At 42.7% G+C, this 144,179-nt stretch overlaps 1 protein-coding gene and 1 pseudogene across 1 annotated transcript; one reads left to right on the forward strand and one right to left on the reverse strand.

Moving 5' to 3' along the window:
• Positions 1-13,968: 13,968 nt before the first annotated feature.
• LOC126444069 (uncharacterized) lies at positions 13,969-107,485 on the forward strand. The gene is made up of 6 exons (XM_050090961.1): positions 13,969-14,205; positions 61,908-62,252; positions 73,036-73,249; positions 86,393-86,837; positions 101,960-102,258; positions 107,478-107,485. Exons 1-6 carry the CDS (start codon positions 13,969-13,971, stop codon positions 107,483-107,485), a joined length of 1,548 nt encoding a protein of 515 aa, XP_049946918.1.
• On the reverse strand, positions 73,514-73,631 carry LOC126426895 (5S ribosomal RNA; annotated as a pseudogene).
• Positions 107,486-144,179: the final 36,694 nt, after the last annotated feature.

A 144,179-nucleotide genomic window follows, 5' to 3' on the forward strand; every position in this document is an offset into this window, starting at 1 on the left:
ATCTATTTATCGTCCACGTTTCCCTTCCATACATGGCTACACTCCATACAAATACTTTCAGAAACGACTTCCTGACATTTAAATCTATACTCGATGTTAACAAATTTTTCTTCTTCAGAAACGCTTTCCTTGCCATTGCCAGTCCACATTTTATCACTTCTCTACTTCGACCATCATCAGTTATTTTGCTCCCCAAATAGCAAAACTCCTTTACTACTTTAAGTGTCTCATTTCCCTCAGCATCACCCGACTTAATTCGACTACATTCCATTATCCTCGTTTTGCTTTTGTTGATGTTCATCTTATATCCTCCTTTCAAGACACTGTCCATTCCGTTCAACTGCTCTTCCAAGTCGTTTGCTGTCTCTGACAGAAGTACAATGTCATCGGCGAACCTCAAAGTTTTTATTTCTTCTCTATGGATTTTAATACCTACTCCGAACTTTTCTTTTGTTTCCTTTACTGCTTGCTCAATATACAGATTGAATAACATCAGAGATAGGCTACAACCCTGTCTCACTCCCTTCCCAACCACTGCTTCCCTTTCATACCCCTCGACTCTTATAACTGCCATCTGGTTTCTGTACAAATTGTAAATAGCCTTTCGTTCCCTGTATTTTACCCCTACTTTTACCGAAATGTATTGGCAGCATCTTTATTGCACAGTGAAGGCACCGAGTGTCGTTCATTTTGTGTTATCGTAAACGACGGGATATTTACATATCTTTGTCAATAACCACACGTTGCATGACTGTGAGCAGGGTGTCAATATCGCTGCAACGTCTTCAGTACGCATTAAACAAAGACAAACGATGACCCCTTTCTTGTGTTCAGCTGTGTTGCATACCCATCTTCCGCTTCCTGACATTTTTCAGATAAACTCACACGAACGTATTTCAAATACTCTGTTATCTGCTGACATTTTGCCTCTCAGAGAATAAGCACGCAAGTTGACTCCCGTTTCAATACAACTACAAATCACAATAGAGTAATCTTTAAATGTGTGGGTCTGCAGTTAACAAAAAAATATGCTACTTGGAGTTGTTGTGGGACATTATAACAGTTCGGCCAGAATCTCCTTCAATATAGCCAGAGGGTCATATACTTCGGTTTATCAGCGAGGAAATGGTGAATGTCCGTTAGTTGTGTTTAATACGTCCCAGTATTCAAATCTCCGACTACTAGATTTGTATAAAATGATGCGTGCACACCGAGTGTGTTTCTGGCTGATGCAGACAAGCATCGTTGTACTCTGTTACACCAACACAAACCACAACCTGCGCATAAAATTACCACAGGCTGCTAGCCTGTCTTGCGTAACCGGTCGTATCAATGTCCGCTTTCTGGCCTTGGGCTTTCAGCCTCTGGTCTAGGTTCCTACTGGCATATAACAAGTGCCGTTGCAGATATTCCGTGTTTCAGGTTGTTTCCCGTCGGCCTTCTGTCCAAAAGTAAAGCTGTCTGCAGTTTTAGCCGCCCTCAATAAGTCAGCAGATCAGTGGAAACTAAGTTTAGAAAAATACAAAATAAGGTGTGCCATAAATCCATGGTACCCGGAACCACACAGAGTTAGTTAATAAGTAATAAAGTAAACATACTGTATTACCTCTACCCACCTCCAAACTAAAGCAGGTGCTAACGATTACATTACGCCATCTCTGGCCCCCTGACCGACGCGTAGGAAGAGTCCCATCTCTGCTACAGTGACAATAGGGGCCAGTCTGTAGACTTTTAACACAATGATTCCTCCGATCATCACTTGCAGACCACGGGTACCATTCACTGCATACTGGCCCCTATTGTCATTGTAGCACAGGTGGGATTCTTCCTACACGTAGGTAAAGGGGCCAGGAGAGGGCATAATGTAGCTCTGAAACTGGTTGCTAAAAATAAAATAACAACACGAATTATAAATGGTTGAAAGTATTTGGATTTGACATTTTATAACGAAGAGCCGAAGTCCCGCAACCATCTGTATAAGAATGGAATTACAGAGACCTGATTCATATCCGTCGGCCGCTGGAGCGAGGCACGTGCGCTGGTTGGTTGGTTGGTTGGTTTAAAGATTAAAGGGACCAAACTGCAAAGGTCATCGGTCCCTTGTTTCATAAAAACATATTGAAACCATCCACCAGTCAGGCGAAGCACAAAAATAAAAATTCCGGGGGAAGAAAAGCCCCAAGGTCAAAGGTAAGACAACATGGAAAACGGAGCACAGCAACAAAAGCAACATATAGAAGAAAGGCAGAAGGAATTAAAACTGTACAGCAGAGGACTGTGGCTGGCTGATCACGAAAATAATAGGATGAGCCAGCCACTCTGCAACACGTTAAAACCTCCAGCCTAAAAGATTAGGGTGGAGTCGAATTACAACACAAAACTAAGTAAAATATACAGCACAAAAGAGGGTGATGCAATAAAATTAGAGGGACCTATAAAAGCTGCTTGCCCGAATAAAACTTAAAACACGATCTGCCATAGAGACATTGTCACCTAAAAGAGATGATAAATCACCCAGGAGATTAAAAGTTCGCCTGAGAGCGGTTAAAAGAGGACATTCCAACAATGTATGGGCCACCGTCGTGTTTGCACCACAACGACAATGAGGGGGGTCCTCTCGACGCACCAGATGACCATGCGTCAGCCAAGAGTGACCAATGCGGAGCCTACACAGAACAACAGAATCCCTGCGAGAGGCCCGCATGGAGAAACCCCACACAGTCGTGGTCTCCTTTATTCGCCGCAGCTTGTTGGGTGCAGACGGAATGTGCCATTCGTCTCCCCACATCCCAAAGACCCGACGGTGCAACACCGATCGGAGATCAGTTGCCGGCAGGCCGATCTCCAACGTCTGTTTGCGGGTAGCCTCTTTGGCTAACTTGTCGGCGAGCTCGTTTCCCGCTATCCCAACGTGTCCCGGGGTCCATATGAACGCCACCGAACGACCACGCTGTTCAAGAGCGTGAATGGACCCCTGGATGGCACCAACAATGGGATGGCGTGGGTAGCACTGGTCAAGAGCCTGCAGACTACTGAGCAAGTCACTGCAAATGACGAAGGACTCTCCAGTGCTGGTACGAATACGCTCAAGGGCACGAAAAATGGCTGTCAGTTCTGCGGTGTAAACACTGCAGCCTTCCGGCAAGGAGCGCTGGTCGACATAGTCCCCATGACCATAAGCGTACCCCACACGGCCATCAACCATCGAGCCATCTGCTGGCTTGGCGAAGATTAGCAAAGAATTTATGAACTGTATCATGATTGTTCAGAAAACGTACGATGAATCCAGTAAACTTACGACGAATCTGAGGATACTTTACATGTGAAATAAATATAAAGTAAGAATGAAATACTGTAATTCAGAGTATTACTTGGGGTAAATTTTTAAAGTTACTCACAAGGGCAGCACATAATAATAAAGCTACATCTTGATCTTGTACTGGAATTTCAATGTGATTCTGTAAAAGAAAAGAACCTGAACCCAAACATCTGCTATACAAAAGAAGGAATATTCCAAGTAACATTGCTTGAAGAAACAGTTCAACGAAAAAATGAACTTAACAAAAGTATTTTTTTTTCTTTTTTTTACTTAGGATTTAACGACCACCTTGAGCAATTCAATGGGCTATAATGTTTCCCGTCCCTAATTTAATGCCCCGACCCCAAGGAAGGTAAAAAGCCAGTGTCCTTCGACAAACACAACATCCTTGCGTCACTGGGCTCCGAACCCGGATCCATCTCGGACAAGTGAACAGAGGCCAATCGCTTGGACTACTGTGGCACCGGGGGTGGCTAATAAAAGTTGCAGCACTCGCAACAGAAAATGCAAACAAGACGTCATTTATTTATTTACTTGCAATAAAGTGGATGCTGAAAAAGATTAAATTTATTTCTCGTTCCAAAAATATTTCAAATAAAACAGAAACGAAATAACGCCAAGATTATCCAGTTGATCTACTTTGGTGTTTCGGTATGTCTTCCATCAGCATAGCATAATTTCTAAGTTCAAAGAAAAATTCTTTCGCGTCACGTTTAATAATCCATTTCCTTACAAAAAATAAAGTAAGATATTAAGGCCAAATTTGATTGCACTGGTATATTGAGTTGAGTTCAAGTTTAAAATGTCCGGTACATTCTTCCTATTCCAATTATTATGGGAAATTCCAAAAATTGAGGGAAAAAAATAAGAAATTGAGGACATTTGTAGTCCTCTATCAGTTTTAAAGGAACTGAGGACAATGCATAAAAACTGAGGACTGTTTCCAGAAAATAACGACGTCTGGTCACCTTAGTTTAGTGGTTCTGGAGCGGGGGATATCGGGGACCGATGATACTAAAAAAAGAGGAGCCGTCACTTTTCAGTTCTCACCTAGGGCGGCGAAACACCTAGCAACGGCTCTGTGACGGATATTGTACAAGCGTAATTGTTTCTAGTTGCAGCATCTGTCACTTGGAGACAGTTGCTTGAGTGAAAGTTATTGTCATTATAACAGCTTTCGGTGATCCTATGATGCTGTTCTTTAGCCACAAAAGAGTGTAAATGGTTCAAATGGCTCTGAGCACTATGGGACTCAACTGCTGAGGTCATTAGTCCCCTAGAACTTAGAACTAGTTAAACCTAACTAACCTAAAGACATCACAAACATCCATGCCCGAGGCAGGATTCGAACCTGCGACCGTAGCGGTCTTGCGGTTCCAGACTGCAGCGCCTTTAACCGCACGGCCACTTCGGCCGGCACAAAAGAGTGTAGCAAATCAGTCTGCCTCTTTCTTGGAGAAGGTAAAGGGGGAAAATCTCTGCACGCTATAATACACTAACGGGGAAAAAATCGCAACACGAAAAAATAGTTAATGTAGAGTAACTAAATTTCGGAAATACAATTGTCTAGGTAATATATTTAAGTGATTAACATTGCAAATTCACAGATTAATATAAGCGCGAGGTAAATTTGAAATACTGGTACATTAATAACCGGTGTAGCTGCCAGAATGTAGAATACAAGCATACAAATGTGCCTGCATTGTATTGTGCAGGTGCCGGATGTCAGTTTGTGGGATGGAGTTCCATGCCTGTTGCACAATACAGGGACGGTTAATGCTGTTTGTGGATGACGCTGGAATTGTCGTCCGATGATATCCCATACGTGCTCGATTGGAGACAGATCTGGAGATCGAGCAGCCCAAGTTAACATGTTGACTCTCTGAAGAGCATGTTGAGTTACAACAGCACTAAGGGGATGAGCGTTATCTTGTTGGATAACACCCAATCGAATGCTGTCCACGAATGGCTGCACAACAGATCGAATCACCATTCTGGCGTACAATTTTGCAGTCAGGGTGCGTGGAACAACCACGAGAGGGCTCCCGCTGTCATACGAAATCGCACACCGGATCATAACTCCAGGTGTAGGTCCAGTGTGTGTAACACGTAGACACGTTGGTTGCAGGCCTGCAACTGACCTCGTTCTAACGAATACTCTGCCATTACTGGCAAGGAGGCAGAATCAACCGCCATCAGAAAACACAACAGACTGCCCTCCAGTGAGCTCTCGCTTGACACCACTGAAGTCACTAATGGCGGCGGTTTGTGGTCAGTGGAATACACGCTGCAGGGCATCGGAGCTGACGCTGAAGTAACCAGTTTGTAACAATTCATTGCGTCACTGTAGTGCCAACTGCTGCTCAAACTGCTGCTGCAGATACAGTACGATGCGCTGGAGCCCCACGCCGAACACAATGGTCGTTTCTCTCGGTAGTGCCACTTAGCCGTCCGGAGCCAAGTCTTCTTGCGACTGTACAATTCTCGTCACCACTGCTGCCAGCAATCATGTACAGTGGCTACATTTCTGCCAAGTCTTTCTGCAATATCGCAGAAGGAACATCCAACTTCTCGTAGCTCTATTACATGACCTCAAACTCGGTGGGGTGCTGATAATGGCGTCTTTCTCGCCTAACAGGTATTCTTGAGTTACGCAACTCATCACGTCCAATCTCAAGCACTGTCACTGTGCTTATTTAAAGCAAATCTGATTTGCATTCTCATAGTGGCGCTGCAAGCGTCACTCTTATGCGACTGATGCGAAATCTGAATAGGCATCATCGTTCAGATATAGAAAGATGCCTGCCACCTTTCGTGTACGTCACGCAAGTCCTCCTTGGTGTTGCAATTTTTTTCCTCGTCAGTGTATTAAAAATCCTATTTTCGCTATCACCACAGCCACGGTATGCGGGAGGTAGAAGAATTAGTGTAGATTGCTCACTCAAAACCTGTTTTTGCAATTTTTCCTACAGATATAAAATTTTATAGCGCCATACTTGATTGTTTTCGATGTTGTTGTTGTTGTGGCCTCCAGAGTGGTTCGATAGAGCTCTCAATATTATTATTTTCTGGTCAAACCTCTTCATGTCCGCGCAACTACCGGAACTCAGGCTGTGCATCCTCCTGAACTTGTGCCTCGGGCATGGATGTGTGTGATGTCCTTAGGTTAGTTAGGTTTAAGTAGTTCTAAGTTCTAGGGGACTGATGACCACAGCAGTTAAGTCCCATTGTGCTCAGAGCCTCCTGAACTTGCTTACTTGATATTTCTGTACAATTTTTACCACTCCACGCTTTCCTCCATAACGAAGTCGACTATTCTTTGATGACTCAGGATATATCCTATCAACCCATCCCTTCTTTTGGTCGAGTTGAGTCGTAATGCTGTTCTCTTTCCAATTCTGTCTACTACCTCTTCATGAGTTACTCGCTCTACACTTCTAGTCTTCAGTGGCATTCTGTAACAGCACATTTCAAAAACTTTTATCCTCTTCTTGCCTATACCGTTTATCATCCATTTTTCACTTCCATACAAGCTTTTGCTTCACATAAATTACTTCTGTAAAGATGTAACGTTAAATTTATATTAGATGTTTCAATATTTCTCTTTTTGAGAAACACTTTTCTTGCTATTATCGGTCTCCATTGTATTTACTATTTAATTCGGCCGTAGATAGTTATTTTGCTGCCCAAATAATAAAACTCGTCTACGAAACAGTGTGTCCGTTCCGTACGTAGCTCCCGTAGAAATGCCTGATTTGATTCAACTGCATTACATTACTTTTTGTTGACATTCACCTTATAATTTCGTTTAAGGCCACAATCCATCCCGTTCAGTTTTCTTTGAGGTCCTTTACCATCTGACGGAATTACACTGTTACCGGCAAACCTTAAACTTTTCATTTCTTCTCCTTTAATACTTGCCCAGCGTAGGAATTGAAAAACATGGAAAATAGGGAAAGACCTTGTCAACCTTCGTTATGAACTACTTTCATGTCTTTGGACTCTTGCAACTTCTGTCTTGTTCCTGTAAAACAAATCGATACTTTTCGCTCTGTATGTTTCATCACTGCTACCCTCAGAATTACACTAAAATTGAAATATCTTAACAATCGACAACTTTTGTTGGAGCTGCTCAGTTCACACAGGCGAAACTAATCCGTTAACATGACAATATTAGATTACTTTTTGGAAATACAGCAATCATACACTTTTCATGTGACGTTATTTATCCAAAGAAATGTTTCCAGTTTTCATCGATGTTTAATTGGCATAATACATTCACTTGCTCCTCAGTACAATGTTTCCGTCGAGTGCAGTTTGAATGCCGCAGCTGCCCTGTGTAAAATAACAATTCGTTTATCTAGAAGCTTCCCGAGTTTTATGTTTGGTTGTAATTATTAATTAGACGCAGTTACTTTTATTCTTTAACTTCATCTTGGTTTTAGCACAAAAGAACTTTTTATTTGTGTATTAAATTAGTCGTAATGTATTTTAGTGTGATATTTGAGTCATCTAGTCTTTTCCACTTCAACATAATAAAAATTATTCAGTTTTTGCGAATGATTTGTAATATGTGTCACTTTTAAGAGATTATTGTGCAGATCCCAAAAATGGTCTGATATTTTGTGAGTCTGCAATATTTCCAAAGAATTTAACATAAGGGGCGCTGAGAAAGTTACTGTTTGAGGGCGTTCCTGCAGCTTATATCCAACATAGCGCGACTCCGATACAGATACATAAGCACCGACATGTAGGCAAGCAATCAGTGTGGCAGTAGTGCCTTTCCGACGCACGTGCTGTAAATTCGGAAATGTAAACTTATACGACTTTATTATCAAATGGTTCAAATGGCTCTGAGTACTATGCGACTTAACTTCTGAGGTCATCAGTCGCCTAGAACTTAGAACTAATTAAACCTAACTAACCTAAGGACATCACACACATCCATGCCCGAGGCAGGATTCGAACCTGCGACCGTAGCGGTCACGCGGTTCCAGACTGAAGCGCCTTTAACCGCACGGCCACATTTCGGCCGGCACTTTATTTACAAATGGTCCAAACAGGACCAACGTGCTGTTATTCTTTTCTTGATTACCGAAGGAAAAACACTGCTAGACATCCATTGGAGAACGAAGAATGAGTATGAGGCAGCTTGTCTGTCGAAAACCACCCAAGTGGAATGGTGCGCCAAGTTCGACGCAGGTCGCGTTTCGACGTACGATATGAATCGATCTGTGTCGGCAGCAGAAGTTATGCCAACTCGAATGGGAGACACGCGATCGCCCGCCCTATAGTCTTGATACGTCGCCATGTGATTATCATGCCTTCAGACCTTGAAGGGTCTACGATTCCTGTCGGATGAGGATGTGCAGCAGGCAGTTAAGGACTTCCTCACACAGCAGGACACAATGTTTCACCAAACTAGTATCTTCAACCTGAATGATTGCCTCAATGCTCATGGTAATCTTGCCTAATTGCTATTTTATTAATATTGATGCATCTAATCCGTTTGGGTTACAGTTCTACGTGTGAAACATGATATTTTGGTCGCCCAGCATTAGTTGAATGAGCTTTTATTTTGAAAAGTTTTGTCACCGAATTTCTGTATTGCGTCCCAGCTTTTGAAATTGGCTAATGACTAGGTCCCGCCTGATCAGACCGATGCAGCACCTCACATATCGAGAACATGTGACGTCCCTTCCCTCCCTCTTCACACGTCGGGAGGAGGCGCGACTCGTAATGATGTTCGTCCTCGTCAGTATGACGTGGAACAGCACCTGTAACTCTCGTAAAACACAGCTCCTCGCGTAGTTAAGAAATATTCTATTGTTCGTCCGTAACAGGCTTATCAGTTTGTGTTAACTGATCAAATGTTTATCTTTTATCTTATGCCCGGTTAGTTTCGTTGAGCAGTGAAATCTTAGTTCTTAATCCTATCATTACGGTCGTTTTTCACATCATCCTAACCGAGGATTCATAATTGCTGTTCGTAATTCTTTTGGTGTGCTGTTGCCACGTCAACAACGGTCCAACGTAACTCCAGAGGTCACTTATGTTGAAGTAACGTCCTTGTAACACGCCGTAATGCTGATTTTTATATTATTCACCTTTCGCTGTCTGTTATTCCTGTCTTCACACAGTCACTTAAAATCCTTAAAAGACTCAATCACTAGCATAAACATTCGTAATATTATTCCTTGAATCATGTAGGCGACACATCTGTTTTATCTCTTGACTAATAGTTTATTAATCTTTTTGTAATTAATTGTTTGCCCCTACCACGCACACACACCGATATGTCATTCAAGATTAACTTCTCATCAGTTCAGTAATCGTGACGTTGACAACTTTTGATCGAATGGCGTATTCGTTTTTCTTCATAACTTTGTAATATTGTGTCCTACTCAAGACTACGAATAGCTTTCGTGTCACTGATCCATTACTATGAAGTTCGCAACTGTTCTATAGTCCGAAGGTTAAGTCCAGTAAATCAGTATCACTCAATTAAAATCACCGTCGCGTTGATAACGGTAAAGATTACTTTATTCGGTCGAATGACTGTGTGTGGCTTTAGTCTCTCTCTCCCGAACTATCGAACTTTCACAACTGAAACAATCTAATAGCGTTTGCTTCCAGAAGACTATCGCAATAGTACTCTAGAGCGACTCAGGAGCAACTAACTAAACATTTCCATATCCCAGTTGCATTATAGGCGCATTTAATTTCATTTGCGATGCGGCTACAACTCTCTTCCATGGTAAATGTTATCTTTGACTGAATTACCTCCTTGGATTTAACCTTCGTTCATATGAATTTAAATTTATTCTATAGATGTTTAAAAGATAATGCATGACAACCCTTCCCTTTTATGTACTCTTTTGCATGTTATTACTCTCAGTATTTAAGTGTTATAGTTGTTAATCAAAACATTATCAGTGTAATTAATTGTTTTATCAGTATTGTATAGTATTGTATGTTAACCGGGGACCTAGAAACGACAGAGAGGCTCCGTCCCCGCCGCAGTCGCAGTGGTTCGCAACCCCACGACGACTACCGCAGTCCACTGCACCCGTCCGCCGCCCCACACCGAACCCAGGGTTATTGTGCGGATTGGCCCCCGGTGGATCCCCCAGGGAACGTCTCGCACCAGACGAGTGTAACACCTATGTTTGCGTGGTAGAGTAATAGTGGTGTACGCGAAAGTGGGGAACTTGTTTGCGCAGCAGTCGCCGACATAGTGTAACTGAGGCGCAATAAGGGGAACCAGCCCGCATTCGCCGAGGCAGGTGGAAAACCGCCTAAAAACCATCCACAGACTGGACGGTTCACCGGATCACGACACAAATCCGCCGGGCGGATTCGTGCCGGGGACCAGGCGCTCCTTCCCGCCCAGAAAGCCGTGCGTCAGACCGCACGGCTAACCGGGCGGGCCTTCATCACCATTAGTTGTTGTCACTTTCAAGATAACTCACTTCCCTACTTCAAGTTTTCACAAAATTTGTTAATTGGGGTTTTCTGTCTTTGGAGCGTTAGAAACATCAGGAATAAATGTCATACTACACAAAAATCGCTGAAATGGGAATTATTTATTGACATATGCTGTGCAAAACATAAATAATAAAATTGCGACTGGCAGCAAAACACATTAATTTTTCAGGTTTCACCAACCATTGCTAATGGATAGAAGAAAAAATTGTATACAAGGTGCAATGGGTAAAATGCAGATATTTTTACACGTGGTGCCTTAATACATGCACACATATGTGTTGGTTGTTTTTTTCTCTGTGTCGAAGAGTCTTCCCACAAGCACTTCCCATAATTAACTACCTCATGTTTCCTGCACTACTAGATGGACTACACGTTTTGCGACCATGCATCCACATTTCAACACATGGCTTCCTGCCCATGGAAAAATAAACACTAATGGTGGGGTCTCGTCACAGGTACTTTGAGGTACAACCTAACCTAGAAACAAACGACTTGTAGTAGCTGTAATTATTAGTCTGCAGATGCAAATACTGGTGTAACGTTCAGTACACCGTCCTTAGTCACCAATAGCAGTATCTGCACTTACACCATTTACACGCTGTGTTGGGGCTGAGTATGGATTAGATTAGATTACTTTTTCGTTCCATAGATCCGTGCTGAGGAGATCCTCGTGGATGTGTAACATGTCAATTTTTTGAAGCTGAAATAACAGTACTAATAGTATGAATATATACAATACGTAATTTGTTTCTATTAAAAAATTCGTCAATGGGGTAGAAGGAGTTGGCCATTAGTAAGTCTTTCAGGCTCCTTTTAAACTGGTTTTTATTTGTAACTAAACTTTTTATGTTTGCTGGAAAATTATTGAAAATAAGTGTTCCTGAGTAGTGGATCCCTTCCTGAACTAAAGTAAGTGCTTTTAAGTCCTTGTGCAGACCATTTTTGTTCCTGGTATTGTATGTATGAACTGAGCTGTTTGTTGGAAAAAGAGATATATTATTTAGGACAAATTTCATTAAGGAGTAAATATACTGAGAGGCAGTAGTTAGTATACCCAGTTCTTTGAAGAGATTTCTACAGGACATCCGTGAATTTACTCCACAATTAATACGTATTACACGCTTTTGGACTCTGAAAACTTTTGTTTGACTTGAAGAGTTACCCCAAAATATTATACCATATGACATTAGGGAATGAAAGTAGGAAAATTATGCAAGCTTTTTCATTTTTATGTCGCCTATGTCTGCTAACACTCGAATTGCAAATACAGATTTGTTAAGACGCTTCTGCTGTTCTGTGGTGTGCTCCTCCCAACTGAATTTATTATCAAGTTGTAATCCCAGGAATTTAAGACTGTCAACCTCTTCCATCTGCTCTTCTTCATACTTTATGCATAAGCTGGGTGGAAACCTCTTACAGGTGCTGAATTGCATATAGTGAGTCTTTTCGAAGTTTAATGTCAGCGAGTTGGCTTTAAACCATTTATTAATATCCATGAAAATATCATTAGCAGATCTTTCTAGAACTACACTCTACATACTATTTATTGCAATACTTGTGTCATCTGCAAACAAAACGAATTCTGCTTCTGGCAGTGTAACTGATGAGAGATCATTAATGTACACAAGAAAAAGCAATGGCCCTAAGATGGATCCTTGTGGGACACCACTTGTAATTTCTTCCCATTCTGATGATGACTTAATTCACTAGTCCCTTGCACTGACACCCTTTGTTTCCTATTAGTGAGGTATGACTTGAACATTTTGCAGCACTGCCCGTGACACCATAGAATTCTAATTCATTTAAAAGGATGTTGTGGTTCACACAATCGAATGCCTTTGACAAATCACGGAAAATACCTGCTGCTTGTAACTTGTTATTTAATGAATTAAGTACATTTTCACTGTAGGTGTAAATAGCCTTCTCGGTATCAGAACCCTTCAGAAATCCAAACTGTGTTCTTGATAATATGCTATTTGTGGTCAGATGGTTGAGAAGCTGCCAGTACATTACTTTTTCTAAAAATTTTGAGAATGCTGGCAAAAGTGAAATAGGCCTGTAGTTTGATGGTATCTCTTTATCCCCTTTCTTGAATAGAGGCTTAACATCTGCATATTTTAGCCAGTCAGGAAATGTCCCAGTTATAATTGACTGGTTACACAAGTAACTCAGAATTGTACTAAACGCACAAGAACATGCCTTAATTAACTTTGTTGATATTTCATCATAACCACTAGAATGCTTTGTTTTTAAAGATTTTATTATGGAAGTTATTTCTTTTGGTGAAGTGAGTGACATATTCATGTACCTGAAGCTATTTGTAATGGCTAGTTTCAGATATTCAAGAGCATTATTTACTGATCCTGACAATCTCATTCTATCAGTAACGGATATAAAGTACTTGTTAAATAGATTTGCCACACTGTGCCCATCGGTTACTAATGTGTCATCTACCCTTAATGCTATTTGCTCCTGTTCCTTGCTGGTTCTACCAGTCTCCTCTTTCACTATATCCCATATTGTTGTTATTTTGCTCCCTGACATTGATATCTTCCTCTCGTAGTGCATTTGTTTAGATGTCTGAATTTCTTTTTTTAATATTTTACAGTATTCCTTGTATTTAGCTAAATCGGCAGTATTGGAGTTATTCTTGGTCGACAGATACATTTTCCTTTTTGTCTTACAGGAAATCTTTATTCCTTGTGTAATCCATGGTCTTATTATAAACTTCTGTTTAATTTGTGTAACTTTTAGAGGAAAACAGTTTTCAAACGTGGTACTGACATTGTTCATGAATGTGTTATATTTTTCATTCATGTCATGAGCACTATAAACATGTTTCCAGTTCATATCTTTGAGCAGTTTTCTAAAACACACAATTTTTGTTGATTGACTAATCTCTTGTCCTCAGGTTTAGCAGTCTTGATAATCTGCTTAGAATTTACATCTAACACAAGGAGCTGCATGTCATGATCTGATAGTCCATTTATTACAGGTTTTATGATATGATTTTGTTCCTTTGATTTGTCTATAAAAATGTTATCACTGGCTATCGCCCTATGTGTTTGTATTGTCATTCCGTGTGGCCACGTAGCACCGCGTGTATGTGTACGAGTAGTCTGAGCGGTGGTGACACTTGGCTGCGTGTCGCGTGCTGCAGGATGCGGCGGGCGTCGTACGCGCCGGCGACGGCGGCGCAGGGCCCCGGCGAGCCGCTGATCGTCGTGGAGGAGTCGGGCGGCACCGACGACGAGGGCAGCCCCGGCCCGCCGTCGCCGCCGCCCGGCCTCAACCCCGACTCGCCGCTGCTCAACCCGGGCCTGCTGTCGCCGTTCCGCGACATGCGCAAGCGCTCGCTGCCCACGCCCGCCTGCACCTCCGGCATCACCGCCTCGCAGGTACAACACACCACGCCTTGTCCCTCTCTAAATCACGTCCACTGTCTGCCTCCACGACGTCCACAAGATGCACGACGGGTGTTCAAAAACTAATGCAACACATTTTTTCCTGAAAGCAGGTTGGCTTCATTCAGGATTCCAAAACACCATATTACACTACTGGCCATTAAAATTTCTACACCACGAAGATGATGTGCTACACACGCGAAATTTAACCGACAAGAAGAATATGCTCTGCTATGCAAATGATTAGATTTTCAGAGAATTCACACAAACTTTGCGCCGGTGGCGACACTTACAACGTGCTGACATGAGAAAAGTTTCCAACCGATTTCTCACACAGCAGTTGACCGGTGTTGCCTGGTGAAACGTTGTTGTGATGCCTCGTGTAAGGAGGAGAAATGCGTACCATCACGTTTCCGACTTAGATAAAGGTCGGATTGTAGCCTATCGCGATTGCGGTTTATCGTATCGCGACATTGCTGCTCGCGTTGGTCGAGATCCAATGACTTTTAGCACAACATGGAATCGGTGGGTTCAGGAGGGTAATACGGAACGCCGTGATGGATCCCAACGGCCTCGTATGACTAGTAGTCGAGATGACAGGAATCTTATCCGCATGGTTGTAACGGATCGTGCAGCCGCGTCTCCATTCTTGAGTCAACAGATGGGGACGTTCGCAAGACAACAACCATCTGCACGAACAGTTCGACGACGTTTCCAGCAGCACGGACTATCAGCTCGGAGACCATGGCTGCGGTTACCTCGACGCTGCATCACATACAGGAGCGCCTGCGATGGTGTACTCAACGACGAACCTGGGTGCACGAACGGCAAAACGTCATTTTTTCGGATGAATCCAGGTTCTGTTTACAGCATCATGATGGTCGCATCCGCGTTTGGCGTCACTGCGGTGAACGCACATTGGAAGCGTGTATTCGTCATCGCCATACTGGCGTATCACCCGGCGTGATGGTATGGGGTGCCATTGGTTACACGTCTCGGTCACCTCTTGTTCACATTGACGGCACTTTGAACAGTGGACGTTACATTTCAGATACGACCCGTGGCTCTACCCTTCATCCGATCCCTGCGAAACCCTATATTTCAGCAATATAATACACCACCGCATGTTGCAGGTCCTGTACGGGCCTTTCTGGATACAGAAAATGTTCGACTGCTGCCCAGGCCAGCACATTCTGTAGATCTCTCACCAATTGAAAATGTCTGGTCAATGGTGGCCGAGCAACTGGCTCGTCACAATACGCCAGTCACTACTCTTGATGAACTGTGGTATCGTGTTGAAGTTTCATGGGCAGCTGTACCTGTACACGCCATCCAACCTCTGTTTGACTCAATGCCCAGGCGTATCAAGGCCGTTATTACGGCCAGAGGTGGTTGTTCTTGGTACTGATTTCTCACGATCTATGCACCCAAATTGCGTGAAAATGTCATCACATGTCAGTTCTAGTATAATATATTTGTGCAATGAATACCCGTTTATCATCGGCATTTCTTCCTAGTGTAGCAATTTTAATGGCCAGTAGTGTATTCCCCTCAATTTTGGCTACAAATACAGCTTTTGAAAATAATCTCGGTTTAGTGAGAAGGCTTTACGCAGGTTTACTCTGAAGGCTTGTTTTCCCGCATGGTACTACTGTAATGGTCGACGTCAGTGTCTTGCTGCGCCAGCCGGGGTGGCCAAGCGGTTCTAGGCGCTACAGTCTGGAACCACGCGACTGCTACGGTCACAGGTTCGAATCCTGCCTCGGGCATGGATGTGTGTGATGTCCTTAGGTTAGTTAGGTTTAAGTAGTTCTAAGTTCTAGGGGACTGATGACCTCAGAAGTTAAGTCTCGTAGTGCTCAGAGCCATTTGAACCATTTTTTTGTCTTGCTGCATCAGTAACCTCCCAGTCATCCACATACTGCTTCCTACGGTGTGCATCCTTCATTGGCAGAAAAGATGGAAGTCGGAAGAGGCGAGATTCGGGCTGTAGGGTGTACAAGGCAGAACGGTCCAAGGAAGTTTGCTGAAATCTTCTCGGGTCCGTGGACTTGTTCAAAAATGGCTCTGAGCACTATGGGACTTAACATCTGTGGTCATCAGTCCCCTAGAACTTAGAACTACTTAAACCTAACTAACCTAAGGACATCACAAACACCCATGCCCGAGGCAGGATTCGAACCTGCGACCGTAGCGGTCACGCGGCTCCAGACTGAAGCGCCTAGAACCGCACGGCCACACCGGTCGGCTCCGTGGACTTGTGTGGGGCCTTGCGTTGTAATGGAGAATGAGCATTTCGTTTATATTTTTGTGGCTACGAACACGCAACACGCTAAAGTCGTTTCTTCCGTTTCCTGTGGGCAGCGCAATACATAACAGAGTTGGTCGTAGCGCCATGAGAATCGACAGCAAACGGAATAACTGCTTCAGAGTCCCAGAAGACGGTCGCCATGACTTTACCGGTTGAAGATGCGGCTTTAAACGTTTGCTATGTAGGAGAGGTGATGTCGCGCCATTCCATGGAATGCCGTTTGATTCCGGTTCGAAGTGGTGAACCCATCTTTTCTCGCCTGTGACGATGTTCGACAAAAAGCTGTCACTATCAGCCTCTTAAGTCACAAGCAATTCCACACAGATGGCCCTTCGTTGCTCCTTGTGGCCTACAACAGGGTGGGATAAATAAAAGTGGCCTGAAGAACAGACTTCCATTGTACCAAGAAACACAGCAGAGGAAAGGAAATACAGTACTAATCCGACAATAGCAGATGATGGAAATGACCACTATTCATCTCTCGGTGCATTTGGGCCCTGATCAGCAGGTTACTGAAGGCGGATCGAAGCAGGACTGCTGGAATTGTTGTAGTCTCAACCAAAATGTTCTGTTGCAGTTCTTGAAGACTATGAGATTCTTAGGCTAGAGGGCTCCTCACACAAGGTAATAGCACGCTGACAGATCAGGTGACCTGGCTGGCCAGCTGGGCCGCGGCCAGACAGATCTCTGCTAACAACTTTGCCGTACGTGAAGAATGTGTAAATGCACTCCAAGGTTCGAGGGGCTGTATGGGCAATTGCTCCAGCCTGTTGGAAGTAACTCTAGGTCTTTTCCTCCACGGTTAACGCTGGCAAAAATGATTTGTAAAATGTTGGCAATGTAACGCATAGAAGTCAGCGTCAGATGAAAGAAGATGGACCAATAATGTGGCGTGCAGACACTGTACACCATATCCCAACCCTCTGATCATGCAACGGTGTTTCGTGGAAGTTATATGCACTCTCCGGTGCTCAGAACCTGTGGCTCTGTCAGTTGACATGACCAGTCAGGTTATACCAGACATAACGAACAGATCCAATCCAAGCCATTCATTGTTGTCTCAGTGAACAGCCACTCAGGAAACTGAAGACACTGAGGAGCATCTGCTGGTTTTAATGGATGAACAAGAGACACTCGTTAGGGATGCATGTGCAGGTTCAGATGAAGTGTTCGTCCGCCGGTCTCTTGCGACAGGCGTCAGATTGATCTGGCAAGACTCTGAGGCATTTTCTGGTGAACTGCAGCCACATTCTATTGTGCGCGTGCACGTTTCGCAATTTTTTTGACTTGTTCAAAACAGGTCCTCTCCACACCATTTTCGTACTAAGCGCCGAGTGGCACTCTTTGCTGGAACTTAGATACCATTAAAATTCTCAGCAAACAACTAACCACACTGTTTCCACCACTTTGTTGTCACGTAAGTTTCTTCAACGAAGATCCACTGCTCCGCTGTGAGGACCATCGTCCCCTTTGCACTGCTCCACTCGCATTGACACTCCCGCACTATGCTCTGAACAGGTGTGGATCACTTGGCGGGCTTACACGTGATATGTGCGTCACAAGGTGTTGTTATATGCGTACATTCACTTCCAATCGTACCCAGTCGCACAGGCCACTTTTATTTGCCCAGTCCTGTATTAGACGGCGAGGTACCCAGTGAGTTCAAAAATGGTTCAAATGGCTTTGAGCACTATGGGACTTAACTTCTGAGGTCATCAGTCCCCTAGAACTTAGAACTACTTAAACCTAACTAACCTAAGGACATCACACACATCCATGCCCGAGGCAGGATTCGAAACTGTGACCGTAGCGATCGCGCGGTTCTGGACTGTAGCGCCTAGAGCCGCTCGGCCACTCTGGCCGGCTACCCAGTGAGCACGCACCTTTGAGTGTCCCAACTGCTGGACGAGTGTGTCAGCACTACCATCAGAGGAGGAGGAGATTAGTGTTTAACGTCCCGTCGACAACGAGGTCATTAGAGACGGAGCGCAAGCTCGGATGGGGGAAGGATGGGGAAGGAAATCGGCCGTGCCCTTTCAAAGGAACCATCCCGGCATTTGCTTGAAGCGATTTAGGGAAATCACGGAAAACCTAAACCAGGATGGCCGGAGACGGGATTGAACCGTCGTCCTCCCGAATGCGAGTCCAGTGTGCTAACCACTGCGCCACCTCGCTCGGTGCACTACCATCAGAGATACTCAGCTGAGTAGCGAGGTGTTTCATTGTGATCCATCGATCACCTTGAATGAGAGTGCCCGCACATCCCAACGCTGCAGGAATTACAGTTAAGTGCGGCCAGCCGGTATGCGGGAGATGGGACAGGTTTGGACGACCTTGCGATGACGACATACGGCTCGCCTTGTGATCACCGTGCTCTTGTTCACTGCCAGGTCTCCATAGACGTTCTGCAAGCTCCTATGAATATCTGCAATGCTGTGGGGTTCGGCCAAAAGAAACTCAATGACAGCTCTCTGCTTGGAATGCACGTCCGGTACAGACACCATTTTGAATGTTATGTATAGCACCGGAATGTATAAGGCCTGAAGCGAGAATATTCCACGGTGTCCCACAGCAAATTCCGCCTGTTTTCAACATAAATAGTCCAGGAAAGAAATGTGTTGCATTACGTGTCGAAATCCCTTCACATGCAGTAGTATTAGTAGTAGTAGTAGTAGTAGTAGGAATAGTGGTGAGCTTCTCAGCAAGTATATGACCACATGGGCTTGCTCTAGTGACCCCCAGGACAGCAGTAACGTGTGGACAAAGGAGTGTACTCCTGAGAAAGTAGGTGGCATTCCGCACTGTCTCAACAGAGGCGCTGTGTGTGCTGTTCGGTCCCTTCCCAAGCGATGTAACGATCAGATATCGGGTCGCATGCTACTGGATTAGGAGGGAAAGACACGGTAAGGTCAGGAAAAAAACAGGGGAAGACATAGGACACAAACGTCAGCTAACTTTTGCAGACTGAATGTCTGGCAACGGGAGTGAAACGATAAGGACAAAGGCCATAGTGTGTACAACTTTTTCTCGAGTATCAGGGAACGGTCACGGATGAATAATGCTAATCCCGGCCGTGGCATGGTTCATTTCCTGACTGACCACGGCCTATACCCAGCACACTCACAGCGCTTCTCACTATCTGCGGACGGCAACGGCACAATCCAGACTGAGACCAAATGTTTCTAAAACCGAGATAAGCCTGTTCCACCTTTCTAATCGCCTTTCATCAGTCCACAGTTCGGCCCTCTTGGCACAGTCAGATTCAACGAAAGCCCAAAATGCCTGGGAGTCACTCTGGACAGAACTTTAACACACAAAAAACACCTTTCCAACTTGGCCAAGAAGAGACAAACAAGAGTAAACCTTGCGAGAAAGCTGGTAGGCAGTAACGGGGAGCAACCACATCAGTCCTCCGAAGAGCATCCCTTGCACTGGTATACTCTGCAGCAGAATACTGTGCACCAGTTTGGCTCCGAAGCGCCCACGTAGTGAAAGTAGACGTCCAAGGGAACTCAGTCATGAGAGTAATTAGTGGTACAGTCCGGTCTACACCTACTTGCTGGCTACCAGTGCTTTCAAACATCTGTCCACCAGACCTCCGTCGAAAGGCTGCTCTTTACAACCTCTGTCAGAAAGTTTCTGAAAACAACTCGATCCCTCTTCATGACGATTTGCTATCACTGCCCAGGAAAAGCCTCAAATCTGGAAGACCAGCATATGAAATGGGAGTCCAAATGCTATCCACAGTATTCGACCAGGACGCAGAGTGGAAACGTGAGTGGCAAGCTACAAGAACCCGAAACCACGAACTTGTAGACAATCCAACAGTTCCATTTCCAGGCTTCCACGAACCAAGGGAGGTGTGGGTGCAGTTAAACAGATATCGGACTGAAGAGGGTAGGTGCAAATACAACATGCACAAGTGGCGCTTTTCAAGTGACAGTGTGTGTGACTGTGGTGACACCCAAACAATGAGCCACATTGTGAATGAATGTCCACTCAGACGCTTCCCTGGTGGCATTGAGAAGCTCCATCAAGTATCCCACGAGGCACTGCGCTGGATCGAGTCCATCAGTATCCGAGCGTAGTCTTACCCGTTTTAAAACTTGTGTACTGTATATAATTTCACATGTTCATATATATATATATATATATATATATATATATATATATATATATTATGAATTTGGCCAGCTATGGACCGCATACAACTTAAGACTTATGGTGTTTCTTTTTCTTTCGTTCTTCCCAGTACTTCTTCATTTTCTCGCCAACTGCTCGTCTCTGCTCATCTGTCCACACTCTCTTGGGTCGAGGTTTTGGTGCATCTTCTTCATAGTTTGCGTTTTCTATAAGTAGCCTAAAGTTATTCCTGTCACGTATTATTTCTTCTGTAACACCTATTTTGTTGGCGTCTTTCTTTACTGCTTCTATCCATCCTACAGTGTTTTTCAGCTTACTAACGTAATTAAAAATTTTCTTTGTAATCCGTGTTTCTTCCATTCTTTTTAAATGTCCATAAAATTTTAGCCGTCTCTTCCTCATTGTATCTGTGATCTTTTCTGTATTTTTGTATAGGTCTTCATTTCTCCTTTTAATCCACCTATTTTCCTTGTTTTTCTCAGGACCTAGAATTTTTCTTAATATTTTCCTCTCTCTTTTTTCTAGGTCTCTTAATTCGCCTTTCTTATTCGATGTTAGGCACTCTGATTCATATGTTGCTTGTGTCCTAATAACTGAACTATAATGTTTAATCTTTGCTTGTATGGATATTGATTTCTTATTGTAGTAGTTTTGTGTTAATTTATATGCAAATTCCAACTTTTTTATTCTTTCTTTATTTGTTGTGTCATCCAGTCCATTGGCTTGGATCCACTCCCCCAGGTATTTGAATCTATCAACTCTTTTAATTTTTCCATACTTTGTTTTCATAAACTTTTCTGTATTATGTTTGTGTTCTATATACTCGGTTTTTTCGTAGGATATTTTTAGCCCAGTCTTTTCAGCAATCTCGTGTAACATATCAAGCTTAACTGTTGCATCTGTTCGGTTTTCAGTTATCAATGCCATATCATCCGCAAAGGCTAAACATTTTACTTCAAATTTGTTCTTTCCTTGGCCCATGCTTATACCCTTTGTGCCTCTGTTTTTTAATGTGTTTTCCCATGTTTTTACTACTTTATCTAAAACCAAGTTAAAGAGAATTGGGGACAGTCCGTCACCTTGTCGAACTCCTGTTTTGATTTTGAATGGTTCAGAAATTTCGCCTTGAAACTTAATTCTTGATGTTGTATCTGTGAGCGATTGTTCAACAAGTCTTCTGGTGTTTTCATCTATCCCTGATTCATAAAGTATGTGGAATAGTGTTTGTCTGTCAACAGAGTCGTAGGCCTTCTTGAAGTCTACGAAAGTGACTACTGTATTTTTATTTTGTATAGCTCTCACTCTCAAAATTGTTTTTAAATTAAGAATCTGTTCTGCACATGATCTACCTTTTCTAAATCCTGCTTGATAATCTCCTATATTAGGTCCTGCTTGTTCCTCTATTCTGTTTAAAAGTGCTTTAGAAAGTATTTTGTATGTCACTGGTAACAAGGATATGCCCCTGTAGTTGTTGGTGTCTGTTTTATCTCCTTTTTTATGGAGAGGGTGGTTCAATGCTTGTTTCCAGTCACTGGGTATGATTCCTTTTGTCCAAATGTCTTTAATTACTTTGTGAATTTTCTGACATGCGGATAAGCCCCCTAGTTTCCACATTTCTCCCACCATCCCATCCTCACCTGGTGCTTTGTTATTCTTCAATGCTTTGATAATCTTTTCTATTTCTTCTACTGTAGGTGGTTCCGACGGTGGATTTTCATGTTGTGGTTTTTGAAATTGTAACCTGTCATTAGGCTCCTCACAATTTAATAGATTTTCAAAGTATTCAGCTAAGATTTGGCAGTTCTTTTTATTGCTTAGAACCATTTTTCCATTTTTATCTTTAAAATGTAAACTTGGTGACTGGAATCCTGTTAAAACTTCTCTGAAAGTCTTATAGAAGTCTCTAGTGTTGTTCCTTTTGAAATCAGAATCCATTTCTTCTAATCTGTCTTTGTCATATTTTCTTTTCACTGATCTGATGATTTTTGCTGTCTTTTTCCTTTCTTCTTTAAACTCTTCCCAGTAGTCGTGTTTCTTATTACTGTTCCATTTTTTCCATGCCTTTAGTCGATTGTCAATTGCTTCATCACACAGCTCATTCCACCATCTGTGTTTTGGTATTCTTCGTGGCTGTCCCATTTCTTTAACTGACTCTATGATTGTTTCTTTAATTTCTTCCCAATTATCCATTTTTCTTGTGTTTAGTATATGACAGAATTTGTCTTGCTTTTGCAGGAGAAATTTAGTGTTTACTCTTGGAAATCTTCTTGGTTTTGGTTTAGGTTTGTTTGGTTGGAACATGGTCTTTATTTCTGTCAGATAATGATCTGAGTCTATGTTTAGGCCCTTCCTCACTCTGACATCCAAGATTTCCTTGTAGTTGCGAGTCGTTATTGCCACATGGTCCAACTGATATTCACCTTGATTTGGATTAGGTGATACCCACGTTTTTTTTCTTGCTTGCAAGTTTCGTGAAACATGTCGACATTAATTTTAGATTAAACTGTCTACAAAAATCTATGAGTCTTTCCCCATTTCTGTTGGTTCTTGCATGTGCTGGATAATCTCCAACTACTGATTTGCATTTTATTTCTTTGCCAACTTGTGCATTAAAGTCTCCCACTAAAATTTTTATATGTTCTTTTGGTAATATGGATGTTTCGTGTTCAAGCATTTCACAAAAATCTTCCACTTTGTCAACATTTGTTCTGTTATGTTTGTTAGTAGGTGCATGTGCATTTATAATAGTGTAGCGTTTATTGCCTGACTTGAACGTCAGAAATGAAATTCGTTCTGATGGGGAGCTAAAATTAGTTATTGATTCCGCAAGTTGCTGTTTGACCATAAATGCGGTCCCTAATATAGTCGTATTATTGGAATTTTTAATGGCCGGTTTTCCTTTGTAGATCCTGTATCCACCTGATTCAAACGCATTTTCAACCAGATACCTTGTTTCTTGAAGAGCTAATATCAGTATGTTGCGTTGATTGAGAGTGTCCGTTAGGTGTTTTAGTTTTCCAACTTTCATAAGTGTGTTGATATTCAGAGTCCCCAGTAGATGTTTTTTCTCGGGTCTTATCTTTGAAGAAGTACTAGGAAGCTCCGACTCTTCCTTACATGATGTTCTAGGCTCTCCAGAATCCAAAGGCCTAGTTGCACCGCCATGAATAGCGATGGAAGATTGGTTACTTCCTGGAGTTGTTTCCATTTTGAAATTTACCATCATGTCTTAGGTTAAAGTTTGGTTTGGGGAAAGGTAGTTGAACCTTTCGATGATAAAAATTCCAGCATTTAGCTTAGAATTATAAGTGAGGCCGCCACTAACATGTGGGACAGACGCCTTTTGCAGCCGCCCACTGTGGGAACAGACGCTACAGTCTGGTGCTTTTATATAAAAGCCTGCCTCTTCCGCCAGTTCCGCCGTTCTGATGATCTTCATCGCTGCCTTCACTGCCGTTGAGGTCTTCACCGTTTCCCTGGCTAGGGACCCTCACGAGGTACTATCACCCGGGCCAGGTGAACCAAGGTTTTTTAACGAGGTGTTACTCCTCCCCCTCCTCCTTTTTCAACCGGGCTTGGGACCGGCTTTGGCGGAGTTATATATATATATTTCTTTGTTTTGCTAAATGTGTATTACTGTAATTGATGCATACGATAATAATAACGGCCGATGCACTTCGGGCTGTACTGTGAGTACCGCACAGGGTGAAACATATCAACAATCACAACAGAAACAGTGCAACACACACTCAGGAACTCACACATATGGCGACAACTAAATAAGGTAACAGACCATACCACCAAGACAGAACACACCATCTACACTGAAGCGCCAAAGTAACTAGTAAAGGCATGCGTATTCAAATACAGGCAGAATACGGCGCTGCGGTCGGTAACGCATATATAAGACAAATGTCTGACGCAGCTGTTAGATCGGTTACTGCTACTACAATGGCAAGTTAGCAAGATTTAAATGAGTTTGAACGTGGTGTTATAATCGGCGCACGAGCGATGGGACACGGCATCTCCGAAGTAGCGATGAAGTGGGGATTTTCCCGTACGATCATTTCACGAGTGTATTGTGAATATTAGGATCCGGTAAAACATCAAACTCCGACATCGCTGCGGCCGGAAAAAGATCCTGCAAGAACGGGACCAACAACGACTGAAGAGAATCGTTCAACGTGACAGAAGTGCAACCCTTCCGCAAATTGCTGCAGATTTCAATGCTGGGCCGAAAGCCCATTCGTGTACCCTTGATGACTGCACGACACAAAGCTTTACGCCTCACCTGGGCCCGTCAACACCGACATTGGACTGTTGATGACTAGAAATATGTTGTTGGTCGTACGTGTCTGATTCAAATTGTATCGGCGGATTGACGTGTACGGGTATAGAGACAACCTCATGAATCCATGGGCCCTGCATGTCAACAGGGGACTGTTCAAGCTGGTGGAGGCTCTGTAATGGTATGAATCGTGTGCAGCTGGAGTGACACCGAACTCCTGATACGTCTAGATACGACTCTGACAGGTGACACGCACGTAAGCATCCTGTTTGATCACCAGCACCTATTCGTGTCCATTGTGCATTCCGCCGGACAGCAGGACAATGCGACACCCCACAAGCCTAGAATTGCTACAGAGTGGCACCAGGAACACTCTTCTAAGTTTAAACACTTCTGATGGCCACTAAACTCCCCAAACATAAACATTATTGAGCTATCTGGTATGCCTTGCAAAGCGCTATTCACAAGAGATCTCCACCCCCTCATACTCTTACGTATTTATGGATAGCCGTGCAGGATTCTTGGTGTCATTTCCCTCGAACACTACTTCAGTCATTAATCGAGTCAATGCCACGTCGTGTTGCGGCACTTCTGCGCGCTCGCGGTGGCCCTACACGATATTAGGCAGGCATGCCAGTTTCTTTGGCTCTTCAGTGTATAAACAAATGAGATCACACAGGCATCGTATCAGACGTCAAAGGGACGGCTGTGTTAGTTGAGATGAGGACTTCAGTCCTAAGGACTCCTCCAACACCGACGCAGAGGATTGAAAACACGAAGAACAGCATGTAGACACCCAAATGTAGGAGCATGAAACATATGCCGAACCGGAGAGACCTAGGTTATAATCGTGGTCAATTATTGTATCAGGCGCCACGATAAACTTGTTACGATAGTAATACAGATTTTTAACGTACGACGTAAGGTAGAATAAGAGTAAGGACAGGATAGAACACAGGAAGAGAGACAATACATAGCATACACAACACGTATCATTAGTAATCCTTTATCACTTGATATACAAACACTATATGTACAAAGTGTAACCTAGTTGGCAGGTTATTATACCAGGCGCCAGAGTAAACATGTAAATCATTAACCTATAATTAAGTAGACTAGCATATCAGTATAACTTATAAGTAACCTTGGGAGATACTGCATAGGGACGTCGGGCCCAAGGCCACGTTCCGAGACCTCCTTCCCTTATTGCACAGGTGATGGGATTTCCCACTACTCAGTCTATCCCATCTTTCTTTATCGCTCTCCCTAAATCAAAATTTTTTCTTTTATAATTTCATGTATCTATTTGCCTATAATAGTTTCCTAAGTATAATACAACTGCCAAAGAAAGATACAAAATATCTCCATGAGGCTCCATTTCCACATGGTGCTCCATGGGCAACGGAGTCCGTGCCCTCTGTTGCGTAGCATGTGAGCTGCACAGGGGAAGGAGAGGGGAGCGTTGGTCGTCCAAATGCAGTACGAGAAATGTGGTGGTGGCATTAGTAGTAGTAGAAGTTGTGGTAACAGTAGCAGCAGCAGTAGTAATTTTATTCATTTATTCATCTGTGGATCACTTTCACAATGATACTGGAGAGTCATAGTATTACAGTTCCTGAACAAATAAATAAAAACATTATTCACGTAAATAGGAATTTGCACACTTGTAGGTTTATTGACAATGATCGAACAGGTAGTGGGACGTAGCCTTATGCGAGGAACCATACTGACATTTGCCCTGGCCTCCGTCGTGGCCGCCGACTGATCCTGCACATTTTATCATCAAAGCAAATAATCGAAAAAAAGAAGAGAATACGTACAAGATACTGTCTATCATTATCCTCAGACAATTTCAGCTTTTCATAGAGAACGACATACAAGAATTCTAAGCTGACTTTCGACCAAACCGACCGACAATAGATCACATTTTTCACTATGATACAACTGTTTGACGGTTTTCAACGCGCACGCGACGGCATCCACAGGAAAGGACTATACAACGCGTTGCGTGGCTTCAGAATCCCAGAGAAGCAAGTGAGTGTGGTGCAAACTTGTAGAGATGCATCAAGTGCAGCAGTGCATTTCCGAGGGCTCGCAACAGAAGCGTTAGACAGGTGTCAGACGAGGGGGTGCTCTCTCATGTGTTCTGTTAAGTGCCATCTTGTAGAAAGTAATAATGGCATTTAGGCAACAAGAGTGCACTGGGGAACAGATGGATGGTAATTTCAATTGTCTCGCATTTATAGACATATAATACTACTAAGTGAATGAAACCATGAGGTGAGAGAAATGTGTCAGAAAATCGTCAACTATGCACTACGTTTGGGCTAAATATGAATGAACCAAAACGGAATCATGCAGTTAGGAAGAAGGGAGGAGCAGTAAGTATTTCTTGGGATAGATGGTTTGAGGTTCAAGTGAACTTATAGTTCAAATATTTGGGGTGTTGGTTTACCTGTGGCATCAGTATAGGAATGGATATCGACGAAAGACTAGCAGTGGAAATAAAAACCATGTACTTCGTTAGGGATGCCGTCGACTAAAAATCAGTATCACCGAACACTAAGATAAGAATCTATAACACAGTGTTACGTCCAGAAATCATGCATTTTACAGGAAGCTGGAGCTAAGCTAAACGAGGAAAGGAAAAACTGTCAATAATCGAAAGAAGTGAAGACTTTTCGAGGACCGACCTTAGATAAAGGAGAATGGAGGAGAGGAATAACGAGGAAATCTAGCACACACTGCGAGTTCTGTTCAGTAATAATGTTGTGATAAGGCTAAACAAACTCTTCCTCCTGCGGATCTTGTTGTTATTAACCAATAGTGCCAAGGCGTGTGGAGGAGGCCAAGAAACCTCTCCCACTCCATGGTACAATTCTGAAGCAGACAAATAGGAAGGTTCGCATGTAGACATGCACGACAAAGACCCGGGCGCTTCAGAAACTAAAACTACGAATCAATGAGGAAGCCTGTCCCAAAAGTTTAAACTGAGCCTTCTTCTGTAAGATGGCTGCTGAGGCAAACAGCATTTCTCACGCTGAAGCGTTTCTCAAAGGATGCACCTGGCTTAGATACTTATCTGTCTTAAAGGATTCTTTCTAGACACAAATAACACAGTTTTTTGGCAGATAGCTGGGCCTTTCGGGGTCTCCTGGAGACCGGGAATGGGTGAAGCGAAATCCGTTCGGGGCTGCCTATACTGAAGCTCAGCTTTTGGCTATGACACATTTGTGGCTCTTCTGTTTGCTCCTTTAAGTAAAATATCTTGTCCCAGCCAGCTTGAAAGCTTTCAGCTCTGCATAGTAATAACAAGCACTCACGGTGATAAAAGCAGGGAAGAGAAAAAGCAATTAGCTGGACAGTCACTGGTAGTACTGAATACGCTCTGCAGTTATGGTGCAGTTTAAGAGAGCCACTACTTTGAGCAAAGAGGACGAGCATATAGTATCATGAAATATGTTGAGTGTCAATTTTTGGAGAAGAGCTGCCACATAACACTAAGCGGGGTTTCTTTAGATTATCTAAACATAACTCTCTTACAAGCTTTACGAGTATTATCGCCTTTCACAACCTTTTCCATTACTCTTTTCAAGAGGAGCTACTGTCTGAATCACGAGAGAAACTTACTTGAGATAGATTAGAAAAACGGATCTTATAAATTCATAGTTATTGGACACAACGACACACTTTGTATGAACAAGATGATATTGAGCACGTAATACTATCGTAATGTCATTATGATAATAATGCTGGATAGAAACGATGCAAAGGAAAAACCAGCTTATGAATCTTATGAGAACATGAGGAGGAGGGTGGCCAGATACACCGAAAACTGGAAAATGATTCTCACACGACTCAAAAGAGGCATGAACCATCATATTCCTCCACCATAGGAACTACTTGGGTGGACTGAGGAGTTCACCAATTCCGAAACAAAGCCTCCCATCGACAGCCAAGGCGCACACGCAGTCGTGCTTCAAAATAAAATACCCCTCACCTCCTATTACACAAGCTAAGTCGAGTAACAGTAACGTCTAAACTCGACTGATTTCTGAGGCTACTTTACTCGCACAGGTAACCTCACATTGACTATTATTTTTCACACATGGCTCACAAGGACGAATTAAACGTTATTTAAAGACACTGTTAGTGAATGCGATTGAGATGCAACTTTTATCAGAATTAATCTGATACACGAGTATCAAGAAACACGGCTCGTAATCACTCAAATGAGGGACTATTGCTGAGTGCACAAGGTCACCTCCATTGCCAAAAAGTCAAGTGCTTGTCCACACATTTCTCTCGTAAATTAACTAAATCGATCCACTGAAAGAAAACAATACCACTCACGAACGTTCTAGAAACTTAATGCAATGAAATTCTCCTATTCAAGTAACACTTGACTACACTCACCGAAATACAGTATCTCAATCTGTGCTCAAGAGGATCAAAATGTCTTACGATTTCAGAAGTTAAGATCACGACTCTCCGTGTTAAGATGGCCAGTGTAGGGCTTAGGCGCCGGACAGCTCTCTTTTTTTTTTTTTTTTTTTTTTTTTACAGGAATGTAGGCACGACGGCTCCAAACGCCGGTTGCTTAAAAGCGGGAAGAGCTCTGATTCGTCAAGGAAAGAAATCGCCCGAATGTTCTAGAGAAAGCTACCAGTATCAGAAATCGCGAAATGCTCCTCTCGAAACGGCTAACAGAATAGATGCTACAACACGGACTACTCAGGGCAACCTTTGCTTCCCTCAACAGTCAATTTCAAACATACAAGATCCCAGACGTAAACCAACCAGAGATTGCCTGTGCGCCTGGTGAGGAGGGAAAAAAGGAAACTTTTCGGCACATGAAATACACATGCGATCACACATTTCGCATTCCCTTCACGATACATAAGCACACAGAAAAAAATCATCTGTGGTATTTTTATATACACTCCTGGAAATGGAAAAAAGAACACATTGACACTGGTGTGTCAGACCCACCATACTTGCTCCGGACACTGCGAGAGGGCTGTACAAGCAATGATCACACGCACGGCACAGCGGACACACCAGGAACCGCGGTGTTGGCCGTCGAATGGCGCTAGCTGCGCAGCATTTGTGCACCGCCGCCGTCAGTGTCAGCCAGTTTGCCGTGGCATACGGAGCTCCATCGCAGTCTTTAACACTGGTAGCATCCCGCGGCAGCGTGGACGTGAACCGTATGTGCAGTTGACGGACTTTGAGCGAGGGCGTATAGTGGGCATGCGGGAGGCCGGGTGGACGTACCGCCGAATTGCTCAACACGTGGGGCGTGAGGTCTCCACAGTACATCGATGTTGTCGCCAGTGGTCGGCGGAAGGTGCACGTGCCCGTCGACCTGGGACCGGACCGCAGCGACGCACGGATGCACGCCAAGACCGTAGGATCCTACGCAGTGCCGTAGGGGACCGCACCGCCACTTCCCAGCAAATTAGGGACACTGTTGCTCCTGGGGTATCGGCGAGGACCATTCACAACCGTCTCCATGAAGCTGGGCTACGGTCCCGCACACCGTTAGGCCGTCTTCCGCTCACGCCCCAACATCGTGCAGCCCGCCTCCAGTGGTGTCGCGACAGGCGTGAATGGAGGGACGAATGGAGACGTGTCGTCTTCAGCGATGAGAGTCGCTTCTGCCTTGGTGCCAATGATGGTCGTATGCGTGTTTGGCGCCGTGCAGGTGAGCGCCACAGTCAGGACTGCATACGACCGAGGCACACAGGGCCAACACCCGGCATCATGGTGTGGGGAGCGATCTCCTACACTGGCCGTACACCACTGGTGATCGTCGAGAGCACACTGAATAGTGCACGGTACATCCAAACCGTCATCGAACCCATCGTTCTACCATTCCTAGACCGGCAAGGGAACTTGCTGTTTCAACAGGACAATGCACGTCCGCATGTATCCCGTGCCACCCAACGTGCTCTAGAAGGTGTAAGTCAACTACCCTGGCCAGCAAGATCTCCGGATCTGTCCCCCATTGAGCATGTTTGGGACTGGATGAAGCGTCGTCTCACGCGGTCTGCACGTCCAGCACGAACGCTGGTCCAACTGAGGCGCCAGGTGGAAATGGCATGGCAAGCCGTTCCACAGGACTACATCCAGCATCTCTACGATCGTCTCCACGGGAGAATATCAGCCTGCATTGCTGCGAAAGGTGGATATACACTGTACTAGTGCCGACATTGTGCATGCTCTGTTGCCTGTGTCTATGTGCCTGTGGTTCCGTCAGTGTGATCATGTGATGTATCTGACCCCAGGAATGTGTCAATAAAGTTTCCCCTTCCTGGGACAATGAATTCACGGTGTTCTTATTTCAATTTCCAGGAGTGTATGAATCAGCTGATTACCCGGCTTTGCCCGGGGATGCATTTATTCCAGTCTTCTATTAGTTCTTCGTCCCCCTCTCTGTCCATCTCTTCCTCTCCTCTCTCTGTCCACCTACTTCCCCCTCTTTCTCTATCAATTTGCTCCTGCCCTCCTCTCTCTGATCATCTACTCCTCCCCCCCTCTGCCCATCTCCTTGTTCCCCCTCTGTACATCTCCTCCGACCACCTACGTCCATCTCCTCCTCCTCCTCCAATTTCTCCTCACCCCTTCTTAGACTATTTCGTCCTCCCCCTCTCTCTTTCCATCCTCTATCTCTGTCCATCTCCTCCTCTTTTCACTTCCTCCTCCCTCAGGCTGCTGATCTCCTCGTGTTTCTCTGTCCATGTCCTCCCCTCCGCTCTCTCTATCCATCTCCTCCTCTCTGTATCTGTATTCACTTCCTGCTTGTCCCTCTCTGTACGTCCATCTCCTCCACCCCCTTCTCTTTCCGCGTTATCACCCGCACTCTAACAAGAGAATCCTGGTTCTTACGCCAAAAGAACTTCTTTTCATATAGTAAGTAATACGGGTACCAAGTTTGGTTGGAATCGATCCAGGGATTTAGGAGGAACTTTTTACGGTGGCTTTGCCCGCATACACACATATCACACATTTTTAACACACATCAAAAAAAGTTTTGCATCACCTCGGTACGGAGAGTTCCGGAACCTGTTCAGAACATTTGAATAGAGATCAACATAAACATCATTTCCGCCCTATTTACTGCTCATGAAAATCACACATTGCGTGTTGTACCACGGTACAGCGAGACCTTCAGAGGTGGTGGTACAGATTGCTGTACACACCGTTACCTCTAATACATAGTAGCACGTCCTCTTGCATCGATCCATGCCTGTATTCGTCGTGGCATACTATCCACAAGTTCGTCAAGGTACTGTTGGTCTAGATTGTCCCACTCCTCAACGGCGATTCGGCGTAGATCCCTCAGAGTGGTTGGTGGGTCACGTCGTCCATAAACAGCCCTTTTCAATTTATCCCAAGTTCGTGCGATAGGGTTCATGTCTGGAGAACATATTCGCATATGACTTCAACCAGACGAGTGGCCGAGCGGTTCTAGGCGTTTCCCGTCCGGAACCGCGCTGTTGCTACGGTCGCAGGTTCGAATCCTGCCTCGAGCATGGATGTGTGTGATGTCCTTAGGTTAGTTATATGTCCTTAGGTTAATTATATTTAAGTAGTTCTAAGTAGAGGGGACTGATGACCTCAGATGTTAATTCCCATAGTGCTTAGAGCCATTTGACCCATTTTTTTGATGTCGTTATCCTGAAGGAAGTCATTTACCAGATGTGCACGATGGAGGCACGAATTGTCGTCCATGAAGACGAATGCCTCGCCAATAAGCTGCCGAAATGGTTGCACTATCGGTCGGAGGATGGCATTGACGTATCGTACAGCCGTTAAGGCACCTTCCATGACCACCAGCGGCGTACATCGGCCCCACATAATGCCACGACAAAACATCCGGGAACCTCCACGTTGCTGCACTCGCTGCACAGTGTATCTAAGGCGTTCAATCTGACCGGGTTGCCTCCAAACACGTCCCCGACCGTCTGGTTGAAGGCTTATGCGACACTCATCGGTGAAGAGAACGTGATGCCGATCCTAAGAGGTCCATTAGGCATGTTTTTGGCCCCATCTGACTGCTGACAGACGCATCACAGTGAACGAATTGTCGTGCTACGTTGGGATAAAGGAAGGAAGTGTTTGCAGAATACTGAAAGTGTTGGCTTTAAAAAAGGTTTGTGCCAGGTGGGTTCCCAGGATGTTGACATTGGCTCACAAAGAAACGAGAAAAGCGGTATGCAAAGAACTTTTGGAACAGTACGAGAATGGTGGAAATGAATTTCTTGGAATAATTGTGATAGGTGATGAAACATGGCTCCATCATATTTCACCAGAGACGAAGAGACAATCAATGGAGTGGTATCATGCAAATTAACCCAAAAAAATTCAAAACCACACCTTCTGCTGGAAAAGTTATGGCTACGGTGTTTTTCGATTCCGAAGGACTCTTGCTTGTGGGCATCATGCCAAGTGGAACCACCATAAATTCTAATGCGTATGTGGCGACGCAAAAGAAACTCCAAGCTCGACTGAGTCGTGTTCGACCACATCGGCAAAAGCAGAATGTTTTGCTGTTGCACGACAATGCACGGCTACATGTCAGTCAAAAAACCATGGTAGCGATCACAAAACTCGGATAGACAACACTGAAACACCCGCCTTACAGTCCTGACCTGGCGCCATGTGACTATCATCTCTTTGGGAAACTGAAAGACTCTCTTCGTGGAACAATATTTGAAGATGATGACTCCCTTGTGCACGCTGCAAAACAATGGTTCCAATAGGTTAGTCCAGAATTGTACCGTGTGGGTATACAGGCGCTGGTTCCAAGATGGCTTAAGGCAGTTGGATGTAAATTATGTGGAGAAATGAAAATATTGTTCCTAAAGGATGTATCTACATACTGTAAAACTTTCAAACATGTAGAATAAAAGATGGATTTTAAAAATAATAGTGTGAATTTCTTTTGGAGTGACCCTCGTACATACATTCGTACATCTACTTTTATAATGTGTACGGATATTAATTAATATGAATCAATCAGCAATGACAGTCAGTTCCTACATACGTGTTTCAGGGCGGTATCATGATCCAATGGCATCCGGCCCCTCCCCTATCGCCTGCATGCAACATGTTTCTTTTCTCGTCCAGTTTCGGTTGACTAAATGCGGGTGTTGTTGTGGGACACCATGGAATATTCCCGCTTCAGCCACTATTGTTTCATGAAGTTCCGAGAGAAGGTGGGGCTGTACGTAGGTTTCAAAATGGCGTCTGTAACGGAGGTGCGTTTCAAGCAGAGAGCTGTCATTGAGTTTGTTTTGGCGGAAAACCAGAGCATCGCAGATATTTATATTGTAGGCACTTCGAGAATGTCTACGCAGATCTGGCGGTGAAAAAAAGCACGTGAGCCGTGGGGCGATGCATCTGTTATCGTTGCAACAAGGTCGTGCAAACCTGTCCGATGCCCCCATGCTGGCCGTCGAGATACAGCTGTGGTTTCTGCAATGCTGGAAATTGCGGACGCTCTCATTCGAGGTGATCGACGGATCACATCAAACACCTCGCTGGATGTTTCTGTCGGTTGTCCAGCCGTTGGGGCACTCGTGCTGCGCCGATCAACTCCGAACTTGTGCTAGCCTAAGGAAACTGAAGAAACGATTTCAGTGTGTTCGTCACCGGGAAAACGCAAACAAACTTCTCTTCCTCCATGACAATACAAGGCCTCACGTTAGTTTACGCACCCCAGAGCAGCTCACAAAACTACCTCGGGGTAGTGAAGCAACTTAAATCACTTATTAAACGCAAGTCTTCTGGTCCAGACTGTATACCAATTAGGTTTCTTTCAGAGTATGCTGATGCATTAGCTCCATACTTAACAATCATATACAACTGTTCGCTGGACGAAAGATCCGTACCCAAAGACTGGAAAGTTGCACAGGTCACACCAGTATTCAAGAAAGGTAGCAGCAATAATCCACTAAATTACAGTCCCATATCGTTAACGTCGATATATAGCAGGATTTTGGAACATATATTGTGTTCGAACATTATGAATTACCTCGAAGAAATCGGTCTATTGACACACAGTCGACATGGGTTTAGAAAACATCGTTCTTGTGAAACACAACTAGCTCTTCATTCACATGAAGTGTTGAGTGCTATTGACAAGGGATTTCAGATCGATTCCGTATTTCTGGATTTCCGGAAGGCATTTGACACTGTACCACACAAGCGGGTCGTAGTGAAATTGCGTGCTTATGGAATATCGTCCCACTTATGCGACTGGATTTGTTATTTCCTGTCAGAGAGGCCACAGTTCGTAGTAACTGACGGAAAGTAATTGAGTAAAACAGAAGTGATTTCAGGCTTTCCCCAAGGTAGTGTTCTAGGCCCTTTGCTGTTCCTTATCTATATAAACGATTTGGGAGACAATCTGAGCAGCCATCTTCGGTTGTTTGCAGACGACGCTGTCGTTTGTCGACTAATAAAGTCATCAGAAGACCAAAACAAACTGCAAAACTATTTAGGAAAAATATCTGAATGGTATGAAAAGTGGCAGTTGGCCCTAAGTAAAGAAAAGTGTGAGGTCATCCACATAAGTGTTAAAAGAAACCTCGTTGAACTTAGGTTACACGATAAATCAGTCTAATCTAAAAGACTTAAATTGAACTAAATACCTAGGTATTACAATTACGAACAACTTAAAATTTTCTGGGGAAGGCTAACCAAAGACTGCATTTTATTGGCAAGATACTTAGAAAATGTAACAGATCTACTAAGGAGACTGCCTACATTACGCTTGTCCGTCCTCTTTTAGAATACTGCTGCGCGGTGGGGATCCTTACCAGACAGGACGGACGGAGAACATCGAAAAAGTTCAAAGAAAGGCAGCACGTTTTGTATTATCGCGAAATATGGGAGAGAGAGTCACAGAAATGATACAGGATTTGGGCTGGACCTCATTAAAAGAAAGGCGCATTTCGTTGCGACGGAATCTTCTGACGAAATTCCAATCACCAACTTTCGCCTCCGAATGGGAAAATATTTTGTTGACACCGACCTACATAGGGAGGAACGATCACCGCCATAAAATAAGGGAAATCAGAGCTCGTAAGGAAAGATATGGGTGTTCATTCTTTCCGCGTGCTATACGAGATTGGAATAAGAGAGAATTGTAAAGGTGGTTCGATGAACCCTCTGCCAAACACTTAAATGTGATTTGCAGATTATCGATGTAGATGTAGATGTAGACACCCTACAGCCCAAAAAATGGCTCTGAGCACTATGCGACTTAACTTCTGAGGTCATCAGTCGCCTAGAACTTAGAACTAATTAAACCTAACTAACCTTAGGACATCACACACATCCATGCCCGAGGCAGGATTCGAACCTGCGACCGTAGCGGTCGCTCGGTTCCAGACTGTAGGGCCTAGAACCGCACGGCCACTCAGGCCGGCCCTACAGCCCAGATCTCACACCTTCCCATTTCCATCTTTTTGGCCCAATGGAGGATGGACTCGGAGGAGTGATGGGGAAGTTGCTGATACACCAATACGTTGACTGCGACGTCGACCATTAGAAAGGTACCACATGGGCATCCAGACCCTCCCAGTGAGATGGCGTTAAGGCCGTCGCATTGAACGGAGATTACGTGTAGCCGGCCGAAGTGGCCGTGCGGTTAAAGGCGCTGCAGTCTGGAACTGCAAGACCGCTACGGTCGCAGGTTCGAATCCTGCCTCGGGCATGGATGTTTGTGATGTCCTTAGGTTAGTTAGGTTTAACTAGTTCTAAGTTCTAGGGGACTAATGACCTCAGCAGTTGAGTCCCATAGTGCTCAGAGCCATTACGTGTAACGATACGGTTTGGTAGCCAAAAGAGGTGGGGAATAACATGAAGTATTGGACTCCTGAATAAAACCAGCCTGATATCAGAAAAAAGTGTTGCATTACTTTCTGAGCACCTCTCGTACGCAGAGCACCCATCTACATCTACATCTACGTGATTACTCTGCTATTCACAATAAAGTGCCTGGCAGAGGGTTCAATGAACCACCTTGATGCTGTCTCTCTACCGTTCCACTCTCGAACGGCACGTGGGAAAAACGAACACTTAAATTTTTCCGTGCAAGCCGTGATTTCTCTTATTTTATCGTGATGACCATTTCTCTCTATGTAGGTGGGTGCTAACAGAATGTTTTCGCAATCGGAGGAGAAAACTGCCGACAAAGCAGCCGCGTGACCAGCTACCTGCCGGTACACGCGCTCACCGCGGTTGTAGAGGAGCCGATGGTAGCCAGTGACGGCCGCGCTACAGGGAAACGTGGCGCAGAGACGGGACGGGCGAGCGCCCCGCCTCCAGTGCTCGGCTGGCAGCCGGCCAACGGCGGTTCCCCAGCCGCCGGACTCCCACGTCGGCGCGCGGCCTTGTGTGGGTCGCCTCCGCCTCCGCAGGGCCTCGCGGACACTGACTGCCTGCCGCCTCGTGCAGCGCTGCCACGCACACGGCATCAGCACGGCTCCACTCCACACGTTACCGCTTTCTCACCCCATCTTTAGGCAATGCACTGACATCCCATAAAACACTATGTGTTTCAAAACGATTCATCTGATTTCACAAGATTGTACGAACTAGCAGAAAAACGCTCCTATCGGAACAGACAGAAAGTGGACATCCTCCTGTTTATATACTACTGGCCATTAAAATTAATACACCAAGAAGAAATGCATATGATAAACGGGTATCCATTGCACAAATATATTATACTAGAACCGACATGTGATTGTATTTTCACGCAATTTGGGTGCATAGATCCTGAGAAATCAGTACCCAGAACAACCACCTCTGGCCGTAATAACGGCCGTGATACGCCTGGGCATTGAGTCAAACAGAGCTTGGATGGCGCGTACAGGTACAGCTGCCCATGCAGCTTCAACACGATACGACAGTTCATCTAGAGTAGTGACTGGCGTATTGTGACGAGCCAGTTGTTCGGCCACCATTGACCAGACGTTTTCAATTCGTGAGAGATCTGGAGAATGTGCTGGCCAGGGCAACATTCGAACATTTTCTGTATCCAGAAAGGCCCGTACAGGACCTGTAACATGCGGTCGTGCATTATCCTGCTGAAATATAGGGTGCCGTCAATGAGAACAAAAGGTGACCGAGACGTGTAACCAATGGCACCCCATACCATCACACCGGGTGACAGGCCAGTTTGGCGATGACGAATACACGCTTCCAATGTGCGTTCACCGCGATGTCGCCAAACACGGATGCGATCATCGTGACGCTGTAAACAGAACCTGGATTCATCCGAAAAAATGACGTTTTGCCTTTCGTGCACCCAGGTTCGTCGTTGAGTACACCATCGCTGGCGCTCCTGTTTGTGATGCAGCGTCAAGGGTACCCGTAGCCATGGTCTCCGTGCTGATAGTCAGTGCTGCTGCAAACGTCGTCGAACTGTACGTGCAGATGGTTGTTGTCTTGCAAACGCCCCCATCTGTTGACTCAGGGATTGAGACGTGGCTGCACGATCCCTTACAGCCATGCGGATAAGATGCCTGTCATCTCGACTGCTAGTGATACGAGGCCGTTGGAATCCAGCACGGAGTTCCGGATTACCCTCCTGAACCCACCGATTCCATATTCTGCTAACAGTCATTGGATCTCGACCAACGCGAGCAGCAATGTCGCGATACGATAAACCGCAATCGCGATAGGCCACAATCCGAACTTTATCAAAGTCGGAAACGTGATGGTACGCATTTCTCCTCCTTACACGAGGCATCACAACAACGTTTCACCAGGCAACGCCGATCAACTGCTGTTTGTGTATGAGAAATCGGTTGGAAACTTCCCTCATGTCAGCACATTGTAGGTGTCGCCACCGGCGTCAACCTTGTGTGAATCCTCTGAAAAGCTAATCATTTGCATATCACAGCATCTTCTTCCTGTCGGTTAAATTTCGCGTCTGCAGCACGTCATCTTCGTGGTGTAGCAATTTTAATGGCCAGTAGTTTAAGACTTTGATTCAAAAGTGAGGTACCGGCTGCCTAATCCTGCCCTCATCAGCACCTTTAAAAATTTTTCCAAATTCTTCGGCATGCGAACATATTCGCGCATTTTTCAACATGCAGCGCATTTCTTGAAACTGCCTAGCAGATTAAAACTGTGTGCCGGTCTGAGACTCGAACTCGGGGCCTTTGCCTTTCGGAGCCAAGTGTTCTACCATCTGGGCTACCCAAGCACAACTCACAACCCATCCTGCCAGCTCCAGTTCCGCCAGTTCACAGAAGCTCTCCTGCAAACCTTGCAGTATCCTTTCTTCCAGGAGTCTGCAGGAGAGCTTCTGTGAAGTTTGGAAGGTAGGAGACGAGGTACTGGCGGAATTTCAGCTGTGAGGACGGGCCGTGAGTCGTGCTTCGGTAGCTCATATGGTAGAGCACTTGCCCGCGAAAGACAAAGGTCCCGAGTTGGAGTCTCGGTCCGGTACGCGGTTTTAAACCGCCAGGAAGTTTCACATCAGCGCACATTCCACGACAAAGTGAAAATTTCATTCAGGAAACTCATCTCTTTTTCCCACAAGCTCCCCTAACTGTAACTCGCTCATGCCCACTAGTTAGTCGCTGTAGTCACTCATGCGCATACTCCAACTTGCCCTTTCTAGTTCACTCATTCAGCCTTACTCATAACCATTATTGCTTTGTGTCTCTCTATCTGCCATTGTTTCCTGTCTCACAGCCACAGTCTCCTTCGTTCTGTCCTACAACATCTGTCTCCTCTCATTGAAACTGCCTCTCTCTTGCTGTATCCTACTGGCACTATCCCATGGTTGCCGTCTCTTTTCTCTGTCACTATCTCTGTCTTCTTCGTTGTCATTGTCATAGACTACGTCTCTCATTGTCATTGGCTCTCAGCCACTTTCTCCTTCTCTTTATTCCTCTCCTTCACTCTTTTCCTAGAGCTGTTCTGTTACTGTCAACTAGGTTCCACTGCCCCTATGTGCCTCTCTTACACAATCGCTATCTCCTGCTCTCTTTCTATATCACAACCACTGTCTATTGTCGTCCAATATTCGTCCGCAGCTCGTGGTCTAGTGGCTAGCGTTGCTGTCTCTGGCTCACAGTGTCCCGGGTTCGATTCCCGGCTGGCTTGGGGATTTTCCCCGCCCGCGGACTGGGTGTTTGAGTTGTCCTCATCATTTGATCATCGTCATCATCATTCGTGACAGTGGCTAGATTGGACTGTAAAAACAGGACTGCATAAAATTTGGGACTTTGTACGGGCGCTGATGACCGCCCCACAAACCAAATATCATCATCAGGATCCAATACTTATTACGTTTTCGTATCTTTCACACTGCCACTGCCTCCTTCCCTTTCAGCATAAAAAAGCGATGATAGCGCCACTGTGAGGATGCAAATCAGGTTTACTTTAATTACACGCTGTAACTGTCCTGATCCTTAGTTAACTCTGAGATTGAACATGGTGAGTTGATGTTAGTTAAGAATCCATTTAAGGCGACAAAATGCCGTTATCAGCAGCTCATTGAGATTGAACAAGGTCGTGTAATAGGGCTACGAGAAGCTCGGAGTTCCTTCTGCGATACTGCAGGCAGACGTGGCAAGGATACAGCGACGGCACATGATTGTTGGCAACGGTGCTCACGAGAATGTACGGTCGCAAGAAGATTGGGCTCCGAACGGCCACGTGGCTCTACCAGAGGGAAGACCATCATATTTGGCGTATGGCTCTGGCGGATCGTACTGCATCTGCAGCAGCAATCTGAGGAGCAGTCAGCACGACAGTGGCTCATCGAATTGTTACAAATCGGTTACTTCGAGGACAGCCCCGAGCCAGGCGGCCTGTAGCGTGTATTCCACTGACCCCCAAAACACCGCCATTTGCGATTTCACGTGTGTCAAGCGAGAGCTCGTCGGAGGGCAGGATGGAGGTCTCTTGTGTTTTCTGATGAAAGCCTGCCTCTGCTCTGACAGTGATGGCCGTGTGTTGGTTAGAAAGAGGGCAGCTGACGGCCTACAACCAATCTGCCTACGTGCTAGACACGCTGGTCCTACACCTGGAGTTACGGCCTGGGGTGCTATTTTGTATAACAGCAGGAGCTCTCTCTCGGTTATTCCACGCACCCTGACAGCAAATTTGTACGTCACTCTGTTGATTCAACCTGCTGAGATGCCGCTCACGAACCGCATTCCAGTGGGTGTTTTCCAACAGTTTAACGCTCGCCCACATACCGCTGTTGTAACCCAACATACTCTGCAAAGTGTCGACATATTGGCTTGGCCTACCCGATCTCCAATCGAGCACATATGGGACATCATTGGACGAGAACTCAAGTGTTATCCACAAATAGCATTAACCGCCCCTATATTGACCGACCAAATGCAACAGACATGGAACTCCATCCCACAAACTGACATCCAGCAACTATACAACACAAAGCATGCATGTTTCCATGTTTGCATTCAACATTCTGCCGGTTACACCGGTTACGAATGTATCAGCATTTCTCGTTTGCAATGGTTTTCTCGCGATTACATTAATCACTTAGATATGTTACCTAGATAAATGTGTTCCCGAAATTTCATTACATTAATTACTTTTTGGTATTACATATTTTCCGTCAGTGTATTTGAATGAAAGCGCACTTTTTGTTGTAATGTATACACTAATTGCTGGTCAGTGGCCTCATTTTTTCCACAAAGAGGCTCGCGCAGTTTTCTGTGGCGTGCTAGCAGAGTGCACAGAGAAGCCGTGTGTCTGCGTTAAGAAGTGCAAACGGTTCAAGCTCACAGTCTCGTGACATTTTCCATTCTTATTAACTGCAGCTCCTCGATTTATTACACTTAGGTCCTTAACTGACTGTTCTGCTTGAGACATAGGACACACGCTCAAGGATACTTCAAGTCTATAAAGACAAGGTAATAATTACCAATCAAACACAAACTCTGCCTTGTAATTTCCAACAGATTTTATTTAACAATTAATGACAACAGCAAACTGTTGTTACCCCAGAATAATATACATAATTGCCCTAGAATTTGAAACATTACTAAACAGACAAAATATCTACAGTCGTCAAAGCCCACCCCAAACAATAAATAATTTTAAAACCCTCTTCACATATATCTTAAGAACGATACAAACAATAAATACACTCCTGGAAATGGAAAAAAGAACACATTGACACCGGTGTGTCAGACCCACCATACTTGCTCCGGACACTGCGAGAGGGCTGTACAAGCAATGATCACACGCACGGCACAGCGGACACACCAGGAGCCGCGGTGTTGGCCGTCGAATGGCGCTAGCTGCGCAGCATTTGTGCACCGCCGCCGTCAGTGTCAGCCAGTTTGCCGTGGCATACGGAGCTCCATCGCAGTCTTTAACACTGGTAGCATGCCGCGACAGCGTGGACGTGAACCGTATGTGCAGTTGACGGACTTTGAGCAAGAGCGTATAGTGGGCATGCGGGAGGCCGGGTGGACGTACCGCCGAATTGCTCAACACGTGGGGCGTGAGGTCTCCACAGTACATCGATGTTGTCGCCAGTGGTCGGTGGAAGGTGCACGTGCCCGTCGACCTGGGACCAGACCGCAGCGACGCACGGATGCACGCCAAGACCGTAGGATCCTACGCAGTGCCGTAGGGGACCGCACCGCCACTTCCCAGCAAATTAGGGAAACTGTTGCTCCTGGGGTATCGGCGAGGACCATTCGCAACCGTCTCCATGAAGCTGGGCTACGGTCCCGCACACCGTTAGGCCGTCTTCCGCTCACGCCCCAACATCGTGCAGCCCGCCTCCAGTGGTGTCGCGACAGGCGTGAATGGAGGGACGAATGGAGACGTGTCGTCTTCAGCGATGAGAGTCGCTTCTGCCTTGGTGCCAATGATGGTCGTATGCGTGTTTGGCGCCGTGCAGGTGAGCGCCACGATCAGGACTGCATACGACTGAGGCACACAGGGCCAACACCCGGCATCATGGTGTGGGGAGCGATCTCCTACACTGGCCGTACACCACTGGTGATCGTCGAGGGGACACTGAATAGTGCACGGTACATCCAAACCGTCATCGAACCCATCGTTCTACCATTCCTAGACCGGCAAGGGAACTTGCTGTTCCAACAGGACAATGCACGTCCGCATGTATCCCGTGCCACCCAACGTGCTCTAGAAGGTGTAAGTCAACTACCCTGGCCAGCAAGATCTTCGGATCTGTCCCCCATCGAGCATGTTTGGGACTGGATGAAGCGTCGTCTCACGCGGTCTGCACGTCCAGCACGAACGCTGGTCCAACTGAGGCGCCAGGTGGAAATGGCATGGCAAGTCGTTCCACAGGACTACATCCAGCATCTCTACGATCGTCTCCATGGGAGAATAGCAGCCTGCATTGCTGCGAAAGGTGGATATACACTGTACTAGTGCCGACATTGTGCATGCTCTGTTGCCTGTGTCTATGTGCCTGTGGTTCTGTCATTGTGATCATGTGATGTATCTGACCCCAGGAATGTGTCAATAAAGTTTCCCCTTCCTGGGACAATGAATTCACGGTGTTCTTATTTCAATTTCCAGGAGTGTAGTTTACTGAGAAAAAATTACACAGAAGCAGGACACCTTTTAAGGTATAAGAGCAGAAACAACTCACAATTTCTCTTTCAGAGTAAGACATTAAAAATCCAGTACAATGAAAGGCATCTTTCAGATACTACAAAATTTTAGTGACAAGTAATGGCACATCAGAGGTGAGCAAAAACTACAACGCAGATAGAGCCTGATTGTAAGCTGAAAGGAACGGTGGAGAAGGACAGATGTCACCAGGAACAAATAATAAAATACTCAACTTAAATTCGCGGAAGAACTGGAGTCTACTGATAAAAACAGTGACCGCGCTTTCGGTTACAACTCAAACTGGCCGCCGCCAAGGCGTCGTCCCCCAGTTAAACGACGAGCTACAGAGAACGACGCTCACCGCAGATTATACCACTGAAACAACAACATAAAACCACACAGCAACTGGGAAGAATCCAGAGTAACACAATCCTTAAAACATCAGAAAAATTTCAAAACAGGAATACAATTACTCTTTGCAGCCAAATGAAATCTCTTGCAATCACTGTCTACAACGACAGTTCACACTCCCTTTTGCACAGGAACCACGATACATAAAATTTCACCATGATAAGGCTGCAGAATGTGTAGAAACCAGAACACATACTCTGTCTAGTAAATCTAAATAATAATTACATACAAGAAGAAAAACAGAGTCATAAATCTCTTAATTTTACAAAGAATGCGACACTATAGGTGGATTACTCTTAATAGCAAAAGGCAGAAAGAAGTGCCAGAAACTCGAACGTATGGTTATTTCGGAGTGCACAGACACGCAGTACCTCAAGTGCGTCTAAAACAGGCAACCTTATTCACACAGGTAACGACTGTTCAGTAAGTTGTGCACCAGTGATGAACACGAAACAAATAACATGGGCGTCCAAACACTGGGAGAGCCGTTAACGGCAAACACCACGAATTTAAACATACGAGTACATACAGGGTGGTCGGAAATTCCCGTTACAAACTTCTAGGACATGTAGAGGGTAGTGAGTACATAACATTTTGAATAGGAACCCATGTCCGGAAACGTATCGTTTCCGTTCTACGACAGTTTCAATTCAGGTGATTATCTCATCCACACCCACGTGAGGAAGGTACTTAGGCGTGACCCAGTACAATTGTTGCAATCCATTTGAAAAGAATACTGACTCATTCCGTTACATTTACATTACAACTTACATCTTATGGTTTACATTAGTCGACAACAACAAGAACCCAGCATCTACGCCACCAGCCGCAACGTACCGATGCATTACAACAGCGGCTCTATGTGGCGACCACCAACGTTGCTACACACACTGTACCTTCGAAGCATGTTGTGGTAGACACTCTCTCCATCCCAACTGGTGTCTCTTCAGTGTCTTGTGCAGCGGCCATAACTCGTGCCAGCAGATCCTCCTCTGTCTTTACAGGTGTCTCATAAATTAGGCTCTTCATACGACCCCAAAAGTAGTCCATAGGGGTTAAATCCGGCGATCGTGGCGGCCACGCGGTTGGCCCACCACGGCCTATCCACCTTTCACCATACCGTCTGTTGAGATGTCTCCAGACAGCCAGTGAAAAGTGAGGTGGCGCTCCATCTTGCTGAAACCACATTTCCTGACGGACATTCAATGGCACAGCTTCCAAGAACGTGTCCATTACGTGTCGTAGGAAGACTGAGTATGCGGGACCCGTGAGCATGGATGGAAGGAGGTATGGTCCATTCACATGACCGTCCAGAATACCTGCCCACACGTTAATTCCAAACCTGTCTCGAAATGCCTGAACATGCGTCGCGTGAGGGTTTTCGTCCACCTAGACATGGCTATTTAGAGCATTCAGAACACAATTCCTTGTGAACCTACGTTCATCTGTGAAGAGAACTCGGCGTGGAAACAGGGGCGCGTCGATGTAACGGTGCAGGAACCATGTTCAGAAGGTGGCGCGTTGTGGAAAGTCTGCTGGACCCATAGCGTATACCCTTTGTAAGTGGTCCGGATGTAATTGTTGCTCATGCAGGACGTCCAACACAGTACTGTGACTAACAACCGTTGCACGCGCAATTGTTCGCGAACTCGTTGACGGTCTATCTTCAGTGCGACGCAGTACATCTTCTTCAAATTAGGGAGTGCGGCGTCGCCGTGGAGCACCACAGTCCTGCCTCCTCACGGTGAAGGTACACGTTTCTCGTAGCCATTGTGTAACTTGGGCAAACAGTTTGTGCGATAGAGTGTGACGGTGTGGAAAATGTTCGTGATACAGCAGACTAGCAGCTCTTCCGTTACCTCCAGCTTCGCCATACACAAGGAGCATGTCTGTGTATTCCGGAAGCGTGTGTGTACTGCACCATGTTTCCTCTATCGGTGATGCACAGGTATTGACTCGGTCTCACAGATAAGCGGACAGTAAGTGACATCTGGGGATCGTTTGACGTACTACACGTCATCGTGTCTACCCTGTTGTACACTAGGACAGGGAACTCTAAGACATTTCTCTTGCCCTAACCAGACGTTGACGAAGTACACATCTGAACTGAAACTGTCGTAGAACGGAAACGATACGATTCCAGACATGGGTTCCTATTCAAAATGTTCTCTACTCACTACCCTCTACAAGTCCTAGAAGATTTAACGGGAATTTCCATTGATAGTGAGCGGGCCAAATATCTCACGAAATAAGTATCAAACGAAAAAACTACAAAGAACGAAACTCGTCTAACTTCAAGGGGGAAACCAGATGGTGCTATGGTTGGCCGGCTAGATAGCGCTGCCATAGGTCAAACGGATATCAACTGCGTTTTTTTAAAATAGGAATCCCCATTTTTTATTACATATTCGTGTAGTACATAAAGAAATGTGAATGTTCCAGTTGGACCACTTTTTTCGCTTTGTGGTAGATGGCGCTGTAATAGTCACAAATTTATAAGTACGTGGTATCACGTAACATTCCGCCAGTGCGGACGGTATTTGCTTCGTGATACATTACCCGTCTTAAAATGGGCCGTTTACCAATTGCGGAAAAGGTCGATATCGTATTGATGTATGGCTACTGTGATCAAAATGCCCAACGGGCCTGTGCTATGTATGCTACTCGGTATCCTAGACGACATCATCCATGTGTCCAGACCGTTTGTCGGATAGTTACGTTATTTAACGAAACAGGAAGTGCTCAGCCACATGTGAAACGTCAACCACGACCTGCAACAAATGATTATGCCCAAGTAGGTGTTTTAGCTGCTGTCGCAGCTAATCCGCACATCAGTAGCAGACAAATTGCGCGAGAATCGGGAATCTCAAAAACGTCGGTGTTGAGAATGCTACATCAACATCGATTGCACCCGTACCATATGTCTATGCACCAGGAATTGCATGGCGACGACTTTGAACGTCGTGTACAGTTCTGCCACTGGGCGCAAGAGAAATTACGGAACGATGACAGATTTTTTGCACGCGTTCTATTTAGCGACGAAGCGTCATTCATCAACAGTGGTAACGTAAACCGGCATAATATGCACTATTGGGCAACGGAAAATCCACGATGGCTGCGACAAGTGGAACATCAGCAACCTTGGCGGGTTAATGTATGGTGCGGCATTATGGGAGGAAGGATAATTGGCCCCCATTTTATCGATGGCAATCTAAATGGTGCAATGTTTGCTGATTTCCTACGTAATGTTCTACCGATGGTACTACAAGATGTTTCATTGTATGACAGAATGGCGATGTACTTCCAACATGATGGATGTCCGGCACATAACTCGCGTGCTTTTGAAGCGGTATTGAATAGCATATTTCATGGCAGGTGGATTGGTCGTCGAAGCACCATACCATGGACCGCACGTCCATCGGATATGATGTCCCCGGATTTCTTTCTGTGGGTAAAGTTGAAGGATATTTGCTGACAACATGCGTCAGCGCATTGTCAATGCATGTGCGAACATTACGGAAGGCGAACTACTCGCTGTTGAGAGGAATGTCGTTACACGTATTGCCAAATGCATTGAGGTTGACGGATATCATTTTGAGTATTTATTGCATTAATGTGGTATTTACAGGTAATCACGCTGTAACAGCATGCGTTCTCAGAAATGGTACACGTATCACATTGGAACCGCCGAAATAAAATGTTCAAACGTACCTACGTTCTGTATTTTAATTTAAATAACCTACCTATTACCAACTGTTCGTCTAAAATTGTGAGCCATATGTTTGTGACATATCACAAAGCGGAAAAGTGCTCCAACTAAAACATTCATATTTCTTTACGTACTACATGAATATGTAATAAAAAATGGGGGGGTCCTATTTAAAAAACGCAGTTGATATCCGTTTGACCTATGGCAGCGCCATCTAGCGGGCCAACCATAGCGCCATCTATTTTCCCCCTTCAAGTTAGACAAGTTTCGTTCTTTGTAGTTTTTTCGTTTGACGCTAATTTCGTGAGATATTTGGCCCGGTCACGATTAATGGACCACCCTGTATACTGCAGGACTTTAAGAACCTGAATAATTTCCACCATTCGTTTCTGTAGCGTGTGCCGTTGCAACCATCGCCCTCTCGCTAGACGCAGTACACACTCCCGACCTCACTCACGTCTCCGCCTCCACTGCCCACGTGACACAAAGAAGCAGAGCATGCGCAAAGAGCGACCGCCGAAAACCAGACTACCAACTGGAGAGCCAACCAACGGAACAAAACCAGCCCTCTCCCTACAGCTTAAATAGCCACAAAGCGACCAACGAGGAAAACCGCGGCCACGTGATACAGAGTCGATCGCAGAGATCTTAAATGAATACAGCGAAGGCCACGTATCAGTCCTATTTTGGCGTTCACGTGGTGACACGTGTAATTAACGCACCGTCACGGCGGTGGCCGCATGGCCGCCTCGCTGTGAATGGGACGGCCCTGTGCAGCGGCCACCTGTGGCTGCAGCCAGCCAGCCGTGCCGTGCTGTGCCTGCGGCTTCCCCCAACCGCACACCAGTTTGGCCTGGCCCAGCCCAGACCAGCCCTGCTATCGACCGCTCGGGTCCGTCACGCGATACCCGATGCAGGTTTCATTGTGACATCCTTTATTCAGTGCGGCCGTGGCATGCCGCAGGACCACCTGTAACAATTCCGGCACTCGGAGGGCGGCTTGTTGTCACCCGGGCCCTACCGCCGATGCCGCTTCAGACATCCGAGGGCACTTGCTGCTCGCCATCGGAAGCGATCGACGTCGTCTCTTGGCATATCTTGGAGACGCGGAGGCCAGAGAAATGGTTCGACTGTCAAGGAGTTCGATCGTGTCCAGTGTCAGCCATTACTCAAAATGCGCTTGGAGAAAAGATGAATTGCGGAAACGGAATTTCATTCAAGGAATACAGTATCTCCAACCAGTTTGCTCAATAATGTACTAATACGGTCCCAATTCCTCTTCTTTGCTTTGACTGTTTCCAGTTCACCACTACTCATCGGTTAAAACCGTTTTATGAAAAGTCCAAGGGGCTATCATTTAGCTACGTCCTCTATAATGATTTCCACAGTGTCCTACAAGTGAATATGCAGCTGATACTGTGCCCCGCCTTTTCAACTAGTCTGTAATATCTAAAAGCTCATTACTGTGCATAACCCATAGTGGTTCTGTGGCAAAACATTCACCACAACTTCTAGCGAATTTGAATGTCATGTGACTAGGGCCCCACCCCCGTCGGGTAGACCGTTCGCCCGGTGCAAGTTTTTCGATTTGACGCCACTTCGGCGACTTGCACGTCGATGGGGGTGAAATGATGATGATCAGGTCAACACAACACCCAATCCCTGGGCAGAGAAAAATCTCCGACCCAGCCGGGAATCATACACGGGCCCTTAGGATTGACATTCTGTCGCGCTGACCAATCAGCTACCGGGGGTGGACACAACTCCTTGTAAACCGCTACGATTAAAGCAGCACGTGCCTGTCCATTTAATCAAACCATAAGCAGACTGTTTCTATCCTAGACTAATATACAGGGTGATTCAAAAAGAATACCACAACTTTAGGAATTTAAAACTCTGCAACGACAAAAGGCAGAGCTAAGCACTATCTGTCGGCGAATTAAGGGAGCTATAAAGTTTCATTTAGTTGTACATTTGTTCGCTTGAGGCGCTGTTGACTAGGCGTCAGCGTCAGTTGATGCTAAGATGGCGACCGCTCAACAGAAAGCTTTTTGTGTTATTGAGTACGGCAGAAGTGAATCGACGACAGTTGTTCAGCGTGCATTTCGAACGAAGTATGGTGTTAAACCTCCTGATAGGTGGTGTATTAAACGTTGATATAAACAGTTTACAGAGAATGGGTGTTTGTGCAAAGGGAAAAGTTCTGGACGGCCGAGAACGAGTGATGAAAATGTAGCACGCATCCAGCAAGCATTTGTTCGCAGCCCAGGAAAATCGACTCGCAGAGCTAGCAGAGAGCTGCAAATTCCACAATCAACTGTATGGAGAGTCCTACGAAAAAGGTTAGTTATGAAACCTGAACGTCAACTACCCGAGGCGATGGATCGGCCGCCAGGCAGCCCGTGACAGAGCACTTCATCACTGGCCTCCAAGAAGCCCTGATCTTACCCCCTGCGATTTCTTCTTATGGGGGTATGTTAAGGATATGGTGTTTCGGCCACCTCTCCCAGCCACCATTGATGATTTGAAACGAGAAATAACAGCAGCTATCCAAACTGTTACGCCTGATATGGTACAGAGTGTGTGGAACGAGTTGGAGTATCGGGTTGATATTGCTCGAGTGTCTGGAGGTGGCCATATTGAACATCTCTGAACTTGTTTTTGAGTGAAAAAAAAACCTTTTTAAATACTCTTTGTAATGTTTCTTTCGTTAAATACACATTTTTAAAGTTGTGGTATTCTTTTTGAATCACCCTGTATATCTGACATTTTCGAAAAGAAAGCGTCTGTCTCTAAAAAAGACGAGATAGAAATACGGCTCCGAGGCACACTTCAGCCACACACAAATTAAATACGTACAAGTGAGACACATATTCAGATAAAATAAACACCAGTATTGTTTATGTAGCAATAAATAACTCTGGTTTACTGTTTGCTAATGAATGCGGACATATGGGCAGGCGTACAACTTTGTTAAACGAAAACGTTTTTCACAATGCTACTAAATTTGATGCATATTGGTTTATTACTCTTACCGACTTATAACTGTTAGTACTCAGAATGTCCTTGACGGGAAACTTTAATTATTAAGCAGTGCAATGAACAACAAGTAAATGATCGGTGATTAGACTGATGTCAATGTCAGCACCAAGGAATAAGTGATGACCTGGTTCGAAATAACGCAGTATCAGTGAAGCAAAGTTGCTCAGTCTTTACCCACAATGTCGTCAAAATATCGTTAGTTAGATTATACGAGGGTCGGTCAAAAAGTAATGCCTCCCATTTTTTTTCTACTTAAAGAAATTAAGGTAAGTGAAAAATTTGAATTTGGCGCCATTCCTCAAACCTTCTTCTGCAATCCACTGCAGTAGTAACTTTCTGTGTCAACAGGTGGCAGCACAGCAGAAGTTTGTAAGATGGCCGACATCGATGTTCGTTTGAGACAGCGTTGTGTGATTGAATTCTTGAATGCAGAAGGTGAAACGCCCATACGCATTCATGAAAGACTGAAGAAGGTGTATGGTGTTGTGACAGTGGATGTCAGCACTGTTAGACGATTGGTTCGTCGTTGTAAGGAAGCTGAAGGGCAAACACCGTTGACTGACGAAAAGCGGAGCGGCAGGCCGGTGAGTGCAGTGACTCCACACAACATTCAGCAAGTTGATGACATCATTCGTGGTGACCGTCGGGTGACTGCAGATGAAGTGTGTCGCATTATTTCTCTTAGTGAAGGCAGTGTGATCACGATTATTAAACAATTGGGGTACTCAAAAGTTTGTGCACGGTGGGTTCCAAGAATGTTAACCGATCAGAATAAAGAGGCAAGGAAAACAATAGCCTCCCAACACTTGCAGCGCTTCCGTTTGGAGGGAGATGAGTTTCTGAAAAAAATTGTGACCGGGGACGAAACATGGGTGCATTTTTTTTGAACCCGAATCAAAGAGGCAGTCAATGGAGTGGCGTCACACAAGCTCGCCGAGGAAGAAAAAATTCAAAACTGTGCGATCGGCAGGGAAAGTTATGGCAACAGTTTTCTGGGATACAGAGGGTGTGATTCTGGTTGATTTTTTGGAGCAGGGATGCACAATAAATTCTGTTCAATACGTCACAACCCTCAACAAACTTAAAGCACGTCTTCAGCGAGTTCGCCCAACAAAATCAATGGCAGATGTTCTTCTTTTGCATGACAATGCAAGACCACACACCAGTCGTCACACCTCTGACGAGATTGTCAAAATTGGATGGCAAGTTTTGCCTCATCCCCCATACAGCCCTGACCTGGCACCATCAGACTTCCACCTGTTCGGGCCACTAAAAGAAGCTCATCGTGGGATTCATTTTGAAGATGAGGAGGCCGTCAAAACATCCGTGCGTCAATGGCTTAGGAAGCAGAGCTGTGATTTTTACCGTGCTGGGATACATGCCCTTGTTCAAAGATGGACCAAAACTGTAGAGATGGGCGGAGATTACATTGAAAAATGACAAAATGATCCTCAATGTTGTGGTTTTCAACCTATGTAATTGCATTTAAATTTCCTGACAATTAAACGTAGAAAAAAAATAGGAGGCATTACTTTTTGACTGACCCTCGTAGTTATAGTATTACCACGAATTAATTCACGAATATTATCTTTAATAACGTGAGCTCACAGTTTCAGTGGAGAAAAATTGTTCAATCTTTATCCCCATTGTCTTCAAAATATCGTTAGTTATATTATGGTTTTGATATTAGCACGAATTAACCAAGTAAAGACAATTAGTACCCTCAGCATAACTTATACGTCAACGCACTTTGTTATGTAACAATTACGCAAAGTTCTGACATTGAAATAGCCCTTAACAGCAAAACTGTAATTTGATGTGTTACTAGGGGAGAACTGTGGAAAGGTAAATCTAAAACTGACTTAAATTCATGTTACACACTTATTAATATTTGTTTACAGAAGCTTGTATTGATGCCCAGCAACCATGAAAAGTCGGGTGACAATTGACAGTGTGATTGCAGAGATGCGCATTTTACAACTTCCTACCTGAGATGAATGCATGAATACTACAAGATCTCTGGTGCAGACGCTCCGTTGTCTCGTTGACCACTAATCTGTCACAGTCTAACATAACAGTCGCGACACTTCGCCACTATTTTGTTGCCTACAGCGCCAGCAGCGCCCCAAGCGGCCGGTAGATTGAACTGTGAGTTCGGCGCGATCGTGAAAGAGAATAGTGATTGTTTATTTTGATTTATACAGTGGTTTTTACCATCGGGAGCGATTGTAGCGCAATAAATTGCAGCTATAACGGGAAGAAGACACCACGGCTGTCTTTTTTTAGGCTTCCTTAGGATCCTGGGAGGTATATACCATCATGTTACTAAACTGAATCGTCAGGATTCACTTGCAAACTGTATGTGTATGAATGATGAATGTTTCGTTTTAGGAGCAGAAAATGGCTAGTTAATAGCAGACGAGAAGACCTTATGAAGAAAGACCCACTTTACCTGTATAATAATACTAGGCTTTGTTCGCTACATTTCGAACAAAACCAGTTCATGAACGCAGACAATAACAAACTCGTTTGGAATGCAGTACCCACACTGTTTGACATTCCAAATAAGCCCCCTCAACTGACGATGAAGAAGAAACTGCCACAAAGATTCGACAGTCAATCTAAAGCTGTAAAACAGTCCTATGACACAGAAGCAGCCAGTTCGACTCTCCATGTATCAGTACCAGATTTGTGTGAATCATCACCACAGATCTGCTTTGACGATGAAGTGGTTAAATTAAGTGTAGCTGTTTGTGTCTTCCAAATGCGTGTAAAGTCCCATAATGTGCAGAAGCGAAACTATTACGGGACAAGGAAAGTGCCTACAGACACATTGTTTGAAAATTATTCAAATATTTGGTTTTTCGTGAAATGTAATGCAATCAGCTCATTATAATGATTTCAGCATATGTCTCCCACTATTTGGCAGTTGTTGTCCCACTTAGAATAATATAAAAATGAAGGTCGTACTTGTGGCAACAGACGACAATGACAAACACAGTAAGCCTACAGAACGATAAACGAGCTGTCGATCGCTTTTGCATGTAGAGGTACATGTCTGTGCTTCTTACCTGTGAATCTATGTGTTTATTTTCTTTTGATATCAGCGTGGTAAGCTGAAATTCTGTCCAATGTCACAAGTGTTTCTTCACGAATGTGTTGTATCTTGCCACTCTATTCATGGTTTTTGTACACACTTTCGCATGTTTCAGAATCATTTTTAGAAACGTATATGCCTTCTGATACTACACAAACTCTTGGAGGCAAGAAAATAACTCGAATAATTCGGAAATTACGTAGGAAATGGATGCAAACAAACATTATGCTTACGACGCGTCTGACGTTCACCTTACCTGCCGCTTGGAGCGCTAGTGTCGCTCCATCTGTAAAACGGCAACAACTTTTACAAAATGGTTCAAATGGCTCTGAGCACTATGGGACTCAACTGCTGTGGTCATAAGTCCCCTAGAACTTAGAACTACTTAAACCTAACTAACCTAAGGACATCACACACATCCATGCCCGAGGCAGGATTCGAATCTGCGACCTTAGCGGTCGCTCGATTCCAGACTGTAGCGCCTAGAACCGCGCGGCCACTTCGGCCGGCTGCCTGAGAAGGTGTGAGCACTTGTTCATCTGCGGTAGTGTGAAACAAATCTCTTCTACTCAACAAGTGCTCATAGCTCTTAATGTATGTATTTTTGAGCCCATGTTTACTTGAGCTTTTTCTTTTTTTGGTCCATACTACCACCTGTGTGTACCCGTGGTCTAGGGGTAGCGTCTTTGATTCATAACCAAAACGTCTTCGGTCCCGGGTTCGATCCCCGCCACTGCCTAAATTTTGATAAATAATCAGCATTGGCGGCCGAAGACTTCCGTCATAAGAAGTCAGCCTCATTCTGCCAACGGCCTTGTCAAAGAGGGCGGAGGAGCGGATAGAGGTTCAGGGCACTCTCTTGTCCTAGGGGTGGGAAATTGCCCCTAAAGGCGGAAGAATCAGCAATGATCAACGACATGAGGCTGCAGAAGGCAATGGAAACCACTGCATTAAAGGTGTCCACAGGACATGTGGCCTATAATTGAAGAAGTGTCATGATGATCTCTCCATTGGCAAAAGATTCCGGAATAGTCCCCCATTCAGATCTCCGGGAGGGGACTGCCAAGGGGGAGGTTACCATGAGAAAAATATTGATTAATCAACGAAAGGATAACGTTCTACGAGTCGGGGCGTGGAATGTCAGAAGCTTGAACGTGGTAGGGAAACTAGAAAATCTGAAAAGGGAAATGCAAAGGCTCAATCTAGATATAGTAGGGGTCAGTGAAGTGAAGTGGAAGGAAGACAAGGATTTCTGGTCAGATGAGTATCGGGTAATACCAACAGCAGCAGAAAATGATGTAACAGGTGTAGGATTCGTTATGAATAGGAAGGTAGGGCAGAGGGTGTGTTACTGTGAACAGTTCAGTGACCGGGTTGCTCTAATCAGAATCGACAGCAGACCAACACCGACAACGATAGTTCAGGTATACATGCCGACGTCGCAAGCTGAAGATGAACAGATAGAGGAAGTGTATGAGGATATTGAAAGGGTAATGCAGTATGTAAATGGGGACGAAAATCTAATAGTCATGGACGACTGGAATGCAGACGTAGGGGAAGGAGTAGAAGAAAAGGTTACAGGAGAATATGGGCTTGGGACAAGGAATGAAAGAGGAGAAAGACTAATTGAGTTCTGTAACAAGTTTCAGCTAGTAATAGCGAATACCCTGTTCAAGAATCACAAGAGGAGGAGGTATACTTGGAAAAGACCGGGAGACACGGGAAGACTTCAATTAGATTACATCATGGTCAGACAGAGATTCCGAAATCAGATACTGGATTGTAAGGCGTACCCAGGAGCAGATATAGACTCAGATCACAATATAGTAGTGATGAAGAGTAGGCTCAAGTTCAAGACATTGGTCAGGGAGAATCAGTACGCAAAGAAGTGGGATACGGAAGTACTAAGGAATGACGAGATACGTTTGAAGTTCTCTAACGCTATAGATACAGCAATAAGGAATAGCGCAGTAGGCAGTACAGTTGAAGAGGAATGAACATCTCTAAAAAGGGCCATCACAGAAGTTGGGAAGGAAAACATAGGTACAAAGAAGGTAACTGCGAAGAAGTCATGGGTAACAGAAGAAATACTTCAGTTGATTGATGAAAGGAGGAAATACAAACATGTTCCGGGAAAATCAGGAATACAGAAATACAAGTCGCTGAGGAATGAAATAAATAGGAAGTGCAGGGAAGCTAAGACGAAATGGCTGCAGGAAAAATGTGAAGACATCGAAAAGGATATGGTTGTCGGAAGGACAGAATCAGCATACAGGAAAGTCAAAACAACCTTTGGTGACATTAAAAGCAACGGTGGTAACATTAAGAGTGCAACGGGAATTCCACGGTTAAATGCAGAGGAGAGAGCAGATAGGTGGAAAGAATACATTGAAAGCCTCTTTGAGGGTGAAGCTTTGTCTGATGTGATAGAAGAAGAAACAGGAGTCGATATAGAAGAGATAGGAGATCCAGTATTAGAATCGGAATTTAAAAGAGCTTTGGAGGACTTACGGTCAAATAAGGCAGAAGGGATAGATAACATTCCATCAGAATTTCTAAAATCATTGGGGGAAGTGGCAACAAAACGACTATTCACGTTGGTGTGTAGAATATATGGGTCTGGCGTTATACCATCTGACTTTCGGAAAAGCATCATCCACACAATTCCGAAGACGGTAAGAGCTGACAAGTGCGAGAATTATCGCACAATCAGCTTAACAGCTCATGCATCGAAGCTGCTTACAAGGATAACATACAGAAGAATGGAAAAGAAAATTGAGAATGCGCTAGGTGACGATCAGTTTGGCTTTAGGAAAAGTAAAGGGACGAGAGAGGCAATTCTGACGTTACGGCTAATAATGGAAGCAAGGCTAAAGAAAAATCAAGACACTTTCATAGGATTTTGTCGACCTGGAAAAAGCGTTCGACAATATAAAATGGTGCAAGCTGTTCGAGATTCTGAAAAAAGTAGGGGTAAGCTATAGGGGGAGACGGGTCATATACAATATGTACAACAACCAAGAGGGAATAATAAGAGTGGACTATCAAGAACGAAGTGCTCGTATTAAGAAGGGTGTAAGACAAGGCTGTAGCCTTTCGCCCCTACTCTTCAATCTGTACATCGAGGAAGCGATGATGGAAATAAAAGAAAGGTTCAGGAGTGGAATTAAAATACAAGGTGAAAGGATATCAATGATACGATTCGCTGATGACATAGCTATCCTGAGTGAAAGTGAAGAAGAATTAAATGATCTGTTGAACGGAATGAACAGTCTAATGAGTACACAGTATGGTTTGAGAGTAAATCGGAGAAAGACGAAGGTAATGAGAAGTAGTAGAAATGAGAACAGCGAGTAACTTAACATCAGGATTGATGGTCACGAAGTCAATGAAGTTAAGGAATTCTGCTACCTAGGCAGTAAAATAACCAATGACGGACGGAGCAAGGAGGACATCAAAAGCAGACTCGCTATGGCAAAAAAGGCATTTCTGGCCAAGAGAAGTCTACTAATATCAAATACCGGCCTTAATTTGAGGAAGAAATTTCTGAGGATGTACGTCTGGAGTACAGCATTGTATGGTAGTGAAACATGGACTGTGGGAAAACCGGAACAGAAGAGAATCGAAGCATTTGAGATGTGGTGCTATAGACGAATGTTGAAAATTAGGTGGACTGATTAGGTAAGGAATGAGTAGGTTCTACGCAGAATCGGAGAGGAAAGGAATATGTGGAAAACACTGATAAGGAGAAGGGACAGGATGATAGGACATCTGCTAAGACATGAGGGAATGACTTCCATGGTACTAGAGGAAGCTGTAGAGGGCACAAACTGTAGAGGAAGACAGAGATTGGAATACGCCAAGCAAATAATTGAGGACGTAGGTTGCAAGTGCTACTCTGAGATGAAGAGGTTAGCACAGGAAAGGAATTTGTGGCGGGCCGAATCAAACCAGTCAGTAGACTGATGACCAAAAAAAAAAAAAAAACTACCACCTATGAATGCTGCCTGTGCGACAAGCTTAGCAGCAACGGTACCAGTACATATGTATTCCACTGCCAGAGGTATCAGATCGGTTTTCACTTATAACTATAGACTCGTTCGTTTCCGAACCAGGGACCCTTATCTCAAATTTATACATTCATCCTTCTCCATCATCCTTAAAAGATTGTAACATCATCATCGAATCACTTTGTATATACGAGGGTTGGAAGTTTAATAGTGGCAGCTATTTATTTATAGCTCGTACAAAATATATAGGTGTTTCAAAGTTTTACTGACCTTCAGAGTAGTCACCAGCATTGTGTATAACCCGTTGCCAGCGATGTGGAAGTCGTAGGATACTCTTAGCAGTGTCGGTTCTGATGACAGTTCGAGCGGCGCGGTCTGTTACCCGACGAATTTGCAGCAGTTCTGAAGCGAATGCCGTGAAGTGTTTCCTTCAGTTTAGGAATCGAGTTGAACTCACGAGGGCTTAAGTCAGGGGAGTGCAGTAGGTGGTATAGGATTTAGCAGCCCCATCAGTCAAACAAATCACTAACAGCTTGCACTGTACGTGCTTGACCATTATCCTGCAAAATGATGGTCAGGTCCTGCAAAAGCGTCATCACCTCTGTCTCTAAGATGGTCGCAGGTTGTGTTCCAAAAATGAACAGCATAGAGACAGATGTGATGACACTTTCTGCAGGACCTGGCCATCATGTAGACAGTGGTCAGGGTGATAAATGTACGCTACTGATACACCTAAAAAGGCCACTTAAATCAGGAGCAGCGTCATACCAACGATGTAAATATTGGAAATTCGGTGAGGTTGCGATCTTAAATACTGTTTACGAGAAATACCTGTAAGCAGGAAGGGAACTTTAGTGTCCAGCAACGGTCATCATGCAGCGACTTGCACTGCCCAGAGGCTGTTGGTAGTAGGTGGAAGCAGAAGTTGCTGGTATCTGAGCTGCATAGGCGATATAATCTGATGAATCCAGAGTCCTCCCTCAATGAACTGGCCATTCACTTCCTTATTTAGAAGACGGCCGGAGTGGCCGAGCGGTTAAAGGCGCTACAGTCTGGAACCGCACGACCGCTACGGTCGCACGTTCGAATCCTGCCTCGGGCATGGATGTGTGTGATGTCCTTAGGTTAGTTAGGTTTAAGTAGTTCTAAGTTCTAGGGGACTTATGACCACAGCAGTTGAGTCCCATAGTGCTCAGAGCCATTTGAACCATTTGAACCGTTTTTAGAAACTCTCGGATCCCTCTTTCCTTGTAAGTTCCCAGAGAGGGCATCTTTGTCCCGTGTGCCCTCTTCAGAAGAAACGTATTTACGGGTTTTCTACCGCCAAGTACTGCGGCGATGCGAGTGGTACCCCACTAGTTTTTCGTAAGATAGTAAACACAAAACTACTGATAGCCTTAGGAGAGCCATGCAGGAAAAAACTATTCCACATGCTGTGCAAGATGTAGGAAACAGGCGAAATACCATCAGACTTGAAGAAAAATGCAATAATTCCAATTCCAAAGAAAAGCAGTTGCGAACAGGTGTGAATATTACGAATAGTTAGTTTAATAAATCATGGGTGCAAAATACTAACATGAATTATTTGCAGAAGAATGGAAAACTTGCAGAAGCAGACCGCCGAGCGGGATTAGCCGAGCGGTCTCACGTGCTGCAGTCATGGACTGCGCGGCTGGTCCCGGAGGAGGTGCGAGTCCTCCCTCGGGCATGGGTGTGTGTGTTTGTCCTTAGGATAATTTAGGTTAAGTAGTGTGTAAGCTTAGGGACTGATGACCTTAGCAGTTAAGTCCCATAAGATTTCACACACATTTTGAACATTTTGAAGAGTAGACCTCGGGGACAATCCGTTTGGATTCCGGAGAAATGAAGAAACACGCGAGGCAGTACTGACCCTACGATTTACTGACCCTACGATTTGTCTTAGAAGATAGACAAACCTACGTTTATGATTATAAGTGGCAAGGGGTATGAAAGAGAAGCAGTGGGTGAGAAGAAAGTGAGACAGAGTTGTGACCTATCCCTGGTGTTATTCAGTCCGTAAGTTGAGCAAGCGGTAAAGGAAGGCAAAGAAAGATTTGGAGTAGGAATTAAAGTTCAGGGAGAAAAAAATAAAAACTTTGGGGTTTACCAGTGTCGCTGTATTTGTCAGAAACAGCAAAGGACTTAAGAGATCAGCTGAAAGGAATGGACAGTGTCTTGAAAGAAAAATATAAGTTGAAGATCAACAAAAGCAAAACGAGGATAATGGACTGTAGTCGAATTAAATCAATCGATGCTGAAGGAAATAGATTAGAAAACGAGACACTTGAAGTAGTAGACGAATTTTTCTATTTGGGATGAATAACTGACTGTGGCCGAAATATACAGGATATAAAGTATTGACTGGAAATGGCCAAACAGAATTTCTGAAGAAGAGAAATTTTTTAACATCGGATACAGACTTAAGTGTCAGAAAGTTTATTCTGAAAGTATTTGTCTGGGGTGTAGCCACGAACGGAAGTGGGACATGGACGAGAAACAGTTTAGACAAGAAGAGAGTAGAAGCTTTGGAAATGTGGCGCTACAGACGAATGCTGAAGATTAGATGGGTAGATCACGTAAATAATCAGGAGTTGCTTAATGGAATTGTGGAGGGATGAAATTTGTGACACAATTTGACTAAAAGAAGGAGGAGGAGAGTAGTGTTTAACGTCCCGTCGACAACGAGGTCATTAGAGACGGAGCAAAAGCTCGGATTAGGGAAGGATTGGGAAGGAAATCGGCAGTGCCCTTTCAAAGGAACCATCCCGGCGTTTGCCTGAAACGATTTAGGGAAATCACGGAAAACCTAAATCAAGATGGCCGGAGACGGGTTTGAACCGTCGTCCTCCCGAATACGAGTCCGGTGTGCTAACCACTGCTCCATCTCGTTTGGTGACTAAAAGAAGGGATCGGTTGATAAGACACATTCTGAGACTGAAGGGATCACCAATTCAGTACTGGAGGTTCAAATGGCTCTGAGCACTATGGGACTTAACACCTGAGGTCATTAGTTCCCTAGAACTTAGAACTACTTAAACCTAAATAACCTAAGGACATCACACACATCCATGCCCGAGGCAGGATTCGAACCTGCGACGGTAGCGGTCAAGGCGGTTCCAGACTGAAGTGCCTAGAACCGCTCAGCCACACCGGCCGGCTTGTACTGGAGGGAAGGTTGGGGGTTAAAATAGTAGAGGGAGACGAAAAGAGTAAGCAGATTAGGAAGTGTGTAGGTTGGAGTAGTTATTCGGAGAAAAAGAGCGTTACAAAGGATAGAGTGGAGAGCGCGTGAAGCCAGCCCTCGGACTGAAGAGCATAACAACAGCAACAGCAAACACACAGGATAAAAAAAATGCTCGTCTTTAGGGACATCTCGATAATACCGTGTGACACCGTCTCTAGCCTTGACAATGGTCTCAACTCGGAGAGTCTAAAAGTTTCTCCAGGTATGCGGTATCACCTCCAGGCACTCGTTGAAGGTTAGATCCCGTAGATCTTCTGTTCCAAACAGTCTCAGATGTGTGTATGAGACTGAGATCGGGTGGTTTAGCGGGCCATTAGAGTTTCGATAGATTTCCTAAGTGTTCGACAAACGACGCAGGCATGTAAACGCTGCAGTTTATGTCTTAGAAGCCGAGAGTGTCCACAGCACATGCATCTTGAAGATGTAGAAGGAACGGGAACACGTTGTCACCAAGTCCTGAGTAGAGCCAAGTCATTTTACGGGAAACATCGCCAAAACATGACAGAACCACTTACGGACAGAACTACGCCCTGAAGGTTAAACGCCTCACTGGACCGGCGGTGCACCCGAAGACGTCACCTGAAAACAACCAACCTTCTGTGGTTTACAAGTAGCAAATGATTGAGGTGTGGCCTGGGCTGGTTAGGAAACGAACTGTGCCCCGGCTGTGACTGACGTGTTTCATCCTCAATCGCCACTTGATGTTAGGGAAGAATGCATATACCCCAGGAGCTTCACAGTTGTTCCACTCCATTCGCCGCGAACTGACTGCAGCGGTGTGGTGAGCGAGTGCCGCGGTTGCCGGCAGGTGCGGCGACTGTCGGAGCACGGCGTGGAGAGCACGGGGGCGGTGGCGGCCCGGGAGGCTGCCTTCCTGGCGACGCTGTCACAGACGGCCGCCCCCGCGCCCGGCGGCCGCCGCCACTCGGTGGTGACCATCTCGCGCGCGCCGCCCCCCTCCATCCTGTTCGGGCGCGGCCGCCGCGAGAGCATCGCCGCCTTCCCCGGCGCCGGAGGGCCGCCCCCGCGGGTTCTGCCCGGCCGCAGGGACTCCGCCTCCAGCATCCCGCCACGGCCCCCGGCCACCGGCACAGGCACCGGCTCGCAGTTCAACTTACAGCTCGACATCATGGACGACATCGCCGAGATCAAGGTAACAACGCGTGCACGTTGAAGCCTATTTTCCACGTACTCGTATCTGATCAAAAGTACCGGGTGATCAAAAAGTCAGTATAAATTTGAAAACTGAATAAATCACAGAATAATGTAGATAGAGATATACAAATTGACACACACGCTTGGAATGACATGGGGTTTTATTAGAACCAAAAAAAATACAAAAGTTCAAAAAATGTCCGACAGATGGTGCTTCATCTGATCAGAATAGCAATAATTAGCATTACAATGTAAGACAAACCAAAGATGATGTTCTTTACAGGAAATTCTCAATATGTCCACCATCATTCCTCAACAATAGCTGTAGTCGAGGAATAATGTTGTGAACAGCACTGTAAAGCATGTCCGGAGTTATGGTGAGACATTGGCGTCGGATGTTGTCTTTCAGCATCCCTAGAGATGTCGGTCGATCACGATACACTTGCGACTTCAGGTAACCCCAAAGCCAATAATCGCACGGTCTGAGGTCTGGGGACCTGGGGCGCCAAGCATGACGAAAGTGGCGGCTGAGCACACGATCATCACCAAACGACGCGCGCAGGAGATATTTCACGCGTCTAAACATCGTACGTTCCAGCAGGTGTTTATCACCTGGCTGGTGATGATGCGATTGTGTAACATATCGGCGCACCTCTCACCCGTCACGGTAGCAGTTTTGCTGCCCAGTGCCATATGACGGACATTTTGCGAACTTTTTTTTTTGTTCTAGTAAAACCCCATGTCATTCCAAGCATGTGTGTCAATTTTTACCTCTCTATCTACATTATTCCGAGGTTTATTACGTTTTCAAATTTATACTGACTCTTTGATCACCCGGTATTTGGACACCTATTAGTACACGTAAATACGGGTTTGTCCACCTTCGCTTTTGTGACGGCTTGAACCCTACGGGAGACATTGTCTACAACGCATCTGAATGTCTATGTAGGAATGGCTGCCTATTATCCCCCAAGAGCCAGAACCAGAGAAGGTTGGATGCTGGTATCTCGAGTGAAGTCGACTTTCTAATCCGTCCCAAAGATATTCGATTGGGTTCAGTTCGGCATTCGGGGCACGACAGCCCATTTCAGGAATGTTTTCTTCCAACACTTCTTTGCTTCACAGGTGCTGCCTTATGACAAGGTGCAATTCATGCCCGATACAAACAATCGACCTCTTCGAACTGTTCCTCTACTGTACGCAGTACATAATGCTGTGAAACTTTTTCATATCCTTCCGCATTCAATGTGCTCTTAAGCACAATAACAGAGCCAGTAACAACAGAAAACTCTATTATACCGCAACACTACCTCCTCTGTACATCACTCTCGGCGCCAGTCGCCAACCCAAATCCTTTAAGCGAATTCCCACAGGGTACAGAATGACTCATCACTCCCAGTCACTCGTTTCCAGTCATTCGCTGTGCAGTGGCGTCGTTCTTTACACCATCTCAAGCATTGCTTGGCAGTGTCTACAGAAATGTGTTTCTTCTGAGGAGCTGCTCGACCATTCTACCCCATTCTTTTGAACTCTCTACGTACAGTTACTGTGCTAGTTAGGCGGTCCATAGCATTTTCTAACTCACGACTGATTCGATCCGTTGATTTCACGTCGTTTTCCTTTCAGTCACTCTTCGCAATATTCAACGATCCCTGTCAGTACAAGAGGTTTGCCTGATCTTGATTTAACTACGGTTGTTCCTTATCGTTTCCACTTCACAATCGCGCCACCAACAGTCGAATCGGGCCGCTTTGGAACTATTGAAATGTTCCTCATGAATTTCTTACTCAGGAGACATTCAATGATTACTCAACGTTCGAAGTCAATGAACTTTCCTGGCTGACGCGTTGTGCTGTTACTGCGTCTCTACCGGCAACACAGCACTCCTCAAAAATGGTTCAAATGGCTCTGAGCACTATGATACTTAACATCTGAGGTCATCAGTCCCCTAGAATTTAGAACTACTTAAACCTAACTAACCTAGGGACATCACAGACATCCATGCCCTAGGCAGGATTCGATCCTGCGACCATAGCGGTTGCGCGGTTCCAGAATGAAGCGCCTAGAACCGCTCGGTCACAACGGCCGGCACTGCACTCCTCCCCGCCTCCTTTTGCACTGGCGGGTTGCTCTTCTCCTGACGTCTAGCGGTCAAGTCCGCATTACAGAGGGGTATCCAGATACTTCTGATCAGACAGTGTAGCTCTACATCGATTCACTACAATATTTAACCATATCAGTCGTCGTAGTCTAACAGCTGTATTTTATCCAGAAGTACCCAGGCCTGGATTCGAGGTTCGCTTTTTTTGTGGAGAGAGTGTGGGAAAGGTCGCGCTCATTATTTGTTAGCCTCCCTTCCCTACCTCCAAATTTAAAACGCCGTCACTCCCACTTTTAACGTGCCACAGCGTACAGAGTGGCAGACTAGGCTGTGGGCGTCACGATAAGAGGATTTAGGGATGATTATCACACTGAATCAGTGGCGCTTCGAACTGAATCCCGATTACCAATTGGACGGAATTTGGCACGATATCCCTCAGGAGGGCATCTAACAACTCTATCAATCTATGCCAAGCCGAATAACTGCTTGCGTAAGGGCTAGAGGTGGACCAACGCGTTATTGGTTCAAATGGTTCAAATGGCTCTGAGCACTATGGGACTTAACATCTATGGTCATCAGTCCCCTAGAACTTAGAAGTACTTAAACCTAACTAACCTAAGGACATCAAACACATCCATGCCCGATGCAGGATTCCAACCTGTGACCGTAGATGTCGCGCGGTTCCAGAATGTAGCTCCTAGAGCCGCTCGGCCACCCCGGCCGGCGTTTTCTTTTCTTTTTTTCTTAGAGTGTAGAGTGTTCACTGTACTTTGTTTCTGATTTCGTGTGTGTTGTGAGGGCAGACTGGGGACAGTAAGTAGGCAGTGATTATGTCACAGTGTAAGATTAATGTTCGTCAATTTTGCAGGTTGTGGTTATTAACATTCAAAAGTTGGCAGATTTAGCCAAGATGATGTTTTCCGTTGCAAGGGTGTCCTTAGTACTTAGTTTGAGCGCTCATTCGAGCATGGGTATACCGTTGGCGTCAGAGATGCCATTCTGACCGTCAGAAGCAGGTGGTGCTAACCAACCTAACTTTGTGGCCTGTCTAAAACTGTTCGAATGAACACTGTTAGGTTGGCCATGAAAAGCAGATGCTTCCTTGCAGTCCACCGTTTTTTTCGAACCCCGTGGTGTTGAATAGTCCAACAGCAAAAGCTGTGCCTCATTCATACCCGAGTTATGCTGTAGTCAAGACGCATTTCCGTGGCTGGTAGTCAGACCAAACTGCTAGGTCCTACCTCTTAGGTACCATTTGAAGATAGTTAACTGGGTCCTATAGTTACCAAGAAGTCGATCTGATAATATAGGTTAGTCGGAGAATCAATCCATGACCTTGTTGCCCGCTAGTTGCGACAATCTGACCATCTGAAACTACGATGGCCACTCGTAATGGCAACTGCAATCGAATCACCGATACATCCACGCAGCTGCTAATATAAACTGTTTCGTTCTATTGCTGAGTGCCGTCATTAGACAGTATCTCTCTTGCTCGCCCTCAACTATGTGTTTTATTTCTTGCATTTGTAAGTTTTCTTTAATAATTTATGTGTAGTTTTTCTCCACTGACCGAGTAATTTCTTCCAGTCTAGTAAGCACTGTCTTGCTTCCAGGCACTTTTGCCATCGATTTAGTGCCTTTTGAATTTAATTATTGATGTAATTGATTTTTTCTTTTTTATTACCAAATTATACATGATTTAAATAGCGTGTGGTTGACTGATATTTAGGGACGGGTGTAAATTCCTATGTTGGCTCTATTAAAACGCACATATACTAGTCATGTTGTTTTGTCTGTAGTGTACATAAATAAAAACTTCAGTATAAAATAATAAGGAAAGTCCCTTGTCCATTCGGTAAGGATAACAGCTTACAAGAATTCCTGTACAAATTTACAATAATCTTCTCACTTTTTAGTAACATACTAAGGTCATTCTGACTTGATCATTGTTTCTATTCAGTAGCATACTCTTTAGAACATGTGAAATACAAGACTAAACAAGAAACTACAGAATATCGTATTACATGTCGTACAAGCCCTCTCGTAGATAAAACCAATCAAACAAACTCACTCGTGAGAGAGAAGGCACTGACATTTACATAACATCGAGTATTAATAAGAATGTCTCAGAACCTATTACAGATTACAGAACGTGAAGGTGAGCAAAAAAAAAAAAAAAGAAGTTCGAGCGAATCAGCTAAACATCACACTTCACTTTTACACTTGACATTCAGCTTAGCTCTAACAGATATACACTCCTGGAAATTGAAATAAGAACACCGTGAATTCATTGTCCCAGGAAGGGGAAACTTTATTGACACATTCCTGGGGTCAGATACATCACATGATCACACTGACAGAACCACAGGCACATTGACACAGGCAACAGAGCATGCACAATGTCGGCACTAGTACAGTGTATATCCACCTTTCGCAGCAATGCAGGCTGCTATTCTCCCATGGAGACGATCGTAGAGATGCTGGATGTAGTCCTGTGGAACGGCTTGCCATGCCATTTCCACCTGGCGCCTCAGTTGGACCAGCGTTCGTGCTGGACGTGCAGACCGCGTGAGACGACGCTTCATCCAGTCCCAAACATGCTCAATGGGGGACAGATCCGGAGATCTTGCTGGCCAGGGTAGTTGACTTACACCTTCTAGAGCACGTTGGGTGGCACGGGATACATGCGGACGTGCATTGTCCTGTTGGAACAGCAAGTTCCCTTGCCGGTCTAGGAATGGTAGAACGATGGGTTCGATGACGGTTTGGATGTACCGTGCACTATTCAGTGTCCCCTCGACGATCACCAGTGGTGTACGGCCAGTGTAGGAGATCGCTCCCCACACCATGATGCCGGGTGTTGGCCCTGTGTGCCTCGGTCGTATGCAGTCCTGATTGTGGCGCTCACCTGCACGGCGCCAAACACGCATACGATCATCATTGGCACCAAGGCAGAAGCGACTCTCATCGCTGAAGACGACACGTCTCCATTCGTCCCTCCATTCACGCCTGTCGCGACACCACTGGAGGCGGGCTGCACGATGTTGGGGCGTGAGCGGAAGACGGGCTAACGGTGTGCGGGACCGTAGCCCAGCTTCATGGAGACGGTTGCGAATGGTCCTCGCCGATACCCCAGGAGCAACAGTGTCCCTAATTTGCTGGGAAGTGGCTGTGCGGTCCCCTACCGCACTGCGTAGGATCCTACGGTCTTGGCGTGCATCCGTGCGTCGCTGCGGTCCGGTCCCAGGTCGACGGGCACGTGCACCTTCCGCCGACCACTGGCGACAACATCGATGTGCTGTGGAGACCTCACGCCCCACGTGTTGAGCAATTCGGCGGTACGTCCACCCGGCCTCCCGCATGCCCACTATACGCCCTCGCTCAAAGTCCGTCAACTGCACATACGGTTCACGTCCACGCTGTCGCGGCATGCTACCAGTGTTAAAGACTGCGATGGAGCTCCGTATGCCACGGCAAACTGGCTGACACTGACGGCGGCGGTGCACAAATGCTGCGCAGCTAGCGCCATTCGACGGCCAACACCGCGGTTCCTGGTGTGTCCGCTGTGCCGTGCGTGTGATCATTGCTTGTACAGCCCTCTCGCAGTGTCCGGAGCAAGTATGGTGGGTCTGACACACCGGTGTCAATGTGTTCTTTTTTCCATTTCCAGGAGTGTAGATGTACTACGTGAACCAAAATATGAAAGTTTGTCTCGATCCTGGACACGAACCGTGATACCCCGCCTATCGCGAGCAGTCGCTTTACCACTAAGGTTATCCAAGCAAGTTCCCCGGATTGACCCACACTTAAGTATGACACACACCTATCTATTTCTCCTCATAGATTATTACCTCTCCTGTTTCCCTTGCAGATTTCAAGTATTGAAATTTATACCTGTAATGTGAGGCAGGTAGTTCGTCATCAAATATAAAAATATATATAAGGTGAAGATCGGCCTGTGTCAAAAAACAAATAAATAAATAAAAATAAAAAGACAATGATTGAGTATTATTTCTCTTTGTTTAAATTCTAAAACCATCACGAGAATCACGAGAGCGCAAGTGTTGTTGTTGTTGTTGTTGTTGTGGTGGTCTTCAGTCCAGAGACTGGTTTGATGCAGGTCTCCATGCTACCCTATCCTGTGCAAGCTTCTTCATCTCCCAGTACTTACTGCAACCTACATTCTTCTGAATCTGTTTAGTGTGTTCATCTCTTGGTCTCCCTCTACGGTTTTTACCATCCACGCTGCCCTCCAATACTAAATTGGTGATCCCTTGGTGCCTCAGAATATGCCCTACCAACCGATCCCTTCCTCTGAGCAAGATGCGCCACAAATTTCGCTTCTCTCCAATTCTGTTCAATACCTCCTCATTAGTTATGTGATCTACCCATCTAATCTTCAGCATTCTTCTGTAGCATCACATTTCGAAAGCTTCTGTTCCCTTCCTGTCTAAACTATTTATCGTCCACGTTTCACTTCCATTCATGGTTACACTCCATACAAATACTTTCAGAAACGACTTCCTGACACTTAAATCTATACTCGATGTTAACAAATTTCTCTTCTTCAAAAACACTTTCCTTGCCATTGCCAGTCTACATTTTATATCCTCTCTACTCCGACCATCATCAGTTATTTTGCTCCCCAAATAGCAAAACTCATTTACTACTTTAAGTGTCTCGTTTCCTAATCTGATTCCCGCAGCATCACCCGATTTAACTCGACTACAGTCCATTATCCTCGTTTTGCTTTTGTTGATGTTCATCTTATATCCTCCTTTTAAGACACTGTCCATTCTGTTCAGCTGTTCTGAGAAGAAATGGTTGGGTGTGTGACTTATGGAAGTGTGGGTTGGTCCTGTAAACTTGCTTGGATAGTCTTAATGGTAGGGCGACCTCTCGCTATAAGCGGAAAACGCGAGTTCGAGTCCCGATCTGGCACAAATCTTCATATGTCGATTTAGATAACATATCTATGTATTTCGTTAAGCTGAATTTCAGGTCTAAATTTCAATATTTGAACAGTAGTTCATCACTAAATACAAAAACGCTTCACTTTGTAGCTCTGGGTCCCTATTCTTTACGCTACAGCCAACTTCCGTAATACACATCTACATCTACATCATACTCCGCAAGCGACCTAATGGTGTGTGGCCAAGGGTAGTTTGGGTATCACTGTCTGGTCCCTCCAACCCTGTTCCACTCTCGAATAGTGCGTGAAAGAATGATTGTCGGTAAGCCTCTGTATTGGCTCCAAGTTCTCGAATTTTCTCCTCGTGGTCAATATGCGAGAGGTATGTGGGGGGAAGTAATATGTTGACTGACTCCTACTGAAAAGTGCTGTCCCGAAATTTCAACAGTAAATCTCTTCATGATGCACAGCGCCTCTCTTGTAACGCCTGCCAGTGGAGCTTGTTTAGCATCTTCGTAATGATCTCTCGCCAGCTAAACAATCCCGTGACGAAACGAGCCGCTCTTCGTTGGACCTTCTCTCTCCCCTAACAGTCCTACCTGATATGGATCCCAGACAGATGATCAACACTCAAGAATCGACAAAACCCTGTCTTGTATGTTATTGTCTTCTGAAAGCTTTAATCGCAAATATTTTATTGAGTGACGTCTAATTATAACAAATCGCACCAAGAAGAATGTGTTTTTGATGGCTCTTCAGTGCCACTTTGTCTTGAAACGGCATACTTTCGCGACACGCAAGTTACAATTCGAAAATTCTTTAATCAACAATATGACCTTTCCCGTCATCTAAAACTAAGGGTTTTCGAGAAATCCACAATTTTCTGTTGTTTTGAAACGGCAAATATTCACAGGATGTAAGTTATACTATGAAACCCACCAAGTATGGGCTTCAACTGAATTACTACGTTCCCCGACTCTGTATACTGAAAAGAAATGGCTTGCATGTGTCGTTCTGCATTGGTCTACGCTCAAACGCACGTTCAGAATGTCATGCTTGACACTGCACAATCGGAAAGACTCCCCAACGTGCTATTAGCGTGGTATGACGTCATAAACGCGGTACGCTCAACCGTAACGTTCGAATGCACGCTCTGTATAACGACGACACTAGACCTGGCCAGGACAGAGAGGAGGGCAGTGGGTGATTTGTAACAACATTTTAGCGATAGTATTGAACCAGACTGGTGTTAGAATTGATGTTGTTTTATTGCTGTAGATTGTAAAGTAGCTCTCTGACCATATTCAGGATACCTGCAGCAAAATACATTTTGTTAGCAGTTGTATAATTATAGCTAATAACAATTTCGTTTGACTGAATGTTGGTACTGACATCCATACTGCATCGTGGTGTTGTCGCTGTCTTGTAGCTTTATTGCCGCATAAGGAACTTCAGTTCCTGCTTAGTTTCATTAAATTTTCTCTTATGATTTCTCTTGTTGGGAAATGTCAGCTTAAATCTTTTACTGATGGTATGTACTATTATAGTTTTGACAGCTAAGCCAGAAATGCTGTATGGTTACATTTTATTTATTTATTTGTCTGTGTATCGTAATGATCTGTGACGTGGTAGTAGAATCTTTGTTATGTCGTCGTGGTGTGTATATCTTTGTTTTTATTTTGTTTTGATTATCCGGAATCGAGCAATATTATTTCAAAAAAGTTATCTACATAAATTTTATGTTCCAAATCCATTTGTTCATTTAATATTTCCTCAGGGTCTGTCTGTGAATGTATATAGATTTCGATTTCTTCCGAAACGTTCATTTAAAATCCCTTTTATGCTGTATGTATTGCGTTTGTTATGTGATCAGCCTCATGTTTTTTTCTGTTTTTATGTGCTTGGAGAACGGGAATTGGTTTTTGGCGCTATTCCTTGTGAGTCCTCTGAGTATCTAATCTCAAAGTTTCTTCCTGTTTGTCCTATGTAGAATTCATCGCAGTCTTTAGAATTGATTTTAACTTGCCTGATTGTGTGTGTAGTGGTGTTTTTGCCTTATCGGAATGGCTCAGTGTTGAGGTTGTGTTCAGTCCTGTACTCGAGTTTAACTGTTGTTTCCTTAATAATGTGTCAGTTCGTCGGGTATATGTCCTATGTAAATTTGCGGTATACATTTGAACTTTCATTTTGTGCTTATTTATTGTGCTTCATATCGATATTGATCTTAATGTGTTTAAGTTTATTCCATTTTTCACATAGTTTTCTCCCTGTGCATGGATCGAAGCCATTTTGTTGAGCTACATAAGTAAGGTTTGCGAGTTCTTTTTGTTTGGCTGTATATTTTAAAGGTAGATTTACGTTAATCGTTGTGTTAAATTATGTGTATTGTGTGTTATCGCGTGGCAAGAGTTTGCCTTAATAATACTGTCCGACACTGTGAGTTTTTCGTATATTTCAAATTTGTGCTCGTTGTTACTGTTTTTGACTGTCAGATTCAAAAAATTTATGGATACCTTTATGGAAATCGTATAGTTCGAGTCTGGATAATCGAAACAAAATAAAAACAAAGATATACACAAAATGAAAACATAACAAAGATTATACTATCACCCCATAGATCATTATGATGCACAGACAAATGAATAAACAAATTGTAACCATACAGCACCGCTGGATTAATTATCAGTCTAGCTGCCAAAACTACAAAAGTATATACCACCGATAAAAGACCTAAGCTGGAACTTCGCAACAAGAGAAATCATAAGTGATGTTTGGTTTGTTTGGAGCTCAGCTGCGCGGTCAACAGCGCCCTTACAAACTTCCCATTTTTACACAGTCCAATTCTTTACACAGTCCAATCGAGTCAATGTCACGAATGATGATGATGATGAAATGATGAGGACAATACAAACACCCAGTCCTCGGGCAGAGAAAATCCCCACCCGGCCGGGAATCGAACCCGGTATCCCCTGATCCAGAGTTTGGGGTTGGGTTGTTTGGGGAAGGAGACCAGACAGCGAGGTCATCGGTCTCATCGGATTAGGGAAGGACGGGGAAGGAAGTCGGCCGTGCCCTTTCAAAGGAACCATCCCGGCATTTGCCTGGAGCGATTTAGGGAAATCACGGAAAACCTAAATCAGGATGGCCGGACGCGGAATTGAACCGTCGTCCTCCCGAATGCGAGTCCAGTGTCTAGCCACAACGCCATCTCGCTCGGTCCCTGATCCAGAGGCAGCAACGTTAGCCACTGGACCACTAGCTGCGGTCGGAACCACAAGTGAAAATTAAATTGCACGATTAATAAAACTAGGCTGTAACAGAAGTTCCTTATGTGGAAATAACTTTATAAGACAGCGAATGCGTCATCATGCAATATAGGTATAAGTACCCACACACAATCAACAAAATTGTTATTAGCTATGAGTTTGCAACTGCTAACAAAGCGTATTTCCCTGCAGATAGCCTGAAGATGGCCATAGAGCTGAATAGGCCTATTGCAACTGTATAATCTACAGCACTAAACCAACATTAATTAAAGTATCATTCTGGTTCAATAATATTGTTACAATGTTATTACAAGACATCTAGCATGCAGCGGGTCAGAGAGAAAGTAAATAGTGGGTGTTTGTTTCCAAACAACAGAGCTGTGAACGCGGTTGGTTTCCATCTTCTCACACAGTGTCACGAAAGCCGTCGTTTCTCGAGTTCCTGAACAGGTTACCCGGATCGCTGTGCAGACGGTAAGCCGTGGAGTGCGGTGGTGTGCAGGCGGCGCGCAAGGTGCGGCTCAAGATGTGGCGCACGCCGTCGAGGGAGCGCATGTGCGAGGTGCAGCCGCTGGACGGCGTCGGCGCCGGCGCTGCGGGGGCGGCGGGGCCGGCGGGGGCGGCGGGGGGGCAGCAGCAGCAGCAGCGCCACGGCCGCGGGGAGCTCGGCCGCCGCCACTCAGAGTTCGTGCCCAGCCCCACCTCGCCCGCAGCCGGTGAGTCGCCGTGAAACCACACCCACAGGCGCAGAAACATTAAAATTAAAACTAAACTCCTCCCGCACAGACCATGAAGGCCCAAAGGCACCAACTGGCCGCCGTGTCATCCTCAGCCCACAGGCGTTACTGGATGCGGATATGGAGGGGCATGTGGTCAGCACACCGCTCTCCCGGCCATATGTCAGTTTCCGAGACCGGAGCCACTACTTTTCAATCGAGTAGCTCCTCAGTTTGCCTCAAAAGGGCTGAGTGCACCCCGCTTGCCAACAGCGCTCGGCAGACCGGATGGTCACCCATCCAAGTGCTCACCCAGTCCGACAGCACTTCACTTCGGTGATCTGATGGGAACCGGTGTTACCACTGCGGCAAGGCCGTTGGCGACGCACAAGCATGCTTACAACTAAAGAGGAGAACACGTCAAGTGCCATAGCGCGAATTTCCAGAAGCTTAGCTCAGTGGAAGAGGGGTCGAAGTGAGTGACACATGCCTCGACCTATCCGTAGATACCCGACCGTTCGAGAGAAGAAGCTGCCCAAAGTTTTAGAGATACTTTATGTGCCTTTTTTCGGAGTCAAAATGTAAAATCATTCAAAATAACACAAGCAACATCCATTACACATTTTATAATAACAGCAAAATGTACAACAATTTAAACAATACAAAATACCATTACATAGGAACTTGCGGAATCCATTCACAATTTATTAAATTATTAAATAAGATAAAGGCAAGAAGCAAAGAACTAACCTGACGCCCACACTCCTTTAAAGCAGTGAGAGTGCATAACGCTCTCATAAAGTTTAAAAATCAAGTCACCGATTACACCAATTGAAGTGTAGCCGATTTACCTGTGCAAATAAACCCTCGGTAGCAACGCTTCTGTGTAATCTGTCTGGAAAGTTGGTTGTGGAGACAATATACTAGGAATAATGTGGTCTACGCATGATCTGCGTTTCAGACACTTTACTTGAGCTCTGATTGCTGAATGAATTATTATTTATGGATAGCCTGAGTCCCATCTTTTATAATTTATGTACAAACCAACAGGTAGCCACATTTTGCACTCGGCTGATGTTCTATAACGTAACTGTTCAAGTGCAGTAACCTAACATTGAAGTGACATTAGTTTATGATTGGCAGATATTTAATTAAAACAGTCAGTTATTAACGTTTCTAAATCACTGCCCTTGAAATCAAACAATCAAATCAATCCCAAAACGACGTGCGTAGTAAGCATAATTTGGGAATAACGCAGTACATAGTCCAATACTATTGTCACAGTTTGCAGAATGTGTTATCGAAGATTTACGAAGTTGCTCAGATTAACTGCAAGAGTGCAGTCAGTCATTAAAAACAGTCATTTAATTGCAAAATGATCTCCCGGATGCGAAATGTAAACAAAAATCTACATGTTGTATAAGCTGTAATTTGTGCTAACTCAACTGCGGTATATTTTTGGACACAGATCTTACTCGTTTCATATTCCTCCACAGGCTAACTGAAATGGCTCCCAACAGCCTCTCTTTTATGAGATTAAAATAATTAGCAATACATCCAGCTATTGTTGTTTGCTGTCCATTTACAAATTACAATTAAAGGTTTCTATTTCTACATAACTTAACAGTGAAACAAGATTTACTTAACTGAGAACTTTTACATAAAACAATAACTGCTATTGGATTATGTCGTCTAGTTCGCAAAATTCGGGATTCTACTTCAGTAACAATGTTTTAGACAATAATGCTAACTACTCTGAAACTAAACATTTACTATCATATTTTCAGCATTAGCTGTATGGACATTTCACTTATTTATCTACTTATTTTATCTACTTTACCCGGAAGTTAGCAACTGGTCACATGTTTATGTAGCATGTTTTATAGAAGGTGAACGTTAATAAAATCGACAAAACTGCAGGGACAGATTCCTGACTGGAAATGGGGGAATAAAGGTCCGAAGAACATGTGTCTGGAAATGCGCCGTTGACACGGTAGATGGTGCTGACGAATGACAGTTCCTCTGATCATGTGCTGTGTGTTCCTTGTGTGTTGCAGGCTGTGTGATTAGCGCAGAATAATGTAAGCAGCAGAATGGTCGAGGATCTATGTCGGGAACAAGCCGAGATGGTGTCTGTCTACGGTCAGGCAGATGGCAACGGTCGAGGGGCAACATCGCTATACCAAAACCAGTACCCTCACCGACACACTAAGTCACACAACATTTCAAGCTGTTTTGGGTGTTTGTGTGATAATGGGTCATTTCAGAGAGATGAACGTGCAGAGAGCCGGCGGACTGTGCTTGCACCAGATTTGGAGGACTGGTTCTCCGGGATATTGAAACGAACCCTAGTACAAGCTTCAGGCAAGTGGCCAGCCGACATGGTGTAAGCCAAAGTATGATTATGAGTTTCCTGCACAACAACCGCTACTATCTCTATCACCTGCAACGAGTGCAAGGATTATCAGCGACGGATTTACCTCTGTGGGAATTTTGTCAATGGTTTTTCCACCAGACCATCTTAATTATGGGATGTCTGTCACCAGTCCTCTTTAACGGCGTAGAAACCTTTACCAGAACTGCCATCATCAGTCTGCGTTATCGTCATCCGTTGGCTACAAATAATCCTCTGGGAAGGTTGTTGTTGTTGTGGTCTTCAGTCCTGAGACTAGTTTGATGCAGCTATCCATGCTACCCTATCCTGTGCAAGCTTCTTCATCTCCCAGTACTTACTGCAACACACATCCTTCTGAAAATGCTTAGTGTATTCATCTCTTGGTCTCCCTCTATGATTTTTACCCTCCACGCTGCCCTCCAATGCTAAATTTGTGATCCCTTGATGCCTCAGAACATGTCCTACTAACCGGTCCCTTCTTTTTGTCAAGTTGTGCCACATACTCCTATTCTCCCCAATTCTATTCAATACTTCATCATTTGTTATGTGATCTACTCATCTAATCTTCAGCATTCTTCTGTAGCACCACATTTCGAAAGCTTCTATTCTCTTCTTGTCCAAACTATTTGTCGTCCATGTTTCACTTCCATACATGGCTACACTCCACAAATACTTTCAGAAACGACTTCCTGACACTTAAATCTATACTCGATGTTAACAAATTTCTCTTCTTCAGAAACGCTTTCCTTGCCAGTGCCAGTCTACATTTTATATCTTCTCTACTTCGACCATCATCAGTTATTTTGCTCCCCAAATAGCAAAACTCCATTACTACTTTAAGTGTCTCATTTCCTAATCTAATTCCCTCAGTATCACCCGACTTAATTCGACTACATTCCATTATCCTCGTTTTGCTTTTGTTGATGTTCATTTTATATCCTCCTTTCAAGACACTGTCCATTCCGTTCAACTTCTCTTCCAAGTCCTTTGCTGTCTCTGATAGAATTACAATGTCATCGGCGAATCTGAAAGTTTTTATTTCTTCTCCATGGATTTTAATACCTACTCCGAATTTTTCTTTTGTTTCCTTTACTGCTTGCTCAATATACAGATTGAATAACATCGGGGAGAGGCTACAACCCTGTCTCACTCCCTTCCCAACCACTGCTTCCCTTTCATGCCCCTCCACTCTTATAACTGCCATCTGGTTTCTGTACAAATTGTAAATAGCCTTTCGCTCCCTGTATTTTACCCCTGCCACCTTTAGAATTTGAAAGAGAGTATTCCAGTCAACATTGTCAAAAGCTTTCTCTAAGTCCACAAATGCTAGAAACGTAGGTTTGCCTTTCCTTAATCTTTCTTCTAAGATAAGTCGTAAGGTCAGTATTGCCTCACGTGTTCCAATATTTCTACGGAATCCAAACTGATCTTCCCCGAGGTCAGCTTCTACCAGTATTTCCATTCGTCTGTAAAGAACTCGCGTTAGTATTTTGCAGCTGTGACTTATTAAACTGATAGTTCGGTAATTTTCACATCTGTCAACACCTGCTTTCTTTGGGATTGAAATTATTATATTCTTCTTGAAGTCTGAGGGTATTTCGCCTGTCTCATACATCTTGCTCACCAGATGGTAGAGTTTTGTCAGGACTGGCTCTCCCAAGGCCGTCAGTAGTTCTAATGGAATGTTGTCTACTCCCGGGGCCTTGTTTCGACTCAGGTCTTTCAGTGCTCTGTCAAACTCTTCACGCAGTATCGTATCTCCCATTTCATCTTCATCTACATCCTCTTCCATTTCCATAATATTGTCCTCAAGTACATCGCCCTTGTATAGACCCTCTATATACTCCTTCCACCTTTCTGCTTTCCCTTCTTTGCTTAGAACTGGGTTTCCATCTGAGCTCTGGATATTTATACAAGGAAGGGAAGGTTATGGCATCTTATCAACATCGGTTAAGCATCCAGTTGTGGACAGGTATTTTTGGTGACCATCTCAGCTTGTTTTCGACTTCAATACCGGGCCATTCTGCTGCTTACAGTACGCTGCACCAATCACACAACATGCAACACACAAGGAACACACGGCATGTGATCAGAGACTCTGTCATTCGTAAGCGTCATCTACCGTGACAACGATGCATTTCCGGAGCCATGTTCATAGGACCTTTTTTCCTCAATTTACAGTCAGAAATCCGTCCCTACAGTTTGTCGGTTTTGTTAATGTTCACCCTGTATTACGTGTTCGTAATTAGCACGGCTTTTAGGTAAACTGATTACACCTGCAGGAGAGCTTCTGTAAAGTTTGGAAGGTAGGAGACGAGGTACTGGCAGAAGTAAAGCTGTGAGTACCAGGCGTGAGTCGTGCTTCGGTAGCTCTGATGGTAGAGCACTTGCCCGCGAAAAGCAAAGGTCCCGAGTTCGAGTCTCGGTCGGGCACACAGTTTTAATCTGCCAGGAAGTTTCATATCAGCGCACACTCAACTGCAGACTGAAAATCTCATTCTGGAAATATCCCCCAGGCTGTGGCTAAGCCATGTCTCCGCAATATCCTTTCTTTCAGGAGTGCTAGTTCTGCAAGGTTCGCAGGAGAGCTTCTGTAAAGTTTGGAAGGTAGGAGACGAGGTAGTGGCAGAAGTAAAGCTGTGAGTACCGGCCGTGAGTCGTGCTTCGGTAGCTCAGATGGTAGAGCACTTGCCCGCGAAATGCAAAGGTCCCGAGTTCGAGTCTCGGTCGGGCGCACAGTTTTAATCTGCCAGGAAGTTTCACTACTGAAATTATTTGCAAAAAATAAAAATCTGGAGAGGGAAGAAAAACAGCTGGAAAGAATCCACTTGCTTTGTTACACGATCACTGCAAAAACGACCCCCACGGTAACTGTGACAGAGCTTCAGTTTAAATAAAAGGGCCGAACAAAATATTCAACGATCAAAATGAATCTTATACGGAATTGCTGAATGTTATCAAATTAACGCACAGTGAGAGCCATCTGACAGGGAACACAAGATAACACCAATCTCTTAACGTCAACTAATGATACGTGACCACAATCCGTAATGCAGACATTCGCCTTTCGTGACTGAACACGAGTGCGAGTAAAACTGCGCAGGTTGACAGTAAGGCTCAGTTTTTACAGTTTCTAACACACAATTCAACAAAACCCGACGTTCTAATTTCACAGGATGGGTATATGATTAGTGAAACTGAACTGTTCAAATTTCTATGTGTTCAAATAGATACTAAACTGTCGTGGAAAGCCCACGTTCAGGTTTGTTCAAAGACTGAATGCAGTCATTTTTACCATTCAAACGGTATCTGAAGTACGTGATCGTTCGACACGAAAATTAGTCTGCTTTTCTTATTTTCATTCACTTATATCGTACGGTATTATATTTTCGGGTAAATCTTCTTATTCTCAAAGGATATTTCTGGTTCAGAAAAGGCCAGTTCGGGCAATAAGTGGTATAAGTTCACGAACCTCTTGTCGACCCCTGTTCACGAGTCTGGGTATTCTGACATTGGCCTCTCAACATATATATTATTTACTGTCGTATCTTGTTAACAATATCAGCTTATTCCCAAGAGTTAGCAGCTTTCACTCAGTTAATACTAGGCAGAAATGTAATTTGCATTTGCATCGCACTTCCTTAACTCTTGAGCAGAAAGGTGTGCATCCATTTTCAGTAAGCTACCACAAGAATTCAAAAATCTTAGCAGTAATCCAAGCGCTTTCAAATCGAAACTATAGAGTTTCCTCATGCGTCACTCCTTCTATTCTGTTGAGGAGTTCCTTGAAAAATTGAGCTGACTCCTATGTTATATTGTTGACTGCTTATACTTAAACTTGTGGCTTCACTGTTTATGGTTTCACAAACATTTTATTTCATCCATTATTACTTCTGTGTTCTAATTTCATGCACTGACACGTTCCATGACCTTGGAGAATTGCTTCTCAATTTGGTCCTATGGAACTAGACACGTAAATAAATAAAGACATAAATAAATAAACAAGACATTGTACAAGTTTCCAGCAGATATTGCATACAGACAAGAGCAACAGAGCACGCTCACATCTCGACATACAGCTACCGATTCTCGGCTCGCGCCAGCTCGGCAAGTCCAAGAAGGCGCGCGCCCATGTAGTCCAAGTTGTCTCCGCCATTCTCACTTGCTGGTAGCCTACATCTACATCTACATCTACATTTATACTCCGCAAGCCACCCAACGGTGTGTGGCGGAGGGCACTTTACGTGCCACTGTCATTACCTCCCTTTCCTGTTCCAGTCGCGTATGGTTCGCGGGAAGAACGACTGTCTGAAAGCCTCCGTGCGCGCTCTAATCTCTCTAATTTTACATTCATGATCTCCTCGGGAGGTATAAGTAGGGGGAAGCAATATATTCGATACCTCATCCAGAAACGCACCCTCTCGAAACCTGGCGAGCAAGCTACACCCCGATGCAGAGCGCCTCTCTTGCAGAGTCTGCCACTCGAGTTTATTAAACTCACAGGAGATGAGAACACACGGGGAGACAGCAGCGCCGAAGCGCTCGCGGAGCGCTCTCTCGACAGGTGTGGCCGACGTGGCGGTGCGCGCTGGCCACGATGGCGAGCGAGCGTTCAAATCTGCTTACGTCCGCGAGTGAGCTGAACCGTCACGCGTACCTTAAGAGCTATGAGCACTTGTTCGTCTTCGCTACTGTGAAACACATCTATTGAACAAGTGCCCATAGCTCTTAATCTATCAATTTCAGAACCCGTATTTATTAGACAATTTGATCTTGTTACGGTTCACTCTACCTTCTGCACAAAAAAGGCATATACACTCCTGGAAATTGAAATAAGAACACCGTGAATTCATTGTCCCAGGAAGGGGAAACTTTATTGATACATTCCTGGGGTCAGATACATCACATGATCACACTGAAAGAACCACAGGCACATAGACACAGGCAACAGAGCATGCACAATGTCGGCACTAGTACAGTGTATATCCACCTTTCGCAGCAATGCAGGCTGCTATTCTCCCATGGAGACGATCGTAGAGATGCTGGATGTAGTCCTGTCGAACGGCTTGCCATGCCATATCCACCTGGCGCCTCAGTTGGACCAGCGCTCGTGCTGGACGTGCAGACCGCGTGAGACGACGCTTCATCCAGTCCCAAACATGCTCAGTGGGGGACAGATCCGGAGATCTTGCTGGCCAGGGTAGTTGACTTACACCTTCTAGAGCACGTTGGGTGGCACGGGATACATGCGGACGTGCATTGTCCTGTTGGAACAGCAAGTTCCCTTGCCGGTCTAGGAATGGTAGAACGATGGGTTCGATGATGGTTTGGATGTACCGTGCACTATTCAGTGTCCCCTCGACGATCACCAGTGGTGTACGGCCAGTGTAGGAGATCGCTCCCCACACCATGATGCCGGGTGTTGGCCCTGTGTGCCTCGGTCGTATGCAGTCCTGATTGTGGCGCTTACCTGCACGGCGCCAAACACGCATACGACCATCATTGGCACCAAGGCAGAAGCGACTCTCATCGCTGAAGACGACACGTCTCCATTCGTCCCTCCATTCACGCCTGTCGCGACACCACTGGAGGCGGGCTGCACGATGTTGGGGCGTGAGCGGAAGACGGCCTAACGGTGTGCGGGACCGTAGCCCAGCTTCATGGAGACGGTTGCGAATGGTCCTCGCCGATACCCCAGGAGCAACAGTGTCCCTAATTTGCTGGGAAGTGGCGGTGCGGTCCCCTACGGCACTGCGTAGGATCCTACGGTCTTGGCGTGCATCCGTGCGTCGCTGCGGTCCGGTCCCAGGTCGACGGGCACGTGCACCTTCCGCCGACCACTGGCGACAACATCGATGTACTGTGGAGACCTCACGCCCCACGTGTTGAGCAATTCGGCGGTACGTCCACCCGGCCTCCCGCATGCCCACTATACGCCCTCGCTCAAAGTCCGTCAACTGCACATATGGTTCACGTCCACGCTGTCGCGGCATGCTACCAGTGTTAAAGACTGCGATGGAGCTCCGTATGCCACGGCAAACTGGCTGACACTGACGGCGGCGGTGCACAAATGCTGCGCAGCTAGCGCCATTCGACGGCCAACACCGCGGTTCCTGGTGTGTCCGCTGGGCCGTGCGTGTGATCATTGCTTGTACAGCCCTCTCGCAGTGTCCGGAGCAAGTATGGTGGGTCTGACACACCGGTGTCAATGTGTACTTTTTTCCATTTCCAGGAGTGTATTTTAAGCCTATGTTTGCTAGACATTTTTTTCTTGTTTTGGTCCGTACCTCTGAAAATTTCCTACCCTACAGTCTTAGCAACAATAGCACCAAAACACATATGCTACTGTCAGGTGTATCAGAACGGTTTTCGCCTGTAACTGTCGGCTCGGTCGTATCAGGACAAGCGCCCGTTACTTCAAACTGATAAGTACATTTATCCTTGTCCACCATCCCTGAAAAATTGCAACGTCGTCACGCAATCGCCCTGTATATAAGAAAGAAGAACGTTATTGGTATTTCATGAATTGTAATGCTTGGACTGCTATGTATTTCCTTATACAATTAAACCAAGGTAACTAGCTTAGGGGCTGGCCGCTGTGTCCGAGCGGCTCTAGGCGCACCAGTCCGGAACTGCGCTGCTGCTACGGTCGCAGGTTCGAATCCTGCCTCGGGCATGGCTGCGTGTGATGTCCTTAGGTTACTTAGGTTTAGGTAATTCTAAGTCTAGGAAACTGATGGCTTCAGATGTTAAGTTCCATAATGCTGAGAGCCATTTGAACTAGTTTAGGTCGTTTCTTGCAATTATCTTCTCATCGTCGACGCACTAAAAATGCGGTAAATATGCAGATTAGCTCTAGTCACGCAGTTACACGTACACTACTGGCCATTAGAATTGTTACACCAAGAAGAAATGCAGATGATAAACGGGTATTCATTGGACAAATATATTAAACTAGTACTGACATGTGATTACATTTTCACGCAATTTGGGTGCATAGATCCTGAGAAATCAGTACCCAGAACAACCACCTCTGGCCGTAATAACGGCCTTGATACACCTGGGCATTGAGTCAAACAGAGCTTGGATGGCGTGTACAGGTACAGGTGCCCATGCAGCTTCAACACGATACCACAATTCATCAAGAGTAGTGATTGGCGTATGGTGAATAGCCAGTTGCTCGGCCACCATTGACCAGACGTTTTCATTTGGTGAGAGATCTGGAGAATGTGCTAGCCAGGGCAGCAGTCGAACATTTTCTGTGTCCAGAAAGGCCCGTACAGAACCTGCAACATGCGGTCGTGCATTATCCTGCTGAAATGTAGGGTTTCGCAGGGATGGAATGAAGGGTAGAGCCACGGGTCATAACACATCTGAAATGTAACGTACACTGTTCAAAGTGCCGTCAATGCGAACAAGAGTTGACCGAGGCGTGTAACCAATGGCACACCATACCATCACGCCGGGTGATACGCCAGTATGGCGATGGCGAATACACGCTTCCAATGTGCGTTCACCGCGATGTCGCCAAACACGGATGCGACAATCATGATGCTGTAAACAGAACCTGGATTCATCCGAAAAAATGACATTTTTCCAATCGTGTACCCAGGTTCGTCGTTGAGTACACCATCGCAGGCGGTCCTGTCTGTGATGCAGCGTTAAGACTAACCGCAGCCATGGCCTCCGAGCTGATAGTCCATGCTGCTGCAAACGTCGTCGAACTGTTCGTGCAGATGGTTGTTGTCTTGCAAACGTCCGTATCTGTTGACTCAGAGATCGAGACGTTACAGCCATGCGGATAAGATGCCTGTCATCTCGACTACTAGCTATACGAGGCCGTTGTGATCCAGCACGGCGTTCCGTAGTACCCTCCTGAACCCACCGATTCCATATTCTGCTAACAGTCATTGGATCTCGACCAACGCGAGCAGCAGTGTCGCGATACGATAAACCGCAATCGCGATAGGCTGCAGTCCGACCTTTATCAAAGTCGGAAACGTGATTGTACGCATTTCTCCTCCTTACAGGAGGCATCACAACAACGTTTCACCAGGCAACGCCAGTCAGCTGCTGTTTGTGTATGATAAATCGATTGGAAACTTTCCTCATGTCAGAACGTTGTAGGTGTCGCCACCGGCGCCAACCTTGTATGGATGCTCTGTAAAGCTAATCATTTGCATATCACAGCATCTTCTTCCTGTCGGTTAAGTTTCGCGTCTGTAGCACGTCATCTTCGTGGTGTAGCAATTTTAATGGCCAGTACTGTATTCATAAAGTGGTCTCATGGACAATCCCTTCAGTCACTGTAGTTAAGAGCTGTCGGGCTTCGCTAACACTTAGATGTGTGACCTTCTGGGCCTACCGACCGCTGCTGGCACCGAGCTATTGTGAGGCCAGTCAAGGAGCTACTTGTTTGAGAAGCAGCGGCTCCTGTTACGAAAACTGATAATGGCTGGGAGAGCGGTGTGCTGTCCACATGGCCCTCCACATCCGCTTCAAGTTATGCCTATTGTCTTAGGTCGACACGGTGGGCGGTCGGTACGGTTGGGCCTTCCGGTGCCTGTTCAAACAGAGAGAGACTGAGTGCTGTGGGCCAGCAACACTATGCCATTACGCAGTTACAAACTTCATCGTGAGCGTGCCGGGTTGTAAACCATAATCTCTTAAGATGACGGTAATGAAGAACTCAACTTAAACTTCCTGGCAGATTAAAACTGTGTGCCGGACCGAGGCTCGAAGTTTCATATCAGCACATACTCCTCTGCAGGGCGAAAATCTCATTCTGAGAACTCAATTGGCCATTCGCCTTGCGAGATTATGGTACAACCTGCCTCACTCACAATGAAGTATCCAATGAAATGAACGTAATAGCATGACCACAGCTGACGATAGCTTTTTCTGCATATTCACCCCTTTTTACGGTTTGGACGGTCTGAAGACGGTTGTAGAAACCAACCGTAATTGTATATCGTGGTTTAATTCTACGAGGTGCGACAATAAAGTAATGAAACTGATGTGAAAAAAATTTTTGCTTACCGTTTTAGTCAAGTTTAGTGTTGTCTCCTTCAAAGTAGTTCCCTTCTGATTGCACACACTTTTTCTAGCGCTTGTGCGATTGATGGTAACATTTCTGGAACTCATCTTCTGTAATATCCTCCAAGACTCCCGTCACAGCTTTTTGGACATCTTGTGTTGTTTGAAAATGGTGTCCCTTGAACGCCGTTTTGACTCTTGGAAATAGAAAAAAGTCGCACAGAGTGATATATGGTGAATAAGGTGGCTGTGGTAGTACTGAAATTTGTTTTGAGGTTAAAAATTGGTGTACTGACAGGGCAGGATGGGATGAAGCACTATCGTGATGCAGAATCCAATTATCAGAAATGTTGGCACGGACACGAAGAACTCTTTTACGAAGTCTTTCTAAAATTTCTTTGTAGTAATATTGGTTAACTGTTTGTCCAGGAGGCACCCACTCGTTATGAACAATTCCCTTGGAATCAGAGAAGGTCCGTGAGGTTGATGGTGGATCACTGCGGTCTTCATCTTCAACATTCATTCTGCCTTCACTAAACATTTTATGCCAACGAAAAACTTGAGCTCTTGACATAAACTCCTCTCCAAAAGCCATCTGAAGCTTACGGTAAGTTGTCGTCTCGTTTTCACCCAATTTAACGCAAAAAGAAATGGCATACCGTTGCGTAATATTATGCGGTTCCATTTCCGTGACGAGAGACACAAACACGTGTTAATCTATTACAGGGCAACTCATGACTGAGGAGTTGCATCGATGTGCCGCTTGGACTAGAAGCAGCTTATAGACCGAGATCAAAGATATTGTGCCTACGCAAGCCTGCAGGGTTGCCACATCTTGCAAAGAAAATCAGCCTAATTACTTTATTGTCGCACCTCATATAAGAAGAAAATTGCGATCTAGACATTAAGGTACTCACTCCGTCTTCAGGCCACAAGTGGCCTACCGGGACCATCCCGAGTCATCCTCAGTTGAGGATGCGGATAGGAAGGCTGTGGGGTCAGCGCACCGCTCTCCCGCTGGTTATGTTGGTATTGTCAGTGGCTGCAAATAAAGGCGCTCCAGTCGATGAAAATAATAGATACTGTCTCCAAAGTGTTTTGGAAATAGAGGCAGTAGGGAAGAAGTGATATATTCAAAACGTCATGCCAGATGCTGAAGTTTTACAGCGCCCCATTTCAAGCAAAAGCTTGTTTCTCAAGCATCTCAATGTTTATGACGTCAAATCTCCTGAACTATGAGTTTGTACTCCGTTTTCAGGCCACGAGTGGCCTACCGGGAACATCCGACCGCCGTATCATCCTCCGTGGAGGATGCGGATAGGAGGGGCGTGTGTTCAGCACACCGCTCTCCCGGCCATTATGATGGTATTCTTGATCGAAGCCGCTACTGTTCGGTCGAGTAGCTCCTGAATTGGCATCACGAGGCTGAGTGCACCCCGAAAAATGGCAACAGCGCATGGCGGCCTGGATGGTCAACCACCCAAGTGCCGACCACGCACGACAGCGCTTAACTTCGGTGATCTCACGGGACCGGTGTATCCACTGCGGCACGGCCGCTGCCCAGACATTAAGGCACATTTTATATTTAAAAACAATTATTAAAAAATTGCATTAAGACCGCCGTCTGCTTACTAACAATAGTCAGGTTTCACTAACGTTACTGATACGGTTGTGAGCGGAATGTAACCCAGCGTCGGCGGTTGCTCTCGCAGGCGGTGCGCGGCGCCGCGCCTCGGAGTTGCCGCCGGTGATCAGCGCGCAGCCGTCCACGTCGTCCGGCGGCGGCCCCGGCTCCGGCTCGGGCATCGTCTGCACCAACACAGACCTCATCTCGATCCTGTCGTCGCTGGCGTCGTCGGCACAGGAGATCAACCGCAAGGTGGACGAGGAGGAGGAGGCCGAGCGCGAGGAGGCGCGCCGCCGCCGCCGCCAGCAGCAGCAGCAGCAGCAGCAGCCGCCGCCCGTGCCGCCGCGGCTCGGCCTGCAACAGAAGGCGTCCAGCGTGGCCGAGCACAAGCGCAGCCGCCTCAAGAGCCTGCGTTCCAACAGCTTCGACGTGTCCATGCTGCTGCCCGGCAGGGGCTCCCAGCAGCAGCCGCAGCAGCAGCAGCAGCAGGCCGGCAAGGGCTCCGGGCCCGCCAGCTGGTTCGTCAAGAGGCAAGTAGCCTTACCTCTCTGCATTCACCACGTATACAGGGGGAAACCCCCGTGGACCTTGCCGTTGGTGGGGGGCTCCCATGCCCCAACGATACAGATAGCCTTACTGTAGGTGCAACCACAACGGAGGGGTATCTGTTGAGAGGCCAGACAAAGATGGGCAGCAGCCTTTTCAGTAGTTGCAGTGGCAACAATCTGGATGATTGACTGATCTGGCCTTGTGACATCAACGAAAATGGCCTTGATCATACAATGTAAGCTTTCACGGCCGGTATTGTCTTCACTTAAAACTTCCGGGCTGATAGGTCGTGGTCGAAGTATAAAACTCTCCCCTGACGTTTCGTCTCCGACTGCGGGAGACATCCTCGGAGGTACAGCGGCGAACTGCGAAGAGAACTCTTTTTTTTTTTTTTCTTTATTGTGATTTCATGCCCCTGCCCCATACGGGCAGGGGAGGGCTGTCAGCAGCACAATCCGCCGCTCTTCAGCCGAGTGACATGACAACTAAAACAAGAATAAAATAATACATACATGAGGAGGTAACAAAGGGGAGCATAAAACTGTGTAAGGGGAGAAAATGGAGGTAAAAATACACTGACATGTAGAAGTTCATTGGGGACAGTTAAAAAAGTCACCAGAAAGTTAAAAAACACAGTTGGCGATTCTTAAAACACAGAGAAGACACCGGATGCGCATGCACAGGTTAAAAGTTGGCCACAGTATTAAAAACACTCCAAAACAACACACTTAAAACCCACTTGGAGCACACACGACGAAGAATAAAACTACCAGGCGGGACCTGCCGAGGGAATGGTCTGAGAGGATGGAAAAGGAGGGGAGAGCATGGGGCAGCTGGGGAAGCGGCGGGATGAAGCGAGGAGGGACAACCGTGGGTTCACGAAGAGGCAGGAGACACATGGGGCGGGAGAGGAAAAGGGAATACAGGGCAGGAGGGAGCGCAGAGACACTGTAAGAAGGCACAAGAGATGGACAGGGAGTAGGAGGGGAAATCCGCTCAGAAGGAGGGAGGGGGAGGAGAGGGAGCCCTGAGGAGGAGGCAGGAAGAGGGGGTTAGAGTTGGTAGGAAGGGTAGATGTCAGGGCGAAGCTCATCATCCGGGAGTGGTAGACGGTGGAAATTGTGTTGGGAAAGGAGATGGAGGGTGTGGAGATGGAGAGAGGGTGGGACACAACGATAAAGGCGCGGCAACTGGTTGGGAGTGGAGAGGAAGGGAGACACCAGGGGGTGAGGGGGATCAAGGCGACGGACAATATATAGTGTGCGGATGTGTTCAAGGAAAAGGATAAGGTGGGGGAAGGGGATGAGGTCATAGAGGTTGCGCGTGGGGGACGGAAGGCGGATGCGGAAGGCGAGGCGGAGTGCATGGCGTTCGAGGACTTGGAGGGCTTTATAGAACCGGGGAGGGGCGGAAATCCAAGCGACGCTGGCATAACAAAGGATGGGGCGGATCATGGATTTGTAGGTGTGAAGGATGGTGGAAGGATGCAGACCCCACGTCCGGCCGGACAGGAGTTTCAGGAGGCGGAGGCGGTTGTGAGCTTTGTGAAGAGAACTCGAGGAAGCGCTGATTATATAGGCATTACAGAGGCCTCTACTGTCGATCACGTGGCGTCGGCTATGAGACTGTCTCTGGTAATGCCAACATTCTCGATTGTAAGTAATCGATCGTCACGCTTGCGGTGCAACGCTGACACCCAAATTTTATCCGGTTTAATACCTTCGTCTTTCCTGTTAAAATTATTACGATGTTTATCAATCTCGATAGCCTCTATATACGTCGGCCGTAGCGGAACATGTTTACCGGGAAGGTGATCATGAAATAAAATTCAGCGAGACGAGCGTCATATCAAAAACGTCGCATTATTATGCACGCATGTATAGAGAGGCTATCGAGATTGATAAACATCGTAATAATGTTAACAGGAAAGACAAAGGTGTTAAACTGGATAAAATTTGGATGCCAGCGTTGCACCGCAAGGGTGACGATCGATTACTTTCAATCGAGAATGTTGGCATTACCAGAGACAGTCTCACAGCCGACGCCACGTGATCGACAGTGGCGGCCTCTGTACTGCCTATATAATCAGCGCTTCCTCGAGTTCTCTTCGCAGTTCGCCGCTGTACCTCTGAGGATGTCTGCCTCAGTCGGAGACGAAACATCAGGGGAGAGTTTTATACTTCGACCACGGCCTATCAGCTCGGAAGTTTTAAGTGAAAACAAAATGGCCTTGCTGTGATGGTACTGCGAAGGACTGAAAACAAGGGGAAACTACATCCGTAATTTTTTCCGAGGGCTTTCTGCTCTACTGTGTGGTTTAATGATGATGGCGTCCTCTCGAGTAAAATATTCCGGAAGTAAAACAGCCCCCCATTTCGGGTCTCCGGGTGGGACCTACTCAGGAGGACGTCGTTATCGGTAGAAACTAAACTGGCGTTCTACGGATTGGAGCGTGGAATGTCAGATCCCTTAATCGGGCAGGAAGGTTAGAAAATTTAAAAAGGGAAATGGATAGGTTGAAGTTAGATATAGTGGGAATTAGAGAAGTTGGGTGGCAGGAGGAACAAGACTTTTGGTCAGGTGAATAAAGGGTTATAAATACAAAATCAAATACGCGTAATGCAGGAGTAGGCTTAATAAAGATTAAAAAAGTAGTAATGCGGACAAGCTACTACGACGAGAATTGTGAACGCATTATTGTAGCCAAGATAGACACGAAGCCCGCGCCTACCAGAGTGGTGCAAGTTTAGATGGCAACTAGCTCCGCAGATGATGAAAAGATTGAAAAATGTATGAAGAGATATAAGAAATTATTCAAATAGTTAAGCGAGGCAAAAATTTAATAGTCATGCTGGCCTGGAATTCGACTGTAGGAAAAGGAAGAGAAGAAAATGTAGTGCCGGCCGCTGTGGCCGAGCTGTTCTAGGCGCTTCCGTCCGGAACCGCGCTGCTGCTACGTTCGCAGGATCGAATCCTGCCTCGGGCTTAGATGTGTGTGATGCCCTTAGGTTACTTAGGTTTAAGTACTTCTAAGTCTAGAGGACTGATGACCTCAGATGTTAAGTCCCATAGTGCTTAGAGCCATTTTTTGAAAAAGTAGTAGGTGAATATGGACTGGGGGCAAGGAATGAAAGGCGAAGCCATCTGCTAGAATTTTGCACAGAGCATAACTTAATCATAGCGAACACTTGGTTTAAGAATCATGAAAGAAGTTTGTATACGTGGAAGAGGCCTGGAGACACTAGAAGATTTCAGACAGACTATATAACGGTAAGACAGAGATTTAGAAAGTAGATTTTAACTTGTAAGACATTTCCAGGGGAAGATGTGGACTCTGATCTCAATTTATTGGTTATGAATTGTAGATTAAAACTGAACAAACTGGAAAAAGGTAGGAATTTAAGGAGATAGGACTTCAATAAACTGAAAGAACCAGAGGTTATAGAGATTTTCAGAGAGTGGATTAGGAAACGATTTACAAGAACAGGGGATAGAAGTATAGTAGAAGAATAATGGGTAGCTTTGAGAAATGAAATATTGAAGGCCACACAGGATTAAGTAGGTAAAAAGACGAGGGCTAGTAGAAATCTTTGGGTAACAGAAGAGATAGTGAGTTTAATTGATGAAAGGAGAAAGTATATAAATGCAGTACATGAAGCAGGCAAAAATGAGTACAAATGTCTCAGAAATGAGATTGACAGGAAGTGCAATATGGCCAAGCAGGAATGGCTAGAGGACAAATGTATGGATGTAGAAGCATAAATTACTAGGGGTAAGATAGATACTGCGTACAAGAAAATTAAAGAGACTCTTGGAGAAAAGACAACCACCTGTGTGAATATCAAGAGCTCAGACCTAACTAACCTAAAGACATCACACACATCCATAAAAAAATGTTCAAATGTGTGTGAAATCTTATGAGACTTAACTGCTAAGGTCATCAGTCCCTAAGCTTAAACACTACTTAAGCTTAATTATCCTAAGGACAAACACACACATCCATATCCGAGGCAGGATTCAAACCTGCGACCGTAGCGGTCACACGGTTCCAGACTGAAGCGCCTAGAACCGCTCGGTCACACCGGCCGGCCGTTTAATAAGTCACGGTTGCAAAATACTACCATGAATTCCTTAAAGACGAATCAAAAAACTGGTAGAAGTCGACCTCGAGGAAGATCAGTTTGGATTCCGTAGAAATGTTGGAACACGCTAGGCAATACTGACCCACGACCTATCTTAGAAGATAGGTTAAGGAAAGGCAAACCTGCGTTTATAGCATTTGTAGACTTAGAGAAAGCTTTTGACAATGTTAACTGGAATACTCTCTTTCAAAGTCTGAAGGTGGCAGGGATAAATACAGGCAGCGAAAGGGTATTTAAAATTTGTACAGAAACCAGATGGCAGTTATAAAAGTCGACGGGCACGAATGAGAAGCAATGGTTGAGAAGGGAGTGAGACAGGGTTGTAGCCTATCCCGGATGCTATTCAATGTGTATAATGAGCAAGCAGTATAGCAAAGAAAAGAAAAATTTGGAGTAGGAAGTAAAATCCATGGAGAAGAAATTAAGACTTTGCGGTTTGGCGAAGACATTGTAATTCTGCCAGAGACAGCAGAGGACCTGGAAGAGCACTGGACGAAATGGACAGTGTCTTGAAAGGAAGATATAAGATGAACATCAACAAAAGCAAAACGAGGATAATGGAATGTAGTCAAATTAAGTCAGATGATGCTGAGGGAACTAGTTTAGGAAATGAGACACTTAAAGTAGTTTGTGGGGCGCTCAAATGCGTGGTTATCAGCGCCCGTACAATTTTCCAACCTTTGTTCAGTCCAATTTTGCCACTTCCATGAATAATGATGAAGTGATGAGGACAACACAAACACCCAGTCATATCCAGGCAGGTGAAAATCCCTGACCCCGCCGGGAATTGAACCCGGGACCCCGTGCTCGGGAAGAGAGAACGCAAGCGCGAGACCACAGTTTGGTGAGCGAAATAACTGATGATGGTCGAAGTAGGGAGGATATAAAATGTAGATTGGCAATAGCAAGGAAAGGGTTTCTGAAGAAGAGAAATTTGTTAACGTCGAGTATAGATTTAAGTGTCAATAAGTCTTTCCTTAAAGTATTTGTATGGAGTGTAGCCATTATGGAAGTGAAACATGGACGACAAATAGTTTAGACAAGAAGAGAAGCTTTCGAAATGTGGTGCTACAGAAGAATGCTGAAGATTAGATGGATAGATCACGTAACTAATTAGGAGGTACTGAGTAGAACCGAAGAAAAGAGGAATTTGTGACACAACTTGACTAGAAGAAGGGATCGGTTGGTAGGACATGTTCTGAGGCATCAAGGGATCATCAATGTAGTACTGGAGGGCAGCTTGGAGGGTAAAAATCGTAGAGGGAGACCAAGAGATGAATACACTAAGCAGATTCAGAAGGATGTAGGATGCAGTAGGTACTGGGAAATGAAGCTTGCACAGGATAGAGTAGCATGGAGAGCTGCATCAAACCAGTCTCAGGACTGAAGACCACAACAACAACAACATGCCTTAGCAAAAGATTTCTGTTCAAAGTCTATATTTACCAATTGTGTTGCGTCAGTTTCTGTGCAGAATTGTATATACTGAGCTGTGAGACTCCATTTGCAGAGAACCACTTAATAATTTTCTGAAAGACATTATTTACAATTTCCTCAGCTTATTCTTGTTTATTGGGTATGATTACTATACTTGTATCATCAGCAAAATGAACTAGCTTTGTATCTTCATGAATATAGAGTGGAACATCATTAATATATATTAAGAAGAGTAAGAGACCAAAGACTTAACCCTGTGAGACGCCATTCTTGATATCTCTGCTGATTTTTGTAGATTATCTATGCTGTTAATTTCAACCTACTGCATTCTTCCAGTTAAATATGAATTAAACCATTTGTGCACAGTCCCACTCATATCACAATACCTAAGCTTATCTAGAAGAATTTCATGATTCACACAGTCAAACGCCTTTGAGAAATCACGAAATATCCCAATGGGTGATGTTCGGTTATTCAGAGCATTGAGTATTTGATCAGCGAAAGTATATAAAGCATCATCTGTTGAAAATCCTTTCTGAAAACCAAACTGACATTTGTTAGTACTTCATTTTCACAAGTATTTAAAGCTACTCTTGAATACATTGCTTTTTCAAGTATTTTGGATAAATCTGTCAGAAACGGGATTAGTCAGTAGTTCTTATCATCAAACCTAACCCCTTTTTTTATGCAGCAGTTTAACAACGGCGTATTTCAGTCCATCTGGAAAAATGCTCTGTTTCAGTGAGCTATTACATACGTGGCTGAGAATCTTGCTTATATTTTGGGAACAACCTTTTATGCTCTGTTGGAAGTGCCATCAATTCCATGCGAGCTTTTCAGTGAATTTATTATTTTCCTAATTTCAATAGAAGAGGTAGGTTGAAAAAATGTTCAAATGTGTGTGAATTCCTAAGGGACCAAACTGCTTAGGTCATCTGTCCCTAGACTTTCACACTACTTAAACTAACTTATCCTAAGAACAACACACACACCCACGCCCAAGGGAGGACTCGAACCTCCGGCGGGACAACCCCCGCAATCCACGCATGGCGCCTCAAACCGAGCGGCCATTTCGCGCGGCGGGGTAGGCTGAATTTCAGTTTTATTAAATTGCATAAGTATTGCTTCTTCCATATACAGCCCTGCATTTTCTAATGAATAGCTGGATCTTATTTTCTCTACAACACTTAAAAAATTATTATGAAAAATATTTTCTACTTCTGACGTTTTGTTAACAAACTCCTCATTGAGCCTGGTAGAAATACAGTGTTCCTGTGCCGTAAGCTGCCCTGTTTCCCTTTCAACAATATTCCAAATTGTTTTAATTTTATTATCAGATATGCTAATCTCAGATATAATGCACATACTTCTGGACTTTTCAATATCTTTTCTTAATACATTGGAGTAGTTTTTATAATGTATCACTCTTTCTGGATCATTACTCCTTCTAGCTAAAAGATATATTTCCCTTTTTCTGTTTACAAAGTATTTTTATCCTTTGTAGGATAAAAATGATTCATCACGGCTTTTTAGATGGTTTCTTATAATTATGTTTCACTGTTTTCTTAGGGAAAGTGTTCTGAAATATACTGACAAAGGTATCATGAAATAAGTTAAATTTTAAATTGCCGTCAGGTTCCCTGTATACCTCGTCCCTGTCTTAACTGTTGCAAGCTTTCCCTGAAATTTGCAATTATTAAATCGTTTGTTTTATGCACCTTTTGGAGGACTGTTTGTATTACTGTATGAAGCTTTGTGATATAATCAGATAGACCAATCTTAACAGGAAAAGTTTTTATTTGATTAAATTTACCTTGGTCTATAAAAATATTATCTGCCAGTGTGCCGCTTTCCAGTACCACACGAGTAGGAAAATCAGTAACTGACCTCAAATTGAAAGGACCAGGTAATGTCTTTCCGTCAGACTCTTTCAAAAAATCTACATTGGAATCCCCTCAAACAATTGCGTGTATAGAAAAATATTTTAAGAAGAAAGGGCTGTTGAAAAGTGTTATCTTGTGGTTAATAATTTAACACAACTTGAAACTTGACTGCTGTTGAGTAAAGATAGTTTAATTCGTCAGCAGAGCCTTGAGTAACATCATTAGGTATTTACCTTTTCTATACCGAAGCTGTGCAGTGTTTTCCACAGTTCAGGATTTGGCATGCTGCTTACAAACATAGGGAGCATCACTGATTTTGGCATTGCGAACGTTTTGCTACTTTTTGTTTCGCAGCTTCCTGTATGCATCATAGAGGTAGTTAGGAGTTGGATTTGGCTTAGATCCTCTACGTCAGAATCACGATTTTGCATCATGTTTGTGGTTCTGTAGTCAACCGTGGCGTAGGAGTTCTCTGCACTTTTGAGTATCGTTTGGGAGCATGTTTTTCGTACGACGCAATAAGTCTGCGACTTAATTCCCGGAATTTAGCGTCTAATGTTGGATCATAGCTTGTATCATGCCATAAAACATGAGAGCAATCCTTTTGTTGGACATGATGATCATGGTTAGCTTGTTTTAAGTTTGTGTAGGTTATTAAGTGAGATTTTTATCTTGGACTCTACTCTGAGTACATCAAGGATATCACATCAAGAGCAGAAAGATCTGTAGCAGCAGCGTGACTGCTGGCGACAGGTGAGGCCTCGCTACCCAATGCCGAGGAGGTAGTCCGGTCCCGGGATACCGCGGCCAGTAGCATGTACTGATAACGAATGGAACAAGTTTGTTTCCGAACGGGACACACAGCATATCGACGATATTTGCACTGTTGTACAGATATTTTCCCATTCTTGATTATGGTGATGCTGTTCTCCAAGGAATTTTGTACAAAAGCTCATGCCAGCTGGAACTGACGATGAATTCTCGTCTATGTTACATTTCTGACTTACACTGCTTCGACCATATCATTCCTGTCTAAGAACAACTATCATGGCGATAAGTATAGAGACTATCATACTCTACGTTAGCAGAGTTCTCTATTCAAAGTCTGGTTTCTCGTAATAGCCACTGTAACTGTCCCCTCAATCTTCACTTCTGTCTACTGATTCCGCTACTGATAATTACAGATACGACTTCAAATTTGTTAAACTAACTTACACCATTCTTAATGGCCTGTATCATTATTATTATTAGTAGTAGTAGCAGTAGTAGAAGTAACGAAATTTCTTCGGAGTTGCAAATATTTCTGTGTTAGGTATGGACATCTTTGGTGACACATGACGTACGGAGATTTGGATCGGTTCTGGAAGCGTGCACGGATAGGTGATATGCTTACGGCGACCGCTCGTGGTAAGTGGGAAATTCAGGTTCGAGTGCCGGTACAGCACAAATTTTCATGTGTCACTAACAGGTATGATTTCCATGTCTAATACAGATGATATCCACAGCTGTTGATGGACACAAATGTCTCTTCTTCAGGCATCCATGCATGTCTGAAGGAACATACATTGTACATAAAACTTATTGATAGTGTCTGTTATTACTCTCATTTTTATTGTTGTGAATGTTTCGCAGTATCTTCGTTATGTGTTGTTCTTGGCCAGATGTAAGACAGGACCTTACAGCTCTAATCTGATCAGGCTAAAAAAGCTATTAAATAAATAAAATGGGGATAAGAAATGAAATGAAATTCAGTTGCCCTGTAATGATCCTCCAGAGACCATGGGTTTCTTACACGAAAACATACAGTGAACATCCCTGAACAATGTAAGAAAATCTGTAGGTGCATCATATACAATGTACGCTTTCACGGCCAGTACTGAATTCGCTTGAAACTTCCCGGCTAGTAGCCGTAGTCGATGTACAAAACTTTCTCCGAACTTTTCCTTTCGAACATCCTGAAACGTAAAGCGGCGAACTGCAACGAGAATTCGAAGGAACGCCGCATGTATGGGCAGTGTAGCGGACGCCACAGTCCATCAAGTGACGTCGGCTATGAGATTACCTCCGGTAAAGCCAAAATCCTCGTTTAAAAGTAATCGATCGTCATTCTTACGGTTCAACGTTGACATCCCAATTTTATCTAATTTAACGCCTTCCTCGTTTCCGTTAAAATATATAACTCTCAATAACCTTTCTGTACATGAGCGCACGAAATGAAGTGTTTTCGATATGACGCTCACTCACTAAATTTTATTTTGTAATCACCCTCTTGGTAAAAGTGTTCCGCTAAGGCCGATTTATCGGTATGTTCCAGATGGAAATTCCTCTTGTGTTCTACCAGATGGGTGTTAACTCTTCTTTTGGTGGTACCAGTATAAATCAGTCCAGAACTACAAGGGATTTCATATATACCCATTGTATCCAAAGGGTGTCGTATATCTTCTGCCGATATTCAAAAATTCTTTTTACCTTCCTAATGGGTCTGAAGATAGCTTCCACACCGTACCTGCTCAATATTTTCCCAATGCGAATTGTAATCTTACTAATGAACGAAAGGAAAACTTCCTCCTTGTGCGGCCGGTGTTCCTCGTTGGTCCCGAACGCAAGAGGAATTACTGCCCGGGACACGGTGATAAATCGAACGTAGCCGAACATGTGTACCAAGAGGTTGAGCGTAGAATAAAATTCAGTGAGAATAGCACCATGTCGAAAATATCGCATGCACAGAGAGGTATTGAGATTTATAAATAGCTTAATAAGTGTAACAGCAAAAAGAAAATTGTTAAATTGGATAAAATTTGAATGTCAACGTTGCATCGTAAGAATGACAATCCATTACTTTCAATCGAGAATGTTGTAACTACCAGAGATAATCTCGCAGCCGACGTCACGTGATGGACTGTGGTTAGATTAGATTAGATTAGTACTTGTTCCATAGATCATGAATACGACACTTCGTAATGATGTGGAACGTGTCAGGTTAATAAAAGGTGTCTATACAAGATATTACATTAGACAAAATATTACATGACACTCAATTTTTTTGGGGGGGAGGGGGGTTCGGAAATTACCCACTTACTATATCCAAAAATTCATCTTATGAGTAGAAGGAGTTGCAATTAAGAAATTCTTTTAATTTCCTTTTAAATGCTATTGACTATCTGTCAGACTTTTGATGCTATTAGGTAAGTAACCAAAGACTTTTGTGGCACCATAATTTACCACCTTCTGAGCCAATGTTAGATTTAACCTTGAGTAGTGAAGATCATACATTCTCCTAGTGTTGTAGCCATGTACATTGCTATTACTTTTGAATTCGTTCGGATTGTTAATAACAAATTTCGTAAGTGAATATATATAATCGTTCGGATTGTTAATAACAAATTTCATAAGTGAATATATATATTGTGAGGCTACAGTGAAGATTTCGAGCTCTTTTAATAAGTGGTGCTCTCTACACTGCCCATATTCTTTAAGCTACCTAGAGTTATCGTTGCGATTCGCCACTTTACCTCTGAAGACGTCTCCAGCAATCAGAGAAAGTACTACAGATCAACCACAGTCTGTTAGGCCCTAAGTTTCAAGTGAAATTTATGGGTGCAGTTTGACTTCACGCTGTATATGGACCACCAGACGTGTCCTTTACGTTTTGTGATATTAGCGAGAAGCAGCTTGAATCTTGCTGTAGATTTCGGCTTGTGATGAGATCGCCTTTCGCTCCCTGTATTTTACCCCTGCCACCTTCAGAATTTGAAAGAGAGTATTCCAGTCAACATTGTCAAAAGCTTTGTCTAAGTCTACAAATGCTAGAAACGTACGTTTGCCTTTCTTTAATCTTTCTTCTAAGATAAGTCGTAGGGTCAGTATTGCCTCACGTGTTCAACATTTCTACGAAATCCAAACTGATCTTCCCCGAGGTCAGCTTCTACCAGCTTTTCCATTCGTCTGTAAAGATGGCAGTTATAAGAGTCGAGGGACATGAAAGGGATGCAGTGGTTGGGAAGGGAGAGAGAAAGGGTTGTAGCCTCTCCCCGATGCTATTCAATCTGTATATTGAGCAAGCAGTAAAGGAAACAAAACAAAAAGTCCATGGAGAAGAAATAAAAACTTTGAGGTTCGCCGATGATATTGTAATTCTGTCAGAGACAGCAAAGGACTTGGAAGAGCAGTGGAGCGGAATGGACAGTGTCTTGAAAGGAGGATATAAGATGAACATCAACAAAAGCAAAACGAGGATAATGGAATGTAGTCAAATTAAATCGGGTGGTGCTGAGGGGATTAGATTAGGAAATGAGACACTTAAAGTAGTAAAGGAGTTTTGCTATTTGGGGAGCAAAATAACTGATGATGGTCGAAGTAGAGAGGATATAAAATGTAGACTGGCAATGGCAAGGAAATCGTTTCTGAAGAAGAGAAATTTGTTAACATCGAGTATAGATTCAAGTGTCAGGAAGTCGTTTCTGAAAGTATTTGTATGGAGTGTGGCCATGTATGGAAGTGAAACATGGACGATAGATAGTTTGGACAAGAAGAGAATAGAAGCTTTCGAAATGTGGTTCTGCAGAAGAATGCTGAAGATTAGATGGGTGCGAGGTGCTGGGCCTAGCAGCGTATTTAACACTAAATTCTTCTAGAATCTTCATATGTAAATGATGCTCTAAGCCCCCCCCCCCTATTCTAACTCCGACTTTGCTGTTGCACATGGATTAAAAAGAAACGCGAACTGACTGTAATCGACCCTGCAAGTGGAGTAGAAATAGTTTGGACCTGCAGTAATTTAATTTGATAAATAAGTTAAATAAAGGAAAGTTTCATTAACGTAGTGAGAAATGATAGGGTTGCTCTACCGATTTACAGAATGAAAGTTCTGTCCAAAATAACAATATGATTTATTATGACTAAACTCAAAATAATTAACAAAACACTTGAAACAGTTACAATACATCAAATTGGCTCAAATTGGTAACTCAAATAAATGCTGTGAAGGTGAAGTTGTCCCTAAACTATATTGTGACATTTATGACGAAGTGGTATGTGGAGCCAATTCCTTGCAACACAGATCTTAAGAGAAACACACAGCCAACCCAACATTAATTGCTGCTACAGTAGTGAGAACTCACACAATGAACACCCAAGACAGAACAAAGTTAGAAAAGACGAACAGGCGCGCTCTGATGAGCTCTGATTATCACCTAGCAAAATTGCCTGCTTTGCCAGTGCCGTGGATGTACATTACCAAGCTGTCTTCTTAACTGCAAGGACACGATCTGGCGTACCGGAGGCGATGGCTGGTTGCTTCGATTTCCCGTCGTGGTAATGATAATGCCGCGAGTATAGCCCGAAAGACATTATCCTGGTCTGGTTGTTTCAGACTAAAGGCTTCCTAGCAATAAAAATGCACCTCTGAGGGAGACGAAGAAGGCTCGCCACACAATCACTGACGGTACAGTGATTGATTTTAACAAGCGAAGTCACACAGTAACTCCAATACAGTCAACTTTAGCGAAAACTGCTCAAGACAGACAACATAGGCCGCTTGTACGCAGAACGCTCAATTGCCAACTGTACTCGGAAAGTTACGTTGAAGTCGAAACTTCAGCAACTTCGTCAAACAGTTACAATTAAATAAAAGTATATTAGACAGCCAACGGAAGGCAGGCTGTCCAGAGCAGCGAGAGTCCAGTCTTGTAACCTACTCTGACCGAAAGGCGAGAGCCGGCTCCCTCAAGAGCACCCGTACAAGCCGAACACAGAACATTCCCGCCCCCACGACAGTGGCCGTGGTTAAACTATCCAATCAGCATCTCGAAAACCGGCGTAAAATTCCGCTCTATTGCCGAAGCACTACCATTCCACCAATGGAGATACTTGGCGCCAATTTCTGCGCCGATTTGCTACGTCACGGAGCTATGCCCTGAGCAAGTCAATCACAGTTACGATTTTGCAGAAAACGCGGGAATTTGCCCGCCAAGACTGCCTGGGAACACAAGTCATTCCCACGATTCGCTGGTAGCCCGCCAGAAACAGTTTTCACTAAGTTTCTGTGAAGTAACGGAATCTCTAGCCCAGTCGCTCCTTCTGGCCCCTTTCGGCGTGTTGCCGCCACTCTTATGACAATGTTGGCGTCTGGAAAGCATTCACTCGACTCCCTCACACCCGTCGGCTTAACCCTTTCAAGATCAGCAGAGCCCGCCTGTCACCGGACCACCCAGGTGACGAGAGATGCTGCGTGGGAAGTCCGCGTGTGAAGGAACAGCGACTTTTCACCGCATGCAATTAGAGAGGAAGATCGAATTACTCAGAGAAATATGAGAAGGGGTTCATGCCACCTCTCATTGGTAGATCACATAACTAATGATGAGTTATTGAAAAGAATTGGGGAGAATAGGAGTTTGTGCCACAACTTGACTAGAAGAAGGGATCGGTTGGTAGGATATGTTCTGAGGCATCAAGGGATCATCAATTTAGTACTGGAGGGCAGCGTGGAGGGTAAAAATCGTAGAGGGAGACCAAGAGATGAATACACTAAGCAGATTCAGAGGGATGTAGGCTGCAGTAGGCTCTGGGAAATGAAGTTTGCACAGGATAGAGTAGCATGGAGAGCTGCATCAAACCAGTCTCATTACTGAAGACAACAACTACAGGGTGTTTCAAAAATGACCGGTATATTTGATTCCTTTGGAAGAAATGGCGGCCCAGACCAGTACTTTTTGAGGATGCAAGGACGATGGGACTGCAACATGGGGCTTTTCGGTTCCCCATATGCGCCAGTTCTGTTTATTGACGAAGCCGTCCAGGTAAAAATAAGCTTCGTCAGTAAACCAAATGCTGCCCACATGCATATCACCGTCATCAATCCTGTGCACTATATCGTTAGCGAATGTCTCTCGTGCAGCAATGGTAGTGGCGCTGAGGGGTTGCCGCGTTTGAATTTTGTATGGATAGAGGTGTAAACTCTAGCGAATGAGACGATATGTGGACGTTGGCGTCATTTGGACCGCAGCTGCAACACGGCAAACGGAAACCCGAGGCCACTGTTGGATCACCTGCTGCACTAGTTGCGCGTTGCCCTCTGTGGTTGCCGTACGCGGTCACCCTACCTTTCCAGCACGTTCATCCGTCACGTTCCCAGTCCGTTGAAATTTTTCAAACAGATCCTTTATTGTATCGCTTTTCGGTCCTTTGGTTACATTAAACCTCCGTTGAAAACTTCGTCTTGTTGCAACAACACTGTGTTCTAGGCGGTGGAATTCCAACGCCAGAAAAATCCTCTGTTCTAAGGAATAAACCATGTTGTCTACAGCACACTAGCATGTTGTGAACAGCACACGCTTACAGCAGAAAGACGACGTACAGAATGGCGCACCCACAGACTGCGTTGTCTTCTATATCTTTCACATCACTTGCAGCGCCATCTGTTGTTGAAAATTGTAACTACTGTAATTTCGAAAGTTTGTCCGCCTGAAAATGTACTGTTGTCCCAAGCATATTGCAACAAACGGTGTATTTCTATCGCTGCTCGTTTAGTTTTTATTGCCGTTTCAAATATACCGGTCATTTTTGAAACACCCTGTACAATAACAATGAGATCGCCTCCCTGGTTTCTCCATTTGCTGTTTTTATCATTGATCTCGTTTGCAGACACCAGCCGAAACGTGCAGACTCGACGCTGGCGGCTGAGACCAGCCACACCGCGGCAGCAGCCAGCACAACAGCGCCGCCACCAGCTACGACAGTGGCCGGCGGAACGGGGGCGGCGACAGCCTCGAGCTCGGGGGCGGCGGGGGTGTCAGTGGCCGCCCTGCCCGAGCCGGAGCGGCAGGTGGTCTGGGACGGCCGCAGCGGCTCCGTGGTGGACGCGCAGTTGCTCGGTGGTGCCATAGAGGCCTTCCTGGCGCAGCAGCGCGGCTCTTCCAACGGCGCTGGGGGCGGCGGGGGCGGCAGCGACAAACAGCCGGAGGCGGGGGCGGCGGCGGCTACGGGGGACAGGCCACCGGCCAAAGAGGGAGCCAAGGACGAGGATGAGCCTGCAGCCTGCGACACGTCCATCTGCTCCGCTCTCAAGGACTTGTTTGTCAAGTAGGCAGCCGGCCGCCCACGTGGGGGCCTGCGAATCTTGGTGCAGGAGCAGACGGCTTTAGCTCGTGGCGCATTTGCAATGTTCTGGGGACTGACGTTAAGAAGTCATGTCAGGGGACAGCACGAGAGATGGTTGCATGCTATAGAGTGACACTCATCATCTGACTTGACCAGCTGTTCGACAGCAATTCCCATAAAATGTTCTCAGAGCTTTAGTATTGCGTAACAGTTCCATGTGGACCTCACTGAGCATTCATCGATCAGAGGGAATGTCTCAGAAAAAACTATAAATTGGTGAAAATCAGCTCTTCTGCTACTGATAAACCAGTTTAGTATGTTGTCTTGAGACTCCATGGTAACGACACAAAGCGCGTTTTTTGGGTGAGGATATTAGTGACTTCTCGAGATGAAAGTCTGGGAAGCACTGATCCATAATTCAACAAGTTTCATTTACTGCTGTTGAAGTAAACTAGAGTGCTGTAACACAAACCAGGACGGAAAAATACAGATGAGCTCTGTCAAAATTTTACTAGAATTCGTTCACTTAACTTTTGAAGCTTGATGGTACAAAGTACAGGGCAATTCAAAATGTATATAGCGATTACAAACGGCTATAATTAGGTAAGACGTAGCGATGCACCTATAAAAATTGCAGAGAATGCGAAAGAAACTTTAATTTTTTGATGTACTTTATAGGTACAAGATCTAGGCGATAATCCATTTCATGCCATACATTCTGAAAGATATGTGGACTCACCGACGTCAGTGCATTAGAAACGCACATTTCAAATTCTGAAATTGTTTTCAGGAAATAAGACACACGCACAAGACCCTTCACATAAACTCATTAAATAAATGTGTGGGTGTCAGATTTCGAGACCAGAATATAGCGTTGTCATTCCAGTGTGACCAATCCAGTGATTTGGAAGATATTGATTTAAGACTGTGGATATCTCCATACCCCAATGTGGCATTGCTCCATCTTGCTGAGATATATCATACATGCAGTTCTTATCAAGCTGTGACAACAACTATTGTTCATACAGATCAAGGTAAATGTTTCTTTAAACATTTGGCTCAACGAAGAAAATAAACTGCATAATTTTTTTGCATGCGCCGTTTTCCGATTCAATGCACTATTTAAATGTTTAACCTTATTTTACATTCTCAGTCATTCTTATCTATGTATCGCTGTTCGTTCATTTTGTATTGCCCAGTATATTCTGTTCCTCTTAATAAGGAATTGCGACACTTTTCGTGTCACTTATGTTTAATTTATTTATCCCACACAAACGCTCATATTTCCTGTGAAAGTCTTGTTGTAGAATGTACTTATAATGTGGAAATGGATAACTATGTCTGCAACGGCATACATTAGATCTGATACAATGATCCATATTACTAATTAAATGCTTTTTGCGAAAGACACTCTTATGAACAAGTGTCTACTGTGGTTTTTGTAAGTGGCATAATACGTTTCTCCAGAAGAGTAAAACATTTTCTCGATATTCCTAAGTGATTAATTTCTGGCTTTTTCCATTGTGAAGTAAAGATGCCACACTCATCCTGAAAAGTATGATCAGAGCCCCCAGTGAGTATATATTTTTGGTGTTATATATCTGGCAATTTATCTAATGTGACTTCTGTGGACTGGACAAACGACTCCTAGTTATAAACAAATCAGTTTCTAGATTTAACCATTCTAGTCACAACCATTGTATGGTAACATGCCAAAATGTGACAGTTCCACCATATATTAAATTCCATTGTCAACTACAGACAAAAAATATTATTAGAGGACTCATAAGAGCAACATTGCAGGCAAGATATAACGCTGTTGGTGATGTTCTGTGAGAGTACTTCCATGTGGGTACTGACTTCCATTTGACACTAATGATGAAGCACTTTAACTGTTCTATGAAACTTTTATGAATTAATAGCTGAGAATGTTATGAATCTCTCACATTTCCTTATGTTTCCAGATTGCAATAAAATAAATTTAGTTTTAATCCTCTTAGCACTGATATCAGTGTGGGAAGGGAATTTTTCCTCAGCCATTTCGTCTTACAGAGTAACCTAGTGAAGTAAATATCAAATTACCGAAAAGTTTAAGGCCCGCTGAGACAGTTTTCTTTATATAATTGCCTTACCATTGTTGAAAAGCCTTGAAATTACAAATCCCTTGTTTCTTTTCAATTGATTCAACATGGAAGGTACCAACCTCACAGCAAATTAATATTCTGTCAGAAGACAAGATTTTTCATAGCCTACCCCTGTTTGTGATCCCATAAAATTCCAGTGAAATTCATAGTAATTTCACCATAATCTGTGAAATAATTGAGTCCTATATGAAAATACAAAAGAACTTATTCTATTTAGTTGATATTGGAAACGAAAAGGTTAACAACTCCTTCAGACACCATGGATCATTATTGATTTTCCTAATACTGTTCTACTGTTGTTAACAACACATGAAGAATCAGTCAGATTTTCTGAACAGGAACCTAGTCCCTGGATATGTTTGTCTGGAGCCTCTTTGAATGTGTACTAATGCATTTGTAAAACTCAACTTAATAACAGCTTGTCACAAACCTGAACTTACGAATGTGTCCTACTAGATGTGAGTTCTTCAATTAAAAAGGAAGTGATGAAAAAGGCTGAGCTTTGGAATTCTGCAGCATATTAACTAACCATAATAGCATTATTGATCATGAACAGTTTACACAGAATTTGAGCTAAAACGTAGTTTGCCCTGCATCAAGCTCACATAATTGAAACACGCCACAAAAAACCCATTTTGAGTTTAGTATTTAAGGTCTATTAAATTCTTGACTGTGGAACACATTCACTTTGTTTCATCAAATGAAAATACTGTTATTTCTGAAGTGAAATGTTTATGTTATGAAGTGAATAAAAGGTTTTCTTTCTTCGTACCAATGCACTCCAATAAATCGTGAAACACATGATTCCACAGTAATCTTTTGATCATCAAAATAGAACTTCGTAAGTCTTGGAACTGAAGGACACAAATTTCTTTCACACATTTCATTTGATAACGACACACTTATAAGAAATTGATTTTGTTTGATTTGATAATTTCTACGAAGGCTAAAATACTGTAGAGTGTGTCTAAATGTACTGAAACATACCTCAAACAATAACTTGAAATCTTACAATATTCATTATTAGTACAGTAAAAACTTCCCGACTTTTTTCTGTATAAGTACATTGGTTAACACAACTGAGAAATTCTGTCACTATTTTGTTGATTTGAATTGCATACAACTGCTGCTGAATATCAGTATGAGTAATTTTTTTAAATTGCATATACAGTACATTGCTCTAACTGTATGCACATGTGTACATGTATTAACAAAATTTATTTACAAACCAAAGGCAAGTAACAAAATGTCTTAGAAAAACCACAATGAAATATAAATTATTACATTATGTTAAACCACAATGTATGGCTCCTGTACTAATCAATCATTATGAAAGTCTTAAAATTATTAGCAGGTACAGTTATACCAGGCCTTGGCATTAACTTCTAAGATCCAGTCATATTTAGTAGCTATGAATTGTTAATATGATATAATGCCCCAAAGTCAGCAGGATGGTTGTATAGGCTGTGCATCAACCATTTTTGTACTCACAGGTAGTCTCAACCTTCAGCTGTATATTATTTAATTACATTGCATGATTACAGAAGTTTCATCCTTTAGCTCCTATACCTGGAAGTCATGAGAGAAATTATATTTTAATCCTGAATGAAACTACAAATATTTTAAATGGCCAATATGCTAACACTGCTGCTAGATGATGGAGACATTCCAAGAACAAGCTCTAGTGTATGACAGTATTTAGAGCTGAAGATGTAATTGGAGTCTCTCACTTTGTGGATGGTCTGTATTTTAACTATCGAACCAGTTTTGTAGAGGATGTCACTTATGGTGATTAAAGCACTTCTACACTCATAGATATTGAAGTATGTTTTTTTCAGGAAAATTGGAAATATATAGCTATTGTAATGTTTATATGCAGTTCTTGTAAAACTAGAAGAATCAAAGTCTGTTGAAAATGTAAAAGGGCCTGAAGTTCTTTAACAGTCTGGCAGTCAAACACAAAAATCTACATTTCCGGAGTGCAAAGGTGTCAGTAAAATATTCCTATAACGAATCATTATGACGTTTTATAACCAATTTGTCTCTTTAGAACATTAGCTCCAATGTAGCAAAGGTACCCTATGTTTGCTTTCCGCTACATGCCACACCTCTTAAGTTTGTGACAGTGAACTGAAAAAGTAAATTGATTTGCAAGGCAATTTCTAAAGCCTGATTTATTTTCATTCTTTCATGATTATTTGTAACAACGTAATCAAAATAACAATTTCTATAGAATACAAGGGTGTGTTTTATTTTGCAGCAATTATAATATTTCTTTAATTTACACTTTAAAGAAGTAATTACAGCTAGCTGTATTCCCTAAACATGTAGTCTGATAAACCTGTTTTATCAGACATACATTTGCAGACAACCTCCATACAGAATCAGAGATGATTGCGTTTCTAGGTCAAACATTGTAATTAAATTAGACTCAAGTCTGATTTATTATGCTTATATGAAACCATCTATAAATATGTTCAACAGATACTGTGAGTTTTCGTTCCAAATAGAAAAACATGTATGGTTTATTGTCCTTTTAGTACTTGCTATTAGGAGTAACATCATCATACTAGGATGTATCACTAAAAACATGTTGCTAAATATTATTCTGAATATGATCAATAATAACCAGACTCTTATGTAGCACTTTGTGCCTCTTATTATCTTAAAAATATCAAAGATAATGGTATGGTTATTTTATTCATCACTATATTGGACCTTAAGTAATATACTTTTCATATAAATGATACAAAATACTATACATCAATAAATCTCTCAATGTTTTATAGAAGTAAATGTATTTTAAACAGTACTAAATTTTGATAAGTAAAAAAGCAGATAAGAAATCGTGAAACTTTCTGATATTCTCCACAATATAACTTAGAGATTTAATGATTAATGTGTTCTCTATTTTGCAGTGTTTTAGAGTTAACTGCAGAAACAGAAGAGTCTGGTTATCTTGTGCTCAGATGAACACTGATAAGCAAGTGTTGTTCAAAAGTGTAATTTTAAGTGACGTTCATAGTGGAAGTATAAATGTTCATGCACTGTTTTTACTTTACGCTTATAATATGAGAAGCACAATGGAAAAGTTCATAAGAATAATGTATGTTGCTGTCACACTTACTGAACATAATCAGAGGCTGTTTTATGTAATGTAACATTTTTTACATTGTGTGACATAGTGAATGAAGATATGACCACTATGTGTTATCATAAATACGGTTCAGAGATATTATAACAAGGTGAAGGAGTTTGCAAGAACTAAAAATCAACGAGCACTCAGCATGCAGACTGATTTTGGAGGACTTCTAAATTCATATGTAGGGGAAAAGAGATTATTTGGCTTACACTGATGAATAGAATACAAAATATCGTAAGCATTGTTTTCATTATTAATGTAAATAAATCTGTAGTTATGAATTATGTAGAATATCAGGTAAATAAATTTTAATTTGTGTTAAATTTTAATTTATTTGAGAAGCATTACAATAAGCGTAAAAACTCTAAAATAAAATATAAATTTATACACAAGTGTTTTTGCTATATCTATAATGTCATATCTAGAGTTTATTGTTAATGTTGATATACCCAGCCTATATGTATATGTATATATATATATGTGTGTGTGTATCTTATTTAGTTAAGTATTCTTGTCTATTCAAAGAATTTCTTTTAGCAAATATGTTTGTAGCTGCTACTGGAGGAAATCGAGTTACACATTTATAATAATAAGTTAGTATACAAAACTTGACATAGTTGAGCCTTCATAGAATTCTTGTCCACCTGGTATAATTAATTGCTGTATTTAAAACTTTGTTAAAACAGTGTAAATCATTTACTAGTTGTAATTTAAAATTGATTCTTGAATGACTGGCACCATTCTAAGTGTTTAAACTTCTTCAATCATATGATGTTGTTTGCTTAGTCACTGTAAATAACTGTAAGAAATAAGAAAATCTTGCTGTTTTTTGTGGATACATTTCAAGTAACTTTTCAGCTGCAAATATTGAATTCAGAAATAAAAGAGATAGTATAATTTTTTCTTCAAGTTAGGTGAATAACTTGTCATTTACTGTCGTAATACTTGTAACCAGTTGATTCTCTCCATTTCCAACAGCATGAGGAAGAAAGAATTCAGCTTCTGAAGATCCTTGTCTGTCCTCCCAAAGACTCCCCAATATGTTATATGAGATACAGACATTACTCAAACAAGAATTATTTATAAATCAGTTTGCATTACTTCACATAATGAAATATTTTAATTAATGTAGCTGTTTTTCAGTACTATGAGCCTCAAAATCAGTTGTGTAGTTGTAATGATAAAAATTGTTTCCTCAAAATATAAGTGTTGTAGACATATGGCCTTCTAACACAAGATATTAAGTATTAGAGATACTTTAGCAATTGTTTTCAGTGTGTGAACAAATGTTCTCTTCTTCTCAGAGGAACCTTGGTTAAATATGCTAATGACAAACTTCCCCAAAGGTTTGTTTTTAGCATGTTCCTAAAGCAAGACACTGAAGCATTGCACAATAGCTCTCTATTATAAGTTAATAAACAGAAAACGTTTTCAAAATTTTATATTATGCACTCTAAAATTCAATAACTTATTTCATTACCTGAACAAGGTATGTAGACATTCAGTAACTCATTAAAAATATATGTATATCAGAATAATTTGTGGTTTATAAATTAGTTTTGAAATGAGCAAAAATACATAATGGTAAATCAGTTACTTAGACTTAATATGGAAGATCTGTTTGTACACAGATTATATAAATGTCACAGTGAAAAAAATCTTCCTGGATGGAGTGATGCTTCCTCTGAAAATTATTTTCTGTAACTAAATTCAGGACAATACCAAAAAGTTGTTTAAACACAAAATCATATTTGTGCCTCCAGTTTAAATGTCATATCAAATCGATATTTTAAATATTTTACTAACTTTTATCCAAATATGAATCAATTAAATAAGAAGTGTAACACATTAGAGAAGTGATAGAAGGCTGTGTTTGTAAATAAGACATTTAAGTAGTACATAAACATGAATTAGAAAATGTTTAATGCATGAACGTATTGACATTGACATTAGTATAAGGCCTCAATGGTATCACAGAAAAAAAGTTTTGCTAAATATGAAAGCTGATATAGATGTTTCCTCTTATTGTTCATGTAAAAAAACCATTTACACTTGTGACAATCAATTAACTGATCTGGCTCTCTGCACTGTAACAAAAATTATATTTATAATTATACAGAATATGTGAAATCTAAAAATAAAAACATTATGAAATATACAACCAAACAAATTAGACCAATTAGAGTGGTGTCTTACAAAGAATCTACAAGCAGTAAGTCTCTAAATTTTTATCAGGGGATCAGACATTAAAAAATCTACATTATTTCACTAACCAAACCAAATAAAGAAATGGTGATGAATACATTAATCATAAACAAGGGAGAGTCAGATCAGTTTAACAACTATCGTTTCATTAACAAGTAGTAACTAGAAAGAAGACTGCTTTCTGTATTACCTGGCATACTTACATTTTGTTAAAAATAAAGTTAACTATGAGGTGTCAAAACCGACATATGTAATTTTGTCATAGGTTATTATACGTTTCTGAATTCTGCTGTAGCTAAATTATTAAGTGTCTGTCAGTGCATCAATAGTGTAACATATGTGTGTGTCTACAGCAGTAGAAAATTCTAAGTACAATCTCTAAATAAAATCAGGAATGTTTGGTGTTGAATCAGAAGAACAATTTTTGTGTAGATCTTTCTGGTGTGTGGCTGGAATATAATTTAGAGTTACCCTGTAAATGCAGAATAGGAAGATCAGTCTAGGGATTAGTCATTCACTGTTAACTCGCACAATTATAACTTAAAAAATACTGAGAAAAAGTCTGAGTATTATAATGTACTTAATTTAAGCTTCAGAAAACTAATCCTATAACATGCTTGTTCTGTATATATGGGAATGTAACATCAAAATTTGGTATTAATAATGTTGTTCATTATTTCAAGTTTAATTCCTTTATAATGCAACACATTAATATCACTAAGTATAAGTCCAGATTTATTGTTTATTGTCTGTACATATAATCAAAAATTTATAATTGTTACATTGCTGTTGTTGTAATTTATACTAAAATTATAAATGTGGATTTTGGTGTTTACTCGAGACATCTTACTTTAAGCAAAATGGATGTTATTAAATAAAAATCTCCAGGGGCTAGATGTTCAGAGGATATTGCGTTGGTTGCCTATGTTCATATACTATTCTTAAAATATTTGTGGATGTATAACAGTTAGTCCTGTATAAAATTGTAAATATTTTCAGAATGTGTGTTTTAAATAAAGATTGTTGAACCGTTTCTATTTACTTGCAATCATCATACGCTGTAGGAGCCTGGCTGAACATCTGAACTGACAAATTCTTTGCAGTTGATTTATTTTAGTTTGGATCAAATCCATCCATATAGGTCCCACTACTAATTCCAGATACATGTTTGGTTACTCAAATGTTTCTAAATGTTCAGAATTATCACATGAAATATGCATTTCTATTTTAATTACAATAATGACATTACAAAGTATTGTCCTTTTGATATTTTCTGCAACTCATCTCCAAAAACAAAAAAAGAGATGGACTGAAATTAAATGGTATTCATAATCTAACCTGACCAAACTGATTCAGTTTTTTGCTGTTTTCTCTAAATCATATCAAATGAATGACAACAGAATTTTTATGAAAATCAGTCTGTATCTTATGAGTAGATTTTTCGAGTCACTAAACCTTTATGAGAAAAACATTAGTCATTACTAAATGATCATAAGTTTCATAAAGATGACGAAAACTGAATGCCTAAGGAAAGCATTAGAATGAGCTTCGTCTACTGCATACGGATTATTTAATATGATATAAGGTATTATTCATAAAACCCTTTCATTATAATAGTCGTCAGAACCGAATGTTTGTTGCTTCATAATAACTACAATTATATTTTTAATGGTTGAAAAAGTTACTCACAACGTGCTCTCATCATCTTGGATAGTTACAAAATTATTTTTCTACCTAAATATGTTTATCAGTGGCCACTAATACATCGAATATTGTGGCCAATTTATGCGATTTACATAATTTAGTTACCACAGAAATATCCCCAAACTGCCATGAACAGAGATTAGTGTACTTTTTCATAATGATTGGTGGTTTATTATTCTTCTATCGGTTTTTCATTGTCAGATATTTTATACATTCTAAAGGAGTCTATACTTAAAGAAGTGCCAGCATTATAAATAGAAGATCTCCACATCCATCAGCAAAATGAAAGGCATTATCCACATCAAACCGTGAGAGCTTCATATATCACATACATACAAAGGATAGAACATACTGTGAACTCCAGTATTGATACACAGTGACTGATATTACAGGAACACATTTACAATACAGGTATATTACGAATAAATTGTATTTTTATATAAATCTTCAACCAACATACATTTTCTGAAATAGATGACCAATTTCTTATTGAAGGGAGCAGTGGATGCGTAACAATTGTAGAGGGAGACCAGAGATGGATGCAGTAAGCAGATTAAGAAGAATGTAAGTTGCAGTAGTTATTAGGAGATGAAGAAGCCTGCACAGGATAGAATAGCATGGAGAGCAGCATCAAACCAGACCTAGGACTAAAGATCACAACAGCAAGAACAGCCAGCCGAGGTGGCCGTGCGGTTCTAGGCACTACAGTCTGGAACTGAGCGACCGCTACGGTCGCAGGTTCGAATCCTGCTTTGGGCATGGATGTGTGTGATGTCCTTAGGTTAGTTAGGTTTAATTAGTTCTAAGTTCTAGGCGACTGATGACCTTAGAAGTTAAGTCGCATAGTGCTCAGAGCGATTTGAACTATTTTTGAGCAACAACAACAACAACAACAGTGCTTCACAGATGATTCATTTAATAAGATCCATTTACTTGTTATTACTGACTGTTTTGGCCATTAAGCTATTATTTGACACACAAAATACTTATTAGTAAACAAAGCCATTTTTTAAAAGTTAGCAAACAGTAGTGTGGGAATGAATACAGTTACATTAATTATTATAGTCCATACCAATCATGATAAGAGATTTGTGAAACACTCAAAACATATGGTTCAGAGCAATAAGAGAGACAAAAATTTTGTAAAAACATCACTGGGTTTTAGTTTTCCTGATTGTGATCCACCATTTGATAACAGTTTGATGATTCAAGGCTAATTATAAGAACTGCATATGAGATAAATTCAGTGTAGGATATAAAATAACTGCAGACAGCTGTGGAAGTAACACAGAGAAAAAAATCAACACTGACACAGATACTTAAACAGACATGAATGGAGGTAGTGGCCAAACACAAACCTTTCTGCGCCAACACTCTTACATTTCCATATCTCTACCTAATATATAACATATGGTGACATACAATAATGTATCGACTAAAAAACAAGCTCTTGAAACCAGTTTCATGAGTCAGAAGAGTGAAACGAACTGTACTGCAGACAAGTTAATGAGTGTTTACTGTACGACCTCAAATGATGCTTACTGGACTTTGCAATTAGGGAAAGGCTCAAAGAAAGGCAAGCAAACAAAAGTATGAAGGCTACTTGAAATTGAGGCTAATACGAAAAAGTTAATAAAAAATCGTATTCTACAACTGTGGGAAAATAAATGCGACACTTTCGGTACAGGTGGAGAACATACAACTTTCATTGTAACATTCCGAGAAACAAAAAATGAGGTTTCGTTTTCCATGGAGCAGACTTACATTACGTAACTACTAATGCCCCATAGGTTATGTATGAATAATAGCTCCATTTTCGGCATTGCGGGCATTCCAGTGCACACATCGTAGGGCACGGGAATCTGTGAACATGCAGCAGGTAATGGTTATCAGGAATTAAGGGCGCTGGGTACTAGAGTAGCGCTGAGGAAAGTGTCGGCATGGCGCATCTTTGACCCTTTGTAGCCACTGTGTCTAGGAAGTCAAAGAGGACTTCACCAGACATTCAACCAAATGCAAAAAAAAAAAAAGAAAAAAAAATGGCTCTGAGCACTATGGGACTTAACATCTGAGGTCATCAGTCCCCTAGAACTTAGAACTACTTAAACCTAACTAACCTAAGGTCATCACACACATCCATGCCCGAGGCAGGATTCGAACCTGCGACCGTAGCGGTCGCGCGGTTCCAAACTATAGCGCCTAGAATCGCTCGGCCACACCGGCCTGCAACCAAATGCCAGATGCAGCCTTCTGGAGAAAGACACATCTCGTAGAGATAGAGAGAAGATAACCGACGTGGTCGACCACTGAACGTTTTTAAAGACTGTCCATCACAATGGCGCAAGTGATTACAGAAATGTGGATCCTAGACGTTTATGGTGATCATGAAATGGATTGTCATAATGGAAATGCTGCTGACATGCTACCCTTTACTGAATGGCTGTTTATGAGGTTAGTTTGAGAGTGCATTCACTAACAGCTAGCTAAAACTTCCTGCAGTTTAAATATACCCTAGCTAATGAAGAAAAAGTGTACTGATTTCAGTTTCCGAAGCGTTAGTGCCAACTAACCATTTACACATCATTAGTAGATGTGTAAATGGTTAAAGAATTAATAGGTGATGTGTAGTAGTAGAAACCAGTTTCCTCCTTTTGCCTGTTTTTGTTGTAGTATTAGTTTCTTGGTCAGCATTGTTACAGTATAACGATGTTTTGTTTGTGGTATTTGTAAGTTCCAGGTAGAAATAATGATTCTATGGAAATTTTATTACACGCAAAAAAGTGAGTTTTGTGACCTACTTTAGCTTTCCAGATAATAGGCTGCAATTGTGAGTAGAGGATCAATACAGGTATGAGCACAGGTAGGCAGCAGGCAATGAATCACCCACCATGAATGCTTCTGGGGCAATTACGTGAGGTATAGTCAAGGTCATCATATTACCTGATAGCTGTCATGTGTCAAGATAACCCCTTGCAATGTCAACCATCTAATGTGTGGATTCTGGCTCAGAAATCAAGGTTATCTCACCCTCTACCTGCCCCTCATCGTTACCTCTCTCTGGGACTATAGGATGACTTATATCAAGACTCGCCTCCTATACCTCTCAATTTCCTTTCTAGTCCAATTATATGAGTCTCTCATTCGTGCTCTGTGCTAGGAGTGTTGATATTTTTGAAAATATCAGGTATCCAATAACGCTGGTTAACAAATATCATTATCGTCCCTTATATATTGAAAAACATCGACATCTTGGCTAAAAAGAATCGGCTGCAAATTGTAAATACACTGCCAGATTTAGAGCTGTATATTTACGTACTGATATGTTAAGAGTTTTCTGTACATCAACAAACTAACAGCCTGCTTCCCCCCTTTGAGTAAGAACTGAAAGGAAAACGATGCACGTTCATGCTCAGCGATAACGACTTTGCTAACTATGGTAACTGCAGATAAATGGCACAATATAAAGTGTCTGATGGGTCCTTCGTTCAGTTTCATCACATATTGGATTTGTCTGGAACACTTCATGTTGACTTCCCCATTTTTTTACTTCTGCAAACGCTAAAGTACTAAAGTTGTAGTGTCAAAATTGTGTGGTGAAGTTAAACGTCGCAGTTTCTGTTGATAACACCAAGAGCCGATTACGTCACCATTTCCCCACAGACGTCTTCGCCCAACGCAAAGAGCAGTCATGTTATTTACATTTTTGTTCATCAGTTTCAGCAACTGTTTTTGAAGAATGTCGATGTGAAGAAACAGTACACTAGTTGCGATAAAAATTGCTTTATAATGCAACTGGAGTGCTGTTTCTTCACATCAGATATCTTGTTATTACACTCACATCGCTATCCGCCAATGCAGTCAGAATTCTTCTTTGTGCCATCTGTACTTGCTTCACACAGTCAAAGAGAAAAACTGGATATGATGTAAGCTCAAAAAGTAGTAAGGCTCCTTCACATGTTGTTGTTGTGGTCTTCAGTCCTGAGACTGGCTTGATGCAGCTCTCCATGCTACCCTATCCTGTGCAAGCTTCTTCATCTCACAGTGCTTACTGCAACCCACATCCTTCTGAATCTGCTTAGTGTAATCATCTCTTGGTCTCCCTCTACGATTTTTACCATCCACGCTGCCCTTCAATGCTAAATTTGTGATCCCTTGATGCCTCAGAACATGTCCTACCAACTGGTCCCTCCTTCTTGTCAAGTTGTGCCACAAACTCCTCTTCTCCCCAATTCTATTCAATACCTCCTCATTAGTCATATGATCTACCCATCTAATCTTCAGCATTCTTCTGTAGCACCACATTTCGAAAGCTTCTATTCTCTTCCTGTCTAAACTATTTATCGTCCATGTTTCACTTCCATACATGGCCACACTCCATACAAATACTTTCAGAAACGACTTCCTGACACTTGAATCTATACTCGATGTTAACAAATTTCTCATCTTCAGAAATGCTTTCTTTGCCATTGCCAGTCTACTTTTTATATCCTCCGACCATCATCAGTTATTTTGCTCCCCAAATAGCAGAACTCCTTTAGTACGTTAAGTGTCTCATTTCCTAATCTAATTCCCTCAGCATCACCCGACTTAATTCGACTACATTCCTCGTTTTGCTTTTGTTGATGTTCATCTTATATCCCCCTTTCAAGACACTGTCCATTCCGTTCAACTGCTCTTCCAAGTCCTTTGCTGTCTCTGATAGAATTACAATGTCATCGGCGAACCTCAAAGTTTTTATTTCTTCTCCATGGATTTTAATACCTACTCTGAATTTTTCTTTTGTTTCCTTTACTGCTTGCTCAATATACAGATTGAATAACATCGGGGAGAGGCTACAACCCTGTCTCACTTCCTTCGCAACCACTGCCTCCCTTTCATGCCCCTCCACTCTTATAACTGCCATCTTGTTTCTGTACAAATTGTAAATACTCTTTTACTCCCTATATTTTACCCCTGCCACCTTTAGAATTTGAAAGAGAGTATTCCAGTCAACATTGTCAAAAGCTTTCTCTAAGTCTACAAATACTAGAAACGTAGGTTTGTCTTTCCTTAATCTTTCTTCTAAGATAAGTCGTAAGGTCAGTATTGTCTCACGTGTTCCAACATTTCTATGGAATCCAAACTGATCTTCCCCGAGGTCGGCTTCTACTAGTTTTTCCATTCATCTGTAAAGAATTCGCGTTAGTATTTTGCAGCTGTGACTTATGAAACTGACAGTTCGGTAATTTTCACATCTGTCAACACCTGCTTTCTTTGAGAATGGAATTATTATATTCTTCCTGAAGTCTGAGGGTATTTCGCCTGACTCATACATTTTGCTCACCAGATGGTAGAGTTTTGTCAGGACTGGCTCTCCCAAGGCCGTCAGTAGTTCTAATGGAATGTTGTGTACTCCCAGGGCCTTGTTTCGACTCAGGTATTTCAGTGCTCTGTCAAACTCTTCACGCAGTATCATATCTCTCATTTCATCTTCATCTACATCCTCTTCCACTTCCATGATATTGTCCTCAAGTACATCACCCTTGTAAAGACCCTCTATATACTCCTTCCACCTTTCTGCTTTCCCTTCTTTGCTTAGAACTGGGTTTCCATCTGAGCTCTTGATATTCATACAAGTGGTTCTCTTTTCTCCAAAGGTCTCTTTAATTTTCCTTTAGGCAGTATCTATCTTACCCCTAGTGAGATAAGCCTCTACATCCTTACATTTGTCCTCTAGCCATCCCTGCTTAGCCATTTTGCACTTCCTGTCGATCTCATTTTTGAGACTTTTGTATTCCTTTTTGCCTGCTTCATTTACTGCATTTTTATATTTTCTCCTTTCATCAATTAAGTTCAATATTTGTTCTGTTACCCAAGAAGTTCTACTAGCCCTTGTCTTTTTACCTACTTGATCCTCTGCTTCCTTCACTACTTCATCCCTCAGAGCTACCCATTCTTCTTCTACTGTACTGCTTTCCCCCATTCCTGTCAATTGTTTCCTTATGCTCTCCCTGAAACTCTGTACAACCTCTGGTTCTTCCAGTTTATCCAGGTCCCATCTCCTTAAATTCCCTCCTTTTCGCAGTTTCAATCTACAATTCATAACCAATAAATTGTGGTCAGAGTCCACATCTGCCCCTGGAAATGTCTTACAATTTAAAACCTGGTTCCTAAATTTGTGTCTTACCATTATATAATCTGTCTGATACCTTCTAGTATCTCCAGGATTCTTCCATGTATACAACCTTCTTTCATGATTCTTGAACCAAGTGTTAGCTATGATTAAGTTATGCAAAACTCTACCAGGCGGCTTCCTCTTTCATTTCTTAGCCCCAATCCATGTTCACCTACTATGTTTCCTTCTCTCCATTTTCCTACTCTCGAACTCCAGTCACCCATGACTATTAAATTTTTGTCTCCCTTCACTGCCTGAATAATTTCTTTTATTTCATCATACATTTCTTCAATTTCTTCATCATCTGCAGAGCTAGTTGGCATATACACTTATACTACTGTAGTAGGCGTGGTTTCGTATCTATCTTGGCCACAATAATGCATTCACTATGCTGCTTGTAGTAGCTTACCCACACTCCGATTTTTTTATTCATTATTAAACCAACTCCTGCATTACCCCTATTTGATTTTGTGTTTATAGCCCTGTATTCACCTGACCAAAAGTCTTGTTCCTCCTGCCACCGAACTTCACTAATTCCCACTATATCTAACTTTAACCTATCCATTTCCCTTTTTAAATTTTCTAACCTACCTGCCTGATTAAGGGATCTGACATTCCACGCTCCGATCCGTAGAATGCCAGTTTACTTTCTCCTGATAACGACGTCCTCTTGAGTAGTCCCCGCCCGGAGATCCGAGTGGGGGACTATTTTACCTCCGGAATATTTTACCCAGGAGGACGCCATCATCATTTAACCATACAGTAAAGCTGCATGCCCTCGGGAAAAATTACGGTTGTAGTTTCCCCTTGCTTTCAGCCATTCGCAGTACGAGCACATCAAGGCCGTTTTGGTTAATGTTGCAAGGCCAGGTCAGTCAATCATCCAGACTGTTGCCCCTGCAACTACTGAAAAGGCTGCTGCCCCTCTTCAGGAACCACACGTTTGTCTGGCCTCTCAACAGAGACCCCTCTGTTGTGGTTGCACCTATGGTACGGCCATCTGTATCGCTGAGGCATGCAAGCCTCCCCACCAACGGCAAGGTCCATGGTTCATGGGGAAGGTCCTTCACATAGTGTAAGTAAAATTATGTTCTTCTACACCTTCAAAAGAACAATTTCAAATACTTCGGCAAAACATGTAATAAAATTGCTCAGAGTGGACTCTCTCCAGAAATAAATCTATTTGCAAGCAAAGACAGATAGAAGAGCTTCAATCTGAAAATGAAACAAACTATTACCGCACACCAGCACTACAAGGAACTTGTCCCTGAATTGTCAGTCACCTCACTACAACCCTTCCCCATCGAAAGTATGTAGTCGGGTGACCTTGAAAATTAGTTGAAACTAGATAGTTGATAGTATAGTAATCCCCTTTTGTTTCCTATATGACGTGTTATACATTGAACTCTGTACCAGATTAAGTTCCTGTTCAGCATTAAGAACAATCCATCACATCTCCTCATAGCATCCCAAGAGCAATTTTAAAGGTATACATGCAGTAAATCTCTTGCACTCTTCCACTGTTCTATCCACTGGCTCGTCAGTGAACCATCCAGCATTTTCTAAACCGTTCAAATCCGAGGGAGAATCAGAGACAGATTTGTTTTAACACCCCTTCTTCTTTTTCTTCTTCTTCTTCATTGTCTTCTTCTTCTTCAGTGCACAACAAGCAGCATTCATAACTTGCTTGAATTTCATCCCCCCTAACCCCAATTTAATTTTACCACATGTTTTTCAATACAAATGCAAGAATGTGTTGCCCTAGACCAATATCTTTTCTTCTGCATATCATCATGGCTTTATCAGTTGAAATTCGATCTGTGGCATGACGGTTAGTGTATGCAATGTTGTGTTCCATACACACTTCACCAAGCTGGTTAATCCCATTATCACCACCGGCCAAACGTTTTTGAAGCTTTGTGCCAGGTCCACAGTAGTTGTATCCCAGAATGTGCAATTCCACTAGCAGTTTATCTAGAATACCACTACCTTCCATAATGCGTCTCCTATCATGCATGTCAGGCTACTGCGCCAGTTGTGCTCTGTGCACCCCATTATGTAGCAAATCGTCAGCGTTAATCCAGCTGTTTTGTGTTGCAGGACAACCAAGCCATTTAACTACTGCTCTATTCCTCAATGTCTTATGACACACTCTACGAGAAACACATGCGGTTCTGAGCTCTTCTGCGTTTCCTTGGTGCAAAAACATCCCCAAATTTCAGTGACATTGCTGTCCTTTAAGATGTAAGTTCTGGGATTTATTCTCTGTTCTTTGGAGACAGTGAATAGCTCACTCGGCCTGTTTGGGACTTGTCAAATACTGTCTTGTGTCTTGAGGTATGTACCAATTCGCCTACATTAAATTTCTGTTTGCATGGATCCAGCATTTTAATACGACAGTACACTGTATCCATGAGTCCATTATCATGGACATCGATTTTTCTCATTTTCATTGTGCTATGTTTGGCTCGATTATACTGCGCAGTTATTTCTGGGACGATATCTGTCCATTTGTGTGAGCTGTGAAGATTAAAACGCAATGACATTTGACGTTTTATTGTTCAGAAGTTCCATGATAGATGCCTTCAAGTGGGTGATTGTCAAGTAGTGATGTATTCCATATCGCTACATCATAGTTTTGAAATACCTATTGTAAAACTCTCCACCACGATCGGTTTGGAGGTTGTCCAGGCACTGACTGTCTGCAACAAATACTCAAACACATTCACATCATTTCTTCCCCTTTTTGTTTTAACGGGTAATGCCCAGGCAAATTTGGAGTATTCATCAATAACCATTAAAATATATATTTGAATCCATTATTCTCGTGTAAATATTCTCTCACATCTACAATATCAGCCTGCCATGAATCATCCAAACATTTAAGTCGCTACAAGGGTTTGTTTTGTGTGCTGGTTTGTGCAGTTCTGAAACTACTGTCCCTGTACTTATTCAGTTATACCTCTCTCTATAATCTCTGAAATTACCGATACAACCTCATTCAATTGAACCGTATTGCCCACAGCAGCTGATGCCATGAGCAGTCGTAGTCAATCTATTGTCTCATATAGGTAAGAAAAGGGGTAATTATATTTTCAACTACCTAGTTTTAACTACTTTTCAAGGTTACCTGACTATATTCTTTCCTCATCCGAAAGTGTGTAGTCGGATGACCTTGCAAAGTAGTAGAAATTAGATAGATGAAAGTATAGTAACCAACTTTTCTTACCTACATCAACGTTGGAGCTGGCTGTGTATGAGAGGATAGAAGGGCTGTGTATGGATGTTCGGAGGGTGAGTCCATGGGATGTGCAATTGTTTCAGTGATCTCCAACATCAGCCAACGTCTTGTACTGCTATGGACTGGGTCATGGTTTAAGTGTGTCATGTTAAATGCTTTTCAACACATCACAGTGGACTCTGTCTTGCTCTGGTGTTTGCTGTTGTCTGTATCTTAACACACAGCAGAACTTTCCTCCTCATTTTCTTGCGAATTTTGTGGAGAGAACCAGTTTAGGAATTCTATAGCGCTTTAAAAACCCAATCACGACATCAGATTCCTGACCAATAGTGACCTCTGATATCTAGCCTTGACAGCTTGTTACTACAGACTGGATCATGGTTTAAGGGTGTGTCATGTTTAGTCAATGCATCGCAGTAGACTCTGCCTTGGAACAGCATTTGCTGTTGTGTCTGTTCTGTATGTAGGTAAGAAAAGGGGGTTACAGTATTTTCGACTACCTAGTTTCAACTACTTTTCAAGGTCACATGACTACACACTTTCCCCATCCAAAACTATGTAGCTTCATGATCTTGAAAAGTAGTTGAAAGTAGGTAGTTGAAAGTACAGTAACCTTCTATTCTTACCTATATAAATTGTGAAGTGTAACTTAGACCCAAAGTGTAACTTGGACCCATACTGCTCCATCTTCATTATTTGTGTATCAGTCTTTACCAACACAGTCCTCAGCTGCATGATTACAGCTAATACATCCATTAAACTCCTCCTCCTCTAGCATAGATATCTTATCCACTGAACACAGTAAACAATTACGTTCGTCCTCCAAATCTGGCAGCTTGACACAAGCTGAGTCCTTTTCCCCCATAATGGGAGAGGAGAGGGCGAGGGCCGACAGCGCCCTCTGTTGGCAGTGTTGTGAACTAGGTCATATGGAATCTGGTGAACATACTGGATTAAGCTACTGTCTGTGACAAGTCAAATTGTTTAAATAAACAATGCATACAAATCAAAGATTTATGTATATCCTACCCATCAGCACAGCACAATTGAGTCCTTTTTCCGCCAATTTCCAGATGGAGAGGGAAGGGGGAGGGGAGGAAGGGGGGAGAGGTGTTAGGTTAGTGGACATAGGCCAGTTGACCTACTTCTTCCACCAAATTTTGAACTTCCTGCCATGATGTGACTGCCACATCTACAGCCGCCATCTTGGTTCCACCATTTTGAATAAATTTGGCAACAGTTCAACGTGGTGTGGCATCCCCCTTGTCCCACTACTCATGTGTCCTGTTGATTCCGCTGCATTCACTTAACAGGCTGTTAGCTGCTGTGCTGGTCTCTCGCTATGTGCTATTTTGGAATAGACACAGTTTCTCGCAACATGCCTTACGAGCTAACGAGTTTGCTTGTCTCACTTCTTTTCTTTCTCTGTCCTCTTTTCTGCTGAACGCTTAGTGCTTACTCGACAGACAGTGTCGTCGATCTGACCCACTTGCGACATAATTGCTTGCTTCTGCCTCTGTCTCTGACATGACTTGTATTTGCCTGGGGTAAGTGAGTGAGTTTTAATAATTTTTTTCTAATTTCTATCCCTTACCATTCTGTGCTATTACAAAACTATCTAGAGACCTACACATGTTTTGTAGAAACTTAAACAGGATTCAATGAAAGAAATACAGCAGCTTTCTGAGACGATCCTGGTGTCTATACGGGAACTGTACCGAAAAATCAGATTCGTCGCACCCACATCCGCCCTTACAGTGTGCGGCCGAGAGTACACTAACAGCCATCCTGTTTCATTCGTCTGGGAAGAATGGTTGTTGGTGCGGTGGTCTAGCGGTTCTAGGCGCACAGTCCGGAACCGCGCGACTGCTACGGTCGCAGGTTCGAATCCTGCCTCGGGCATGGATGTGTGTGATGTCCTTAGGTTAGTTAGGTTTAAGTAGTTCTAAGTTCTAGGGGACTGATGACCACAGATGTTAAGTCCCATAGCGCTCAGAGCCAATGGTTGTTGGTAAACATCCGTATTTCCTCGTTGTAGTATCCTCACGAGACGTGTGTGCGAGGAAGTAATATATCGTCTGCAAATGCGCTCCTGGATTTTTTTCTCAACAATAGAAACCTTTCTGTGGTGCGCAATGCCCACCTCGAAGCATCTACCACAGAAACTCTTTGTCAATTGTCCTGTAATATTATAGCGCTGACGAAACGATCCTACGATAAAACGATCAGCTCTTTTATTCAAAACAAGCTAGTAAGGGTCTCAGAGCGACGAACACATACTCGTAAAAACAATCGGTCTAATAGGTCTAATAGGTATTTTGTAGCCCACTTCTTTCGGAGACTATGAAATACATTCCCTTAAGATTCTTCCAACGAACCTCAGAATGGCATCTGATTGTCTTACAAGTTGTACACTGATATACAAAACTTAACAACGAAAACAGCTTTCGCATGATGCGGCTTGGCAAGTAACATAGCTCGATGGAACTTGGACCATACGTGGAGAGAACTGCTCTAGAATGACACAGAAGGTAACTGAAAGAAATACTCAGCAGAAATGACACTTATCGAAAGACGACAGTAACACCGAAGTCACTGTGATTTATGATGGCCTCTGGACATTAAAGAGGCAGGAGATGGTTCTTAATAGTGTCTGTGATCACAACGCACGGCATGATCACAACGCACGCCAACGTTCACCCACGCTGGCCACATGCTTGGTAAGGGGTTCTTGTGGTAGGACGTTCCATTGCTTCACCAGCGCGTTTGACAACCGCTAGTTGGTCATCGGTCATATTTTCCAAGAAAATTAGAGTTCCTCTTTCCAAAAATTAGTGGAATACTGGAAACTTTTAATCACTAAGGGGCCTATGATTAAATAACCTGAGTTTGCCCCGATTTCTGTATAGACCTTCAGGCGTAATTAAAAGAGAATCATCAAAATTTAAGACTTTTTCTGTATTTTTTTTTCAAATTCCTCTGAAATTAAGCGTTTAATCGAAAACGCCAAGATTACCAGAAATGTAGAGCATCAAATTCCGCATCGATTAGACAGCGAAACTTTACTGTTTGATTAAATTTTCCCATACAAAAGCTACGTGAGATAATGGAAATTTTTCGTACTTGTCGAAAAGCACTCGTATCGTCTTCTCAAACGTGCAGCATCTAGAAACTGGCCAGTTTGACGCAAAATTGTATGGGAGACAAGTTGTAGAGCAACAAATCGCGAAATTTCAAAGAAGGAATCGAGTCCTACGTCTAAAGTGCATGACATTTAAAATCACAGTGCACGACAAGGTTACCCCCATCAACGGCAAAGCTATTTTAGGCAGAATCGCATTCGACAGATAGTTCAAAGAAGAGCTTCAGCGCGATTTCGAATACGAGGTGGCTGTAGGTATCCAGAAAACACAAAAAGACGTAATTTACAAGTTGTTGACCCAACTGACTTCAAAAAGGCAGAGTTGGTTCTACATGGAGGATTTCTGTTGCATAGAGTGGTATAGGTTGGGGGAGGGGGGCAAATGAACTATATTCTTCTGTAAGTACGTAGTACGTAGATTACGTCGAGCGTTTGTATGGCAGAAAGGTCACAATTGTGTTTGATACATATCTTGATGTGAAAAGTAACAGGAGGACGAAATCTGCTGACCGGCTGCGCAGAGCTACGAGAGTAACAGCACCAATTGCAGTCCTCCTACCTCGGCCCGCTGCGTCTTCCATTCCTTTGGATGATCGTGTTGTCGTTTGTAGGCAGATGGTGTCACTTGGCATCAACACTGCTCTCCCCTTCGCGGGGACAAGCTCTGGGTAATTAAAGCTCTCCCATTGACTTGGTCGACGTCTTCTCGGCCCTATCGCCGCTAGGAGAACATTTTAACTAGGTTGCGTATTGGCCACTGTCTTTTTAGCCATCACCATTTGTTAAGTGGTGATGCGCCACCACTTTGTTCCCATTGTCGTCAACATTTGACGGTTCGCTATTTCCTGTGCCAATGACCGTTTTTAACCGTTTACGTTCTAGTGTATGTTTGCCGTCTGAGTTATAGGCCGTGGGCTGCCGACTGCGTTTTACTTTTTATTCCTCGTAGCAATATGGCGAAGGCCATAAGATCCTCTGAAAGACGGGTATTGGGAGAATCCCACATACTGGATCAAACACATATGAGTGAATATCCAGATAAAGCACTTACTAAAGGCTGTCCCAGAATGTCTCTCTTGGAATTCAGAGAATCCTGCCTCTATGAAATTCAGGAACCAGGTATTAAATAGTAAGACATTTCCAGGGGCAGATGTGGACTCTGACCACAATCTATTGGTTATGAGCTGTAGATTAAAAATGAAGAAACTGCAAAAAGGTGGGAATTTAAGGAGATGGGATCTGGACAAACTGATTAAACCGGAGGTTGTACAGAGTTTGAGGGAGAGCATAAGGGAACAATTGTCACAAATGGGGGAAAGAAATACAGTAGAAGAAGAATGGGTAGCTCTGAGGGATGAAGTAGTGAAGGCAGCAGAGGATCAAGTAGGTAAAAAGACAAGGGCTAGTAGAAATCCTTGGGTAACAGAAGAAATATTGAATTTAATTGATGAAAGGAGAAAATACAAAAATGCAGTAAATGAAGCAGGCAAAAAGGAATACAAAAGTCTCAAAAATGAGATCGACAGGAAGTGCAAAATGGCTAAGCAGGGATGGCTAGAGGACAAATGTAAGGATGTAGAGGCTTATCTCACTAGGGGTAAGATAGATACTGCCTACAGGAAAATTAAAGAGACTTTTGGAGAAAAGAGAACCACTTGTATGAATATCAAGAGCTCAGATGGAAACCCAGTTCTAAGCAAAGAAGGGAAAGCAGAAAGGTGGAAGTAGTATATAGAGGGTCTATACAAGGGTGATGTACTTGAGGACAATATTATGGAAATGGAAGAGGATGTAGATGAAGATGAAATGGGAGATACGATACTGCGTGAAGAGTTTGACAGAGCACTGAAATACCTGAGTCGAAACAAGGCCCTGGGAGTAGACAACATTCCATTAGAACTACTAACGGCCTTGGGAGAGCCGGTCCTGACAAAACTCTACCATCTGGTGAGCAAAATGTATGAGTCAGGCGAAATAACCTCAGGCTTCAGGAAGAATATAATAATTCCATTCTCAAAGAAAGCAGGTGTTGACAGATGTGAAAATTACCGAACTGTCAGTTTAATAAGTCGCAGCTGCAAAAGACTAACGCGAATTCTTTACAGATGAATGGAAAAACTAGTAGAAGCCGACCTCGGGGAAGATCAGTTTGGATTCTGTAGAACTATTGGAACACGTGAGGCAATACTGACCTTACGACTTCTTAGAAGAAAGATTAAGGAAAGACAAACCTACGTTTCTAGCATTTGCAGACTTAGAGAAAGCTTTTGATAATGTTGATTGAAATACTCTCTTTCAGATTCTGAAGGTGGCAGGGGTAAAATACAGGGAGCGAAAGGCTATTTGCAATTTGTACAGAAACCAGGTGGCAGTTATAAGAGTCGAGGGACATGAAAGGGAAGCAGTGGTTGGGAAGGGAGTGAGACAGGGTTGTAGCCTCTCCCCGATGTTATTCAATCTGTATATTGAGCAAGCAATAAAGGAAACAAAAGAAAAATTCGGAGTAGGTATTAAAATCCATGGAGAAGAAATAAAAACCGTGAGGTTCGCCGATGACATTGTAATTCTGTCAGAGACAGCAAAGGACTTGGAAGAGAAGTTGAATGGAATGTACAGTATCTTAAAACGAGGGTATTAAGATGAACACCAACAAAAGCAAAACGAGGAATGTAGTCGAATTAAGTCGGGTGATGCTGAGGGAATTAGATTAGGAAATGAGACACTTAACGTACTAAAGGAGTTCTGCTATTTGGGGAGCAAAATAACTGATGATGGTCGGAGGATATAAAAAGTAGACTGGCAATGGCAAAGAAAGCATTTCTGAAGATGAGAAATTTGTTAACATCGAGTATAGATTCAAGTGTCAGGAAGTCGTTTCTGAAAGTATTTGTATGGAGTGTGGCCATGTATGGAAGTGAAACATGGACGATAAATAGTTTGGACAAGAAGAGAATAGAAACTTTCGAAATGTGGTGCTACAGAAGAATACTGAAGATTAAATGGGTAGATCACATAACTAATGAGGAGGTATTGAATAGAATTGGGGAGAAGAGGAGTTTGTGGCACAACTTGACAAGAAGGAGGGACCGGTTGGTAAGACATGTTCTGAGGCATCAAGGGATCACAAAGTTAGCATTGGAGGGCAGTGTGGAGGGTAAAAATCGTAGAGGGAGACCAAGAGATGAATACACTAAGCAGATTCAGAAGGACGTATGTTGTAGTAAGTACTGGGAGATGAAGAAGCTTGCACAGGATAGAGTAGCATGGAGAGCTCCATCAAACCAGTCTCAGGACTGAAGACCACAACAACAACAAGAATGAAACCCAGGGAAGATTTCTCAAATGACTGTGCAACTGAGGTCCTCCAAAATATCACGCCATTTACACCCTTAATATGCATAATGGTGTTTCCAGAACCACCGTAAAGTTAAGGTAGAAGAATGAACTCACAGCAAAGTGTAGTGCTGCATTTAACAATGCAATACTGGTAGCTTTGAGAGACGAAATAGTGTAGGTAGCAGAGAATCAAGTAGGTAAAAAGACGAGGGCTAGTAGAAATCCTTCAGTAACAGAAGAGATATTGAATTTAATTGATGAAAGGAGAAAATACAAAAATGCAGTAAATGAAGCAGGCAAAAAGGAATACAAAAGTCTCAAAAATGAGATCGACAGGAAGTGCAAAATGGCTAAGCAGGGATGACTAGAGGACAAATGTTAGGGTGTAGAGGCTTATCTCACTAGTGGTAAGATAGATACTGCCTACGGGAAAATTAAAGAGACCTTTGGAGAAAAGAGAACCACTTGTATGAATATCAAGAGCTCAGATGGAAATCCAGTAATAAGCAAAGAAGGGAAAGCAGAAAGATGGAAGGAGTATATAGAGGGTCTATACAAGGGCGATGTTCTTGAGGACAATATTATAGAAGTGGAAGAGGATGTAGACGAAGATGAAATGAGAGATATGATACTGCGTGAAGAGTTTGACAGAGCACTGAAAGACCTAAGTCGAAATAAGGCCCCGGGAGTAGACAACATCCCAGCAGAACTAATGACGGCCTTGGGAGAGCCAGGCCTAACAAAACTCTACCGAGCAAGATGTATGAGAGAGGCGAAATACCCTCAGACTTCAAGAAGAATATAATAATTCCAATTCTAGAGAAAGCAGGTGTTGACAGATGTGAAAATAACCGAACTATCAGTTTAATAAGCTACGGCTGCAAAATACTAACACGAATTCTTTATAGACGAGTGGAAAAACTGGTAGAAGCTGACCTCAGGGAAGATAAGTTTGGATTCCGTAGAAATGTTGGAACACGTGAGGCAACACTGACCCTACGATTTATCTTAGAAAATAGATTAAGGAAAGGCAAACCTACGTTAATAGCATTTGTAGACTTAGAGAAAGCTTTTGACAATGTTAACTGGAATACTCTCTTTCAGATTCTGAAGATGGCAGGGGTAAAATACAGGGAGCGAAAGGCTATTTACAATTTGTACGGCACCAGATGGCAGTTATAAGAGTCGAGGGGCATGAAAGGGAAGCAGTGGTTGGGAACGGAGTGAGAGAGGGTTGTTGCCTATCCCCAATTTTATTCAATCTGTATACTGAGCAAGCAGTAAAGGAAACAAAAGAAAAATTCAGAGTAGGAATTAAAATCCATGGAGAAGAAGTGAAAACTTTGAAGTTCGCCGATGACGTTCTAATTCTGTCACAGACAGCAAAGGACCTGGAAGAGCAGCTGAACGCCATGGACATTGTCTTGAAAGAAGGATATAAGATAAACATCAACAAAAGATAAACGAGGATAATGGATTCTAGTCGAATTAAATCGGGTGATGCTGCGGGAATTAGATTGGAAATGAGAGGCTTAAAGTAGTAAATGAGTTTTCCTATTCGTGGAGCAAAATAACTGATGATGGTCGATGTAGAGAGGATATAAAATGTAGACTGGCAATGGCAAGGAAAGCGTTTCTGAAGAAGAGAAATTTGTTAACATCGAGTATAGATTTAAGTTTCAGGAAGTCGTTTCTGCAAGTATTTGTATGGAGTGTAGCCATGTATGGAAGTGAAACGTGGACGATAAATAGTTTGGACAAGAAGAGAATAGAAGCTTTCGAAACGTGGTGCTACAGAAGAATGCTGAAGATTAGATGTGTAGATCACATAACTAATGAGGAGGTATTGAATAGAATTGGAGAGAAGAGAAATTTGTGGCACAACTTGACTAGAAGAAGGGATCGGTTGGTAGGGCATATTCTGAGGCATCAAGTGATCACCAATTTAGTACTGGAGGGCAGCGTGAAGGGTAAAAATCGTAGGGGGAGACCAAGAGATGAATACGAGGTGTGGCTAGAAAAAAACCGGACTAGTACTGGTGAAACAATAAAACGAATGCAATAAGGCTGAAAGTCGCGTGGCCTATCACGTGACTCTCGCTCCGCCTACTGCTCGAGTTTCATCTGCCTCCTGCACTCAGTCTGCCCGTGGCGTCTGTTTTAAGTAGTTGGCGTTTTGTCTGTGCGTCGGAAAATGTTGAGTGTACAGAAAGAACAGCGTGTTAACATCAAATTTTGTTTCAAACTAGGAAAATCTGCAAGTGAAACGTTTGTAATGTTACAACAAGTGTACAGCGATGATTGCTTATCGCAAACACAAGTGTTTGAGTGGTTTAAACGATTTAAAGATGGCCGCGAAGACACCAGTGGTGACACTCGCACTGGCAGACCATTGTCAGCAAAAACTGATGCAAACATTGAAAAACTCGGTAAACTTGTTCGACAAGATCGCCATTTAACAATCAGAGCAGTGTCTGAGTTAACAGGAGTTGACAAGGAAAGTGTTAGGCAGATTCTTCATGAAAGTTTCAACATGAACAAAGTGTGTTCAAAAATGGTTCCAAAGTGTCTCACAATTGAACAGAAGGAACGCCGAAGAATGATTTGTTCTGACATCCTGGAAAACATTGAAAGTGATCCCACCTTCTTACAAAATGTTATTACTTGCGATGAATCGTGGTTTTTTACTTATGATCCCGAAACTAAACGCCAATCGATGCATTGGAAAACTCGTGGTTCTCCATGACAAAAATAAAAGCACGAATGTCAAAATCGAAATTCAAGGCAATGATGATTGTTTTTTTGACATCAAAGGGATTGTGCACATTGATTGGGTACCAGAGGGACAAACAGTGAATCAGCATTACTACATTAGCGTCCTGGCTACCCTACGTGAGCGAGTACGGAGAAAACGGAACGATTTGTGGAGAAAAAAGTCATGGATCCTTCACCAAGACAATACCCCAGCTCACAGTGCGTTGTCAGTGAAGACGTTTTTGGCAAAACACAACATTCCCATCTTAGATCATCCCCCCTACTCACCTGATTTGGCCCCCTGTGACTTTTTTCTTTTCCCTAAAGTCAAGTCAGCTTTGAAAGGAACTAGATTTGAGACTGTTGACGCAGTAAAAGAAAAAGCGACGGAAGTAATGTATGGACTTACCGAAAATGATCTGCAGCATTGCTATGAACAGTGGAAAATTCGTATGGAGCGGTGTAGAGACCGAGGAGGAGAGTACATTGAAGGAGATAACATGAAATTGTAAATAATTGTAAATAAATGTTTTTTCCAGCATCAGTCCGGTTTTTTTCTAGCTGCACCTCGTACACTAAACAGATTCAAAGGGATGTGGGTTGCAGTAGGTACTGGGAGATGAAGAAGCTGGCACAGCATAGAGTAGCATGGAGAGCTGCATTAGACCAGTCTCTGGACTGAAGACCACCACAACAACAACAACAACAACAACAACCGTTGATTAGTTTCTTTTCAAAATGGGCAGACACGCATTTTGGAAGGGGAGCAGATCATGATACCCAACCTTATCATTAATACAAGCAAACGATGTCATGTCTCCAAGAGCACCTCAAACCACAGAGTCACTATCATTCGATGCACCTGATCCTTGTCGTCAGTACCAGAATGAGTGGAGGACCAGCTGCTAGTCAATACCAGCCGGACTGGCCGAGTGGTTCTAGGCGCTACAGTCTGGAACCGCGCGACCGCTACGGTAGCAGGTCGAATCCTGCCTCGGGCATGGATGTGTGTGATGTCCTTAGGTTAGTTAGGTTTAAGTAGTTCTAAGTTCTAGGGGACTGGTAGACAATTATAGGATTTCGAAAAAGTGACCCTTTAATCGTGTTGCGCAGTGACTATCATCTTTCAAACAGCTCTCAAAACTTTCATTGGTATCAATCCTCACTCAGTTGCCTTGTTTCATTGATGAAAAAATGCTGTATGATGAATGATTCCAGCACTCTCCACATAAAGTTGTAAACTATTGTAATATCATGTCGGTTCTCACATGTGAATGATAAGTATTTTGTAAATTCACAAACTATTGTTTGAAAGCCATAATCAGGTTGTATTATCCCATATCAAATGCTTTGGAATCCTAGATTATGTCTGATTCGGGTAAAAAACATCAACCGTCCTAGATCAGCAAAAGGGAGAAGTATTTCCATACTTGTTCATGATCGTCATTTCCAATATTATCAAACATAAGCACTGTAAAGGGTTTTACTCTTTACAGTGGCGGGAAATCGCGGTTTCTGACGAATGACTTGCATATAATCCTATCAATATCTGAAGTATCTCCTGCATATACATGCTCAAAACAAATTTCGTCTGAATGTATTAGCTGTGACATGAGGACACATGCCTAGCCACAATGTGATTGACTTACAATTATAGATCGTATAATGCCTGCAACTAGTAAACCACTCTTCTTATTCTGTTTTCCTGCATTATTCTCTGACCTATCATGTCCAACAATGCCTTTGTGAAGAGGATGTTTTGTTCATCAGCTCATGGTGTTGACTGTATGACTATATTATCATAATGGGGTTTTATAGGAAGAAAGCCGGCCAGTTCTAGTCGCTTCAGGCTGGAACTGTGCGACCGCTATAGTAGCAGGTTCGAATCCTGCCTCGGGCATGGATGTGTGTGATGTCCTTCGGTTAGTTGGGTTTAAGTAGTTCTAAGTTCTAGGGGACTGATGACCTCAGATGTTAAGTCCCATAGTGCTCAGAGCCATTTGAACCATAGGAAGAAACATTCACGTACATTGTACACATACTTTGTAAGCACTGATATATAGCTGGGTCACATTATATGTAAGTACTCAAATAAAAATGCAATTCTGTGCCTACATCTATTTCCTAAGCTTATATGTATTACAGTGTGCAGATGTGCAACACAAGATATATTAAGCTACATTACCTTCAGTGGCATTCAGAGCTTGCTATGACAGTTCTATTAAATTTTCATAACATCTATGTGCATGTGGCATCCACCTCAACCTCTGATCGAATGTGTATAGTGTGGCATAACTAGCAAACACTAAATTCTGAAATGTATTCTCCTGAATATGACTGCATTCTGTTCAGTAGATATAGTTTTTATGTTCTGGCCCCATTTTCAATAAAAATTAAACATTTAACGTTTTCAGTATAAACAAATGTATTTTCTAGATTACAGTTTTCCTAATCCTCTTGCTTAAATTTTAATTTTCAACTGAATATATTTATTCGTTTAAACCAGAATTACAGCAGTGTCCAGGAAGCTGGAAAATTGAAACAAATTTTATTCTTTATTTATTATGGAATTTCAATGGGTAAATATTTGTCTTTGGGAATTGATATAAAAGTAATAAAATTTCACTCTAAATCCATCTTCAAAACCGTTTCACAAAAAGAAAGTAAACTTATTCTGTTAAAACTGCAAAACGTTTTCCATGCAATACCTTCTTTTCTTTCCAAGTTTCAAGCCTTTGACACTGTGTACACGATGCACTGTAATTTCAGAATTAACTGACGTGCTTCATTTTCTTGGGTCGTTATTAAGTACACAGGTGAGGATAGAAAACGTTTTGTCACATGACTAGTTCTCTCCATGCATAATGTCGTGGTTTCTTCTTACACCAAATGCAACAGTAACACCAAATGTAGCGGGAAGAGGTAGAAGGCACCATATTAAAACTCGCTCAAGCTTTCCAAGTGATCTATTGTTTCCAACTACAGTGCCGCATTCCCCTCGGTGTGTGTCACTGGGTCCCACAATGCTGAGGACACTACTTAGCTGTCCGCAAAATGGCTTGGCACGCACTGTTGTGTGTCGGCCTTGTACGGACATGTGTGCGCAAACAGTCGACACACTGGTCCTCGCCCCTGCGACCTTAGCGCCGATCACCGGGAGCTGCAGGCAGCCCACTGTACACTTCTTCGACATAGTCGTTCAGACCACGGGCAACAACAAGCGCCTGCATTCCGACATACGAATCTGCAGCCCTCGCCTCGCGATGCCTCCAGCGTGTATTGGGAGCAAAAAGTCTGCTTGCAGTAGTGAGCCGTGGCGTGGCCCACTGCTGGCTGGCTGTAGACCCTACATCTGCCTCAGAGGGTCGAACCAGCAACCCGCTGTGGACTGGAACGCTGACGCACCATCTGCTGCTGCGTGTAGCCAGTAGTGTGACACACCCGTCATCCACGAGAGCTGTCAGACTTGAATGCTTTGTCAGTGAACCAGCATCTGTTTATATGCAGCCGTGCGCCTCTGTTTTGCTAAACGCGCTGCTCCGTGTCATGTACTTATAACACTTAGGTTGGCCAGTGGGCCTCTTCTGGATGCGACTTGCACCATGCAAACTGCATCGTTTACTCTTTTCATTGAGTATACAGCCCTGTGGCTATCTATGCTGCTCCATTCTACTTGAAAACACTATAATGTCATACAAGTAGACAAGACACTGCCGTCGTTTCAAACCCCTCAAGACACTGTCTAGTAACCTCTGAAACGTCACCAGAGCGTTTTACAAACCGAATGGCATTCTGATGTACTGGCAATGGCCTCCAGGAGTAGAGAATGTAGTTTTTGGACTATCCTCTGGAGCCACCTCTAACTGATGATAACCACTTGTCAAACCCATCATAGAAAAGTATTGGCACTGTCCTAAGTGATCCAAAGTCTCCGATATGTTTGGCATGGGGTATGCGTCCGTTGCTGTTTTATTATTGAGGTACTGGTAGTCACAACAGAACCTGTATTTCTTAGTTCCATACATAGATTTTTTAGGCACAACGACAATGCCTGCACCCCAGCAACTATTACTATGCTCTATAATACCGTCTGCAAGCTGCTGATCAATGAAATCCTCCACGATTGGCTGCAAATACCTCAGTATTCTGCATGGTTTACGGTAAACAGGTGCTTCATTGCCTATTGGTATTCTATGTTGAACTAATGGAGTTGCTGGCAACGGTCCTTGCAGAAAAAACAAATTCTTAAATTCACACAATAATTCTTCTATATGCTCTGTTTCTCCTCCTTTCAAATGCTTAATTTTGTCACGCAGTGCAGTTCTATCGGCGGTTAGCGGTTGATCGCTTCGCCTACCTCTTGAGCACCAGTCTTCATCATCTGGCACATCAACTGTGGCAACCAAAAACTCCTTTTCTCAAATTCACGTCTACAGTGCTAAAATTATCCACGTTCTCGCCCGTCGTTTCCCTCTTGTATGCGTACAATACCACGTTTCACAAAACAAGCCAATGGACCCAAAACATCATTATCCTCCAATGGTTTAATAAGACATACTGCACCCACAGGTAGACTCGACTCCACACTTACCCAAAGCGACTTTCTGGTGCCACCAGACATACACTAGCCTTAATACTAATGGTTCAGTTGGTTTGTTCATTACATTGAACGCCCTTCGCAACAGCTCTGTATCAACAACAGTTTCCCCCAGCTGAAGTAACATTCCACCAAGTTCCACAGTTCCATGGCCAATTTTGGTATGATGCTGATGCAAGAAATCTACTCCAAGGATCATGTCGTAGCCCTCGCTTACCCATGGTACTACCTTCATGAGTGCACTTCCCCCATGCAAAAGTTAACTGTCACTGACCCCAAAGGTGTGACCTCCTTATTCCCCACACCACACAACCTATAACGTGGAGGGTCTAAGTTCCTTCATCCCATTAAACTCTTAGTAGCTACTGACACTTGCGCCCCTGTGTCCAACAAAATCTTAAACATTTTAGTTCCTATGTATCCTACCACTGAACATTCCACCTCTGCATATGTATTAGTAGCATTGAAATTAAATGTGAGGTCCTTTACGTGGGTCTTGGGCCCCCTCTGCCGTTTAACGATTGTCCACCTCTACTAACTCCACTTCTCCATCCTCCACGCTGCTGATTTCTATCCCTTCCTCTATTCCTTGGTGACTGGGTACATTGCTTCTGCACATGTCCCGTACTACCACACTTATTACATTTTATCATTTTATACCCACTGTAAACACTGTTTGTTTATCATGTACTCCCATTCCCGCGTCTATTTCCGCACATTTCATTGCCAGCTGAATGGCTGAACACAAATATTTCGGATTTCCTTCACGCACTTTCCGCGATATATGCACCGGTAACCCCCTCAAAAATACATCAAGTGCCCTTTGATCAGCCTCCTGCAACAGCACACCATCCGCTTCATCGTTCTGACCCATCTCTTAAGTGTATTCGGCAATTTCTCTCAATCTGTCCGCAAATTTTTCTACCGTCTCCCACTGCCTCTTCGTCATTGTACTCAACCTCTCCCTGAACCACCGAGCGCTCTTCTGTTTCTTGTACCTCTGTAAAGGCCCTTCCTTCAACTGCTTAAACTGTCCTGCCTTCCTTAAGGTCTCAGAACATCTGTTAATCTAATCTTGGCTACATGTAACAACTGTTCATCCGACCAACCATTCATCACAGCTGAAGTTTCCAAGTCCTCCACAAACGAACAAACATCCTCAGATGCCTTGCCAGAAAACGGAGTAATCAAACTCACGGCAGCTGGATCAATCTCCTGCTGCAGCATCCTAGGCAAAAACGACTGATCCCATGCGGTTTCCCACTCACTTCTAGATGTTAATTCATTTCTCAGCTGCGTACTGTCTGCTGTCTTGTGCTACATCAATTGTGCTCGCCTGCCCGAGTGGCCGAGTGGTTCTAGGCGCTACAGTCTGGAACCGCGTGACTGGTACGGTCGCAGGTTCGAATCCTGCCTCGGGCATGGATGTCTGTGATTCCTTAGGTTAGTTAGGTTTAAGTAGTTCTAAGTTATAGGGGACTGATGACCTCAGAAGTTAAGTCCCATAGCGCTCAGAGCCATTTGAACCATTTGAATTGTGCTACCTTTTCCAACAAATTCCGTACCGCTTCTGGTTCCAACACACCTCCTGTTCCTGACTCTGCCATTGTGTTGAATTAGTTCCCCAATAATTACAAAAAAAAACAATTAAGTACAAAAATAGCCTGACTCCCTACACCTCAGTATCACCATACTCAGTAACATCATACTCAAACCAATACAAAAGTAGTTAAATGCCACGAAAAGAAATAATAAATGCTACTGCCCCAAATACACTAACACTTATTCTCACAACAACAAAAAATAATATGCCTATGCAGAACATCTAAAATGGCATGCCATGAGCCATACTCAAAAACACAAAAAAGAAAGAAAGCGTCCAACACAAAAGAAAACTGTTCAAAACTCACCACATCTCGTGACTGCACACTTCTTTGCTGTAGTGGTTGAGATCATGGGTGACAACAAGTGCCTGTGATCTGACATCTGAATCTGCAGCCCTTGCCTCGGGATGCCTCCAGCGTGTGATGGGAGCCAACAAGTGTGCCCACAGTAGCAAGCTGTGGTGTGGTCCACTGCTGGCTGGACGCAGACCCCGCGTCGGCCTCAGAGGGTCGAACCAGTGACCCACCATGTGCTGGAATGCTGGCGCCCCATCTGCTGCTGTGTGTAGCCGGTGGTGTACACGCCCCTCCATCCAAGAGAGATGCCACACTTGAATGCTTTGTTAGTGTATCAGCACCTATTTATATGCAGCTGGGCACCTCTGTTTTTCTTAACACGACGCTCCGCATCACTCACTCATAACACTTAGGTTGGCCAGTGGGCCCCTTCTGCATGTGACTTACGCCATGCAAATCGCTGCATTTACTCTCTTCAGCGGGTCTACGTCCCTGTGGCTTCCATTCTACTTTCCAACTGCTGGTAGTGTAACTCACTGTAAACAGGCCCGTGCAACTATGCTGAAATTAGGATTAAAAAAGAATTATTTACGTTTGAAATGAAACATGTTCCCGTAGCAATGTGAATGGACATGGTTTCATTGCCATCTGCTGTTTACATGGAAGTCTTGGTTTGATATCTAGATGCGATGCTTGCAATCATACTTACCTACTAACGCATACTACGTGGTGTTCAGTCAACTTAGTGATTTCACAGAAGAAAGACCTGTTATGTTCTCACATCAAACATACATCATTTAAAATTTTTGGTTGATATTTTGTGTCAGATATAGTAAGTTATATTCTATTTTCCACGGAAAATTACGTAAGCCAAAGTATCATTCGGAATTTTATCATTAAAAGTGGCACCTAATTTCATGGTTGTTTTCTGTGTAGTCAAAATATTCATTCTTATTACCATATTTATAACATAGATCAGATGATTTTCTATAAAATTGGACAGGTTTAAGTTAACATCATTATTTAATTATATTACTCTTATAAAATCAGAAATAGCATCGCAAGCTTTTAAAAATTTCTGTGGTGGATCTAGCTTCCATAATTGTTGAGGAAATATTTCTTTTCTTCCATTGTTTATTTAGACTTTTGTAATTTATTATGACCAAATAAAGAAGAATCAATTAACTGATTATATTTTTGATTAGTTTGGAAAATAATGAAAATAAAGTAAAGTGTATCAGATTCTGCTGAATTACAACAATTAGTAAAATCTAGTTCAAAATTTCTTTTCCTACTTCATCCTGCAGTATCTCTTGTTTGAAGTTCAGAAAAAGAAAATGGAATTTAAGGATTTTTCAACATTTCTTTTTCTAGTTCGAGTGAATATTTTGGTTCATATTTAACGACTGGAACACAAATTTAATTTCCATCGATTCTATGACAATTATACCTTCTTTTGGAAGTGTATCTTTAATTTCAACTCCAAGTGGTCAGCCATCGAAAAATCGAATCATTTGAACTTGAACTTCAAGTGACTATTACAGTTAAATTTCCTTCCCACATTATTTCTCTATAATCTTTAAAAATCTGTCGAATAATTTTAACACATAAAAAATTTCGTTTTTCTTACTTTTTATTTTCTATTATTAAGAATATGTTCTTCCATATGTAATTCATGTGGTAGAGACGAAGTCGATGAAGATATAAATGAATGTTTCATTCTCGAAAAAGTATAGTTTGTCTTTATTTTAGTGATAACATTAAACAGTATTGTCTCATAGTTGTCAATTAATTTTTTATTGGATTTTCCACTGAATGAAGGGTAATATCTTTCTTCAGTTCCAATAATACTGAAATTCAGATAAAGTTGTGGTGGATTGGATGAATTCGTCCATCTCCAGTATTAATATTTGTTTCTGTTTCTTCCTTTGCAAGATTTAATATATATATATTTTTTTTTTATTCAGAGGGAAAGAGTAAAACTAGTAATCTAGATTCTGTTCATAACTTCTAAAGAAAAATTTTATCAAGACATTCTCAAAATAACTGTTAGAGTGGCTTCACTCAAGTCAATCAGATTGTTATTTTCATCAGTTATAGTTATTTTCAGATCATGTACAGTATCAAAAATTGGAGTACAAATTGGATAATTCAGTTCATAACTTATTGGTCACCCTAGTTCAGCATTCCATTTAAATGAAGAAATAGTATTAGTTTCTTGATAAAAATATTCAGTATGTTCAACAAACATTCCAAAATCTATATAAAAATTTATATTGGTTAATTGGTATGTTATTATTTTTGGTAAATATTTCGTAACTCTTTTTACTAACTTCACTAATCTATTTATTAAGTCTAAAACCTTATCCAATACAATCTTCTTTCTCCAAATATAACTCAACATTACTTTTGATAACAACTCTTTTTGAAATTTTATTTGATTTAATGAGTATATTAGGCTTTTCCAAAGAATAAACTTTTCCAAGTTTTTCGGAGTATATTGACTGTTATTTCTCCATCACAGGATAATATATTATTTATCGATGTAATATTGCAGTCAAGAAATTGAATGAAAACCAACTTATGTAACATTATTAGAAGTTTCTCTTATCAGAATGCTTAATACTTTTTTCAGAGCAAACGATTAAGTGGTCAGTTGACACAGATGAGTCATTTATTATTAATAAAAGTTACATGAATAAATGAAAACCGACTGGGGACTTAAAATAAGTAGTCAAGAGAAGAAATCGAGAAATAAATATTGTAAGCTTTTACCCAATTCTTCTCAGTGTACAGTAATATGACCCAATGGTTGTGGAAATGCAAAAGCGACTGATAATTATATTCTAGCCCAGGATTGTTGAAATGGTGTAAAATTAACCATATATATGTTTATTCTAAAAGCTAAGAGCAACCAAAACATCAAAAGTTATGAAAAGGTGTGGAAAATTGAAGACAAATTAATGAAAAAATTACTACATTTATTGAAAATATTGAAGAAATTATTCCTTTAGATGTATGTGAAGACACGTAAGTTGCTATATTTGACCATTTTATCCTCGATAGTGAGGATATAGTTACAGAATATTGTTTGACTGATACACATTCAAAACTACCTAAACAATTAGTTAGACTAAATCTTAATTTTTTTTAATATTTTCAATCAAGATGACACAAATTTAAATCATATTTACCATGAGTTCTTTGGAGGTGATTTTAAATTTGATAATCTAAAGGAACTCTGTAGTAAGTTGTAACCTCCCCCTTACTAATCGACCTACCCTGCTTACGATATATGACCATGGATGCCATGTATACCTAATAGAAGTTTTCTAATTGGATAAGGCTATCTTTCCCAAAGAAGTAATACTGATAAGTAGGGGAAAGTGTACAATCGATCTTTCTGATAGAAAAGTCTACTAAAAATAAAAAAGTAATGAAACCAAACAGGGCCACAATTTGGAAAAATGAAAGTTATTTTCACTCACAAACAACACTGGAAAGAAAAGGGGTACCACTGATCACAAATCCGTAAGTTACACTAACAAACGAAAAGGGAATAAATACGTTCGCCAGCCCACTAGGGCGATTTACATCCAAAATCCTGTACAAGGTGATGGGAAACAAAAACATTTATTATTAAACACTGGCGTTACAACTGAAGGTTGTCACGTTTTTTGACACTAATTTTAAGTTAGTATGTAATGATAAAGTAAACTGGAAAGTCACTTTTACGTTAAGTTTGTCATTAAATTTTGAAAAACACAGTCGAGTAATGATTTGAAAATATCCACTTAAACTGTATGTTAGTATTGAACTATGTTACCTGAACAACGACTTTCAGAGACCTCAACGTAACATCATCAAAGGAATTTATAGAAAGGCAAGCAAATTCTACTTTGCAGTTACTTAATTTTCAAATTGGATATCATATTATTCTCTGAACAACTGAGCCTTTTTTACTGGCTTGAACAGAATTAAATACTACAATACATACCAAACCAAACAGCCATGTGCTCCAAGCTATATGTAAGATAAATAAAGCTTCCGTACTCTTAATTTGTGCATTTTCTTTAGATCTGGATTTTTTCCAATGATAGATTCTCAAACTTTCGTTGCATATAAGGGAAAAAGAGAACAAGGACCCTGCTTGGTAACAAAGTCTGGGGGCAATGAGGACACAATCGCCCCTGAATTTATCTGATTATCATTTAAATAAAGTTAATCAATCAAATCACATTCGATTGTGCTGCTGGGTTAATACTTTCTACCAATGAATAGTCTTACTTGAGTGATGTGCATGCGACGAAACTCAGAGCCGACGACAAATCTGTGTTGCTGGAACTGCTGCTGTTGTTGAAGACAGTAGCATCTTGAGGGGCCACAGCTAATTAAAGAAACGGGCAATCGTAATTAATACAACCTCTTCTGCCCATCCACAGTCCTTCCTCGTCCTTCCTCCTCCTACTAGTCATCTGGCTGGCGTGTGTACATGATGCCACCAAAAATGGTACTCTCTACTGCTAGAGCATTAACACCACACTTCCGCACACTACAAGCGCTGGAACCCGTCTCTCGCTGTCTCTGTGCACTCTGCGCAACAACCCCTACCCAAAGATTTTACAATGCACAAGCATAGCAGTTATTGTTGCTAGTCAATGCAAATATCAATTCCTTTGGCTTTTTCCCAGAACTTATAAGTTTCACAGTAAAACACAGGTAAATACAATAAAATATCAACAGATTTATACCTAAATGTACACAAAGAGTAAAACTATGTCCTTACTTATTAAAGAGGAAGCATTGAAATTACAGATATTTACATACAATTTAAAAAATTATATGTCGGTAGTAGGTGCCATGCATCCTGCATTTTCGGTGTTATGAAGTGTTCTAATAATGACTAATTTCCTTTTATTAATATAATTATGACAAGAAAAATTAATAATGGTAAATATAGTGAAAAGATCAAGAATTTGTTATCATTGAACAAGAACTTTGAACATAAACACTGAATATAAATAGAGAACATAAACAATGAATGTAAATAATGAATGAAAACATAGGTGAACGTAAGTGTTGAACATTCAATAAACGTAAAAAAGTAATAGATTATTCTTTTTTGTCAGTAATAAATGTTTACAAAATGTCACCCAGACTTTGTAAAAATATCTAAACAAAAAAGAAAAGCAAAAGAACAGTTAAAAGATGAGTTCAAAGAATGGAAAACCAACCAAGACTGGAATTTTTGAAATTTAAAAACAAGATCAACCAGTTATCGATGAATCGAACTAGGTAAACAAGGAATCAGAGGATTAGGTGATAATGTTCTGAAAGCAACTGCAGAAAACAGAGAAGTTGAAAAACAACTTCTTCCCTATCATCAATATTATTTAGAAGAATTTAAAGATATTCTACCAATAAAACAACATGATTATAGGTTAAGTGAAACAGAAATAAACAATTGGTTAGAGATTTATGAAGTACAAATGAATCATAGAAAATTAAAAGACAAGACTTAAAAAATAGATACAAGTGAAAGATGGTTAGAATTTATCAACCATAGCAAAGATACAGTTTTTGAGTTAAGACCCATTGGTAATTTTAAATACATTGGTAAACATCCAGTTGACTTCAGTGGTAAATTTAATAATTGGTGGAGGAGAATATATAGATGGATTAATGAATCCTTTAACCAAAAAACATTACTATGGACGATTTAGGTGAAAAATTCGATTCCATTGGTTAACAAAATTTTGCTAGGATTTAGTTTGATTAGAACATAGTAGATAATGAATAGAATCCAAATTAAATCAAATCATCTAAAGGACATAAATACAATAATTTGATAAACACAACTGTTGGAGAATATTTTCTTAGTTTTTCTGAAACAAATACTAGTAATTAATTAGAAAAAATGGTGATTAATTGAAAAATATAAAGAAGAACCAATTTAATATGTTTGGGTGGCAAACTGGAAATTTGATCTACAGATTAACAGTAATTCATGGAGAAGAATTAGATGAAAATAAAAATGATCACAGTGACAAAATTGGAATACCATAAATGTTAACAAACAGGTAATGTCATTTAATAGTGTGTAACGAATTTCTATCTGATTAGATTTTCGAATGAAATTTCTCATGCATTTTGGAAATGGGAAAAATATGGCAAAGATTTGTTGAATATTTTAATTACCAAACTACATATTGCAAAATATAATTACTGTGCTCCTGGAACAAGTGTTAGAAGCAAGATTATCTTGAGGTGATAAGGAAATTAATCCATTAGACAAAGCTTGTAAGATACACGATAGTTTTAGTAGAGATAATAAGGATTTGGAAAAAGACATGACATGCTGATAAATAACTTCAACTAACAGCAAAAGAACGATTCTTCAGTTTGTGATAAATTGACTGTAACATACAGGAATAATGTATGAAAAACGAATATAAGAAATGGGTATTGAAACTAATGATAAAGGATAAGGCTTATAAAGATGCAGTCTTGAGACTGCTTCAGCTTTTGCAAATTCTTTATGTTTTATCTTTATAAATAAATAACTCTTCACTTGATTGTATGATACTTCCAAGTAGTAAACTTAAACAAAATTAAATTATGTTAAATTAAATAACTAACAATTAATACTATCAGTAATTTTTAACAAACACTCAAAAAAGAGAGAGATAGAAACAAAATTTCAAGTACCTATCATGGTGATTAGAAAACTCACAGAAACATAGTTACCATAATAGATATTCCCACTTGGAAAAAATATTCAATAGCTATTGAAAAAGAAAGAAAGTTCCAGATTAACAAATCAAGAAGATTTTTTACCAATTTTACAAGCAATAATTGGTGCAATTCGTTCACTAGCCAGTCGTTCTGCAGCCATCGCAAATACAGTAATAAACAAAAAAAAGTCAATAAAGAACAAAAACAAGAACAAAAAGATATGATCTAGGAATGAAAATAAAGAAAAGGACTGAAAACAGAAAAAAACAAAAGGAAAAAATAATCTACTACAAATAAAAAATTTGAAATTAATTTTTATTCACTCCATGGAATATACCAAAAGAAGCAATAAATTATTTGAGAGTAAATGACTTGTATTATAATTTCGAAATCATACAGAATTTTAACGAAATTTTTGCTCATTAGTGCTTATTTGGCTTAAAACTGTTATCAAACATTTACAACCTCAATTGAATTTTAAATTTATTAAATGGTATTTATTAATTAATATCAATATGTTATGTCCTAAACACAATGAAGAATTCAAAAAATCGAAAATATTCCATCACTAGAATCGAAAAATAAAGAATAATTTTCTAACATTATCAAGACAATAAACATATTGGAATCAAATATCAAAGATCTTCAATCACCATTAAATCCAAACTTAAAAAAGACAATAGAGTCGTTGGAATCAAAAACAGAAGAT

Source organism: Schistocerca serialis, chromosome 1 (genome assembly GCF_023864345.2).
Source record: "Schistocerca serialis cubense isolate TAMUIC-IGC-003099 chromosome 1, iqSchSeri2.2, whole genome shotgun sequence".
NCBI lineage: Eukaryota > Metazoa > Arthropoda > Insecta > Orthoptera > Acrididae > Schistocerca > Schistocerca serialis.

Coding starts and splice junctions, on each gene's coding strand:
- LOC126444069 (XM_050090961.1), top strand. CDS start 13,969: ATGCGGCGGGCGTCGTACGCGCCGGCGACGGCGGCGCAGGGCCCCGGC. Junction 73,250..86,392: donor CCCCACCTCGCCCGCAGCCG/GTGAGTCGCCGT, acceptor TTGCTCTCGCAG/GCGGTGCGCGGCGCCGCGCC. Junction 86,838..101,959: donor GCCAGCTGGTTCGTCAAGAG/GCAAGTAGCCTT, acceptor TCTCGTTTGCAG/ACACCAGCCGAAACGTGCAG.